Consider the following 143,744-nt stretch of genomic DNA (forward strand, 5'->3'; position numbering starts at 1 on the left):
GACACCCCGCTGCCCTTTGTGTCGAATAGAGGCCTGAGAAATCCAGATTTGCAATTTATCTATTTGAAAATGAACTTACCTTATAGATGAGGTGTATAAGTTAACAGTCTGTGTTTTTAGGGGAGTGTTTGTATGCGTGTACAAAGAAAAGAAAAACTGAAAGGAATGCCTGAACTTTGACAGTACTTTTCTCTAGGTTGTGGAATATGGGTGACATTAGTTTTCTTCTTTATATTTTTCAGTATCATTTATATATTCTATAATAAGCATTTATTATAGGTCACATATATTTGCATATACAAATTATAAATTCTATATAATATACATTTATATGTATTATAATAAGCATTTCTATAATTACAAAAATATGATTTTAAGTGTTATAAACAATTAAATATAAAATTAAAAATTTATTTTGAATAGGATGCTTAGTATCAGTTTAAAACGGCTTGCTTTGTAACTATGTTAATGGAAATGGAGAATCAGAACCAGAAGAGGGACTGCCCGTGGCTCACTCGGGAGAGTGTGGTGCTGATAGCACCAAGGCCACGGGTTCGGATCCCATATAGGGATGGCCGGTTGGCTCACTGGCTGAGCGTGGTGCTGACAACACCAAGTCAAGGGTTAAGATCCCCTTACCGGTCATCTTTAAAAAAAAAAAAAAAAAAAAAAAAAAAGAATAACCAGAGGGGTAGAAAGCTAAAGCCTTGAATTCTCCATGCTGTGAAATTACTTTTGTTGACTTCTACTCATTCCCTGATTTTTGTTGTCAATAATGAGATAAACATGAGTTTTACACTATTTTGAACAACCACTCCTAGAGATTTACCAAGGTAACATTTTATCATCCAAACCTTTGCAGAATTTAGAAACAAATAAGGTCGTCTGTAGAGCAAAAGTCAGATGATAAAGCCGAACAAACCACAAAAAACAAATTGACAGACATAGAGCAGGCACAACTGTGAGGACAACAAATAGCTAAATTAAGGAGTTATGAACTTGGGGGCTTTTAAGAGTCATGCCAAGATGAAAATGCTAGAGAAAGGTAAAAATGAAATGACGGGCATGGATCTACCTGTGAAATGGAACGAAAGCAGAGCTGGCAAAATTGCTGAAAGACAAAGCAAATATTGTGCTTTTCTTGGTACATATCTCATTTGTACAACCAGATAAAACACATGTGCCAGCAGAAAACACCACGAGGGAGTGTGTCACACGTGTATTTATGCTGGGGCAGGCAGAGGCGCAGAGTCGTCCTCACTTGTTTTCTGAGCCCTCTTCGTGGTCTTCCTGTTGTGCTTGTACAAATAATCTGGGGGGCTGTGCATCCCTGGCTCTCTTTCTCATCTGGATTTTTAAAAAACCTTCTACGGGTGTTTGCTTAAAAGCCATGTACCTGAGGTTGAGATCTGGCTTTGAAACTCTTCTGGGAGCAGAGTCAGGGTAGAGTGGAGGAGCCTCTCTGCCTCCTGCTCTGGACTCTGGACTGTCGTCCCCAGCAAGGGAAAACTTCTAAAATCCAGAACTCATCATGCGACTACCAATTTTAGGCAATTTTTGATGACATCCCATGCCTGGGACAACGGAGACTTTTTTATTCCTGGGAATTAATTAAGTGCTTGTCACCTGGGCTATAAGTTCAGGAGTGTTCTCCAAATCATTTCAGAACTCACTCAAAATAAGAATTATTTCCCTTTTTTCCCAAGGATGAGCTTCCCCTAATCCTATCCAAGTTTTTTGCTGTTTTTTTCCTTACTCTTTTACCCCCACTCCTCCTCCCTCCCCCCGATATTCAGAATGTCAAGATTCCAGGCCATATTTATGTAACTCCAGGGATGAACTTTCCTTCAGGACATCCTGTGCCTGCCAAGACTACAGCCACCTTTGATGTCTTGCGTAAAGGAGCTCACTAAGACTTGCTTGCAGGAGGAGTGTTTCCTCCTGGGAATCGTCCTTCCAGGGCCTTGGAGGGTGCTCAGGCCAAGGCCGTGTGACACCTAGAAGAGCTGTGTCTGTCCCTGGTGGCTCCAGACCTACAGCTGCGTGGCCTGGTGTGCGTGCATGTCCGTGTATGTGTGTGTGTGTGTGTGTGTGTGTGTGTGTGTGTGTGTGTGTGCGTGCGCTCCTGTTACCAGGGACCAGCATCTTTCACTGGCATTAAAAGAATGACCCATTTTCAGTAACAACCTTTTTGTACCCGAGGAAGCCTTTGTTTGGTTTATATAGGAGACCTGAAACAAGTCTGCAGCTGGGCCCAGTTTGTGTTTTAGAGAAGTGGTGGAGTCTTAGCAGGTGGGAAGGAAGCTCAGTCATGGCTCTCCAGTGAAATCTCGCCTCCTTTCTTTCTGGTAAATTTCCAAGACCCCATCTGGAAGCATCCCTCCAGGATTCTGTTTGTTTCTTTCCTGGGTTAGATAGGATGAAGGTTAGTGGGATGAGCCACAGCCCGCCACTGATTCTCATTGTCTGCTACGCATTCTAGATTCTCTGCTCCCTCTGCTAGCACTTCTGCTGGTCTTGGCTACTTACCTGGCAAGAAGATGCAGACCCTGATCCTGGTCCCCACACCCTCCTCAGGCTGTAACTGCTGCGCTTGTCCGTTTTCCATCAAAACTAGGCAGGAGAGTATCAAGAGATGGCTCAGGGGTCACCTGGGAGCCAGATGTATTCTCTCCCCACCCCCACTGTAGCAACCCCACCTGCTCATGATGATCAGAGTCAATCGCCCTTGCCAGGATGATGACTCCTTTCCTTGCCTGCTAATCTCTTGGCACAAAGAAATGACCAGTGATAAGAAGTGACCAGTGACATTCATAGCTTACCGTCTAACGGGATCCTTACTATATCCTCTCGAAGGGAAGTGTTCACCCTCTGGGGATCAGGCCTCTAGACCTGCAGAGCCCGGCGTGGAGGGGATGAGAAGCATGAATTCTCCAGGTGCACCCTGAGAAGTGATGGGGAGGGGCTGCTGCTACTTCTGTCCTTTGGGTCCCAGGTCCATGAATCTCATCCATTGCAGGCAGAAATTTATGATGGTCACTGATTTAGTATATATTCTGTGTCTTCCAGGGTGGAATCCCATCCTCATAGGGTATTTTCTCCCAGCTGGTACCTCAGCTGAGCCTTCAGGAGGCCCCGTCCATCACTTAGACCAGTGGCTTCTGGGTGGAATAGGAAGCAGCAGCCCCAGTGGACCTCATGGCCATGTGCCCAACACCACATCACCTTTGCTGCAAAGTGAGTCTTTTGGTCCAAAGCTGTACTATGTGGTATCCACATTTGTCGATCACATATCCTATGCACCTCTAGACAGTGTTCATAAGGGCAAGAAAGACAAATCCATATTTGAATACGTATAGGTATTCAAGACAAGTCACTGCATTTCTTTGGGGTGGAAAGAGTCCAATGTAATCAGTTTTCCGCCTGGTGGCCATTGCATTCCTCAGAGGATGGTCCTACCGTGGGAGCTCAGCTTTGGTTTCTGTTGCTGTTAGGTTGGTGTTCAGCAGTTGCTGTAACTAGATCAGTCTTGGTGAGTAGGAGCCTACACTGTTGGGCCCACACCACCCCAAATCCCTGCCACCATTACTATGCACTCAGTGGCCAAGAGCAGAGGTAGGCTGATTTCAACTGGTCAGACCATCTGTCTTCACGGTTGTTCAGTGCCTCTTCTGTGGTGGTGCCCTCTGGTGGGTGTCAGCATGGGATACAAAGATCACACGCATGCCCACTCCCATAGGTCTATCTGTGTGCATGTCTCGTCCACAAAACTCCTTGTCCCCAACCTTTAAATTTTCCAGGCCCAGACCACCAGCAGCCAAGTCTTCTGCAAGTGTTCATGAGTCTGAATTTATTCTTACCTCAGGCCATGTCTCTTTCTACACAAAATGGATAGCCAAGCATGCTGCCCAAGTGTGGTGGGAAGGATAATGGCCCCCCAAAGATGTCCACGTCCTAAACCACTAGGTGTCCATGTCCACATACATATGTTATGACACATGGCAAAAGAAACTTTGCAGGTGTCATTAAGTTGAGGATTTTGAGATAAGAAGATTATCCTGGGTTATCTGGACGGGCCTAGTTTAAATATCCTTATAAGCAAAGGAGGGAAGCAGAAAGGCCAGAATCAGAGGAGATGTGAGGATTGAAGCAGATGTTGAAATGATGTGATTGTTGGAAAGGGCCCATGAGCCTAGGAATGCAGGCATCTTCTAGAAACTGGAAAATTCAAGAAAACTGATTCTCCCCTAGAGATTCCAGGAGGAACATAGCCCTGACAACACCTTGACTTTAGCCTAGTGAGATCTATTTCAGACTTCTGACCTCCAGTATTGTAAGGTAATAAATTCGTGCTCTTTTAAACTCCTAAGTTTGTGGAAATTTGTTAGAGCATCAAGAGTGAAAGAACACACTAAGCTTCTGCCCTTTGGGAGATTGGGAAGCATTCCTCTCACTGCTGCCTTTCAGGGGCCCCCCTGAGTGAGGCTGCAGTGCAGATAGCCTAAATACATATCCTTAAGCATTTTTTGCACCCCACCCTGAGCCAACCCATCCATGAACCAAGCTCGGCCTATTTCCCCCTCTGTCTGCTGGCCACAAGTGACACCCTGACCCAACACAGCCGTAGGTGGAGGTGGGAGACAGGCATTGATGCCACAGTGGTAGATAACAGCAGGGCCTGGTGCTGTGGCTGTGGTTTCTGGCTCTGCTCATGCCAGGTCCTGGATGTACACTTTCACCTTACAATGGATTTCTGTTAGGCACACTTGACCTCTGACTTGGGGAGTCAGATAGAACCCAACTCAGGATGGCAGCTCCAGTGGCATGATCATCACTTGGCATCTCCAGACCAGGCACTCTTCCTTACTAAGGTGTGGAAGCATTCTGGCCGCTGTTTTTCTTTGCTGCAGATAGTGTGGCCTTGCTCCAGAACTCTTGGGGTCTATGTTGTGAGTCTCCTACTGGGGCTTGCCATAGAGTTACTACAGATTTAGTGTTTTAAAGCAGCACAGCATCTTTTCCTACTGCAGGTGCCTCTGGAAACATAGAGTCTTCTAGATCATATGGCTTAAGTGGCCTGGCTGCTTGCACCACGGCCTGGCTGCTTGCACCACGGCCTGCACCTGCTGCAGAGTTCTTCCCTGCTCTGGGCCTCCTCACACAGAGCTGGCCCAGATGATTCAGGAATATCTGGGGATGATAGATTTTTGAGTGCATCAAATCCAAATGTCCCCTTCCCAATCTCATGGTCCCTTTCCTTCTCAATCAGGCCTCTGACCTTCGCATGGTCGACCTCACAGAATTGAGAATTAAGCCTTTTCTGGAGCTCCACTGCCCTTATAACTAGTTTTGGGTGTGGCCCTCAGCTATTCTGCTCTTTGGCTGCAAGGCATGAGAGTTTCCCTACCTGCTGCTGAAGAGGCCCTCTGACTGTCACACCAGCCTTTCCTTGTCATCATGCTGACAACAGCCGTGGGATTCCTTAGTCCTTTGAAACACCTGAGATAGCGCCCCCTGCTGGTGTCTCTTCTCCCTCCCACTGACGAACGTTCTCTCTGCTGTGGCAGGACACCTGTCAGCCAACCACCAGAATTTCAGTTCAGCCAGTTAGCGGTGATTCAGCTCCAGAATCTCAGTTTGGGTCCCACTTCCTCAGACCACTTCTGATATCAGCTCTCCTAGGTCGAGCGTCCTGGGACCTGGGTTTGTGCCCTCAGCTTAGTCAGTCCTGCAGTGTGGATTGCCCCTGGGGGGCAGGGAGTGAGGTCAACGCCTTTGGCTGAGTCTTCCCAGAAAGGAACTTGGCTGTGAGCCCACAAGGACCAACACTCCTGGCAGCTGGGGCAATGAGTACTGTGGTCCCGAGGGGGCATCTGGGGACTCCACAGCAGCCACGGCAGTGGCCAGGGCCACACCAGCTGCGAGGGCCACTCTTCCCTGAAGACTTCCTGCTCAGGCACGCACACGTTCATTCAGCCTGTCTTCACTGGGTGCCCCGAGGGGACGTCTGGAATCCTGCTTCTGCCTTCCTGGATCTTACACTGCAGCCAGGAAGAGATGTGCACAACCATTTCCATAATTCTTGTATAAGTGCAGGCCTGGAGGAAGCCCTGTGGCCGCTGCAAGAGCCACCGACAGAAACTTCTCCAGGAGGGACCCAGGAGATTAGCGGGATTAACTACGCGCTTTCCAGTGGGGTGGCAGGTTGGGATACTTCAGGTGGGAGAACTCAGTTTCTACGTAGTTTGGAGGGAAGCTGCCTGTGCTCTTAATCTGCTCTCCAGGCCTGGTTGGTGAATCTGAGGCTGGCACAGGGCCTGTGTTTACAATCAACTGATCTTCGACAAAGGTGCCAAAAACACACAATGGATAAAGGACAGTTTCTTCAATAAATGGTGTTGGGAAAACTGGATATCCACATGCAGAAGAACGAAATTGGATTCCTATCTTGCCCCAGATACAAAAACTAACTCAAAATGGATTAAAGACTTAAATGTAAGGCCCGAACTGTCAAACTACTAGAAGAAAACAAAGAAAAATAACTTCTTGACGTTGGTCTGGGCAACGATGATTTGAATATGACCCCAAAGCACAGACAAGAGAAGCAAAAATAGACAAATGGGATGACATCAAACGAAAAAGCTTGAAACAATCGAGTGAAGAGACAACATATGAAGTGGGAGAAAATGTCCATCTATCCATCTGATATGGGGTGAAAATTTAAAAATATAAAGAACTTGAACAAATCAATAGCAAGAAAACAAGTAACTCCATTCAAAAAATCAAAGGACCTGAATAGATCTTTCTCAAAAGAAGACGTATAAATGGCCAACAGTGTGTGAAAAAAATGCTCAACATTGCTAGTCAACAGGAAAAGGCAATTAAAACCATACCTGTTAGAATGGCTCATGAAAAAGACAAAAGATAAGTGTCGGCAAGGATGTGGAGAAAAGGGAACCCTTGTACACTGTTGGTGGGAATGTAAATTAGCATAGCCATTATGGAAAACAGAATAAAGGTCCCTCAAAAATTAAAAATAGAACTACCATATGATACAGCAATCCCACTCCTAGGTGTATATCCAAAGGATATGAAATTAGTATGTTGAAGAGATGTTTACACTCCCATGTTCAGCATTATTCACAATAACCAAGATATGAAATGAACCAAAGAGTCCATCAGTGGAAGAACAAATAAAGAAAATACAAGGCTGGCCAGTTAGCTCAGTTGGTTAGAGCATTGTGCTGATAACAGCAAGGTCCTGGGCTCCATTCCTGTACCAGCCAGCTGCAAAAAAAAAAAAAAAAAAAAAAAAAAGTGGTGTATGTACGTAATGGAATGTTATTCAGCCTTTACAAAAAAGGATATTCTGTCTTGTAACAATATGCATGAACCTGGAGGACATAAGGTTAAGTGAGATAAGCCAAGCATGAAAAGACAAATACTGCATGATCTCACTTATATGTGGAATCTAAAAAAGTTGAAGTCATCAAAGCAAAGGGTAGAATGGTGGTTGCCAGGGGCTGGTGTGTATGAAATGGAGAGGTGTTGGTCAAAGGGTATAAAACTTCAGTTCAACAGGGTGAATAAATTCTGGAGATCTATTGCACAACACGGTGACTATAGTTAATAATAATGTATTGTATACTTGAAAATTGTTGAGAGAGTAGATCTTGAATATTTTCATCACAAAAAGTTGTAAATATGAGAGACAATGGACATGTTAATTAGCTTAATGTAAGTGTTTTACAATTATACATATATCAAAACATCATGTCATACACAATTTTACATACACAATTTTTTTATATACATAAGTTTTACACAAATTTTTTTTTTTTTTTTTTGTCAATTATACCTTAATAAAGCTGGGGGAAAAAAAGAAAAAATAAGTAAGTAACACAGTAAAAAAAAATTACATTATAAAAAATCAATTTTCTCTGTGTAACCTGCTGAGAGTGGAGAGTATTCAGCAGGAGTATAATATAGTACACCAGGGGCTTCCTTAAGACGTCCGAACACCTGTTACCCACTGGGGTTCCTCTTCCCAGATGCAGCCTGGGCCTGCGGTGTACAGGACCCCCAGCTCCAGTCTCCTAGAGTCACCTTTACACTGACTTGGGGAAAGGAGAGGTATTCAAGGTGCCCGGGGAGGCAGAGCCTTATACCCTCCACCCAAGAGAAGCTACTGACCAATAGAACCTAAAGACAATTGGGAAATTAGCAGGAGTAGCTCAGAAGCCTTTTGAGGGTGATGGGACCCAGACCCGAACACCTTCAAAGTCACCGAAAGCTCCTGGAAGGGCCTGGTGAGCGGGAGGACAGTGGTCCCCACCCCCAACCCCAGGACTGTAGCAGGGAGAGAGCTCCGAGTATTCCGGTCTGCTCATTGTGTATTTGTGGCACTCAGAGGGCCCTCCAGCTTGTACAAGATAGAAGGAAGACTGAGCGATGGGCCAAGCACAATGGAGCTGAATTTTAGAAAGACAGGGGACCTTATTCTCTACCTCGCACTGGGGAAGCAGGTGCAGCAGTCACAGAAAAGGCTTCCCTCGGGTGGGAGAAATCTGTCTCTGCTGGGCTTCCCGGGCCTACCCATCTACCTTCTGCCCAGGGGACAGACATTTGCTGCCACAGCTATGGTTGCCAGACTTAGCAAATAAAATGTAGGATGCTCAGTTAAATTTGAATTTCAAAGAAAAAAGGAAAAATAGTTTAGTATGAGTATGTCCCAAATATTGTTTGGGCGATAGTTAAAAAATATTGTTGTTGATCTGAAATTCAAATCGAAGTAGGCATCCTGTATTTTATCTGGCAGGAGCGCTTGTGGGTCCAGGGCTGGTGAGCCTGCCCCTGGCTCTGCATGACTTCTCTTCCGATCTGGTACCTGTCTCCCCAGCCCTTCTCAAAATCTGACCCACATCCTGGGCTCTTGGCACATGTGGAGCTCAGGACTGGGCCAAGTCAGCCTCCCTAGGCCTTTGTCTCTGGGAATGTTTGCCTCCCAGGAGAGGGAGGTAGGGCCTCGGAGCCACATGTTTTGTGGCCTTCTCTCTCCTGGAGTGAGTCACAGCCGTGGTCATCTCATTCATTCATTCAGAAACTGCTTATTTCAAAAGCATCTCCTGCCAGCCTTTTGTGTTTCAAACACTTCCTTTGCTGTGATTTTCTATAGCTATTTAATCAAGTTTTATTTTTTTTATGAATGACTTTTTTTGTGTGTTCTTTACCTTTTCCCCCAATGCTTTCATGACTCTGAGAGGCTTAGGGGTAATTAAGGCTATGTGGCCCCCCCGCCAGGTTGGCCTTCGGAACTGGAGGCTCTAATCTCCCCCCTGCCACCCCTACCATGTTCTCCCCCACTCCTGGAGGCCTGGGTTCCAGGTCTTTTTCCTGGGGTGAGGAGTCCTCAGCTGCATCTTCTCAGATCTGCTTTCTTTCTTTCTTTCTTTCTTTCTTTCTTTCTTTCTTTCTTTCTTTCTTTCTTTCTTTCTTTCTTTCTTTCTTTCTTTCTTTCTTTCTTTCTTTCTTTCTTTTTTAAAAGGTGACTGGTAAGGGGATCTTAACCCTTGACTTGGTGTTGTCAGCACCATGCTCACCCAGTGAGCTAACTGGCCATCCCCATATGGGATCTGAACCCGTGGCCTTGGTAGTATCATCAGCATCACACTCTCCCGAGTGAGCCACGGGCCAGCCCCCTCAGATCTGCTTTCTGAGGGCCCAGAACATGGGCCCTTCCGTGGGGAGTGTGTAGCCTGCCTAGGGGCGGCATTGAGGCCGCTCAGGAGGACACAGTGGATGGCCTAAGGGAGATCTCATGTTTCCCAAAGGCTGCAATGCCTGGGGAGGTGTGTCCACTCCACAGCCATCTCTCCCCCATCAGGCTCTTGGTGGACTTGAGTGACTCTGCTTCCTTGTCCTGGATCCTCTCAGAGATCCCGATGCCCAGGCAGGCCAGAGGGTCTCCAGTGGCCCACAGTCCCTAAGAGAGCAGCTAAGCCCTGTGCCCTCAGGGCCTCCATGGCATCTCCTTGGCCCACATGGCCTCCCTGCTCTCCGCAGGCTGCAGGAGAAACAGGAATCGGCTATCCCCTGTGCAGCACTGGCTCGAGGTCCTTGGTAGAAACTCAGGGCCAGAGGGCTGCCTGTGTCACACCTCCCTCCCACACTGCTCAGGCTAGCCCCTCACAGACAAGCCAGTGGCTGGCCATGGCTGTCCCACAGCCATGGGCCCAGAGGAGAATTCTGCTCAGTGTGAACTTTCTGGGGTGGGGGCTGGGGGTCTGCTCCTGGGAACAGTGTTCGGAGGGTAGGGCACTTGGGCTCTGAGTTCTCCTTCCACCCCCACTCAGGCTGACCCCAGCTCATGCTCAGAGCTCAGAGGTGGGTGGGCTCTCTGGGCTCCCAGTGTGGCCATGGTGGGCACATCAGGGAAGCTGTCCTAGCTGGGCTTCCTCCAGTTTGAAAGAACACTCTAGCTGTGAGATTCCATAGAGTCACTTGCAACTGGTGTAATGTCCCTGAGGGCCTGCACCTGTCTGTCCTGTGAAACTGTCATCACCCTCTCTAACACCTGGAGGGGGAGGAGGTTGCTGCATCCTCCTCTAAGGGCTTAATTATTTCAGAGCTTTGGACCAGTCTGTGTGAGCTCAGAGCCCAGCCTGAAGGAGTGCACAGTCTTCTGTGCCCCTCCTCTTTTAAAAAACTTTCAGGGAGGCCTGAGGAGGGGTGGGGGTGGTGGGCAGGTGTATTAGTTCGTTTTTGTTGCTTGTAACAAAGTACACTGAACTGGGTGATGCATAGAAAGATGAAATTTATTGCTTACAGTTTCTGAGGCTGGAAGTCCAAAGTCCAGGGGTCTCACATTGCAAGATGGTGGAAGCGGAGAGAGAGAGCAGAGAGAGAGAGACAGACTGGCCTCTTCTTTTAAAGTCTTCAGAACCACACCCTGACCACCATTTTTAATCCATTCACTACTGCACAGTCCTACAATTCAATCACCTCTTCAAGGCCCCACCTTTCAATTACCATGATAGGATTTCCCACCCTCTTCACAGTCTCAGCGGGGGCTAAGTTTCCAATATGTAAAACTTAGGGAACACAATTCAAGCTTCCGTGAGTTTGGGGGGACATAATTCAACCCACTACGGCAGGGAAGGGGAATGAAAGGATGAAGACAGCTAACTCCGTTCTCTATGTTATGTGAAGTATGAGTTTCACTGGGTGGAAGGATGTTGCAAACAATGGGGCAGTCAGGAAACTATTTTATTCTTTTTTATGGGGTTTGATGAACTGTTTGAAAATTAATGTTTGTTCCTGGGAAGCGGGATATGTGTGTGATAAGGTTACACGTGTGGGTAGTCAGCAGAATAACGGGAATCTGGGAGCCCTGGAAGGAGTCTGACTCACAGTGTCCACCCTCACCCTGGACTGTTCCAAGGGACTGAAGTGCAGAACGCCACACTGGACTGTCTTGCCAAAGCCCTTGGAGTATGAGTCTGGACTGGAGACTCCAGGCTCTGGGAAATGCAGTGCTGAGAGAAAAGGGTTGGACGGAGAGACACAAAAGCTCCTGTGGGTGGAGGGTAGAGTTTCCTGAAAGTCAGGAAGATTTGCCAAAGCAGAGGCTGGAGGTGCTCTGGCCAAGGGGGTGGACCTGGAGGCTGGGGATCAGGGTTGTGAAATGAGGCCAGCCAGGGACAGAATCACTCTGAGAGCACAATTCCTTGGGGCATGTTTCCTCATGGACCACAGGATAGTTTTATTCAGTGGGGGGTGTTAAATTTCTTCCCTCAAGGGCTGTCATTCTTTTAGCTTTCTCCCAACCCCTCAGTCAGGTCTCACTTGCCAGCCCACCTGCATGGTGAAGTGTGGAAGAAAGTGAGGTTGACACTGCTAGAGGGGGATTAGCCCTGGCCCCTGTTCACCTGGCCTCCGTCTAGGTGACCAAAGTTCGCAGGGTCCTGAATGCAGTTCATAGCTTGGAGAGTAATGCTACCAGGAGCAGTGGACAGCAGTAGATAGCATGGATGTTGCTTTCTAGAAGGTATGTAGTTCCCCATTAAATCCCCAGCACCTAGATAGTATTCTGTACATAGCAATGATTCAACAGATGCTTGAATGACACTTTATGGGTTATCTTCACTAAAGATATATGAAAAACCAACAAGTACAGGAAAAGATGCTCAAAATTACTAATCACTAGAGAAATACAAATTAAAACCACAGCAAGATACCATTACACACTCACTCCAATGACCAAAGTTAAAAAGACCAAGAATATCAGATGTTGGCAGGGATGTGGAGCAAATGGAAACTCCAAACATTGCTAGTGGGAATGAATAATGGTGCAGCCACTTTGAAAACAGTATGGTAGTATTTTGTAAAGTTAAACATATTCTTCCCATAGAATCCAGCAGTTCCAGTCCAAGAGAAATGAAAATTATGTTCACGTGAAGTCTTGTGTTGAGGTACTGAATAGCAAGCTGACAAAGTCCTTGCTATTGTAGGGAATAGTCCAAACAAGGCTGGCTTCCTGTTTGTCTCCTTCCCCCTTCTCCCTCCCCTTGAGGTCTGAACTTTGATTGAACCCAGGACCCTTAGAGTTTTGTAAATAAGAAACTTATGCTCTTATTTTGTTGGTAAGTAGTTAGTCATGAACCTTCAAGGATGGTGGCAGCTGAATATGTTCTATAAATAGCTTTGTTCCAGACATAACTGATTTAATCAGTACAATTTGTTATTTTCACTGGCTTATAAAAAGGAACCTAAAATAAACTAATATGCCTTACAGGTCATCAGCCTGTAAGGTTCTCATGATCCCATAAAGCATGTCTCCTCATTTCCCACCATCTCCCCTGAGGTACTTGTCAGCTACAATCTTGTATGTGAATGGTCACAGCAGCTTTATTCATAAATAATCAAAAACTGAAAGCAACCCAAAAGTCCATCAGCTGATGAATGGATAAACAAATTGTACTGTGGAATACTACTCAGCCATAGAAAGAAATGGCATGTTAATATATGTAACAACATGGATAAATCTCAAAAACATTATAAGAGAAAGAATAAAATACAAGAGATTATGTATTGTATCATTTCATTTATATGAAACTCTAGAAAAGGCAAAATTATAATGACAGAAACCAGATCAGCAGTTGCCTGGGGTTGGGGGAATGTGGGGAGATGGACTGCAAATGAGCAGGAAGAAATATTTTAGAGTGCAAGAACTATTGTATATCTTGATTGTGGTGGTAGTAACATAATTGTATATAATTACCAAAATACATCAACCTGCACGCTTAAAATGTATGAATTTTATTGTACGTAAATAATAATCAAATATAACTTTCAGGTAAAAGAAAGTCCCTACATCTAGATACATCATGGGAAAACTGACAAACCAATGATAAAAATAATATCTTGAAGGCAGCCAGAAACATCATAGACAGATGAACAAAGATAAGTGTTACAGAAGACTTTTAATCAGAAACCATGCAAGCCAGACGCCAATAGAGCAACATTCTTAAAGTACTGGAAGAAGAAAAAAAAAGTCAATCCAGAACTTCATACTTCTATGCATAACAAATACTTGTGGGAGAATTTATTTAAGGTGATTGTAGGGGGACCTGAAGGGAAAACTGAAAATGCAGTTCAGCATTTGTTGAGAAACCGCACAATCTGTCTCAAGTTGAGATTGGTTGTCTGTATAACTTTCCCCCACCTGAGGATGGTCAATTCTTTCAAATGTGAAGACAAAAGCTGAGAGCATTCATTGCCAGCTGCACTGTGCTAAAAGGAGTATCAACGGAAGTTCTTCAGATAGGAGGAGTACATTACTAGATGGAAACTTAGATCTGCACAAAGAAAGATGAGCGCTGAACATGGTGAACACGAATATAAATCACAGGGTTATCAAGGTATTCATCAGTAGGAATAAAAACAGACCACAGAGCTCCCACATTGCTGGAAGGATTTCTGCAGTGAGCCTGTGCATGATGTACAGACGACAGGTGGGACAGAATCACAGACACCCAGCAGAACGACAGGGCACCGCCCTGTCCTGGTCCCACAGTCCTGAGACGTCACTTAGTCCTCACCTTCCTGGGAGGTAGGTAAGGCGGGTGGGCACGTTACTATCCCTGTTTTTTAGGAACAGAATTGGAGCCTCAAGTTACTTGTCCAAGAAGCCGTATTAGTTAAGTACGGGGTAAGACAGGGTACGTTCTATCCCGGGTCTTCTATCGATGAACCAACGCCTACGACAGCCCTTAGCCTTTGTGAGACAGCGGCGCGCATCTCGGAAGTCATGCCGCTGTCCACCGTCCGCAGGCGGTACCTGTCACAAGGGGCGAGGAGCTGCTTTCCGAGGCTGTCGCTCGACCGGGAGAGCTAGGCGCCCTCCGCCTGCGCGCCCGGGCCCGCGAGCGGTGGGCGGGGCCGGCAGGCGGTGGGCGGGGCGCGGCGGCGCGTCTGTCGCTAGGGCCGCGCAGCCTGGGCGACCGAACGCCCCCGCCACTGCGCAGGCGCCGTGGCGGGCCGCGGTGCACTGTGGGATGGGAGTCCGGCGGCGCGTCGAGGCGGGGCGGGGCGGCTGCGGCGGGGCCGGCGGCGGCCAGCGACCCGGGCTTAGGCACGGCCGGGCGGGCTGAGGGACGCGGGCGCCGCCATGAACGCGGTTGTGGTGAGGCGGACGCAGGAGGCGCTGGGGAAGGTGATTCGGAAGCCGCCGCTGACGGAGAAGCTGCTGAGCAAGCCCCCGTTCCGCTACCTGCACGACATCATCACGGAGGTGGGCGGCGGGCTGGGGCCGGGGCCGGGGTGCGGGCCGGGGGCTGGCCGGGGTCGGCATCGGGGTGCGGGTCGGAGGCCCAGGACCGGGCAGGGGCCGGGTCTAGGCCGGGGTGCCGGCAGGGCCGAGGGAGGTCAGGGGCAGGGCGGGGGGCCGGGGTCTCGGGGCCGGGGCGAGCCGTGCGCGGCGCCTGCCCGGAAGCCCGGCCTGCAGCCCGAGGGGCGGCCGGTAGCCCAGTGCCGCGGAGTTGCTCGCCCTCACCGGTCCCCAGGCCGCCTCTTACGGGAAGGCTCCCGGCCCCTCAGGGAACATTCTCACTTCTTTCCCGCCTATCCGTGCATCTCTTTAGAGCACATCTTCCATCCTGCCTGGCTGAGCTGTTTCTGTGCCGTTCCCCCTCTTCTGAGCCTGTTGCATTCCTCTTCCTCTCGGTTACCCTGCAGCATGTAGCACGTGGAAGGCGCTCCATAAATCCTGGCAGAATGGAGTTATTCTTTTTATATTCTCCTTCCGCCCCCCAGCATGTTTCCCTCCACATTTTGAATGCTTAATAAATACTTGTGGGTGAATTTATTGTAGGTGGTGTTAGGGGGACCTGAAAGGAAAAACTGTAAAGAAGCAGTTTAATATTTGTTGATAAAAGGCACAGCCTGCCTTCAATTGAGATAGTTTGTGTGTGAGACCTTTCTCCACTCCAGGCTGGTGAATTCCTCAAGGATAGAGACCGAAGTTTATTTGTTAGCATCTCTCACGTGAGCTGTACTGGGTAAGGTACATAGAAATTGCACCACAAACATTCACTGTTGCATGGAATCTGTCAATGCTCCTGGTAACTCTCAGAATTGTCACCACAGGGGGTGGCAGCGCCCATTTCCGTGGTGCACCTGAGGGCACGCTCGGGGGTGCTCTTTGGGGTTTAGGAGTCATGTTGAACTTGCAGGCTTCAGGGGCTCATGATCTCACTTGTTGGTCCTCAAACTTTATTTCTCACTTTTTCAGCAGGTTTGGTGCCTTATCCCTCCTCAAACTCTGCTTTACTTGTTTCTGCCGTCTTAGCTTAGCTTATGATGTGTGCTCTCCTGGCATGCGTGCTTCTGTGTTAAAAATCCTAATTATGCTTAAAAACTGTCTTTAATCTACCCACATCCCAAGGGGCTGTCTCCTCCCACTAGTTAGTGCTGCACTTAGAGCCTGTCCTGGGCAGTGTTTGGGCAAGGGACCTTCTTTGTGGAGAGCCCAGTGGGAGCGGGGGTGCTGCGTCACCACCTCCTGAAGTAGGCAGGTACCATCCTGTGACCCAGAGGTAGCAAGTAAGAGTTTGCATGGATGTGAGCATGGCCCATTACACTGTGGGTGCCAAAGCCTTATGCTCTTATTTTCTGTGTTAGTGTTGTCTGCCCCACCATGCCCCACCAAAATGCAGAGCCAGAGGAGGGAGGTGCAGGGAGTGTGCCTCCTCCTTGCGTGTGCTTGGTGTGGCGCTCAGCTTGGCTGCTCAGTGACTACCTTGTGGTTGTTGGAGGGTGTCGTCATGGGAAAGGAGAAGAAACATTCCAGCAGGAGTTGACTTTGTTGGCCAAGTAAACAGGTTGCGTGGAATGAGCTACACGTTCCCAGTCAGAAAAGACTGGTCTGCTTTACTTCCACAGACTTTTACTAATCTAACACCAAAATTAATTTCTTAACCTGTGTAAAGCAGAATACATTAATTGTCACGTACTTGATAAAGATGTTAATATGACTGACATATTGAAAAGCATTTTCAGGTAGTGGATGGAGAACCTCCTATGAAAATTCTTTACTGCACCTGCGTATTGTATTCAAGTTGCCATATCACTATTTTAGCTACTGTGAAACGAACTGCCTCTTTCATTAAGCTAAGCATTGATCCTGTGATATTAATGTCTGTTGTCACTTATAATTACTTCTCACAATTTTAACTGCTAGCATCCTGGGAAAAGCTTAACAGACACATAGTAAAAAAGTTCCAGTAATATTAAATGCAGGAGAAAAACTATAACATGGCTCCAGTTTGGTGTGGAATGAAAAATTTTAGATCAAATAATAGCTAACGATGCCAATTAAGTAGTTGTAGCTTGATTCCGGAGAAGGAAGCTGATGTTAGTGTGGGACTGTCTTTTTATTGTTGTTGTTTTTAAAACGTTTCACAGTAATAAGTAAGCTTTATAGCTGACCTTGGACACACACTTGAAGGCATACCTCTCCTTACTACATATCATGCAGCCTGATATTTTCTGTTCTGTTTCATTTTTTAAAAAATGCTTGTTGCTGGGGGCTGGCCCGGGGCTGACTCGGGAGAGTGTGGTGCTGATAACACCAAGGCCACGGGTTCAGATCCCATGTAGGGATGGCTGGTTAGCTCAGTGGGTGAGCGTGGTGCCGACAACACCAAGTCAAGGGTTAAGATCCCCTTATCGGTCATCTTTAAAAAAAAAAAAAAAAGTTTGTTGCTACCCATTATATTGATTTTACAGCAACCTACCACATTTTGAAAAACTCTGGTCTAGAGAACCCAGGACCCTGGCTCAGTGTGGGGGTGGGGAGGAGGAGAGCAAGTCACCACCCTAAAAGTTGGTTTTAGGGGTAATTAGGAGGTACAGGTTACGTGGGGGGATGGAGAGTGGGAAGAGAACAAAAGTGATGGGGTGCAGAGCCACCCCACTATCCTAAGAAGTGAATAATGACAGGTGGTCAGGAAGGAGAAAGACCCTTCCAGAACTTCCAGTCTTAGAAATCCGGGCTGAGAAGTTCCTTTTTTTTCTGGAATCCATTCCCTCTACTGTGCCTGAGTGACTTGTAAAATGCTGTTGTGGTTAGGTCCTTCCCTGCTTTAGAACCATTCTGGGACTCCTCCTGGTCCTTAGGCTAAGTTCATGTTCCCGAATGGCTTCGAAGGGTCTCTGGGTCGGCCTCAGGCTCCTGCTGTCCCAAACTTCTTTTGATCTCTTTCGCAGGACCCTCTTGGCCCTGGACCATGTGGGGACTGTTTCTTTTATCTGGCATGTGCTTCCTAAGTGCCCAGTTCCCCCAACTCTCCTTCTGGGAAGCCTTCCCTGACACTTCCGAAGTGTGGATTAGGTACCGATCCTGTGTGCTTCCTTAGCTACAGCACGGTGTTTGTAATCTTTATCTGTCTGTCCCCACAGCCAGACTGAGTTCTGTGAGGACCAGGCTGTTTCTGCTTGGCACAATATCCCACATGTTGTGGATGTCAAATATTTGTTAAGTGAGGGATTCGAGTCCTGGGAGCGGGTTGATTCTGCCAGCTCCTGAGTGTGGGGTTCAGTGAATGAGATGGTTACAATGGCCTCTCTCTATCTTTTGAAGGTGATTAGAATGACTGGTTTCATGAAGGGCCTCTACACAGATGCCGAGATGAAGTCTGATAATGTTAAGGTAGGTTTGAGTGGGGGTTCCTCCTCTCCTGACCCTCACATTAATGAGTGGGGATTTTTAAATAGAAAGTGTACCATAATGTGTATCATTTATATGCTGATATGGTTGGAATACTGTAGGGAAAGTGAAGGAAATGGTCAGGGCCCCTCAGATGTTCAGAATATTGCCAAGCATTTGCTGTAAATAGGCACGTGCACCCAGGTGTTCCTTGGTTCTTGTCTAATGTAATTGCACATGTGCACCCAGGTGTTCTGGGTTATGGACTTAAGTATAAAGGACGAGTGGCTCTGATCCACAGTGCCCCTTGTCCCTGGGATGCCCCTGGGGAGATCGCTACTGCTGCTGTAGGCTGTTGCTTCAAGCTGTTGCTGCCGGTGCCCCGGGGACCCTCCGCCGCTGCCGCTATTGCTGAGGACTGAGCTCATGTCCTCTGCCAGTGGCTCCTGGGATCTTTCCCAATTACCTACTGTGGATCTGCATGTGAGGGGACTGGGGACCCTGTCTGTACAATGGATTGGAAGGGTCTGAACCCTAGCCCTGACATTGCAAATGGAAACTTAGTATGACTAAAACAATGAAACGTTTTGACTTTAGTTATGAATTGCTTTAACAATACAATTGGCTATGATGGCATGAGTTCAATAACCCCAGCCAAACAATTAATGTAGCTATGGCCTCAACCCTATAAGTGGCGTAGTTGCATAGCTATTGCGTAGCAATACAAATACAAGTTCGATTAATTCATGAATTGATGAATACCCTTTCTCATTTCATTTTCTCACTTTTGGCAAGTGCATGTCATGCTGATTTTATCCACTGAGAAAGGGAATTAGTATTTCAAAGGTTAGTGCTAGCTAGCTTTAATGAATTGTTTTTGTTTTGTTATAAAAGGTCAGTATTTCTAAATGTCATACATTTAAAATAGCTTTTTGTATAAATAGGAACTATCCTGTTCCTATTGAACATACTGAAGATAATGCAAACTCTTTGAAGTATTTTAATATTTGTATTTTAAATGGAAACATTTCAGGATAAAGATGCAAAAATTAGCTTCCTACAGAAGGCCATAGATGTGGTGATAATGGTTTCAGGAGAGCCCTTGTCGGCAAAACCAGCCCGAATTGTGGCCGGACATGAGCCTGAAAGAACAAATGAGCTGCTGCAGATCATTGGAAAATGCTGTCTCAACAAGGTAATGCTGCAGTAACAGGTGTTTTAAGCTTACCAGTATTGAGTAACAAAAGTGGAAAGTGAGCGACTTAAATGTAGTGGTGGGTGTTTGAGAAAGGAGTTTTGCTGTTGTCTGTTGAATGCTGTGCTTTGAACCTGATCTCAGCCATCCTGGAGCCTCACACTTACAGGAGGAGTATTTTAAAACTGTATAATAAAACATACTGGTATGATAATTACAAGTTCTGCAAGCTTCAAATATAAAACAGGGAACCTGACAAGTACTCCGTCTGGTGGCTGGAGGACGCATGCCCAGACTTCTCAGCCCGGCATCCCCTCTCCTTTTGGGCCTCCTCTGAGGACAGGCAGCTCTTTCCAGCCAGGGCTTGAGTGGCTGCAGGAGCTGCTCTTCCTCTTCTGTGGGGCTTATTCATTGTATGTATATACCACATCTTGCTTATCCATTAGTCTGTTGATGGACACGGGTTGCTTCTGTATTTTAGCTGTTGTGAGTAATGCTCCTGTGAACATGGGTGTACAGATATCTCTTCAAGGCTTTGTTTTCAATTCTTCTGGGTATGTACCCAGAAGGGAAATCGCTGGGTCATATGGTAATTCTAGGTTTAATTTTTTGAGGACTCACCAGACTGTTTTACACAGCGGCTGCACCATTTTACATTTCAACCAACAGTGTGCAAAGGTTCCAGTTTCTCCACATCCTTTCCAACATTTTTTTTTGGTAACAGCCATCCTAATGGGTGTGAGGTGATTAGATCATATGTTAAGATCCTCTTAGAAGGATAAGATATTTGTAGAGTTGTGTGGGTCAGCTTTACTGTCTTTGAATAACACACATGTCCACACTCGACAGCTTGGGTAGAGTTGAACCAGAATTCATGTAGCTTGGGTGGGATCTACTGTTATTGGATGAAGTGCTGCTAGTGATAGTTATCAAGAGATGCTGTGCTTTGTCTGTGGTATTAACATTTTCTTTTAATATTTCATCCTTTGAATTTCATTGGTAGACAAAGAATCTGTTTAACGAGCTGCCTTTGAATGCTGACATTCACATTTGTCACATGTGCTAATTTCATTTCTACCGTGCATTTCATTTCCTTCCACTTGGACAACAAGCTCTCCAGTGATGATGCAGTGAAGAAAGTTTTAGCTGGAGAGAAGGGGGATGTGAAAGGAAGGGCCTCACTGACCTTGAAGTCTCAAGAACTGGATAATAAGAATGCTAGAGAAGAAGAGTCCAGAATTTGTAAAGATAAAGAGGTGAATTGCAATTTGCACGTCTTTGAAAATGACATAGTGAGCCTTCTTATAGTTTAGATAAAAATGTTCGTAAATGATACTATTCTTTGATTTTTTTTTAGGATAGAAGAAACTCTGAAATAAAAGAGAGAAGTACAAGCAGAGATCAAAAACATAAAGAAGAATTGAAAGAAGAAAGCAAACCCAAAGAAAAGGAAAGGGACAAGGAGAAGAGCAGGGAGAATGACAGAGACAGACATAAAGATCCAGAGAGAGACAAATATAGAGAAGGAGAAAGAGAAAAAACCAAAAACAGGGCCAAGCAAGAGCGAGAGAGGGACAAAGACAGAGGCAACAGAGAGCGGGACAAAGATGCAGACCGTGAGAAGGAGCGAGAGAGGAGGAGCGAGGGAGGAAAAGAAAAAGAAAGGTTGAGAGACAGGGACAGAGAGCGCGATCGAGACAAAGCGAGGGACAGGGACAGACGGAGAGTGAAGAACGGAGAGCACTCCAGGGACCCTGATAGGGAAAAGAGCAGAGAGCATGATAAACTAGAGAAAAAGGTAAAATCTTACTTGAAAACTCCCACCTTTGGTTTAGAAAGAGTTTTCTAAAATGAAATGGTTTTCTCTAAAATGATTTTTGTCTTGCAATGTGATTAGGAAACTGGTTTTCTCTTATGCCAATTTAAAATTATGGCAATCTTGGATGCCCGGTAGAAACCCAAAGAGATGCAATTTCTTGCCAGATGTTTTTTGTTTATTTGTTTTTTGCTTTGTCATCCCTTAATAGCAGGTTCTTGGTACTTATTAAGGCATTATTCGATAAGCTTTTAACAAGTCTTATTTTATATCCAGGAAGGATTCTACTGGAACATGAGCTCCATAAGCATATAAGCTGGATTTTTTATGTTTGCTGTTGAATTCCCAGCCTAGTAGAATTTCTGACATGTGGTCCATAATAAATACGGAATGAATTGAGAATCTGGGCAAGGAATGATGGACTTTTCAGATCTTGAAGCATTGGATAGAATTATCGATTGATAGTCGTTTATGAGGTCTCTGTATGTGAAATGTTGATCTTTGAGTAGTGGAAGATCATTTGGAAGAGGAAGTCAGGAAAATATTAAATGCTTGGTCTTTTTAGAGTTTAATGTTTCCCCATCAGGCATTTAGAGAAAACAACATTTTTCAGAGTTTGAGCTAATTTGCTGAAGTTGCTCTTGTCTTCATGTTGCCAGATGTTTTAAGATTTATTGCTTTTCACCTCTTCGTCCTTTGTGTATATTTGTACACAAGGGTTTTGTTCTGAAGACTTTGGAGTAGCCTTACCTTAGCATTAATGGTAAGTGGTATTTACAAGCAATCTCAGTTGTATGTGTGCTGTCTTTTGAAGCATGGATATTACTGAGTTTATTAAGGATTAGGGCTACTTTCAAAGATTTTTAGGCATTAGCAGTTAAGTACAATAAGGCCTCAGTTTATTGTTTTTTTTTTTTTTTTTTTTTTTGTCTTTTTCGTGACCGGCACTCAGCCAGTGAGTGCACCGGCCATTCCTATATAGGATCCGAACCCGTGGCGGGAGCGTCGTTGCGCTCCCAGCGCCGCACTCTCCCGAGTGCGCCACGGGCTCGGCCCTATTGTATTTTTTGTTTAATTAAATTTTCAGGTAAATTTAGGATTGGCTAGAAAATCCTTTTGGTTTCACACTGTGTTTTCTAAATGTGCAAGTTACTTTTGGACTCATATATGTTACGGCCATTTTTCCAGATGCCCATTCTTGTGGGAACATCTTATTGTAAAATGTCCTGGGAAGGTGGAGAAATCACCTGGTCTCCAGCTGCTGGAAAGGAGGAAGGAGAGGTCTGGAAAGGTTCAGGATCTGCCTAAGTGATGTGGCTGAGCAGTGAGGGGCAAGGCCCACACTGGCCCCCATGGCAGTCCTCTTGTTTTGTGGCATCTTGGGATGTGAATCCAGGGGAGGGCAGTGGGCTCTGTAGGACTGACCCTGCAAGAATCTGTAAACTGGTCTTTTCTGTGGAAGTCAGTACAACCCTCTTTGAGATCTGTGTCACAATAGGAAAGGGTGCCTATCCAAAAGACTGTTGTGGTCTTGTTAGTCATTGAGTCTTGTGCTCTACTGGGAACTTCGGGGTTTTCCTATCTAAAATACAACTTTTTTTCCCCTCCCTTGCACATCCTGAAGTAGTGTACACTGTGATGTGTCATAAAAACCTGGGTTTTCTTGTACGTTTTGCAAATCACAAAGATATCTCCCATCTTTTGCCTTTTTTTTAAAAGAGGTCTAAGAAAAAATATTTTTCACTGACCTGATTTTTCTGAGGTGCTAGCATATTCTGGTGTATTTTACTGTACGTGATGCAGCCCCTGAATGGGATAGCCTTCCCCACCTCTCGAGGTCTTCAGACCAGGTGTTCCCATGTTATGGTCACTAAAATTGCTGATGATTTGACTAGTTTTTTAGAGAGAAAAACAATTCCAAAGAGAAATTTTTATAGGCTGATATTTGGGAGCATATCAGAATCAAATGTTAATAATGGCTTTGTTTAAAAGTATTTGAGACCTCAATGTAGTGACTGTTTTTATACTCTAACCTGGTACTTATTAAGTCAGATTTGTATAGAACTTTCACAGTGATTTTGCTTGCAAGGCTCTGCTGCAAATCTGTGGGTTTCTTTATCCAGCCTGTGGATCTGGGGAGCAGCAGTGTTGTCTCCTCTGGTGAAAAGCGCTATGCAGGCGTGAGCTGCTGTGGGACTCCTCCCAAAGAACTTACCCCAGTTCCTAGCGACTTTTGTCAGGTCAGCTCTGGGGGTGCCATCCCCTCTCTGGGAGGCAGGACACTCAAAAGTTCCAACCTGGGCTCTGTCACAGACGCTCTTTACACTGGTCAGATCCCATGCTCTTCCCCATTTGGTTTTTGTCTAGAAGAGAGGAGATGTTCTTAGCTGCTTCCTGGGCTTTCGTGAAGAAGAGGTCAAAGGGATATGAAAACATACTGAACAGGCAAGAGTGTGTCACACTGAGGTGGTTAGGTTAGACCGGCCACCTGTGGGTCTGGAGCCCCTCTCCTAACCACCCCTCTCAGTGGGAGTAGCTGAGCCTGTGAAGATTCATGGTAGCATGTGTGAGGTGCCCGACCTGAGGTCACGGATAATTACTGCTGATACAAGCTGATACATTCATAATTAACTTATGAGGACATTTGATTGAAATATTGAACACGCATCCTTTGCTTTTTAGTCTTTATGGAGGAAAATCTCAATGATGATAATCTGTTCTACTCCTTATTGAGATGTGTCTTCTAGAGAATTGATTTAAGGTGTGAGATGGTGTTTCTTGTGGTTTCCGTGTAGTTTATGGGAGTTCTTTCTTGACTTAAAGTCTTAATCCTTTGCTTAAGAAGAATCACTACATTCTAAAGTTACCCTATTATCAGAAGATACAAATAGGAGCAGTTTTTCATGGGGGTTGGAGGTTTATAATGTTCGTTCCGTCCCTCTTTTCCAAATCCTCATGTTTAACTGGGCATGTTTTCAAGAAGTTCGGCCTGGCATAGGGGTTTGGCATTCCATGTAGTTTCCTGAGAGACAGGAATGTTTGTTGTCCTTGCCCACCTATTCTTCCCTGTATGGGAAGAGATCTTGCCATTTCCTCGGAAGACTCTTTGGGAATCCAAGCAAAATAACAGTAAATAATCAGATTTAGAGTGGTTATATGACGTTCTTATGGGAAGAATTATCATGCCGTTGGTCAGTGTTATGTAAAATATCTTGATATGTTTTTAGATGTTATAGTTTTTTTAGATGTTATAGATTTGAATAATTCTAATGTTTAAAGAAAATTTTGTCTTATAGTCAGCAAACTCAGGGGAGATATCTAAGAAGTTGTTGGAAGGATCTTTGAAAGACTCCAAAGCTGAAACAGAGGTAAACCTTAAAAAATAATTTTAAGTGATGTAAACTTGTTGTGTTGAGATAATAAATGCTGTGTCCTCTCCTGGTCACTGAGGTGTAGGAGGAGAGTGTGGTTTGGGTTTACACATAATAGGTTCATCTTTATTTTGTTGTATAAGTAATGACTTAAATGGTTTACCATATGGTAAAATAGATGGGGTGTGTTTATTCTCTTGTTCTGTGGGGCACTGCTGGGTTGACTTATTTGACAAGTATGATGTGTGGAATACGAAGGGATTGGGTAGTCATTTGTGGGAGAGGGTGGGTGTGGCACTCAGGATGAGTCTGGGAGAGGATTATGTCACCAGGCAGATGGGGAAAGGGAGGGCCAGCTAGAGAGACTGCTCCAAGCTCTGCTTGGCCCGTTTGGACCCTGCACCATGTTCCCTATGGCTGGGGTACAGTCGGGGCCCATTGTCCCCACACAGGCCATCCTATGGAGGTTAGACTGATCCCAAGCAGCAGGGAGCCGCTGCTTTCATAACCTAATTTGAAATTTCAGAAAGTATTCAGGCAGCTGCAGGGAAGATGGATTAGGTGTGGAGTAGAGACTGGGAGGCCAGTTAGGAGAGGTGGTGAGACTTGGACTGTGGTAACAGAGAAGGGACAGTATGTGCTGTTTTCTTCAGTTTGTGTTCCATTTAAACACAGTGTGTAAGTTTTTACCTCAGATGTTTACAAATGCATTTAATAATTAAGTGTACAGCAATTGAGGTTGAGTCCTCGCAAGCCATCTGATAAGACAGTATTTCTCAAAGTGTGGCCAACAGATTGCTGACCTTTTTAGGGCTGTACAAAAAGATCATATTCTAAATTTAGGGTGAAAGGGGTTTTGGTTTCCTCGTTCACATTCTGAGGTCTTGGGTGCTTAGTTGCATTGAGTTGGTATCAGATCCCCTCTGAAAGCACATGGATGCTATTGTGTTTCATGCTTATTCTTCCTCAAGCAGAGCTTGAGAAATAAGTTTGCTAATGATATTGCTGTGTAATGCATCAGTTGAGTTTTTTTCATTCTCCTTTCTTTAAGGCTGAGATTTCTGCTAGAGCATCCAGGTCATTGATGACAAAAACATCAAAATGGCGATCCAAAAATTCAGTGGAAGGTACTGCAAAACTTATATCTAGCTGAAAATATGGATCTTAATTTCTTTGCCTTAATCACAATATCTAGTAGGAAAGAACTCGTGTTGCTGGAAAACAGATCTGCTATGTCTTGGAATGAACAAAGACTGTGTGGGATCAATGAATATCTGTGGCTCTTACACACACATGCACATGTCATGAGCTCACAACACCAGGGGTGGAGTAGCCCCTCTTTGCTGGAGATCTATGTTGGAATCTAAAAGGTGTGATCAAATTTTCATTTTCCGGGAATATTTATCAGTCATCCACATTGTATCAACTCTTGTCTTTTGCATTGGTAGGCTAAATTTAATTGTGATGTAGGCTGCACATAAAGAACATATAGACAGGTGATGTTTATGTATTTAAAAAAGCAGAAATTATCATTAGGAATCATGATAAGACATGAAGCTTGCAGGCCTGACCTGGGGTTTGCCCAAGAATAATACCTCATTAGAACAGACTAGCAAATAGGACAAGAATGCAGGCAAGTCCTCTTGGAGGCCGCTAATGTTGGAGACTGACTTTTAATTGAAGTATGAAGTTACTTTGAGTGAGTGGTAGTAGTTTCTGAACAATCATCTTTTTCCCAAACTGTAAGTTAAAAAAGTGTGGCAAGAATGTAGTAGTTGGAATTTTTCATTTAAAAATGAAATTTAGACGGGAAAGTACTCTTTCCCAGTAATAAGTGATGCTTTTATGAACAGCTTTGTGCCAGAAGCCTTTACTCTCTTTTGGGTGACATCGGCAGGATAGGTTGCTGGAAGTGTGATCATGGGTATGGAGGGAGTGGACGTTATAAGGTTTTAGCTCCTGTGTGCCACTGACTGCGCCCTCTACCCCATACCTTCTCCAGTGTTTTCAAGGCTTGCTGATTTTGAGAGGTGAAAAATGAAAAATTTAAGTACTAGTGAAATTGAACATTTCATGTGTTTGTAGTTTTCACTGGCTTCTGTGACGGTCTGTTCTTTAATTTGTCTGGTTCCTTATTGCCTCTGTTTGGAGTCTCTCCTTATTAATTTGCGTGTGCTCCCTGTACATTAAGGATGTCTGCCAATTTTTAAATAAGTGTTTGTTTTTTATATTTTTTTCAATTTGTTTTTACTAATTATGTTGGCTTGGTTTCTGATTTGCCTGAGTGTTTAATTTTTATGTACTCGAAACAAGCAGCTAATATTTTTTTCGGTAATTTGTCCAGAGATTTGAGAGATGAAGATTTATGTTTTATCATACCTTTTTTATATTGACTCTTTTTATCAGCACCGTACTCTCCCGAGTGAGCCACGGGCCGGCCCATTGACTCTTTTTAGTTATCACATTTTAGTTGAAGGTGTACGAAGAGGCTCTGTGATGCCTTTTGTTGTCTCGGGTTTTTTATTTATTATTTTTACTTTCACTGTTCTCTGTTTTACTACTAGTTTCTTATCATTGTTCTTTTCAAAAAGCTTTTAAGCTGTTTTGTTCATTTTGTTTGCTTATTCTTCCAGATGAATTTAAAATCACTTCATGACTCAAAGAATCCCACCTCCCACAAATAAACAAACTTTTCAGGATTTAATTGGATTTATGTTAAACTTATGCTTTCGTTAGTTCGGGAAGATCGGAGACCTCTAATTTCATGTCAGTAAACCTGTCTCCCCCTCTTTCAAGATGTGTGCACATGTGCTTGGGTGTGTCAGTCAAGGGGATTGCTCAATGGTTGCTTTTGTTTTAGTTTTTTGGTTTTTTTTGAAATGGTATCTCTTTTTCCCTCATTGTTAATGATTATTGTTGGTATGTACATGCTTTGTTGATTTTTGTAACTGTATCTTAAGTCTATCCTTGTTGCTGAATTTAATCCAGTAGTTCTTCCATTGATTCTTTTGAGTTTTCTAAGTAGACAGTCATATCACCTGCTCTTCTTTCCTAATGCCTCAGGATATTTGCTTCTGTGCTTACTGGTGAGCTTGTGCCATGGAGTTCTTTCTGTATGATCTTTAAGAGATTTTATTATCAGACATTAAGCTTCACTCATCTGTCAGCAACTTGGTGGACTCTTGCCAGCTAGCCAGGCATGGATCTCACCATGGGTCCTCCCGCAGCAAAGCTGACACTCCACTCCAGTGTTCTACCTCGCTGAAGTGGGTTGGCATTTGGGAAAATGCCCAGCACCTGAGATGCGTGAGACACAGGACTTCTGTGTCTGCTCAAGGGGATGAGCCTTGCATTTACTGCAGAGAGGGTATCGCATTTGTTAGATATACTTTGACTCTTAAAGCTGTTCTAGAATCCACATGGAATCCAAAAAACATTCTCCATAAGAATATGGTAATATTTGCTTATTAATTAGTCCATTATCGTAGAACTGACCACTTTGAGTTAGTGAGTACATTTTAGTTTCATTTGTTTGATAACTATGCAGCATTATAAATTAAACTTAATACATATTTTCATTGTGCAATTTCATATCAGGAAGAAGGGGCTCTAGAACCAGTGAAAACAGTCTTTCCCCTGAAAAAGAACATAACTCTTACTACAGTAAAGCTAAGAAGGAACATACCGTGAAACGGCTCGGTAAGACTAAGCAAGCCATAGTGGAGGCTGCGAATGAATGTTTGTGAGTTTAAACATATTGCTGCCTGATCCTTTGCTTCTGTTTGACCACTGAACAAGTGGTGCTCTGTGGGTGTGGTCAGCAAAGGTGTGGCCTTACTTGACGTGGGCTCAAGTTGAGCACTGCTGTCTGGACAGAGTGGAGAGGGGGCAGAAGGGTATGTGGGCCCCACTGGTAAGAGCCACATTGCTGCTCCCAGCCAGGCGAAGATTTCCTACTCTAAGTCAATCATGGGCTGAAATTGACCATTTGAGCCTTTCTTTATTCTTCAGACATTTATAATAATAAAGAGAACACAGGTATATACATTCATGTTAGTTAACAATGAGCCTTTTTAAAGGGAAATGAAGCCAAGAGAGAAGCGGGGATGAGGGGTGTGGGCAGGGAGGGCCTCTCTGAGGGGACATCTGGACAGCATGCTGACTGGAGTGAGGGAGGACGTGCAGGTGTCCAGAGACCCTGAGCAGACACCCCGAGCTGAGGGCAGGCCTGCCTGTGTGAGTGACAGGAAACCTGGCTGGCAAGGCTAGGGTGGAGAGAGGGATGGTGATAGGAGGAGGGGCTGGGCCAGTAGACGGCATGTTTTACAGTATGTGTGGGCGGATGTCCTCGGAGGGTTTTAAGTAGGATGGAGGCAACAGTTGACTTATGTTTTAAAAGGACCCCTGTAAAGCTACAGCAATAGTATTGCTAAGCGTCTACGCCGGTTATTGGGTTAGGCGATAGCTACGCTAATTGTCTGGCTGAGCATTTCATAACTAAAGCCATAAGTGTTTCATTATTTTAGTTATACTAAATTTCCATTTGTACTGTCAGGGTTAGGGCTAAAACCTTCAAACCTATTGTACAGACTGGGTCACCAGACCCCTTACATGTAGGTCCACACTAGGTAATTGGGAAAGACCCCGGGAGCCACTGGCAGAGGATATGAGCTCAGTCCACAGCAGTAGCAGCAGCAGGAGCAGCAATGGCAGTGGTCTCTTGGGGCATATCAAGGGCACTGGCAGCAACAGCAACAACCTCCAGCAGCAGTAGTGGCCTCCCCGTGGCCCACCTCTGCCTCCGGGGGGCACCTGGGTGGTGGGGGCCTTGTGGATCAGAGCCATTCAGCCTTTATACTGAAGTCCATAACCCAGGACACCTGGATGCACCTGCGCAATTACATTAGACAATAACCAAGGAACACCTGGGCACACGTGCATGTTTACATCAAATGCTCAGCAAGATTCTGAACATCTGAGGGGTCCTGACCATTTTCCTATGTTTTCCCAACAACCCCCTTTTAAAACCATAGAGGGGCAGAGAGGCTGGAGAGCAGTGATGAGGTTGCTGTGGCCTAGAGATGGTGATAGCTTGGACCGGAGTGCCAGTGGTGAGAGTGGATTGGGTTTGGGGTATACTTGCTAGTAGACATGACAACTGTGCTAATGGAATAAATGTCACTTGTTAGAAAGGAGAGGAATCAAAGATAAGACCCATTTCAAGAGGGGTCTGGGCACCTAGGCAATGGTGTTTATTGAAATGGAAGGTTTTGGGAAAAGCTGGTCAGTGGCATGGGTGGCATTGTCAGGAGTGCTGTTTTGGATGCATCAGTGCGAGGTGTCTGTGCGGCAGCCAAGTAGGGGTGTCGAGTAGGCAGCTGGATGTGTAGACTTGGAGAGCAGGCAGAGAGCTGGAGAAAGTGAAGGTAAAAACAAGATTGAGAGTTCTTAGCACACAGGTGACATTTACAGCTGTGGACCTTCATGGGATAATTAATGCAGGGGTGCGTGTAGGTAAAGGGGTGTAGTGAGCTCCAGAGCCTGTCAAGGTTTGCAGGTTGGAGAGGGGGGAGGAGGAGAATTTGGGAAAGGAAACAAGGGCAGCAAGTTGGAAGGAAATTTGGAGAAGGGGGTATCCTGAAGGCTGAGGGAAGGTGGTGCTGGCGAAGGAGAGAAGGGCTTCTTGTCAAGCTCTCCCGAGAGGAGAGTCCCGTGGAGGCTGAGAATTGACCAGTAAGTTGACACAACAGTTTGTTGGTGACCTTGGCATAAACTCCCTATAAATCCCAACTAAAGCAACCGAACACAAAAACCTTTCCAATATTTTAATCTGTTGTTAACTATTTTATGTCAGGAAGGAAGAAGGATAATATTTCAGCTAAAATTTTAGACCCCATAGTGTCTGGATTAAATAATGAACCAGATCAGGAAACTACAGCTTCAGAAATAGGTAAGAAAAATATATTCCTTAGTTTAAATTCCTCGCCACTTTGATATGAAATGCAAAATATTTACATCTTAGCGTAGTTATAAATTATTTTTTTATTATTCTAACCACCTTAGTGTTTATCAACTTTTTTCACCATTTACTGAAGATCAGCAATTTTATTTGCTTCAATTTGCTAAGTTATGTGATAACTTTATTAACGTAGTTTTAAGTTAACCTTTATGTGCCTTTTTATGTGTAACTTATTTTTACATTTCAGTCAAAATGCTTTCTTAACCTTGGTATTGGGATCTTACAGAAGGATGTGGATGACTACTTAGAGGAATTGTTCTTTAAGTCCTGGTCTGCTTTGTTCTCTTAAGAAAATGCTCCACAGTAAAGACTTCTACTGTGCGTGCTTGCAGCATGTTGGGGAAGTTGTCTGGCTGCTTACCGGGTTCCATTTAAGGTTGGCAATGTGTTGTGGACGAGTCCTCATCCTGCTGACACCGAGGAGCAATCCTGCATTTAGTATCAGTAACTATCAGTCACATCTACTGTGACTTCAGGCGAAATTCTTCAGAAATATTAGAATTCTTGAGTTGTATTTAAGGAAAAAAGTTCTGTAAATTTTGGCTGTAGGAGAAGATGAAATTTTTTCAGGGCTCAACTTGCCTCTTGTCCATCTGATTTTTTAAAATTCTAAAACTAGCTAGAATAGTGATAACCACATCTTTCTATACATGTGTGTTCCCCTTCAGAACTCACATTTCTAAGAGGGGGTATGTTTGTAAGTGTTGTTACTCCATCATCGGTACAGCAGGTACTGTGTAAAACTTGGAATTTTGTTCTTCCAGGTAGGGCAGCTGTATGTGATTTATCTAGCTCTTCACTAGTATGGGATGACCGAATAAAGTTTACTAAACTGCACAGAATGATTTCTTTCTGATGAAAACTCTTTTCACTGTGGGCACGCTTGTTACAATTCAACCACATGTTGGGAGAGTGTATTTCATTTTTGCAGGAGCTTTTCTCATCCACGGCCTCCTGTTGGGGGAAATGCCCAAGTGTACTCCAGTCCTGTACTGCAGCAGAGGAGCGGATGATGGTGAAAGCGTGAGGGTGGAGACTGCTGGCAGCCCCTGCCCGTGTAGCTAGGACCCAGAATCTGAGACAGTGTGACCTCTTCTGCTGTGCTGCTGGCCTGCTTCATGGCCTTGAGCATGCTGCATGGGTGGGTTCTCCGAGCCACAGTTATCTCATTGTAAATGGGAGTAAAAATACCTGCCTTGGAGTGAATGAGATGGATGTCCATAAAGTGGCTGCTACTCACTGGTGTGTGTTACCTACAAGTCTGCTTTACTACAGATGGCTGCAGTGTAACTGACAAGCCCACATTAGGGTGAGACCAAGCTCCTTTTGAGATGGTACAGTGGATTTAAAATAACTTGGAATTGTTCTTTAGACATATGTTGAGCACTTTGTAGATATTATCTACAAGTTTGAAAATAATATAAGCTTAGTCACTAAGTAGTACAACTGCGAACTGTTTCTCAGCTGGGCTGTTTGCAGAGATTAGAATGAAACCTAAAGCCACCTGGTGGGGTGAGCAGAATCTCCTGATCTCACTCTGTCCCTGGGTGGTGGTGGGGTTTGGAATAGTGGCCGTGAGCAGAGCTGGTGCTCTGGAGCATCCCCGGCCCCTCCTATTCCCCCATACTCTGCTCCCCTGGAGTCCTGCCTCTGTACAAGCCTTGGGTCCCCCCATCGTGGTCACAAGTGTTGTCTTGCACTGGTAGTCATTTAACTTTTGGAGTTCTGAGTTTGCCAGCAGTTGTTATAGCTCCTTGATTTCTTCCATTAAGTATGATTTCCAGATCCACTGCTGTTGGGTCTGCTTAATGAGCCTTTGCTCACAATTACCTTTCATTCTTAGTGCTTCAAAGAAAAGTCACGTTTTCAAAGAAAGCTGGCCCATACTGTGTCCGCTGCCCAGGGCCCGAGTGGCACTGTTTTCTCATCATAAGAGAATTTGTGGGTTTTGTTATCATTTTGCTTTTTCAGGTGGATTGGAGAGTTTACCAAGGAATCTATCCATTTTTTTCTTCCTCCTAAACACGAATGATTTTTTCCTGCACTCCATATTCTAATGCAAGCTGTATCATATGCCTTGTTCTCTTTTCAGTTGTTTAACAGTTCCTGGTTTTTCTACAATATTAAGTTGTATCTTTATTTTGCTTAGTTTGCCTCATTTCATTTTTGTTTTATGGTTTAAACTTTTTTATTGTAAAAAATCCAGAAAAATAGGAAGAATAGTGCAATTAACACCCATATACCTCTCATCTAAACTCAGTAGTTCTAACATTTTGCCATATTTGCTTCATCTATGGTTGTACATTTTTATGAACTATTTCAAAGTATGTTAACAAACATCCTAAACACCTTATTTCTAAATACTTCAGCATGCAGCTAAAAAAAAAAAATTCTCTTACATTAAAATTAAAAATTATTGTCATAAAATAGTGTCTCGAAATTATTGTCTCACTGAACAGAATTATTTCCCAGTAGCATCTGAAATCCAGGCTGTATTCTGATTGTCCAAAAAAAGTTTTTTTCAAAAACACTGGTTATTTGATCACATTTAAACTTAGATATATTCAGCAATTCAGTGCAGCTAAAATTTGCACAGAACACTGGCAGAATGACAGACTGCTTGCAGTTGTATTTTGGGCTCTCCATCTGATTAATGAGTTTCAGTAGTAGTAACTGATACAAAATGGCTCTTGGCAGCCAGGTACAGTACTCCTTGCTTTATACACATGATCTCATCTGCCTCTTAGGGTAGCTGCATGAGGGAGGGCAAACTGGCTTAGGAAGGTGAGGGACCTGCTCCAAGCGTAGTACTTGATGAATGCAAGCACTTGTGTTTGAACTGAGGAAGTCTTGACAACAGGGCTCACACCGTTATCTATGAGGCTTGGTGGTTACCAGGTTGTTCCAGACAACAGATAGAGCTCTAATGCATTGGGGTTTTTTTGGGGTTTTTTTGCCAGTTCATAGTAATTTTAAAGTTTTATAAGTGCATTGTTTACTTTTGAAAGCAATTATTTGACACACTGATTAATCTGCCCTCTGTGATTAAGAATTGATTGTAGTATGGGTGAATATATCATTTGTTTCATGCTCTATTTGCGTGAACTTGGGGTTTAGTAAAGCTTACTTAATGCCACTAAAGCTTTGAGAAGATAAAACTGCAAAGTGTCACTGGTCTTGAATTACCAAAAAAAGATAATGCATTTGTAACTGACATATCATGATGGTGGGTTTTGTAGAGTATAAAAAATGTTTGATACTTTCAAATCAAATATAACAACTTAAAATTATTAGGGTGTTTTCTTCTAAAATTGGTAATTTGCCAAGCTTATATTTATTTTTGGATTTTTTTTTTTTTTTTTTTTTTAGAATGTAATATTTCATGTTGATTCTTTGGCTGCCCTCTATAAAATATCATAATAAACTACTTGAATCAGACTGTTTTAAGTCAACATAATTTTTTATGGATTGAAAATAGTTTTCTTAAAAAATGAGTCATCTATTTTATATAGTTCTATTACATAAATAAGGCAATTCTTTGATAGCTAATGACAGGTTGATTCTGATGTCAAATATTTCTTTAAATAGTTTTAAGAAATTGTAAGATCATGGTTCAGGAAAAAGAACATTTTTCCAATTTTATTGTTGTCTCCTGGTTTCTTTTTAGAGAGTGGTGGGGGCCTTTGATGATGGGTTAGTTTTCCAGCTCTGGGTCTTGCCATAATTCAAAACCTGTTCCTCTAGCACATCCTCTGCCCCTTTTGTTTATAATAGGGAAATATTTTATTTCTCGGGTATTTGAACATTTTTTCTATTTTCATGAACTTTGGAACATCAGTAATCAGTAGACAAGTATTTGAGAGTTTTCCGTATGTCTAGGATTGTGCACTATGTCAAAAATATTTTTCTTTCCTTCCTGCTTTCCTGAAATAGCCACCTGCTTGCTCCTGGGCATGGCTGTCGTGGGCAGGAGGGTGGAGACTGGTAGTGGCAGGGCATTCTAGGAACGGGAGGTGACGGGGCCAGTCTCCTTTGGCTGGGGGCCCATTCACCATCTGGGGGGCCCTTTCCCAGAACCACATGTGGGGGAGGTACATTCCAGAGGTGTGTTTTGAAAAGCTGCCTTTGGTCAATCCTTGGTAAACTTGGAGTGTGGGAGAACATAGATAAGTAAGTGCACCATGTTGATGAAGCCGTTGGTCACCAGCCCTTCAGAGCACAGTCTTAATGATCAATTTTAAACTGTTTTATGTCAGGAACAAAAGAAGCTAATACTTACTCAACCAGTATTTCACATGATAATTCCACTAGTCTATGGCGTGAGAATACTGAGCCATACCCAGCAGCGAAGCAGAAAGGTAAGAACGATCCTTCTCCCACCCTTCTTGGTGAGGGGAGGTGGAGCACTGAGTGCCACTCACTGCCAGGCACTTTCTGCTCACAGGGACGCAGCCTGGAGCCGGAACTACCCCTCCCCCGCCCCTGGTCCGAACATGGCAAATGAGTCACTTCTGCTTCTTGTATAAGCTAGAATTGAGCAAGGCTGTTGCTTGGTAACGTGAGGCTCACTCCTGTGTTTGCAGTGTGCTTTCTGAGTAAGATAAAGTGGCATCATTCATGACTCTGGGGTTGTCATCAACGGTCCCTGAAAGCAGTTTTCCCTGAAAGCCCACCCAAGAAGTGCACCACCCGGATTTCACATCTAAAGGGGACTTTCTTTTTTAAAAAAATTTTTAAATTTATTTATGTATTAATATTATATTTTTACATTCTAAGATGTTGTGGAGAAGTTGGGGGGAGGGGAAGAGGAGAAGGGGAAAGGAAATAGGGTGGGAAGAGTAGGAAGGAGGCAGGGCTTGGTCGAGGCCTGTAGCTCCCCCCTCATTCTGGCTGCAGAGACCAGGGGGGTTCTGGTGGCAGCTTGGTGGTCACCACTGGGCTGGGTGTAGTCATTGGGGGGGGCGTGGCTGAGGCCCCCCTGGCCTTTCTCCCTCCCTGGCTTGGGAGCTCAGGGTGCTTCCAGTCCTTCTAGGTTTTATAGGTGTTCTTTGGTGGTGTTAGACTTTTACTAGCTAATGTCAGATTTTGATCTGTGGATATTTTGTTTTTTCTTTCATTTCTGTGTTGGATTATTTGCTGTTCTCACCACTTAAACTCTGCACTGGAACTAATTTGCTGTCCTTTGCTTACTTCAAAAATGGGAGAACTTCCTGTGGGGACCAGCACTTGAGCTCTGTGGTTGAGCTTAATTGCTGCTTTGCTGCTGATGCCCTGGGGAAGGCTTTTTGTGCAGCTCAGGTTTTAACTGTTGATCTTGTATGTACTTCCAGGTCTTGTGAGGTCTGGTACACCTGGGTTGTATAGAAACTCTGCTCTGGGCCTGAGTCATTTCAGTAAACTGCTCCTGCGGTTCTACATTCCTGACCAGTCTCCACTGAGTGGTCCTGCGCTGGTCGGGGGGCAGATCAGCTGTCCATGCTGTGTCCCAGTGTTCCCCCGGTGGGCCAGTCTCCCCCACTGCCTGCACTCCAAACACTTCCCATGGGACAGGCCATGTGCACTGGTCCCTTGCAGTGACTCACTGGCCTCTGAGTGGCTCCTCTTTTCAGTTGTTGGGGCTCCTTGCTCCTACATGGGTCCATGGGAACCCTATTAGTGGTCTTGCTGGGGGCTGCCAAGGCTCTCTTCTCCCCTGCAGCCTCCAAGCAACTTCATATGAAAGGTACAGCTGTGGCTTTTGCCAGCTTTTGCTCCATGTGCTCACCAGGGCCAGCCTTGAAATGGCTGGGGCTTGAAATGGTGGGAGTGGTCCCTTCTTTCTCTCATCATGACTTTTCCTGCCTTCATGAACTCTGTAGGTCTCTCTTCCTTTCCGCTGGGCTCTAGCTTGGCTGTCATTGCTTTCTAATAGGTGTAAATTGGTTGATTTGTGGGAGAGAGTGACACTGGGGACCGTCTATTCTGCCATCTTGACCGGAAGCCTAAAGGGGACTTTAAAACAGCTCAAAATGTTGTTGCTACCACAATTTTCTATCTGTAATGTTCTTTCAGTGTCTTAAGTTGTTTATCAGTGAGATTGTGCTTTCAGCAGACTTTCTGGTAGAATATACATTCAGTTTTTAAGGCCCTGGAGCTCCTAACAGGCTCGCAGGGGTGCTGGTGCCTCATGGAACCTGGGTTTGTGCAGGTGGCAGTGGCTGGTCCAGGGTGGAGTGTGGTCAGGTGAAGGCTGATGTTAGTCATTCAGAGAATGTCTGTGGAAGGCCTACTCTGTGTCAGGCCCTGAGGCAGAGAGTGCATTAGTGAGGGAAGTCGGACCGGCCTCCTACCTTCCTGGCGTGTGTGCACAAGATCAGATGAGTCTGCAAAGATAAAATGAATCTGTTTAGCAAGAGGTACCAGAGGCAGTCTGAGGTGGAGGGGATTTTGGGTGACCTGGGGAGAGTGACGGTGGCTAGGAAGAGCTTGCTGAGTGGAAGGAACTGCATATAGGAAGATCCAGGGTGGGAAGTGTTCAGCAGACTGTCTGGCTTGGCCCAGTGGAAGCGTCCAGAGCTTGGGGGAGTGGAAAGAGCCAGCTGGTTCCTGCCAGGCCTCTCGTGGCCACGTCAGGGAGTTTAGCCTTCTCGTAAGAGCAGTGGGAGGGCAATATTTTTAGGAGTGGCATGATCATATTTAGATTTTAAAAAGAGCATCCTTGTGAATTTGGGAGGCTTAAAGAGTAGTTCAGGGAAGAGGAGAGGGTGTCCTGGGTCATGGTGGAGTGAATGGGGTGGGAGAGATGGCACTGTCAGGGCTGCTCACTCTGAGGGGAAGCTAGAGGAGCTTTTTACAGCTTAAAGGAAAGGTCTAGACTGGAGAGAAAATTCAAGAGTTGATGGCATATGGGTGGTAGTGGGAGCTTGGGTGGGGTTGGGGTCACCTGGGATGAGAGAATGGGGTGAGGCAGGAGAAGGCTGGAGTGTTGGCCCATGAAGCAGGGGAGAGGGTGCCTCAGGAGGGAAGGAGTCAGCTGGAGGAGGGTGCCTGGGGTCCCGGGGGATGGGGATGGGAATGTCCATTGGGTTAGGGATCCAGTCTGTGATAGGCAGACGGTCCACTGTGCTTGTTACTGAACGGACTTCGTTGACACTCAGAGGGTTGGAGGGTCAGGTATTTTATTATGCCACTGGGCCCAGACAAGCTAATGCTTGAAAATCTGGACCCCGATGTCAGGTTTCACAAAGCTTTTATAGTGGACTCTTTCAGGGTTTTTACGTTTCTTTTTGTCAGTATTGCTAGGCTAGCATATGTGGTCTGGGCAGATAAGTGAGCTAGGTTACAGAAGCCAAAAATGCAAGTAGTGATTAGAGGCTAGATTAGTGTAACAAGCAAATGTTATTTCAAAGACAAAATATTACTTCAAGGACAAAACAGACTTATGAGAAAATTATTTTGGCATTTTCCCAACATGCTCCCTTCACCTGGGTGTCGGCCTTATGATTTAAGTAAACTTTGAGTGCCACGTGAACCCACAGTCTGTTCCCAGCACCTTGATGGTATGAGTTTTGAAGAAAGAGCTGGGGGGTTGGAGTCAAGGGACCTGGGTCTGCTTCTTGGCTCCAGGTTGCACAGTGACTTTTGGTATTGGTTTCCACTAAGCACGCTCTCCAGGCCACACAGCCTTGAGCAGAGAGAGGGTCTGCTGCTGCCTGTTCCTGAGCCTCGGCAGCCCCGTCCCAGGGTTGGGCTGAGCCCCCACCCCCGCTGCCCCAAAGCACCATCCAGGGTCTCTGGATGAAACTGCTGAGTGCAGCTGCTCAGGCCGTGGCCCTTCAAGCCAGCGTTTCTTGTTTTCTCATCATCCTTCCATCTGGACCATATTCTCCAGGCCCCCTAATCACTGCCCCCCTCAGCTGCCAGCCCTGTCCTCTGTGCTGTGTCACTTTGTGGTATGACCTCTCGAGGCTCCTGGGCCCATACAAATAGAGTCCTTTCGGGCCTCCAGTTTCCCTTGCCCCGTGAGCTTGGCTGCCCTTGCCCCAGAGCCACCCTCTTGCAGGGCAGCATGTGTGGAGCTCTCTGACTGTGGTGGTCACAGAAAGTCCTCCTGTTAGGGGACAGACTAGGGGTGCTGAGGAGAGCTTTTCACTCGTGTTTGCAGGTGGATCCTCCCCATCTGGGGGTGGGACCTGATTAGGGCTGATCCCAGTCACCTCTCCCTAGTAGTGTCCTCGGCTCTCCTGTGAATCCGTGTCGTTTTGTTTCTTCTGCAAATTCATTCATGCATTTCAGAGTATGACACAAAGATTATCCACCTACAGCTCTGAATCCACCCCACCCCCATGGTGCTACTGCTCATTTACTTGTGACTGCTTAGGTCACATTTGTCCCCCAAACACAGCACTCGAAGGAGAAGGACCCGGGTGAAAGTGCAAAGGTAGGCCTGTGTTGAGGTGGGACCCTTCTTCTCCTTATTTAGGAATTGATGGAAAAATACTTACTGATGAGTCCTGTCAGGTGGGCTGCTGTTTAGTTCCACCCAAAGTCTGGGAAATGGCCTGGAAGTTTGCTTTGCTGGGTTCAGAACTGTCAAGTGGTCCCCCTGTATTGGGAAGCAGTTATTCTGTGGCTTCCCAGATTGTCAACTTCTGTCTTGCGCATTTGTTTAATTTATCTCTGTGTACACTTTCTTCACACCACTGTTTCCGGTTTTTATGTAATAGCATTTTGTGATTCATAGTTTTGTTTGTTTGCTCTTTGTCTTTCTGTCTTGGAAAATAAAACAGCAGTAGGATACTAAAAATGAGGCTTTGAGGAAATGACCTTTTTTTCCTAATAAACATCCAAAATTATTTATGATGTGTTTTCTCTAATTCTATTCTGATCATGTAATATATTGAGGTTTACTAAGACAAAAATTAATTTTCTGATGTGCTTTTTTTTTTTTTTTTTTTTTTTTTAAAGGTGACTCCACCAGCGATGCAGGTAAGGAATGGCCTTAAATAAATATGTTTGATATAAATTGTGTACGTGTACACAGATATGAGCATGTGTTCTCAGATTTATGTTTTACAGATTGCAAGAGTGTAAGTAATTTATTTTAAGGAAACATATCTTAACTACATTAATTTAAGACTTTATGTGTTTTAAGTCTCAAAAGAATGCATATCAGGATTTTTTCCAGAGTATAAAATATATTTCCACTATTTAAATTCTGATTTATTTTTACTATTTTCTGAATTTCTTTAAGTAGTGGAGTCAGTTTAATTGTCCTAATAGTTTGGGCTTGTTGTTTACTGGTTAAATCTTTTTATCAAAATGAAGAAAACTTCATTCAGATTATAAAAACAATATGGTACATACCCAACATAGAAAATTTCAGAAATGCAGAAAAATATGAAGAAAACATAAAAAAGCACTGGTAATCCCACTGCTCATAACTTAAATGAATATCTGTCTAGAACCCCATATATATATGTAATTATTAGATATGTTACTTTACTATATTCTTAATTATAGTAAAATGATGACATTGTTTTACACAAAAGGGTCTAGCATGTGACTGTATCATCATTAGTTACCTGTTGTCTGTCACTGTTATCAGTGGTGATGGGTGAATATCTTGAAACATGTATGACAGAGGACTTCAAAAAGTTCATGGAAGGCTGGCCGGTGAGCTCAGTTGGTTAGAATGTGGTGTTATAACACCAAGGTCAAGGGTTTGGACCCCTGAACTGGCCAGCCACAAAAAAAAAGTTAATGAAAAGATTTATATTATCTTTTAATTCTGTTTGTCCACAAACTGTCTGAAATCCTCATATTTACATTTGTTCCTTTTTTTACTTGGGTTGTATTTCCTCTGTTAAATTAATGAGATGATTAACCTACTTTTTGAGTTTTATTTCTTGAGTAGTTGGAGTAGTTTGCATTTCCAGGGTTTGAGTGTATCCATTTCCCCAAATCTTCACCAAATTTAGATATCAGACATCTGTTTTATCTTCATCAAAATGTTGAAAAAATAGCTCATTTATATTTGCAATTATTTGATTGCTGTCTTTTCAAATATTTATTAGTTGTTTGTGCTTCTTCCTTTGTGAATTGCTGATTGCATTACTATCCATTTAGAAGGAGAAGTTGGACCTGCTGGCCAAGATAAGTCTGAGGTGTCAGAGAATTCAGAAATCCCTAATGAGCTTTCATCCAGTCTCAGGTCTGTGTGCTTTTGATCCCATGACCTTGGAAGAGTGCTCAAACTTAGGACACTGCTGTGATGTTTCTCTCTATCTCTATACCTTTTGCTGTTCATGTAATGCTTGAGCTAAATTATGAGGAATTTTTGTATAAAGAAAGCAAAAACGATTTGTATAATTTTCTTGTACCTGAGTGAGGTATAAGAACTGTACGTAGAACATTTTAGGGATTTAGGGGAATTCATAATTATGGCTAAATTATGTCATATTTTGATTAGTAATAGTTATATATATTTATATATATGTATTTTTTTTTGGCTACCTTGAAATTACTGAAAATATAAGGTTAAAACACGGGTACTTTTTAACTCATCAGGTTATTGGAATGTTCTTATTGTTCTGCTGAGTATGTCCTAAGTAGCATGTTGATGACAGCCTGGAAGTTACTGTTAACATTAACCTGGGTTCTCTTTTGTCCACCTTGAAATGTAAGATGTTTCATATTTCTTTTTTGGTTTTCCAATATTTGGGTTTAGAAGAATACCTAGGCCTGGGAGTGCAAGACCAGCGCCTCTCCGGGTCAAACGGCAAGAGAGCGTGGAAGCGTTGACAGCGGACAGGTAAGGCTGGCCATGCTGGGATGGCCCGGGTGCGGGGGCTTAGGGGCTGACGAGCATTGGTGCCTGGGCTGAGAGAGACGGGGCAGGCGATGCCGCAGGTGGAGTTGGGAAAACTTGCTTTTGAGGAAAAGAAAAAGGAGGGCAAGCCCTTGTCTAATAAGCCCACAGACAAACAAACATGTCAGATGAATGTGAGAGAATATATACATGCGTATAAAATTAAATCTTAAACTATATGGGGAAACGTTGGGCTGTATTTCTCTGATCTCTAGATAGAAGACTTTCTAACTATAAAAACAATGAGAAAAAATAGAAAAAAGATTTAAAGGCTTAATCGCAAAAAAATTGAAAATAAAAGGTTGTCAAAAAGTCATCAGTAATATAAAGACAAATAACAGGCTGGATCAGAGTGGGTTTTAGATAGAATAAGAGGCAGGGATTAGAGGCGGCAAGGGTCAATATTTCTTTCCAGGAGTTTTTCTGCAAAGGGAAGCAAAAGAATGAGAAAGTGCTTGGTGGGAAAGGAAGCGTCAAGGGAGGTTATTCTTTTTTGTTTTTAAGGTAGGAGAAATGTCACATTTTTTTCATTGTGGGAGCGATGTCTGAGATGCTGGGTGGTGGTGGGGATTGGTGAAGCAGAGTCCCTGAGTGAGTGAGGGGACACGCAGGGGACGGTGGAGAGCTGGCATGTGGGTGCAGATTCTGGAAGGCAAGTTCTCTCTGGGGCTCCATTTTCCTGTGAATCTAGAGTGAGTCTGGGGAAGAGGAGCGGGAGGTCGGAGGAGAGCGGAGGCGGTGTGCAGCGCTGTGCACAGGAGCAGGGAGCGAGTAGACCTGAGCAGAGGTTTCATCTAGGTGTCCCCCCACCCCGGATGTTAGGAACATTGGGCCATGTCTGGAAATAGTTTTTAGTGTCATGACTGGAGAGAGGGTGGAGAAGAGAAGGTTGTTGGCATCTAGTTGGAGGGCTGGGGCCAGGGTTGCCCAGGACAGCCTCTACTGCACAGGATGACCTGGCCACATGTCCCTGGCCCTGAGGTGGAGGACCTGGCCTAGGGAAGTAGAGCTTGACGGCTGGGCAGCATCAGGGCATAGATGGGCCTTGTTTTCCAGCACTGTCAGCTGCACACGTGCAGGTCCTGGGTGGCATGGAGCTGCATTAAACAGGGTTGGGGTTGTGCCCAGCAAGTACTCCAGAGAGAGGAGGGAAGGGAGTTGGGAGTGTGCAATGACCCATAATGGGATTTATGCCAGTAAGGAGAGGAGATGAGGCCTCTGGGGTAAAGGGCCATGACGAGGCAGTGGGGTTAAGAGGCCAGAGGTGCTGGTGGGGTTGAAGGATTGTTGGGTCCTGGGGCATGGGGTGGAAAGATGGGGGTGGTGGTCAAAGAGCTGGTGCTTGGATTTGCAGTTAGGAGCTTGCTATTAGTAGTGGTGATGGGGTAACCCTGGGTGTGTGTGGCATGGGGTAGAGGCGTGGTCATCGCAGGAGAGTTCAGGGACCTGAGGCCAGGGTGTGGGAAGGATCGTTTCTTGATATTTGGAATCATGAATTAAGGCAGGAGCAGAGCTGATAGAATGGTGGGGAGCCAGGGGCACAAGGGTGGGCCAGGGGCTGGGGATGACGGCAGTGGTGGTGGGGTTGAGGGCAAGGGAGCTGACAACCTGAGATTCACAGTGGGCGGTTTTTATGGAGGATGATTGAGAATCCACAGTGAGCACAAGGAGACCATGGAGCACCCATGCTCGGGGGCTGCAGGAGAGCAGAGTCCTCAGGGGAGGGCAGGCAGCTGGTAGAAGTAAAGGAGAGGGTGAGGATGGAGAGGGGGCCCTGGTGGGGGATATGGACCAAGATAGGGGTGTGCAGAGATGGTTTTCCATGGTTACTGACATAAGCAGGGGTGGAAGACAGGGTGAGGTTGCTCCTGGTGGAGCCAGAAGGTTGTTGAGGGTCTGAGGGGCCCCTGTTGATGGAGTTGAGGGTGTTTGGAAGAAATAGGTATTATTGCAAGAGCTCATTCCCAAGTGCATGGGCTCCCACTTGACCTCGTGCATTGCACTGAGAGAGAGAGAGAGAAAGTGTGTGTGTGTGTGTGTGTGTGTGTGTGTGTGTGTGTGTGTGTGTACGTGTACATATGTACATACGTGCACATGTGCCACAGGGTGCTAGTGGGGCATGGGAGTTAAGGGTGTGGTTGTAGCATGATCGTGTTAGGTTGCTTAGGAGGAAATGAGGCGGGAGGGGCTGACAGGGAGCCCGGGGAGCAGTGGGAGTGATACCTCAGCAGAGAGAACCTGACAGAGGTCTGCGGAGGGGAGACTGTAAGTGGACCCGGAAGGCACGAGGGAGCCCTTGGATGGGGGTGGTCACCAGGGAAGACAGGGTCTGGGGCTGGTGGGCCTGCTATGGGACGTTGACTCACCCAGAATGACAGCAGGACCTGGTGGGGAGAAGCTTGCATGTTGCGTGCTGGGTGGGACACAGGGCGGCAGCAACGTTCAGGACCCAGCTGTGGGGCCTTGAGGAGCCTGCTGTGTGAGGAGGAGAGGTTGGGGCAGCCCTGGCCAGTGGGGCCGCCGGGACCACCCCTGCCTGAGGGTTGCCACTCAGGAGAACAGGCCCCTGCAGGCAGGGGGCGGCAGGTGGTGGGGGAAAGCGGGGAGGCTCCCAGGGCCTTTGTTCTGCAGGGCCTAGCGAGGCTGGGGGGCAGGGGAGGCTGGCGTGGACCAGGAGGTCTGGGCAGCATCGGGGAGGGGAACTGGCCGGGCTGGTGTCGTGGGTGGAGAGCGAGGCTCTCGGGGACCCAGGCCTGGAGGGGCTTCCCTACACAGTTCGTGTCAGCTTGAGCAACGTGTATTTTGTGATGTTGTCATAGAGGTAGTTAGTGGTTAAATTCCTCTCAGATTACCTGTGGCACAGTTCCAGATGCACGGGAGTGACAGAAACTTGCCTGACAGAACATCTCTAATTTAATGAAATTTCTTTTTATTTAGGGCAGGGAGTGGTAAAACCGTCTCAAATGTGATTGTAGAGTCACAGAATTCTGACAATGACGAGGATGATCAGTTTGTGGTGGAAGCTGCCCCTCAGCTCTCTGAAATGTCAGAAATTGAAATGGTTAGTTAACCTTTAATAACTATATTTTATCTACTTTGGAATTAATATTCTACCTTATAGATTTATGTAGACAAAATTTTACCCTAATTTTTCAGTTAGTTTTATTCCTACTTTAATTTGGTCATTCCTTTTCTGAGATCCACAAAAGCATGATTTTGAGAGTTCAACTAACCTGAATCTTTTTTTCTCCTCTTTCCTACTCAGGTACCAGCTGTGGACTTAGAAGAGGAAGAGAAGCATGGTGAGGCCTGTGTGCGGGCGGCGTGCGTCTTGCATATGTGTGTCATGTGCGTGCATGTGAGCAGGTATATGTGTCATGTGTGCGGACAGGTGGGCAGGTGTGTGTGTCATGTGCGCGAGCAGGAGGGTGGGCTTGTGTGTCGTGTGTGGGTGTGTGTGTCGTGTGTGGGCATGTGTCGTGTACATGCGCAGGCAGGTGGGCCGGTGTGCACGTCATGTGCGTGTGCCTCCTCTGCATGTGCTTGAGAGACCCTAATGCAGGTGGCTATGGTGTGTCAGGTTCTGTCAGGTCAGATCAGCAGGACGCAGGACACTGCTGGCCTGGACTCCCCCTGCATTGATAGTGTCTCTGTGAGGAGGTGGCTGGTGCTACCACCTTTCCTGAGGCCTGGGAGGGCACCCCAGGACACTGGAGATCAGCTGTGAGCTGTTGTTCAGGCAACTTCTTTTCTTATCTGTACAATTAGATTGTGGAAGGGGCTGATCTCTGCGGTCCTTCCCAAGTCTGCAGTTCTCTAATGTTATTTGTTCTCTTCCCAAGTGCAATATTTTCTTCTATTTCAAACATTTATGAAGTGGAGAGAATCGTGTAGTGGGCCTCTCTGCGCCCCTCATGCAGCTTTAGCAGTGATCAGCTGGTCTCGTTTTAGCTAAGCCTGCATCTGCTATAATCCCTACTCTCCCCAGACTATTTTCAAATCCCAGAGAACATCATCTCATCTGTAATGTGTTATACGTGTCTCCAAACGATAAGGGCTCTTTTTAAAAAACAAAAAAACCTCCAAAACCGAACCCCCCCCGAAAACCCATAATTCCATTGTTGTATATAAAAGAATTTAATAATCCTTAATATCATCAAATTGCCTAATAGCAGTTTTTCCAGTTATCTTGTGTATTTTTTCTGGTTTGTTTGAGTCAGGATCCAAATAAGATCCCTGCATTGCAGGTGATAGGTCTAACTCTGCCTCTATCTTACTCTGTGGCCCCTTTCCCCTGGCAGCATATTTAGTGGAGAAACTAGGTGGGTTGTCCTTTAGGGTTTCTCGCAGTGGGGTGTTGCTTGCTTATTACCCCCTGTGTTATGTTTTACTATATTATTCTTTTCCCTAAATATCCTGCAAATTGTTCTAGGGGAAATCAGATTCAGGTTCTTTTGGCAAAAATACGTCATAGGTGGCACTGGTTCTTTGTAATATCTGGGTGACTCTCTGCTTGTGATGTTGGCCTAGATCTGCTTTGTCATTAAGAGTTGCAGTATGGTGACGTTGTTGCAGTGAGTTACTGTGAACTTGCAGGGAGAGGCAGGAAACACTGAAGCTTAAAACAGTAAACAGAGTTTATTGATATGCCAGCATTGTCTCAGTGGACTATAGTCACAAAGGCTGAGCCCCGAACACAGCGGGGCTGTTATTTTTATATTACAGAATTTCTGGGGTTTTGTAGTAAGGCAAGGGGGGTGATCTTATGATTTTATGTGGTTATGACTTTGTCTTAGGGTGGAAAATTACCGCAAGTGAAGCAGAAGGGAAAGTTCTGTTACAGCAGTGTGTGTTAACCTCAGGGTAAAACAAGGCCCAGCTGCAGCTGGGTCTGTATGACATTGGTTGAGGGTCTGTATGACATTGGGTGAGGGTCTCGGTTATAGCATAGCAGGGCACAGCTGGGCAAACATGAGTGCTAACAGCCGTAGCTGGGCGAGACACAGCCGGGTACACGTATGAGTTCCTTGATGGTAGCATCTCATACCCCCTTCCTCATGTTCAAGATGGAGAACTTGGTAGTGCACCCCCTTCCCCAGCTGGGGTTTGACTACCCCAAGGCACAGCCCCTACAGAAGAGGCAGGCTGAATGCTTGGTACTTTTTCTTTCTTGATACAGTTTCATAGCAGTAACTTTGTTTTTTGTCATCTATCAAAGATGACGAATGAGGGCTTTTTGTTTTGTGGGGTTTTTTTGGTATGTTATGAAGTCACGGATTTTTAACATATTTGGCATGTTTCATTGCAGTTAATCTCTGTTGGACTGTTATTTGACCAGGGGGAGCCTATTTAAGTTTTATTCTGGGGGCCTTTTGACACATCCCAGTAAATTTTGGGGCTTCTTGTTTTTTGATTGGACAAGTTGTTTCAGGCCCATTTTGTATATTTCCTGTCCTGTATCTGCCCGTTTCTCCCAGGGGCCTGGCTGCTTGTTGCTTCAGGGTTGGTCCTTTTTTCTAGGCATTTTCACTGCACAGAGCACGGATATGCATTTTTTTTTTATATAAGAAAATGTGTCCTGAGTTCATACTGATATTTCCAATTCAGGTTTAGGATTATGGATTTTGACTGCATTCTTTGATTTTGTACATGCATCTCTTCTATCTCATGCCCAAAATCCTGGCTCCCAGCACCATGAGCTGTCTGTGTGCTTTATCCTGCAGTATGCACACACAGCAACTTTAGAACATCACCAGCAGTTATTAGCAACAGTGGGATCACTGAAAACACTCTAGGATTGATTTTGCAGGTCTGTTTGTCTTTTTGTTTTTAGAGTATATCACATTAGGGATGTACAATCAATTACTTTGTTTTGAAGTTATGAAGTTCTCCATTAGCGTATGCTTGCTAATCTGATATGTAAAAAAATTTTTTTTTTGGCTTTAAATTTTTAAGCATTAATGTTTTAAATTTTTTTATTTTTGTAAAATATTCATATGGTTTTAAGGTCAAATGTACAAAACAGGGTATATTTAGAGATGTGGGGCTTTGATCCCAGTCTCCTCCATCCTGTCCTCTCCTTCCCCCAAAGGTAACAGTAAAAACATGGCTTATACTCCATTTAAAAAAATATAGGTAAATGCATGGGTGGTATTTATCAGTACCTTCACTTGTCTCCATCTTGCTTTTTTTTTTTTAACGTGACAGTATATCCTGACATTCCTTCCATAGCAGTCTAGAGAAATTGTCTTCGTTCCTCTGCGTAGCTGCATGGTCCTCCACCATGTGGGCCATGATTTATTCAGTCTGTCTCATCTTGATGCATGCTTGGGTAAAACACAGTATTTTACAAAAACAATTTTCATATATTTACCCTGTGGGTAATTCTGAAAGAAATTAAATACTCTTGCTCCAAGATAAAAGAAGTGTTAGTACTTAGAAGCAAATCAGAATTGTTATATACGTTTATAATAGACAGTTGTGTTTTTGGATGTTAATATACATTTCTTCTTAATCTTTGGAAATAGAAAAGAAAATCTATTAGTTTATTTTTACCTTTTGAGCAGCTGATTTTCTTGTAACACTGAAATTTTATGGTTAATTCCCACCATCAGCTGTTGTATCAATCCATTGTAGACCATCTTTTATCAAATAAAGATTATTTGAAATTGTTTTTAGTACAAGAAGAGATAATATAAAAACAGTATTTTTCACACCCTTCAACGCACTTAGGATAGTTTCCTGGGGCAGAGAATAACCTTTAACATAAAACCACTGATTTTCAACAGGCGGACTTGTGAAAAAGATCTTGGAGACTAAGAAAGATTATGAGAAATTGCAGCAGTCATCCAAACCCGGAGAGAAGGTAATGGAATGATTTCTGTAAACACTGGCATTTTAGCAGTCTGTTTCACACATGCTCTTAAAAATTAGGAGCATCTTTCAAATGTTATGGTTATCAGTTATATCTGTTTACGTATTTCAGTGCTGTTCCTCGTGTCCCCAGTTGGGAGGATAGACCATGTGGGCGATTTCTGTGAGGCTGCTTGCCTGGACTGGCATCCAGCCCTGTCCTGGGTGGGGCAGCAGCTTGCTAGAGCAGCTCAGGAGCCAGGACCCAAAGTCCTCTTCTCCTGCACTGTGTGGGTCTCTTCTCCAGCCTCGCCTGTTCTCTTCCCAGGCCCTGCTTGTAGACAGTGAAGGTTGGCTGCCTGGCCCTGACTTATTGTAAAATAAGAGGCTGGGGAAGTCTGGCTTTTAAATATGTGTTTTATTTATACTTGGCTCCTAGTGGTCTTCCATACAGATGTGTGATGTGGTTTGATGGGGACCCACAGGCTCCCACCAGCCACTCCCCTTTCCCTGGGCATGTGACCATTGGGGTGAGCACCTACAGGCTAGGTGGTGTGTCTCGAATGACCCAACTAGGTTACTCTCACAGTCGCTTTCAACAGTAAGAATAAATATTTTTTATTTATTTATTTTTTAACGGAAGGTCTCTTGGATAGTTAGCTTTATCAGCCAACAGTTCCAAAAAGTTTTATGTATGGGAGTGCATGCACACGCACATTTTTCCCCAGTTGAATTATTTGTTTTAAACAATTCTGCTTAAATTGCCCCTGGTCTGTCGTGAAGATATTGTCTGGAATAGCCAGTTGGAGCTGTACAACCGAGACTACCAGTAGAGGGAGCGTGTTTTCATAGCATCCACTAGAGGGGGCTGTCGTCGGCTTGGTCTGAGCACCACTGAGCTCTTCTGAGAGGAGAGACGCCTTTCTGCGGTCTGTTGTCTCTTGCTGTGGAATTTTAATAGGTCATAGTCCTCATATGCATGAGGGGTTGTCCTGGGGTCCCTGGCGATGTTTCTGAGATCCAGTTGAAACCTTGAGTGTGTCCCTCCAGGCTGTTAGTGTAGGTAATCTTCCAAGTGTCCATTGATTTAAATTTTATAGCTATGTTTTTTATGCAAAGCATACTCGACTGTTTCAGAGTTTCCTCTGAAGAGTAAATTTCAGATTGGTAAATTTTTTTTACTTCGGAAGATAAAAGAAAAAAATGTCCTCGTTTGGTGAACACACTGCTTTGAAAAAGTACAGTTACAGCTTCAAAGTCAGGAGTGACATGTATTACATTTGGGTAGGGAAAAATTAGCGTCTCTGCTGTTTTCTTTAAGGTATTGAGAAACGTAAGATTACATTTGACTTGATGGTCTAAAAACTTTTTAATTTGATTTTAAAAAATAAAATAGATAAAAATGTACAGGAAAAGTTGAAGTATTTTTCGTGCCCCAGTCCTGCTGTCCTGAGGGCAACCACTAAGATAGATTCAGTGCATATCCCTACTTTTACGTGTATGTAGTGTTGTTTTGTGACTTTTAATGTTACCCTATGTTTACATTATGCAGGTTGCTCTCTTCAGACATTGTGTTTCTGGGACTCCCTGTTTTGATACCTGTAGATCTAGTTCATTCATTTTAACTGAAGACTCATTCCATTATTTTTTTTTTATTAATTCCTTTATTGATGGACATTTAGGTTTTTTTTTTTAACCATTTGCTATTATAAACAAGGTTTCTGCAGGCTGCTTCCATGTCTTCTGGTGTGCAAGAGGCAGTGTCTCTTTGAGTAGGAATCAGCAAAATTTTTCTGTAAAGGGCCAGATAGTAAATATTTCAGGCTTTTTGAGCCATGTGGTCTCTGTTGCACCTACTCAGCTCTGCTGATGTAGCAGGAAAGCAGCCATAGCATAGACAGTATAAATGCACGTGTGTGGCTGCACTCCATAGAACTTTATTTACAAAAACAGGATCCAGCCTGGGGGCTACACCTTGCCAAACCTGCCTTCAGAGGCTGTGCCCAGGCTTAGAGTTGCTGCACCAGGGCGTACACAGATCTTTAGTTTCATCAGATTTGCTATTTTATTCCTCAAAGTGGCCATGCTAATTTACTCTCCCGGTGGAGTGAAAAGTGTCTTTTTCCCATACATCTGTGCTTCCCCGCCCCACATGCTCCATCCCCCAGTTGCCCACTGATCTACTCTGTCACTATGCTTCAGTTTGCATTTCCTAGAATGGTGTGTAAATGGAATCATATAATGTGTACTCTCTCTTGCTGTCCTTTTTTTTTTTTTTTTTTTAAGTTTGGCTTCTTTTACTCAGCATAATTATTTTGAGATTTATCCATGTTGTGGCACGTATCAACAGTTCATTCCTTTTCATTGCTGTGTGGTAGTCCATTGTATGTATGTACAACAATGTGTTTATCCATGTATCTGTTAATGAATATTTGAATTGTTTCTAATTTGGACTATAACACATAAATCTGCTATGAACATTCATCTAGAAGTCTTTCTGTGAACAAATGCTTTCATTCCCTTGGATAAATACCTAGGAGTGGGACTGCTGAGTCATATGGTAAATATATGTTTAACTTTTTAAGAAACTGCCAAACTGTTTTCCAAAGTGGTTGTGTGTTTCACATACCTACCAGCAGTGTGTAAGAGTTCCGTTTCTCCACGTCCTGGTCAGCACTTGGTATGGTCAACTTTTTAATTTTTCATGGTTGTAATTTGCATTTCTTTAATGGCTGATGATGTTGAATATCTTTTCATGTGCCTATTTGCCATCTTTATATCTTCCTTGGTAGTGTACAAGTTTTCTTGTCCATCTTAAAAATTAGGTTGAATGTTTCTTATTGAATTCTTTATATAATCTGGGTATAAGTCCTTTATCAGATATGATTTGCAGATATTTTCTGACAGTTGTGGCTTGTCTTTTCTTTCACTTAACAGTGTCTTTCAAAGAGTAGAAATTTTAAATTTTAATGCAGTCAAATTTATCAATTTGTTCTTTTATGGATTGTACTTTTGGTGTTATATCTAAGAAATCTTTGCCCAACCCTCCATCACAAAGGTTTTCTCATATGTTTTCTTCTAGAGATTTTATAGTTCTAGGTTTTACATTTTATATTAATTTTTGTATAGAGTGTGAGATATGACTCAACGTTTATTTATTTTTTCATATGTTATCCAAATATTCCAGCATAATTTGTTGAATTGCCCTACTAGAATTTTTTTGTCAATCAGATGGGGGTGAGATTGTATCTTTGTTTCCTTAAATTAACAACAGCTCACATATATTGCCTACTTCCTCTGCTAAGTGCTTGTGTTTATTACTTTTGTCCTCACAATAACCCTTTGACGTAGGAACTGCTATGAACAGTTGAAAACTGTTTGACAGAATCCTTTATACAGAACTCTTGGCTTCCAGATGGATCTTAGAAACATAATGTGGTGCATACACCACGTACTGTCTAAAGCCCCAGCAAGATCAGAGGCATTCAAATGTGCTAATATTTCTACAGCAAAATGGATTAAGAGTCCACACCAAGTGAGTGGATATGATGCTAAAAATAACCTCAATGAGTTTCAGCGCAAATTTATGAACAATCTTTGCATTGTCAAAGCATGGGATTTTTGGAATTGATCATCGCGGTTTCCCCGCTGGTATAGTTTGTTCACATCATTGCCCATTTTTCTTTCATGGTGTTTTTCTTTTTGTTATTGGTTTGTATGTGTATATGTTATATATAATGTTTATATTATATATAATGTGTATGGTATGTGATATATAATGGAATCTAATTTTGTAATTTATAAAACTTTCCTATTCTGATAAAATTTAATCAGCTTTTTTCTTTGTACATTGTTTTTGATCTTGTCTAAAAAAAATCTGTCATCCTGGTTATGAAGGTGGTCTCAATAGTTTTCTTTTAATAATTTCAGTTTTCTTTTTCACATTTAGGTCTCTAATCAGTCTGGAATTTTTGTTTTACGTTGTGAGGTAGAGGTCCAATGCTCCCCTCTCCCCTGCCTCATGGGTAATGCCGCGTCTCCAGTGAACCCAGATCTCCTGCACGCTTGGGTGTGTTTCTGCCCTCTCTATTGTGTTCCTCCTCGCCAAGTACTGTACTTTTATGTTGGGAAAGGCTTTCTAATTGTTCCCTTCCTCTCCTCTCCCACTCTATATTAAATCTTCATGGTTTCATATAAATTTTAGAATAGTTTGTGTGGTTCCATGAAAAATCTTCTTGTGATTTTGATCAGAATTGTATTAATCTTGACTTTACCACTAACTCTTGATCGATTGCCTTGCCTCCCTTTGTAGCAAAACTACTCAAGAGAATTTTATATATGTGCCATCTGCAGTTCACCTCTTCTCATTCTCTCTTTAGCCCATTCCAGGGAGGCCTTTGACCCCACTCTTTCATCCAACTGGCCCTTGTCAAGGTCACCTGCCTCCCAGTTGTTAAATCTGGTCCTCTTCTGGCTGAAAGCATCAGCCGCATTTGATGCAGTTGGCCACTCCCTCCTTGATATGCTGCTTCTTTTGGCTTCTGGGACAGGATATTCCTCTGGTGCCCCTCCTGCATGCTGGTCCTCTTTCTCTGTGTCCCTTGCTAGATCCTCCTTTTCTCACTGTTTTCTTAGTATTGGAGTCTTAATGTTGTTAGCTTTTCAGTTCTCAAACTAATTTTTTTTTAACCAAGTCAGTGTCTTTAGTGGTTATATTTCATCTTTCTATTTCTTCTTGAGCTTATTTTTGTAATTATATCTGAATCAGTTAGGATTAGGTTTACCTGAGTGAAAGGAAGATCTAAAACAATAGTGGCTTAACTGAGGTAGGAAGTGTTCTATCTCATGGGTCAGAGTCTGGAGGTGGCAGTCTGGGTGGCAGTGACCCAGACGACTTTGGCCTTATTCCTCCAGATGGGTGACCTCCATTCCTTAGGGCACCTCCTGGGCCAAGATGGCTGTCCCAGCTGCAGCCTTCAGGACTGCATTCCAGCCAGCAAGAGCGAGGAGAGAGAAAGCACACCCCTCCTCTTTTTAGGATATTGTTTGGAAGTTGTGCATACCCCTTCCACTTGTATTGGCCAGAACCTTGTCACAAAGGAGAGAGGTGAAATCTTTATTCAGGCAGCCATTGCGTAGCTAATAAATCAGGGGTCTGTTACCACAGGCTAGATCTTGCAAAATTTTCTCAATGTTTGGCTTGCTCAGAAGATGATAACACTTGCAAGGCACAGGGTAAGTGGAGGAGGCTGCCTGCCTGGCTGGGGACCGAGTATTTCTGGAGTGAGCGCATCTTTCACATGTGGGCTGCACGCAGTGGCAGGAAGCTTTCCAGCAGCTGTCTGTCCACAGTGGTTTCTCTAAGAAATTGCTTATTTTATTCATGTTTTACAAAATTGTGACATAAAGACATTTGAGGTGTACTTTTATGATTTAAAAAAATATACGTAGTTATAGTTTCCCTTTTCTTCCAAAAATTTTGTGTCTTTTTATTCTTTGAGACTTTGAAACAACAAAATAGATACTCTCCAGCAAAGAATCAACTTTTGATTTTGTGGATACTCACTTTTGATTTCATTAATTTCTACCCTTTGTTTTTTCTTTTAATTTCTTTGGGTGTTTACTTTTTCTAGCCTTTTGAGTAAAATGCTTAGCTCATTTATTTTTAGTTTTTGTCATTTGTGTTAGTCCATTTTGTTGCTTATAACAAAATACACAACTGGGTAATTATAAAGAAAAACGACATTTATTGCTTACAGTTTCTGAGGCTGAGAAGTCCAAAGTCCATCTGGTGGTGGCAACAGTGACTCAGGGGTCTCACATTGCAAGATAGTGGAAGCAGAGAGAGCAAGACAGACTCTCCTCTTCTTTTAAAGCCTTCAGAACCACGCCCCTGATCACCATTTTTAATACATTCACTACTGCGTGGTCCTACAATCCAATCACCTCTTTGAGGCCCCACCTTTCAATGACCATCATAGGATTTCCCACCCTCTTAACAGTCACAGTGGGGGCTAAGTTTTTAATACATAAAACTTGGGGACACAATTCTGGTTTCAGGGAGATTTGGGGGGGACAATATTTAATCCACTACATCATTTAAATATAAATATATGTAAGACTACATGTCTAAGCATGCTTTATCCTTGAATTTTAACTTCCTTGAATATTAAATTGATATTGAATATTAAAAATTCCTTGAATTTTTATATGAAGTACTTTGTGATGTCTTCTTTAACACATGAGTTATTAGGGGTCTTTTTTTAAAAAAAACTTTCAAGCATAGGATTTTTAAAGTCTTTTTATTGACAGTACCTAATGTAATTGCTTGTTCATGTAATATGGTTTTTGTGATACTGGTTATTTAGAATTGATGAGACTTTCTTTGTGGTCTAGTTTGTGATCAGTTTTTATAAACGTATCATAGTACTTGTGAAGTAAGTCTACTTTCTAGACGTATTTGGGTCCAGGCTTCAATGCCCCTTGTTGATTTCACAGAGAGGCAAATGTAAGAACATGTACTCAAAGTATGTAGGCTATATGCATTGTCATTACTGATTTATACATATTAATCTTAGTATTAATTGCTTATCTTTCTCACTTAAAAATTCCAATAGTAGGTGTTCTCTCTGCTTTCACATAAATTGCAGTGTGCCCTTAAAGTAGCTTTTTTTTTTTTTTTCAGTGCTTAGGAAATACATATTTGTAATCTGGGCATATCTCCAGCCTGTCTTTGAAGTTACATTGAAAGAAAAGCCATTTCTTATTGTGCTAATGGACTTCAATAATGCGTTATAGAATAAATATGTGAATCAGATTGCCTTAAGCATTTTCTTTATTATCCTGTCTTATTTGTTCTCTTTTTAAGAGGAAATATAAACTTTGTTAATAGTAAGATATTAGCTCCTGCCAATGTTTTCTTCTTTCTTCAGGTTTAGGAAGAAGTTTTTGAAAAACAACCAAAAAAAGCAGTTTTATTACAGTGTTTCTTAAGCTTTGAAAGTACTTGCTTTCTAAAGCTTTATACATGAAGATGTTGTAGAGTAACAGCCAGCAGTTTCAAAGACCATCCACTCACTTTAAAGTACTGTTTAAATATTTTTCACTCCTGATTTTTGGTCTCCTACATTATCTTTTCATTAGTTTCTCTTTTTCATTTTATATGTGTTCTAATTGAACGTTAGTTTAAGATATTTTTTATTTTTTATTTATTTTGAAAATTTTATTATTTTTATTTTTATTGAATCATGATTGGTTATACATATTTTTGGGATTCTATGTTGACATGTTGATCAAATCAATATTACTAGTATGTATTGTTACAAATCATACTTATTCTTTATGCCCCTTGTCCAATCTCTCCCTATCCCCTTCTCCCTCCCCCCTCCCATCTCTGATAACCCTAGATTTCCTCTCTCCTTCTGAAAGAGTAGTGGTTACTCTGTTGATTTGTTGCCTAGGTGATCTGTCCAATGCTGAGAGATGTGATCAGGTCCCCCAGTATTATCATAGAGCAGATGCTTCTTCTGTCACTCTGGAATGGGCTTTGTGGAAAGAGACATACTATTCTTTTCTTTGGTCTCTGCTGGTGACTGTCCTTGTGTCAATGCACTCTTTAGACTCTCTTAGAGTCCTTGTAGAAGACGTTCATTTAAAGTGTTGGTGATTTTTGCTCTCCTTTTCACTTTCTTGGTCATGAAAACTGTGTCTTGTTCTGGGAGTGTTGGAGGTCACACACACATCTGGTTCAAATGAGAATGTGGGCATGTGTCAAACTTGACCCTGCATGTATGTATTTTACATATGTGTGTATTACAGTCACAATAAGGGCACAATGTGGCAAACAAATGTTGATAGAGATTACGGATGGCTTTCTTAAACATCTATCTGGGAATATAAGAACCTGTTGTATCTTGAAGTGAACTTCTTATGAACATGTTATATTTTAGTTAAAACAAATGGTGTATAGTGAATAGTATTTAACTAAATTCTTATATCAAAATCAGTTTTCAGTCTTATTCTATTTTACTTTGGTGATCTGAATAGGTCTTCAAATTATTTCTTATTTTGGTAGCTAGATGGTGCAGTTTCCTCATAAATATTTTCAGCCTCTTGGAAAAATGCTATCCAAAATCCCCCCCTTAACTGAAGTTCTACATCTAACAAAAGCATTTTTAGTTTGAATATTTGCAGTCCCAATATTATCAAATGTTTCTTTTGCTAGGAATATTGCTTCCATTGAAATTTCTGTGAAATAAAAGAGGGCATATGCTGTAAAATTTAAGACTTTGAAAGCTAAATTGGGGCACCACTGAAATTGATTTTAATCATGAAGGGTGGTAGTAGGTTTTCTTTGTTTTTTTGGGAATTTTGTTTTTGTTTTTAAGGAAATAAAGTGATAGTTTTATATTCCCATATCAAATCTCTGCATTATCTTCTAATATGCAGGCTGAGAACTTTAAGTTTGGAATATAAAATTAAATTGTCGCCACCACATTATCTTGTAAAAATCAGATGCCAACAATATCACTTAAAAATATTTATAGATATATGCCATAGAATATGTTGTGTAGGCCACAAAAATGGTTTGAGAAGCCATTAAAACATTTGTGTATGAACTGCTTGAAGACAGTTATGGGGAGATAGGCCTTCTCTCTCCAGATAAATAAAGGCCCTGATGGGGTGAAATATCAGAGTACTTTACCTGAAAAAAAAAAAAAAAAAAAATATGTATGACTTAAAAAAGTCAATTACAATATGATTGTCTCACAAACATTTCTGCATTGAATGGTCATCGTCATCATCTGTTTATTACAATTACTTAGTGAACGATAATGTGACGAGTAAAGATTTTATTTTTACTCAAAATGTCAGTTTGAAATTGATACTGTATCCATTGGTTTTCTAGATTTCAGTCAGCTGTGGCCTGATAGGTCATTTTTGGTCTCAGTTCTGTCAGTACTCTGTTCTTTGCATAAAAAATATCTTTCGTTTGACGATTTTGACGGCCTGTCTGTGGATGTCAGTTCAGTTACTCGAGAGTGTAGACCCCGGTGCTGGAATGTTCTCACTGCGACACGTCAGTGGGTGTATGAGAGAACGTTACGCAGCCAGCGGATGAAATCGCTTGGCAGGGGTTAGAACTCAAACTGAGTTTAGTCAAACTGACTATTAAAGAAACGGTGAAGCTCAGTGGAGAAAAGCGCAGGAGGTGAGTGGAGAGCAGTGCACGGGGACCAGTCCCCGGAGCTCAGCCACCCGGCGATGCTGGGACCATCTGCAGGGAGAGACTAATGATGTGTCCCTGATTAGAGTAGTTCTCACAAGTCTGAAGAGGTATGAAGACTTTAGGAAGTACCCAAAGAAACATCGTGAAATTGTTTTAAAAAATTAGAAATTTTGGCTTAAAAGGAAAGGCTTAGGAATGATGTAGCTGAGCCAGGGGCCTGGGCCATTGGTGCACGTTTGGCCTGGCCTTGGCTGCTCTGCATGCGTTCCCAGAGAGATCTTGTCGACATGGGAACGACAGTGGCCAGCACAGAGAGCCCCTGTCGCTGAGCCCCTCCATGCCGGGCTGTCCACACACTGTCTCGGTCCCCCTTCCCACCACTCACTGCTGAGGAGATCGAGGCTCAGGAGAGGCCAGGTGCCTTGCCCAAGGCCTCTCACTCCAGAGCCTGCATCCAAACTCTTATCCTGTGCCAGAGCGCCGCACGTGTGTATCAAGCTGGCATGGAGCCGAGGGCATGAGACTCCCTGGCTCAGTGTGGCAGTCACTTGGTTCGACTTCTCTTGTTGTGGGTGGAGCAGCTTGTTGCCAGACCTGCCTTAATCCTGAAATTCCACATTTCTTTAGCTTCACTTTAAAACATTTACTTCATGGTAACTTTTTAAAAATTCTTAGTTAAAATTTTTTTTTCTAAAACATATGTACTCATTTATGTTTACTGTTTTAAGTGAGAAACATGTTTATTTTCTAATTCTCATCTTTTTATTATTCCTGTCTGTCTACTTCTGACTTGAAAAACAGCTTCCAGTGAAGAGCTATTGCCAGAGGAACAGGACTTGGCTGAATAAATTAGATTTTATTGAGTTTTTAATTTAAAAGGGTAAAACAGGCTTAGGAGGGCTGACGAGACCATGGCAACTTTATTACTTTTCTCCAGGGTATGAATGATAGGGGATATTTTAGAGTAAAGAAAAACTAAAATGCTTAGTATTAAAGTACTTTGATTTCCTATTTATTACAGTGATGCATATATAGTTTTTCATATTGGGATGTTATCAACATTCTGATTGAAATCTCCAAATGGTTCCTGACAGGCCAGATCTCCTGACCCAGATGTGACACCCTTAATGACTAATAAAGCCACTGGATAAAACTTGTGATACTTGTCACAGACGCCAGGACTGACTTCACTCAGTGAAGGACTCGTATTATATCAGGGTTTTGTTCTACGTAATCTGTACATTTTAGGAAACATTTTTAAATCCCCTAAAGAAAAAAAAGATTTTAAAATAAAATAGAAATTTTTTATTTTAGACATTCAGTTATTAATAAATTATAAATAAAATATACTGAATGTATCTTAATATTCTTACATGTACACTTCAAATTACAAACAAGATGTAGTCTAAAAGTTTAATTTGTTAGTTTTTAAAACTCAGGAGTCATTTCCATATATTAATATTTTTGGTACTTTGTAGGTTTCCAGGTAGCTTAACAAAGCTTTATTTTACTAGCAGAGTTCATTTGCAGTAAAAACATCATAGAAAATAATGTTGTAATAGTAATAACTAAACTAAGCAAATAAAGTAAATACTCTTTAAGAATTTTAAAAGTGACTTTGTAAGGAAAGTAGATTTAGAAGCAGAAAAAATATTTAAGGCTGTGAGAGGCACTTTTGAGAACTTTCAGGTACTTCAGAGATTAATGATGGTGATATTTTATCACGTAAGATTTAACTGAAAAATGGAGTGTGTTTCATCATCCTCAATAGAAGCTCTTTCTTGCTCTGCTTCTCTTTGTTGTGGTCCTGACTAGGGATACGTGTTCAGGCCTCCAGTGGGGTCTAAGGAATGAATGCTTCTGGATTGCCCACCTCGTGGGGTGGTAGCATATTCATAATGTCCCCGCTTTTTGGGGAACGCTGTCATGTGCCAGGCCCTGTGCCATACCCTTGGATATGTTGCTGCAGTTAACTCTTAGAACAATCTTACACTTGCCAAAAAGCTGCAAGGACAATACAAAGAGCTTTTCTCTCTGAACTCCAGTCATCCCTTAGTATCCATGGGGTTTGGGTCCAGGACCCACTGTGGATACCAAAATCAGAGCAGGTTCAGGTTCCTTATATAAATAGCATAGTATTTGCATAGAATCTACATACATCTTCCCTTATACTTTAAATCATCTCTGTATTACTTATAACACCTAATACATTGTATTTTTGGTTTTTTTTCTTTGTTTTGTTTTTGCAGCTGGCTGGTACAGGATCTGAATCCTTGACCTTGGTGTTATAACACCCTGCTCCAACCAACTGAGTTAACTGGCTAGTCCCTTAATACAATGCTATTTAAGTTGTTATACTGTATTGGTTTTTTATTTGTATTTTTTTATTGTTTTATTTTAATTTTTTTGGATATTTTTGATCTGTGGTTGGTTGAATCACGAATGCCAGACCCGTAGATACAGAGGGCCGACTTGTGTTTAAGAACGAGTCGCTGATGTCACTCCTGAATACGTGACCGAGTCGAGTCTTTCATACCACAGGGACATTCGCTGTCACTGCACAAGGCCCACCCACGCTGGGAAGTGAGCGCCAATGGGTTGTTGCCATCAGGCCTCAGTCCCCGCTGAAGCTTCCTGCTGGTCGCTGTGCCGCCTCAACGCTGTGGGCACCTGCTCCCTGGGTCTCTCTCAGTCTGCAGCAGGTTGTTGTCCTCCCTTAGCTTCGTGACCTTGTCACCATGCAGCGTCCCCCTGCATGCTGACCCAGTGTTCCCTTGTGCTCCCGGGTGTGCGTCCCCACTGGTCCCACCTCTGGGGTGTCTGCCTCTGTCTCCTCTGAGACGAGGTGCTCCTGTTCCTCTTGGTGATTACTAGCATTTCGTGGGAAGCACTTGGAAACAGTGTTAAGTATCTTGCGCTTACTACTTGTAACCTCTTGTTGATGCTAATGTGGGCGGATGCCTCATCTCTTACTGTCATGATTTTCATGCTCGGACTGTGCTCCTGCGGGATGCTCGGACTGTGCTCCTGCGGCCCCACTGCCCGCCTGTTCCTGTTTGAGTTCTCCCGTACTTTCTGGATCATCAGCTGCTTTCCTTCTCCTGGTTCCTTTCAGTGGAGAGTGGTGTGCTGCCTGATTTTGGAGTGTTTTGGCTCCGAGGTCCTCTCAATGAGCAGAACTTTAATAAAAAATAATAAAAAAAATAAAAAAAAATAAAAAAATAAAAAAGGTATCAAAAATGTTATTTATAAAAAAAAAATGAGCAGAACTTTAGAGAGCATGTATGTGTGTGTGTATATATATGTACGTGTACGTGTATGCATCTGCACACATACATAAACATTAACATCTGTATTTCTATAACATGTTATAACCATGAGCTCACACTAATACATATCTCCAAGTCCAGTGTAATTCCACAGGTTCATTCTAGTTTTCTCCCTTTCTGTCTTCCTAATTCTCTTCTCCAATGATGAGAAACCTGGCCGTCATTTTCCTAATGTATGTACTTATTTGGTTAATCCCCCTGTGTGTGATCAGTCTCCCTTTGCTGCTGTCACCCCTCACCTGTGTGCATGCCTGCCTCACCCCATGCCCTACCCCTCCCCTCCACATGGACGAGCTTTGGGGCTACTGTGTCCCTGCACAGATATCCTTCTGACCTACCCCCCCCCCCCCGCCCTGTGAGTACCCTCTTCACCTGGTGCTGGGCCACTGCTCTCCTTTCCCTTGCTGCACGTGGACACTCTGCTGCACTCTGGACTCCTCACCATCCACCTGCTGCAGTGCTTCCCTTGCTGTGCTAACCCTCTGGCTTCAGGACTGAATGGTTCAGGAGGGAATGGGGGGGGGGGCACTTACTGACTTCCCCTGGAATGGGAATCTCATAAGGTGAGGAGTCCCGTCTCACATTTCCCTCTCTCTGGCTAGCATAGTGCTGGACATACGTACATTAGCATTACTGTTAAAGAGGTGAGTTTCATGGTTAACAGAAGTCAGGAGGGAGAGGGGCAGTTGGAAGGGAATGAATAATAAAATATGAGGAAACGCTTGCAAAAGGTGAAAAAACACAGCCATGTGCATTTAGGGGGATCAGGGACACTTTTCATGATGCTTCAAAGAGTAAAAAGGAATTAGGAGGTGCTGGTGCCTCTGAGCCCCATACTAGTAGCGTCAGGTAGTGCAGGAAGCCCGTGGAGGTGCAGCTCTTACTGTAGGCCACTGAGCTGCGGGTACAGCTCTCGCACCATGTGGTTTCCTGACATGAATGGACATTAGTCATTTGGACAGTAATATAGACTTCTAAGTAAAGTAATAAGAATGAAGTTAAATAGCTTTTCGACCTAAATTAATGCAACATTAAACATAAAAGTATGTTTCTTTAGGGGTGCTTTGGTACTTTTCATGAAGAGGAAGAAGCTTAATGAGCCATGAGTCTGTATATAAAAAGGGCTTTCATGTTCCAGGTAAAAAGGGAATTCCCAATATTGGCAATATTGTTGCAATCAAGGTTTTTTTTTTCCCTCCTAAACAACAAAAAACAATCCTACAAGTATACCGTATAGCAAGAAAAAACTTAGGTTTTTTTCCCCCAGAAGAATCAAAATCAGATTTGTTCTAGGCTTTTCCACAGCCCTAAGTGCCAGAAGAAAATGGAACAGTCACTGCAGCATTTGGAGAGATCCATACCAATCCAAGATTGTTATTTTTTAGCCACGTTGTTATTTCATATATAAAAATAATGGAAGATGTACCTAGATCATGCAAGGGCTCAAAAAATGCTGTTCTTGTGTTCTTCTTGGGGGAAAAATGTTGCTTAGAAGATATAGTCTACCTAGATAACTAAGAAATCAAAAAGTGAATATTAAAAAGCCTCAGACCTGGGAAAAGTGAAGCGTAGGCCTGTAACCACTTGTCCCGTGTGGCTTTGAGCACTTGAAAAGTGGCCAGTCCCAACTGAGATGTACTATGAATATAAAATACACACTGGATTCCAAAGACTGTAGGAAAAAGACAGTATAAAATATCTAATTTTTCTGGTATATATTGAAAAATTATAGTTGTATATATCACTAGTAATTTTTATACTGATTACATATTGAAACAATTTTGGTTATATTGGCTTAAGTAAAATTTATTGAAATTTCACCTGTTTCTTTTTACTTTTTAAATGAGACTAGTAGAAAATGTTATATTACCTATGTGACTTGCATATTTCTATTGGGCAGCATTGTTATAAATGAAATGAATTAAAATTGAGCACTAAACTGATTGAGTATATAGAATTAAGTATAACTGTCACTACAGAATTGAGTGCTAAAACCCTAAGCCAGGTCTTGAAAAATTAGTTTTATGGAAAAAATAACATAATAATAATAGATGGTAGCAATGAGAGGTTCAAGAGAAGTACGATCATATTAAAATCATAAAACACCAAGCTCAGATGGTTTTACAGATGAAACTATCACATTATCCTATCAAATTGTCAAGAAATATATTCCAATCACATACAGTCTCTTCCAGAGAAGAGAAAAAGAGAGAACACCTAATTCATTCTTAACCTTGGTACTAAAGCAAGACAAGGATTATACAAGGAAAAGAAAATCATGGGCCCATTTCAATCATGAATATAACTGGAAAAATACTCATTAGCAAATAGAATCTAACAGTGGATTAAAAAAAGATAATATACCATAACAATGTTGGGTTTATCCCAGGAACATAAAGACTGTTTAATATTAGAAAAGCTATAAATGTCACCTAGTGCATTGGAGAAATATAATAGAATCATCTCAACCAATGCAGAAAAAGCATTTAATAAAATCCAGTAACCAGTAAGAAAACAAAGTTGCCTACTGGTTTTTAATGGGAATTCTTCTAAGAATATACCCTTTTGATATTTGTTGTAGCATTTAGTAACTTAAGTAATTGAGAAAGGTCCCCCCCCCCCCCCAGTATGGGGCTTTATTATGAATGGGCATTGGATTCTACTAAAAGACAATTCGATAGGATAATTTGTGACTCACCCCCGCCCCAGGGTCAGATGATCCTAACAATATTTTATTTTATTTTATTTTATTTTTTGTCGTTTTTTTTTTCATGACCGGCACTCAGCCAGTGAGTGCACTGGTCATTCCTATATAGGATCCGAACCCGCAGCGGGAGCGTCGCCGCGCTCCCAGCGCAGCACTCTACCGAGTGCGCCACGGGCTCGGCCCCTAACAATATTTTAAAAGAAGTGCTTCCACACACTGTTTAGTCTTTGAACTGAAAAATCAAAATAACAGATATACTGTTGCAAGGAGATTAGAGGAATGCAAGACAAAGAAAACAAGATAAAAAGCATGTTAATTCCTTCAGTTCCTATGAAGGTGTATTAGTAGATGATATATGTGAGTGCCGTGGCCATAAATCAAGCATGGGAACAAGGGCGCTTCCTGGAAATATCTTCTAGAATGACTTAAATTCTTTTGAAAGCTTGTTACCATTGTTTCCAAAGCTCGGTTGAGTCTGATTCATCTGCTTTGGTTTTCTGAGGACGCTCTCAAAAGGGGTCATCTATCCTATTTAGAAAATGGTGGGCCAGCCCGTGGCTCACTTGTGAGAGCGTGGTGCTGATAACACCAAGGCCGCAGGTTCGGATTCCTATGTAGGGATGGCCGGTTGCTCACCTGTGAGAGCGTGGTGGTGCTGATAACACCAAGTCAAGGGTTGGAAAAAAAGAAACGGCAACTATTTTTCTTGCCACAAAGACAGGACTCAGTAGGATGTTGGATGTTTTTTCAGAATTCTTTTTCCATGTAACTTCTGGGTCAGCTGGGCAGCCTGAGCCCAAGAGTTTATCTATCTATCTCTCTCCCCACACTTTCTCTCTCTCTCCCCCCCCTTCTCTCTCAATCCCCATTGAAACCAATGGAACATAAAAATGGGGGGAAAACCAGGGAGGGTTGCATCCATATTCCAGAAACTTGAACATGTTTCTTTGGGCTATGCAGATGTGGCTGGATTGGAGGAAAGCCTGTAGGGCCTACCTGGGGAGACTTTGGCCAAAGCCCATGCCACCCTTGGAAGGACGCAGGCATAGGCTAAGGCTGGGGCTGCTTTTTGAATTCTTTTCCTTGCTGCAGCTCAGTGGCATTTGGAAGTGAGTCCTGAGGAGCTCCCAGGTTCAGGCATGGCTTGTGCCAAGCCAGAAATCAGGAACGTGGGGGTGCAGAAGGATGCTGACCACAGCCTGATGCCCACTCAGCCTGATACAGGACGTGGGTCCCTGGCGAGAGACAAGCCCAAGTTCCCTTGTAACACTACCATGATGGATTGCCTCCCTGCACCTGTTGGTAACTGGATCCTTGAAAACGGGTGTAAAATTGTTTTCCATTGTAAGCAGAGAAAGGCTTATCAAAGCCCCCCCAGGTGGGCACTCCTTGCCATTTGTAGACAAAACTGACTCGGGGCTAGGAAAGGAGTGTGTCATGGAAACGGCAAATCTGCTTTTGAGAAACTTTGTATGGAACGTGAGACTTCAGTAAACATGTACATGTACTCTTAGAATTCAAGAAAATACCAACAACTAAGTGAAAGATCAAAGTTGAGGGGATGAAACAGGCTGAGAAGGAAAAGGGCTGGCAGTGGAGAGAGGCATATGGAGAAAAAGGGTTCCCAAGGAAACAAAAAGATGTAGGAATAAAGTATTTATTTGAACCCATAAAAAGCAGAATGACATTGCAAAACAACCAGTGTTGTCTGGGGCAAACTTCAGAAGCCCTCTCAAAATATAGAGGAGGAAGGATAAAGCCACGGGGACATATGTATGAAAGAGGAGATGACGAGAACAGGACAGAAAGCCTGGATGTGACAGTCGGTGCTCAGAAAAAGAAAAAGATGGAACAGGTAAAACAGGACCGGGCTCCTGTGCTGGAGACACGAACATGCATATTGAAAGGTACTCCCTGACAGTCAGCTAAAAAGTATAAGTATTATGCTGAGATATATCCTGTTCAAATTGTTGACTTGTAAAGGATGAAGAAAGAATACTACAAAAAATGTAAGCCAAAAAAGCAGACTAAAGGACAGAGAAGTAAATTGACCACAGACTTCTGTAGTCTTGATTTTTTTTTTTTTTTTTTTTTTTTTTGGTGACTGGTCTATAAGGGGATCCAAACCCTTGACCTTGGTGTTGTCAGCACCATGCTCTACTGAGTAATGGACCAGCCCCGCAGCATTAAATGTTAAAAGAACATAGAGGGGCTGGCCAGTTATCACAGTTGGTTAGGACATGGTGCTGTAACACCAAGGTCAAGGGTTCAGATCCCCTTACAGGCCAGCCGCCAAAAAACAAGAAAAAGTTTCATAATTGTAAGGGAAACATTGCAATCCAATAATTTTATAACTGCCCAAGTTATCATTCACGTCTGGAAGCAGTCAAATGACGTTTTCAGATCTGTAAAGGCTCAGGTGGTAAGGACAGATGGAAGACGTCGGGTGCTAACCTCTCCGGACTTTTCCTTGGAGCTCCACGTCCGCATATTTATCTGCAGTTCCACATTCTCCCAGGTGTCTCATAGGCCCTGAGGCTCAACAGCTTCGGGTTGAATGGTACTAACTCCCTTCCAGACCTCCTTTGCTAGCTCTGCGAGTGGCACCACCATTCCTCAGGTTGCTCAGGAGCCCATGGCTCTCTCCCTGTCCCTCCATTCCGCATGGCCCCACTGCTGTGCCTTGTCACTTCCCTGCACGGTCAGTCACAAGAGTCTCTCTGCTGCTTCTCTCTTTATTCTCCAGTGTGAAGCCAAGTGTTTGTTTTTTTTTTTCTTTTAAAAACACTCAGATCTAATAGGTTTCTGTGCTGCTTAAATCCCTTCTGTGGCTTTTTATTGCTGTTAGGATCAAATTCAAAATCCTCATCTGGTTCCTGCCACCTCTTAGCCTGTCACTGCCCTCCAGCTGGCAGCTTCCCTTGGCTCCTGGAGCCTGCCTGTGGTTGCCTTCCCTGAGGAAATATGCACCCAGCTCTCCCCTCTGTGTGGAACATCACCTGCTGCAGGCCCACCTGCTGTGGACCGACCTCAGGGAAGTCTCCCGCCCCCATGCTGAACACATCCCCCTGTTACCTTCCCCGGCTCCTGGAGTCTCCTTGGTAGCTTCTATCATACTTGGAACCACGAAGACAGTGGGCCCAGGCCCTGGCACACAGTAGGTACTCAGCAGGTACTGTGAGTGTGCGTGATCCTGCGTGAATGATGCCATTCCATATACGCTATTTTGAAAGCTGCCTGTGATTCAGTAGTCTGCATTTAGACCCAGTCACCTCCTAACAGGCAAATGCTCACTGTCTCCCTGCCGGATTCGCTGCCATACTCTACCAGGCCCTTTTGAAGGATGTGCGATGGGTGTGGGCTTTTGCTATGATAAGAGAGGCTGAGATGAAAATTCTTACCCACATGTTTTTGGGCACCTACACAGCGTCTCCTAAGGGTAAATCCCAGAAGTGGAATCTTGGGTCATTGAGATTATCAGCACCTTTCTGTCCCTACCTGAGCATGCCCATTTCCGCACATTCCAGAAAACACTAGGCATTCTCTTTGCTCTTGGACTCCTTGCTAGCAGCTACACCTGCAGTACTGTTCACACTGCAAGTCGAGGTGAGTAGCGTCCTGTGTGCACTAGCTGCGTCTCTCCTACTGTGAAGTCCTGTTGTTTTACTCTCGCACTGTTCTGATTTAGTTTGTTTACATTTAGTGCAGGTACTGATAGAAGTGGGCTGAATGAAGTCCATCATCTTGCTGTTTGTTTCCCATTTCTCCCTTTTGCTGCTTTCCTCTTTGGCTCCTTTCCTGCCATCTTGGGGGTTAACTGACTATTTTTTTTTTAGTGTTCTGTTGTCTTTTCTCCGCTGACTTGTTTACTCTGTCTCAGCTGAGGACTTGCAGGGTCCCCCACTCGTACATGTCAGCTGCCCCGTGGTGGGTTCCCCACCTCCTCAGCTCAGAGGCACCCTTATGCTCACTTGGACCCCAGCTCTGTGCCATGGTCAGGATCTCATCCCCACACAAGAGCAAGGGCAGTGGTTGCTGGCCTCCTGAGAGTCCTTTCTCTCAGTCTCCCTTTGTCCACTGCAGAAAACGGTTGCCTCTGATATTCTGTTGTTTTATCCTTGTTTGGTAGTCTGGTTCCAGTTTTTCCATTGGCCAGAGTCAACTTGATGTATTTTAAAAGAATTCCAGAATCCTAAAAATCTATAGATAGAATAGACTTGAGAGATTCACTTCAACAAAGATGAAGAGATTTGAACAAAAGTCAGAGTTAGGAATTCCTAGTCATTTTTTTCTAAAACATGCATTTTATTATATAATTAACAGTAAAATAAAATATATTCTCGGGTTGAAAACTCTGAGTATGAGTATGTTCATGTCTGTCTCTTTTATTAGTTTCTTCAGTGTTTCTTCTTCAGTCACACGACTGTGTCCAGTAAAGAGGTCGTTTCAGCTTAAAAGTTTCAAGTCACTTGTTGTAGCATTCTTTAAACATGGATTTCTTATCTTACATTTAACCAAGAAGTTATTCTTCAGCAAACTAAAATCACTCGTTGTTATACTTTCTCTTAAAAATAAATGGATCGTATAAAATTCAACGTCCATTATGAATGACAACTTGTGGTGAACTAGGGATAGAAACATACGTCCTTACCACGAGAGAGAGAATGCCTGTGTCAGGCAGTCAGCATCATACCTCATAGTCAGTGGCTGGAGGTAGTTCCACTAAATTCAGGAGCAAGTGATACCAGAACTCTGTTTAGATATTCTGGAGGTTCTAGCCAGTGCAGAAAGAAATGAGCTTAATTCTGGAAAGAAGCAGACAGAATCATCTTTATTCGAAGATGACAACTGTCTACCAAAAAAATTATTAGGAAAAAAAAATTGATAAGAATGGCTAGTGACAAAATAAATATACGAAAGTCATTGTTTTTCCTATATGTCGACAGTAACCATTTGAACACTATATAAAGTTCTCCAGAACTGGAAATAAAAATGTAACTTACCAAGGTGTGTGTTTACCAAGAAATTTATAGTAACTATATTGAGAAGCTACAGGATTTTACCAAGAAATATAAAAGGCCTGGAAAAAGTCAAGAGACACTTTGTTTCCAGATGGGAAACTCAATATTATAAAGATGTCAGTTTCCTCAAATTAATTTATAAATTTAATGCAATTCCAGTAAAAAATATGCAATGGATGTTTTGGGACTTGACAATGAATATTCTAAAGTTCATCTGAAAGAATAAACACATGAGAATAGCCTTTCATAAAAATGTTTGAAAGGATAGGTTTAGGCCTGTAATGTCATATTCTTAACTTATGTTAATTTAACTAGAAAATACTCACATTAGCTGAGAATTTGAGTTCTGTATTTCTGGGTAGCCTGCTTGGTAATGTCAGTATGATTAATTCTCTGTGTGACAGGAGAGAGCAAAATGTTACCTCCACCCCCTTAGGGTCTCGGGCTGGGCCTGAGAATTAAATCCACATCTAACAGAGTAATAGGAGGAAAGTATGCAGAATGTTAGAGGCCCCCCATAGGAAAATGAAGACCTGAAGAAGCATCAGAGCCAAAAGCTTATACACTAATTGAACAAAGGGGGCAATTGTGGGAAGTAACTCTAGCGTCTGGAGAGACTGAAGGAAGGCAAGACTTATTTTGACTAGGTCTCTGTACGGAATTCTCTCGGCCTCAGCTCTTTGTCTCTGGTGATAAGAATATTTCTTTCCTTCTGGTATCGGCAGGGCATCTTCCATATGGGGGTTTTATCTCCTGCTTTTAGGAAGAAAAGGGGAGATCAGAGTGCTCTTCTTGTACCTGCTGTTTTTTAAGTGCCTTTACATCAAAATGATTCTCAGGCCAAAGTGTCATATTTTGGAGTAGCATATTGTGCCACTTTTTAGGGATAAGGTGATTTTAAAAAGTATTTCCATTTTGCAGTCCATCAGAAAGGCCAATCTGAAGACACATCTTCTCTGTTTGGGGCACTAACCTGTTCGGCCACAGTGACCCTGCTGGGTCTCATGCCAGCTTTCTTACTCTTACTTTCCACATAATCCTAAGAGGGCTTCTCATTAACTCCCAGGGACATTCATGTTTGTTGGTAGAAGTAGCTAATATTTAGTGATACTTTGCTCTGTCTGCATGTCTTCTCCTGTAAGATTCTGTCATCAGTTCTTAGTTGCAGGCAATATAGTGGTTATAACAGTAGGTGACATTTATAGAGCACTTACTATGACTAAGGAATTGCGCATGTCACTTTGTTTAATTCTCACCATAATCTGCGGTGTTATCCCCATTTCCTAGGTTAGAATACCGAAGAACAAAAGTTATCTTCTTCAAGACTGCGTAGAGAGTGAGTCAGGAAGGTAGGACACTACCCCAGATCTGTTCAGCCCCGGTCTGGGCAGTTAGCCCTCCTGCTATGTAGCTTCTCATATATCTGTACCAAAAGTTTACTGCCGTGTTTAGTTCTTCATCTATAGTTGCTGTAATGAGCAATTATCTATCATCTGCAACGTTCCTTTTTTTTTTTTTTTTTTTAAAGATGACTGGTAAGGTGATCTTAACCCTTGACTTGGTGTTGTCAGCACCACACTCATCCAGTGAGCTAACTGGCCATCCCTATGTGGGAATCCAAACCCATGGCCTTGGTATTTTCAGCACCACACTCTCCTGAGTAAGCCACGGGCCGGCCCTGGAATGTTCCTTTTAACAGCATGTTTCTGAATTAGAGCAGCAGTTTTCTGTCTGCTGCGCATGAAATAGTTCAGTGGATTTTGCCTATACTTGTCAGATTGTAGAAACAACTTAGGAGTAGAGCTGATGGGTTTTTTGTATGCGTGGAAATAAAACATTGGTTCATGAAAAATGTTTGTTGTAAATTTCTAAAACCATTCTGGAGAACCGTCTGGCGTTAACATCATGAAGTGGAAAACATGCACACTCTGGCCAGTAATGCCATTCCTCGTTGAACCCTTTGGAGAATCGTGCGCTCTGTGTGCTGGGACACAGTAAGATTATTCAGAGCTGTATTTTTTGTAATGGCCCCAGAAGAAAAATAATCCAAGTGTCTATCAGCGGTAGAGTGGATGAGTAAATCATGATATTTGTGTAATGAAACACTGTTCAGCAGTGCACCTGACCAAAGTGCATGGAACGCGGCTAGTCCTTAAACAGAGCATTGAGCAACAGAGCAGGCACAGAGGGTGTGTCTTGTGATTCTGTTTGTACCATACAGAGTAAAGCAATCCCGCAGGTCAGCCAGACAGCAGGTGGTGTGTACAGACCTGGGACCTGGTCACTTGGACTGCAGAAGGTGATGACCTCAGGAAGGGGCACCTGAGGGGTTTCAGGGATGTGGGCTGTGTGCTTTCTTGACCCAGCTGATGGCTGCGGGTGTCCACTTCATCATTTTGTTAAACTGTACGTGTCTGTTTTATGTGCTTTTCTGTGTGTGCATTAAAAGGTGAAAGTATTTGATTACAGACTGTTTTGCTTGTGTGTTCAAGGGATCCAACTTGACCCGAATTAGAGATGAATGTATAGTTTACAAAGAAGTTTGGTGATGGAATATTTCTGGATGAACAGGACACTCAGATTTATTATTGTGTTGATCTGTGCTTTTCTTTTGTAATTTGAATGCAGGTATTTCTCTCTTTATGAAGAAAATGAACTTTTGACAAGTTGCATATAAATCAGTTTCTGAGGTCATGGAAGAGTATGTTATTTAAAGCAAATAACATATTCTTTGATTTATTACCTACCCTGCCCCCAAATTAATCCGGCTTTTGTTTATTGGGTTTGCTTAATGTAGGGTAGAGCTCTGCTCAGGATGACTTGAATGGTCTAGCAGCAGAGCAGGGGGCAGTGGGCAGATGCCACCAGGTTGCAGGGAGTAGATGCCACCAACCCTTCTGCATACCCCATATCCTGCTTCTGAGAGAGGCTTCCAGCAATATCTGAGGGCCAGGCTTTTAAGACATTATTTTTAAAATAGTACTTTCATCTCTTGAACCATTGCAGTTAAAATTTACAAAACAAATCTCTAGGTCAATTTTTATTTGTATGACTTCTAAATAATTGTAAATTTAAAAATCACTGTAAACACAAATGCCCACATTTCTGGGGACAAGTATGTGTGTGGTAAAATGCAAATAGTATTAAGCCTCAGAAGTTAAGTAACTGTTCACTGGAGAAGTCTTGGAAGCATTTTCTAAAGTGTGCGTGTGCACATGCGCGTGTGCATGTGGGAAGTGGCAGCCAAATGCTGAAACTCTTTGCCAGAGGCCTTCCTGTCAGACAGCAGCTGAGCAAACAGTCTCTAGCCTGCAGAAAAAGGAGGGCCAGCCAGGTAGCAAGCAGGAGGAGAAAGGCGGGTGGGTCTGTGTCCACCTCTCCGTTTGTATAACCTGTAGAAACTGACCCCATGGCAAGGGTATCACAAAAAGGTGCTGCAGGTTGTTCTGCATGGTTCTCAACAGATTCTTCTCTGAGCTCAGAATGGCAAATCTTTCAGAGAAGAAAAGAGTTTTGAGATTAATTTCATAGCTGTGGGAAGGTGGAGATGGGGAAGGGAATGTGCCAATAAGAAAGGTCAACTATTTTTTAATGAAAGAACTTGTCTACCTGACAGTGCTTGCCTACTGCTGACAATACACATATTTTTGTTGAATTGTGAGGAAGCTGAGGTACTGAGACATTGTGCCCATTGAGTCAGGAAGTGGTGAGACTGGGTTGGCTGGCACCAGGCTCTGGAACCACAGGGCACTGACTACTTGTCCTGTTGCCTGTGAGTCCTCCTGTGCTCTAGGTTGTTTTGTCATATTTTGTGTAATGACAGATTTTCAATATTTTTTGCTGTTTCCAAAAATTAAGCATATTTTGTGTGACTCATTCCTGGGTGGTGAGTATAGTAGTAGATGCTCAAATTTTACTGTATATATTGAAAGTCTTTAAAACAGGTTGTGTTTATCTGGAAAGTTGCTGATGTGTGAGGGGTCTTCTGAAGTTCACGGAAATATTCATATTATCTTTTAATTCTGGTTTTCCATGAATTTTTTGAAGTGCACTCATATATGTATGAGCTACATATAAATCAAAGTCTGTCATCACATGGGGTGTGCTTTTTAGAACAAATAATCACTGCTTGACTTATCCACCCCTGCCCCTGCCATGTTAATTTAATTGCCAGAATTTTGATGTATCGCAGCAATGTGTTCCAGTGCCCTTAGGATAATAATAAAAGTCTCTCCTGACTGTCATAATCCCAGCCCAGATGTATTTTGTTTAAATTCTTAACCTCTTAAAAATAATAGTGTTCCAAATTCTGCTTGGTCCTATGGTATAGAAATATGAGAGTTTGATAAAGTAACCAAAAATATGAGTGAGCTTGGCCAGATTGCCTCTAGGTGTCGTTTTCTACATTGTAACTCCCCAATTTTATAAGACATTTATGCATGTTAGTCTCCCACCCAAAGTTCTGTATCCTAAAAGTTTTATATTAGAGTCAACACAATGCCAAATACATAGGAATTACTTAATAATCATTATGAACGGGTTTTAATGGAATTAAAAATTTTTCAACTAAGTGAAAGATTTACTAATTTGTGTATAATAAAGACAATACATTTTTCCCTTGGGAAGTAATTTATTATTCTGTTGAATTCATTTTAGCCACTTAGCATTTTAATTTAAAGGCATTTATATAGCCATCAAGTTTTTTTTAAGTAAACATTTTATTTTGAAGTAATCATAGATTCTTAGGCAGTTGTAAGAAATACTAGAGATATACTGTGAGCCCTTACCCACTTTCCCCCAAGGAGAACATCTTGCAAAACTGTAATACACCATCACAACCAGGATGTTGACGTGGATACAGTCAGGGTCCAGAGCGTTTTTATCACCACAGAGATCTCTCTTGTTGCCCTTTTAGAACCACACCCTCTTCCCTCCCACCACCAGCCCCTCATTGACCCCTGGCAGCTGCCAGCCTGTTCTCCATTTCTGAACTTTAGACTTTTCAAGAATGTTATATAAGTGGAATCACGTAGCATGTGTAAACTTTTGGGATTCACTTTTCTCTCTCAGCATAGTTTTCTGAGAGTCACCAGGCAGTTGTGTGTGTAAACTGCTCATTCCTTCTCATTGCTGGGTGGTTCCCTGCAGAGGACATTTAGCCACTTAGCCCTTTGTTGAAAGACATCTGAGTTATTTCCTGTTTGTGGCTGCTTTGAATATAGCTGCTATAAACATTTGTGTACAGGCTTTTGTTTGCATGTAAATATTCATTTCTCTGGATAAATGCCCAGGAGTACAACTACTGGGCTGTGTTGTGGCTGCATGTTTCGTTTCTGTTTTCCAGAACGGCTGTGTCGTTCTGCATTCCCACCAGCGATGTGTGAGTGGTCCACGTTCACCGAGCCAGCATTTGGGATTTGTCACTATTTTTTATTTCAGCCAGTCTGACAGTTTCGTGGTGATATATCATTGTGGTTTAAATTCGTATTTCACTAATAGGTAATCATTTTGAACATGTTTTCATTTGCTTGTTGGCCATCCGTATATCCTCTTCAGCAAAATGTCTCTGTGTCTTTTATGCATTTTCTAATTTGAATTGTTTGCTTTTTTTGCTGTAGAGTTTTTTTTTTTTTTTTTTTTTTTTTAAAGATGACCAGTAAGGGGATCTCAACCCTTGGCTTGGTGTTGTCAGCACCACGCTCAGCCAGTGAGCAAACCGGCCATCCCTATACAGGATCCGAACCCGTGGCCTTGGTGTTATCAGCACCGCACTCTACCGAGTGAGCCACGGGCCGGCCTTGCTGTAGAGTTTTGAAAGTTCTTTACATACTCTAGATACTAGATTTGTTTTTTGTCTTTTTTGGTGGCTGGCTGGTATGGTGATCCAAACCCTCATCCTTATAACACACTGTGCTCCAGCCAACTAAGTAACCAACCAGCCCCAAGATACTAGTTTTTTATTAATGTGTGATTTGCAAATATTTTCTCTCACTCCACAATTTGTCTTTTCAGTGTCTTAACAGTCTTTTGCAGAGCAAATGTTTTAAATTTTGATAAAGTCCAGTTTATCAGTTTTTCCTTTTATGGGTCATGCTTTCGGTGTTAAGTCTGAGAATTCTTTGCCTAGTTCTAGATCCCAAAGACTTTATCCTCCTATGTTTTTTTTCCCTAAAAGTTTTATAGTTTTATATTTAAGTCCCTGATCCATTTTGAGTTAATTTTTGTTTAAGATCCTTTTAGATTCTTTTTTTTTTTTTCTTTTGCCTATGGATATCCCATTGTTCTAGTGCTATTTTTGTATTTTCTGTTCTGTTACATTGATCTGTGTGTCTATCCCTGTGCCAATACCACACTGTCTTGATTATGGTAGGTTTATAAAAACTTTTGAAATTAGGTAGACTGATTCCTTTGTCTTTATTCTTATTTTTCAAAATATTTTAGGTACTTTATTTCCTTTGGCTTTTCATATAGATTTTAGGATAATCTTGTCTATATCTACAAAAAATTTGGCTTGGGTTTTGCTATGATTTGCATTAAACCTATATATCAATTTAGAAAGAACTGACATCCTTACTATGTTAAGTCTTCCAATCCATGAGCATGGTGTGTTTTTCCATTTATTTAGATGTTTGGTTTCTTTGATCTGCGTTGTGTGTAATTTGTCATGTATAAAAGTCCTATACATGTGTTGTTAGATTTATACCTAAGTATTTCCCTTTTATTGATTAATTGTAAATGGCATCGTATTTTTAATTTCAGTGTTCATGTGTTCATTGTTAGTATATAGAAATAGAGTTGATTTTCATTATGTTTATCTTGTATACTGGAACCTTGCTGAACTCACTTATTAGTTCTATGAGATTTACCTTTTATTTCTAGCACCATTTATTTAATTTTCTATGTGCCAGGCATATGCTAAGGCTTTCCTTATACTTGCTCAAGCCAGTACGTGGTGGAGCTAGGATCCTCATAGGTAAATCACGTCTTCACTTTGTTCGTTTGGCAAATACTTAGGACCACAGTGGATCCTGAAATGGGTCCTGCCCTCCTGGAGCCTACAGTCTGAAACCAGCAGTAGAAGTAATACAAGTTGTTAAATAGCTTTGATAAAGTTCAAACTAAAACAACAAGTTAATTGCTTACAACTCATACTGTAAGTGGGTGCAGCAAGGGCACGTTAGCCAGACTAGAGTAGGGGGAGGGGAGGCCAGGGAGGGCTTCCTAAAGAAGCAGTGATAATTTTCCAGGGAAGGTTTCCAAGCTTACTGATTTCTTTATCACCTTACATCAATTTTTGAAATTCAGAAATGTCTGTGATTAAAGCTCATATGCAGGTAATTCTAAACATTGCTTGTTAGAGAGCCCAGGAATTTCTGGCCAGAATTGAATGAGTCCTCTGCTTGTCTCAGTGTCCTTACCTCTGTCACCTGCTGCTGTAGAACCCCTGCCCCCTGCACCAGCGATTCCCACCTAGGCCAGAGGGCTCTGGAACCTCCAGCCCACGCAGCTCAGTCCAGCTACATGAGCTGACCCTCTGCCCTGCCCAGTACTGTGGGCCGCGCCAACCTTCTGCAGACTTCAGTGCCTTCACTTCTAGCTCACATTTCCTCCTCTCTTTCAGGGTTCTTTCCTCTCTTCTCCTGGTGAGCTGGGTTTTGGAGTCATTTAGGATGGAAAGGTTGTCCATTCCAGTAGTTGCAGGGTCAGGTCCCCTTTCTACCAGCCCATTTGGAAAAATCATCCATGTCTTGCAACAGTAACTACAATAAGATTCTGGTCAGTTGGGAACAAAAATCTTACTGTATCGAAATTGGCCTGTCAGACATTTCCAGGTAAAGACAGACCCCCGTGCCCTTTGAGAAGACAGGGAATCTCCTGGCACTGCTTGTGAGCTCCCACCGATACTAGAGAAGAGGGTCTGGCGAGGTCAGATGCTGGGCCTCGACCCTGTCCTCTACCAGCTTCTTGACTCTGCCACAGGACAGAGTTCAAGAGCAGAGGTGGAGTAGAAAGAAAAAACAGGTTTAATGCAAAGAGAAAGAAACACGCACTTCACAAAGTGTGTGGGCTGGCTTGATGGTGAGCAGTAGCCCCACCTTCTTCCTGGATTCAGCTTTTATAGTTTGCTGTTCTATACATATTCATGAAATATAATGAATATTTAACTAAGGGGGTGGTTCCCAGTTATGTAACCCAGCCTTGTGCTTGTTGTGTTGGTCTCTTTGGTGCATGCTCATTGATCAAATTCTAACATATACACTGAAAATTACTTCAAATATATTTGGTGCTCTCTAGTGCCTCCCATGGAAGGCCATTCAAGGATAAATTCCTTTCTACTGAGCTTGCTTGGCCACTGAAGTTAAGTAAGTCTGCCTTCTGTGTCTCCCTGTGTTGGTGCCGAAAATAGGTGCAGGAAGCAACAGCAACTCAGGACTTAGAGGAGGGGCTTGAGTCCTAGGGGAGTGGTGTGAGACCCAGGGGAGTGGGCTGAAATCCGAACTCAGTGAAACTGAGCACTTCTTGTCTCACCAGGGAGCTGGGCACCTCACATCTACCCATGTCAGTGGCATTGCTCTCCCCAAGTCACAGAAGTGAAGCGATGTCCTCAGCCAGCACTGTCTCCATCCTGTGCCTTCCTGCCCAGCCCTGTGGCAGTGTGCCTAGCAAGCCCCTGTCCTGCCTTAGGACTGAGGATGCTTCTCTCTCTTCCTGCGTTTCCCTGACTGTAGGAGAAATCGCTGGTCTTTGAGTCAGCATGGAAGAAGGAGAAGGACGTTGTTTCCAAGGAGATAGAAAAACTGCGCGTGTCCATCCAGACCCTGTGCAAAAGTGCGCTTCCCCTGGGGAAGATCATGGACTACATCCAGGAGGATGTGGATGCCATGCAGAATGAGCTGCAACTGTGGCACAGCGAGAACAAGGAGCATGCTGAAGCCCTGCGGAAGGAGCGGAGGTGGGGGTGGGGAGGAGGTGTGTTGAGGGTGGTGGGGCAGCAGTCTGGGAGGCCAAGGAGAAATCTCCCAAGAAATCGCTGCCTCTCAGCCCTCCTTTCTTACCTCCTCCCCAAAGGATAACTGGTATTTCTTCATTTGTTCTACAGCAAGCATTTTTTGGTAGCAGTTAGAAAAGATTTAGAGTTCACGTTCATACACAAAATAGATTTAAACATTAAAAAAATACAGAGAAATATGTCTTATCACAGTCCTCAAAAATTTTTTAACTGTTCATAGTTTGAAAAATTTAAATTTTTACTCTAAAAGAAATGTTGGTAAACCCATTTAAAATTGTGACTGTGAAAGTAATATAATAGACACTAAAAAGTGAGATTCATTTTAGGGAAGTGTTCTGTAATCAGTCTGGGAACCATATGGCTATATCAACCATTAAGTGTTTTTTTCAGAAAACACGATTTCACTCAGTGATACAGCTATAAGTCAGTATAATAAAAAGCTCTATTATAATGAGGTTCTACTCTTTATTAGTCTGCTTATTCTTAAAAAGTCTCTTAAAATTTCAAATGTACAATATGAAGGAGATTAGAAAATCACTAAGAACTGTTCTAACATGATAATTGGTTAGCACTTCTTACATTTTGATTTAAGGTATTAAAGTGTCATCCCAGACATTTCTTCCTTACAGAACTTGCTTTTGCTTTATGGTAGGCTGGTTAGAAACTATTGCTCTTCTTTATTTTGTATTTTAGTTTGTGTTCATGTGCTTTAAAAGTCTGAAGGGAAAGATTAATTTTGACTTTGGCTTCCCCAAGTATATTCTAGACTTTTCCCAGTATATAGCCCAACAACTAAACTGTCTCCTGTCACTGTCTTGAGCAAATGAGCCAGAGACGCCTCTGCCAAGAAGCCCCCCAGCCTGGCCAGCCTCTTCCTGTAGTGTTTCCCTGTAAGGAAGGGCACTGTCCAGGCGGTGGTTCTCTTAGGGTCAACAGCAACTCTGCCGCTCGCCTCCTTGCTTGTCCCCAAAGGCTCTCTGTTACATATATGTATAATTTAAGGACTGCAAGCCCATCATCGAACAAATATTAGGCTCCTTTTAATAAATGTCATGTTTGACTTCACTTCTGGTTGTGGCAAGAGTTGTGAAAACGAGAAGTAAATTTTGCTCAGGTGTGCTTTGTCCCTTTATGTCATTATTGTACTACATCTATATTCTACCCTTTTTCTTTGGATGAAGCGAGTGGTCTACTTCTGTTGTCTTTTGGTGTTTTGTTTAAGAAGTAAATATAAAATGAGACAAGATATTTATGAGCCACTGATTTTATTTTCCGTCAGTATCACGGACTGTGCTGTGGAACCCTTAAAGGCTGAGCTGGCTGAGCTGGAGCAGCTGATTAGAGACCAGCAAGACAAGATCTGTGCCGTGAAGGCCAAAATCCTGAAGAATGAAGAAAAAATTCAGAAAATGGTGTGTGGTATCAACTTGACTTCGAGAAGGTGAACACGCAAAAGTTTCAAAGATGAGAAGTCACCATCAGTTTAAAAATAAAAAGGAAGGTAGAAAATCATTACTCCTTAAATTTCAGTTTGAAAAAATGAACAGTTTACAATGTTATTATCCAACTAATTTTCAGAGCTTTAAAACTTTAGGCATATTAAATATATAAAAAGACCATGTTTTCTTACCTCCCTCCAGCTGGAATCCTTGCTAGTTATAAATAGATCTTCAAAATGCCTTTGTGAGTTTTTTTTGCAAGCCTGTTCCTTGTGTTTCTGCTGTGGCCTGTTAAGTTCTGCACCAGAATCCCTGGCAGGTAAGTGGTGTCAGCATACCAAGGAAACAGTAGTCCTTTATTTTAGTTTTCAAGTCTAGTGAAAGGACTTCCATTGGTTAGCACTGAGTGAAGAATAACTATGTGCTTTTTGATAGGCACTTTATACGTAGAATGAGGCCAGAAAATGAATGAGCTATGTTTTTAGTTAATTTCCATTTGAAAAGGGTTTAATTTCAGCCTGTGTCCTTGTAAGGTTCATGTTGACTTTTTGTTATTGTTTTTGCTTCCTTTTAATTGCATATACTTCTTTATGTAATTTTCTGATTGGTCCTGGTCCCTGTTATGTTTTGCTTGTTTTTCTAGCCCTTAAAGTTCATAAATCTAAAAAAGGAGATTTCAGCATGGCCTTTATGGACATTACCTGGACATGGAATTGTCATAGGCTACGTCTTGTTTCTTCAACATTTGGCTCCTGCGTTTTTCCCACATAGAGTCAAGTGTAAGCTTCTCTGGAGTCCTTGTTCTCTTTAAGAGGGTCTTGCTCTACGAGGCTCTGGTGTCATTCCTTTCTTGCATAGGTATATGCACCTAAGTACCTGAGAGACAGGTAGCTTAGGAAAAACCACCATAAGGAAGACTTAAAAGAATGTACTGATTTACAACATTTTTTTATGTTAACCATTTTTTGGAAATTAGTTTTTAAAGCAAAGGTTTTTTTAAAAAAACATGATTTATATTTAGTTTTTCACATATATATATAAATATTGTGAATACTTTAATTAAAGTCTTAAGTTATTATATAAAGGATTTCACTGTTTGGAGACATAGGTCTTGAGGTCTGGGTCCTGATACTTTTATTTCTAGATTCTCTATTTATGTAAACTAAGCAGTGCCATTTTAAGTGTGAGAATTGCCTCAGAAGGTTTTGTTTCTTTAAGGATTAGCACAAATGGCACAATTTGGTTTTTGTTAGTGTGATTTCCAAAATAAATCGTTTATTAAGGCAGTTGTATGATTTTCTAAGCTAGTAAGTTTAGGAGCAGATTATTAAGATCTGCCATTCTGAAACATTGGTCTTTTTCTCCTTTCTGTAGTGCACCATAAAATTTTGTTTGATCAGATTATACTAAATATATTTTTGGGAGCGGGGAGAGGGGTATTAGTTACCGAGTCCTTCATGTATTTATAATCTCTTTTCTACTGAATCGAATGACTTGGCCATAACCCTAAGTGGACCCTGTTTTGCTTCAGGTTAAGATGTCTGCCTTTTATGAATTTGTACATATGAACAGAATTTCGTGTTGCAAAAAATTGAATACGTTGTATGTGAGTAAAATTTTGTATGAAGTAGTCTGTCAACTTGTATCATAAAATTTATTTTTCTTTTATACATAAATCATTAAAAATAATCACATATTTTTTCTATAAGTGTATGGATTGTGCAATTCAGTTCACACATGAAAAAAACATAAGCATGTGTTTTTTTTATTTTCAAATGTGTGCATTTTGTTTTTCTTGTGAAGAAAGCTCAGGGAAATATATCCTTTCATTCATATTGTGACACCAATTTTCTGTATGAATTGAAGTTTTATGAGAGAGACAAGAATTTCCCAGAAATGTTAAGATCATTTGTGAAATTTTAGAAGGTCTCTACATGTAATTATTACTGTATCTTACTGTAGACAAATTAGATCCTGATCTTATTTAATATTTTGAGGAAATGCACAAATGAGATAAATATTTTTCTCTGCTTTGGTTTGTAAGTTTTCAAGGAGTACTGGAGTCATACTTTAGGAATTTTAATTTGAAAGTTGAGCTGACACTAATTTATATTCAAAGGAAATGTGTAAGAGTTTGGGAAAAAATAGTTCAGGACTAAAATTCAAGTCTTCTACTTATTCATACTTATTTTTGTTTTCAATAATCGACTTTTTAAAAAAAAAAATAGTGAGGGCCGGCCCGTGGCTCACTTGGGAGAGTGCGGTGCTGATAAAAAAAAATAGTGGGGACGGCCCGTGGCTCACTCGGGAGAGTGTGGTGCTGATAACACCAAGGCCCCAGGTTCGGATCCCATATAGGGATGGCCGGTTTGCTTACTGGCTGAGCGTGGTGCTGACAACACCAAGTCAAGGGTTAAGATCCCCTTACCGGGTCATCTTTTTTAAGAAAAAAAATAAAAAATAAAAATAAAAAATAAATAAAAAATAAAAAATAAAAAAAAATAGTGATTGATGGGGCTGGCTGGTTGGCTTAGCTGGTTAGAACACAGCCTTGTAACACCAAGGTCAAGGGTTTGGATCCCCTTACTAGCCAGCCACCCCCAAAATAAATAAATAAAATAGTGACTGAAATCTGTGAAGAAAGGTGATGTCATTTAGTGACACAAAGTGCAATTTAGGATTTTGGGTGGTGTGGAATTCTGGTAAATTATTGGCAATTGACTGCTGTGGTCTGAATGTTCGGCTCCTCCAAAGCTCATGTGGAAGCTTGATCCCCATTGTGACGGTGCTAAGAGGTTGGGAAATCTGACTATGGTATTTGAAAGGTGGGGACTTTAGGAGCTGATTGGATCATGAGGACTATGCCCTCATGAATAGATTAACCCACTTATAGATCAGTGGGTTAATGGATTAATGGGTTATTACGGGAGGAGACTGGTGGCTTATAAGGTGAGCGAGAAGCATATTAACACAGTCTTGCTCACCTCTCACAGTGTGACACCCTGCGTTGCCACATAGAAGGCCCTCAGCAGATTTGCTTCCTCACCCTTGGACTTCCCAGCCTCCAAAAGTGTAAGAAATAAATTTTGTTTTCTTATACATTACCCAGTTTCAGGTATTCTGTTACAAGTACAGAAAAGTGACTAATACAGTATCAATTAAATATCCTTGGACTTTTTTCTCAGTTGTCCTGAACTGACGAGTTTATCTCGTTGGTAGGTGTGCACATGAATTAGAGAAAAGATGGCCAGGACCATTACTGGCTTTTGAATAAACAGCTGCTGTCAGACAGTGGTAGACTTAGCATGACCAGTTTTCTTGAGTGTCCACAAAATCTGCTGCAGAAGGAGGCCATGCACAAACAAGGTCATGTGCTCAGGCATGTCCGCATCAGGGAGAAATTTTGTACACAGACCTGGATTCCCAGCTCTGGAATCTTCTATCCACACCCACGGGTGCAGACAGTAAATTCACCTTGTTCATAAGACTGTCTAAGGAGACCACTGTGGCCTTCACTGAGGGACTCCCCAGCAAAGTCTAACGTAGCAAAGCAGAAGTATGAAAAATGCACATTGAACACAAGCAGCTGACGGAGGAGAGGAAGAGCTGTCTGTCACCACGCTCCGGGGATGAGCTCTGTGCTGCATTTGGGCTCTGAGCTTAACTCTGTTCTCTGGTATACTTTATTAATAAAAAGGTTGTATAGATTTCTAAGAGCTGTTTTGGTAAGTATAGTTTATAGAAGTGTTACATTAGGGCAGAAGCAAAACCCCTAATCAGAATCCCTTTTTGCTTGTTATATGTATTTTCATGAAGGGAGATTGGTAAGGACTTTTTTTTTTTTTTTTTTTTAACTTAGCAAGAGAAATTTAAATGGCTTTTTAAACTATAAGACTTGTTTTTAATTCTTTGTTTAGAGCTGAGATCCAAATTCATTATCATTTTCTTTAACCAAGCAAATTATTCTTTCTGGTAAGAATGTGTAGTTCAAAAGAAAGTTAAAGGACGTACAGTACAAGGAGGCCATGCTCCAGTCACCCAGGGAGGAATCGCAGCCATGGAAACTGAAGGGACGGAAGAGCGCTCCTGTTCACAGATGACGGGAGGGAGGCTCCCCAGCCGCTGCTGGTGACATGTCACCTGCTGAGTTCACTTCACACTTAACTTTACCATTTAAAGTCTCAGTTAAAGCTAACGTTTTACTGCAGGTGATAACATTTAATGTAGGTGGGGGCTTACATCTCACCAGGCGCTGGTGTGAGCGCCGTCCTTGGGCGGCTTCCTGTCTCCTTCCAGCATGGGCAGCAGGTACTGTCACCATCCCTCTCGGTTGGGTGATCATGGTCCTGACTGGCTCAGACAGGTTGCACTCGTGCTTTTTCTGGACACATGATGATTAATAGCCTCTCTCCCTGCTTCCAAAGTGCCCTGTTTTGGATGATAACCCGGGTGTTCCCTCAACCGATTTGAAACCCACACTGAATGGAGGCTTGTGGCTGTGAAGGGACACTGAGCAGGAGGTGTCCGTAGAGCCAGTGTGGGCACCATGGTCATCGCAGCTCCAACAAACTCCACTTGTTTTCCTGTGAGGCCACTAGACCAGGTCTGGGTGTGTTCAGATGCACCTAGATTTCAGGCATTTGACAGGTTTCGTGCTTCCATTTGGACACAAGGTGGAACGTGTCTTGGAATCATCATTGGTTGAAGGGCCTTACTATAAAGTCTTTCCTCTGTGACCTGCTGTTGTCCTGAAGGGGATTTGGGGTGGGCCTGTTCCCTTGGACATTCTTGTCAAGGATTTGAATTAGCTGTAGGAAGTAGGTTGATATAATCTGGCAAATGGCGTGAATGTGACTAGATAGGACAGATACATTGACAAATTGAGGATATAAAAAGGTGAAACTACAGGCTGCTCATGAACTCAGCAAGTAGCAGTAGGAAGAAGCTTGAGGGTGCATGTGTCCACACTGGCACTGTGACAAGGACCAATAGGATCAGTGGTCGCAGTGACGTGAAAGGGTCCGCACTGAGAGGTCCCTTCCCTCTGTCCCTTGTTTCTCCTTGCCCCTATGGGCAACCATTTTTATTAGATTGTTGTATAAGCAAATATGACTATTTTTATACCCCCACAACACACAGTATCACGAAAGACAGTATACAGTGTGCAGTGGTCTGTACCTGCCTTTTCAAGTTTACCCGGCTTCATGGAGCCCTCAGCCTGGCCGTCTCTGTCACCCTCACTCCTTTCCAGATGTGCGCAGTTCCACCATGCATGTGCCCTGGTTTATCCTGCCCAGCTCCCTGTTGCTCGACTTGGGTGGTTTCCAGTCTGCTGCCATTAAAAGCAATGCTGCAGTGGATAACTTGTTCGTGTGTTGTCTCTGACGTGTGGGACAGACACCCAGAAGTGAGACTGCCCGCTTAATGCATAAAGGCGTCATGATACTGATAGACGGTGTGAGACACTGGTGTGGCTGGTACCACGTCACTCTTAAACCAGGAAATGCGTGGAAGCTCCATCCGTCACAGCCTTTCCAACAGTGCACTGCCAGACTTGGGGATTTTTGCTCTGATAGGCAAGAAAGGGTTTCAGTGTGGTTTTAATTTGCACATCTCTTGTTTTGAGTGAGTTGGAGCATCTCTTGATGTGTTTAAGGGCTGTTGGTTTGTTTTTTTGTTTTCTGTGAACTGTTCAGATCATTTGACCTTTATTCTGTTGGGCTTTTGATCTTTTTCTTCTAGATCTCTAGAAGCTCTTTATATTGTGAGTTGCAAATATTATTTTCCAGTTTTCCTTTTGACTATGCCATGGCTTCCTCCCCCCAGGCGTGCTAAATAAGTGATAATGATAATCCTCATTATTTTATAATTGACATGATGGGTGATTCATCTTGGGTGCTGCTGCCAAGAATGACATTGAACTTTTGTTTGTCACCTTACAAGCATGTTCTTCTCTCCTGGTTTACAGAGAACTTTTAGCAGGAATGGATGTTGAATGGTTCTTGTCTGTGAAGGTGATTGCATGTTTTTTTCTGCTGTGGCCTAGTGATGTGTTACACTAGATTGCCTAATATTAAACTATCCAAGGCTGGCCGATTAGCTCAGTTGGCTAGAGCATTGTGCTGATAACACTGAGGTCCAGGGTTTGACCCCCTTGTCCAGCCAAAAAAGAAAAAAAAAAAATCCTTATATTAATGGATTGAATGCTGCGTGGTGAGATGGATTATTCTTTTGACATTGATTTGTTCTGTTACATATTCATCATTCTGCTAAATTCTTGTTACCTGGTGCTTGTCAATCTGGTGGGGGGTGCTGGGGGGCATCCTCTGTTGTTTGTTTAACCCCAGTCCTAGGTGGACATTGTGTCCTTGGGTCCTGGCTGTAGCTTTGGGCTCGGCTCATATTTGCGCCCCTGTCCAAGGCGTGGGGTCTCCTGTTCCCTTCCCAGCTTTGATGGATTTTCACAGCGTACTAAGGCTGATGGTGCTTATTGCCTGCCCCTACAGGTTATCTTATCCCATAGGGGAGTGGGGGAGAAGCTTCCCGTGAAAGTTTTGTGCCCCTCCAGCTGCTGTGCTCCTTTCTCAGATCTACATTGCAAGGGACAGTTAAAACTTTCTCATCTTTTCTGAGAGTGTGGAGAACACCTATGAGGGAGACACAGACTCCCACTGTCACGCCCTTGGGGGCTTCCTAGTCTCTCCCCAGAGCACACTTGAGTGCCAGCCACCTGCTGAGCTCGGCTCCACAGGCAGGCACCAGCTCTCCAGCCACCTGCCGGGCTCTGCTCCCTGGGCACCTGCTCTCTCCAGGTTTTGGCCCAGGAGCTTGCCCTGGGAGCTCAGCTTGTAGCTCAAGAAAAGGCTCAGGTTTCATCTCAAGGGTGGTTCCCCAGTGGAAACCAAAGTCTCTGTCTACCACTTCTGAAGGTGTTTCCTATTCTTAATCCACACTGTAGATTGAAAGACCTTGACAGAGATTAAAGTCAAGTCTGACCCTAAGACTTGCCTTGCTTTTCACCACTGGCTTCTGTGTGGCGTACATGGATCGTGCCACATTGTTTTCGAAGTTCAAATGAGGTTTATTATCAACAGTAAATGGCAGATCTGGGGTTTCAAGCTTAAAAAGGCAGTGGCTGAGGCATGGACGGCAGTGTGCCCGCCCATGCAGGGCATGTCCTGGGCCCAGCGACCAGGCCTCTTTTTCCAACTACTGGCCTTCTGGGGAATATACGCTGGGCCTCCTCCTCCCCTGCAAGTCCTGTGTCTTGGTGGGCATAGCTTCAGGCCTTCTTTTACCTTCTGGAAGGAGAAGGCTAGGATCAGAAGAGCAGAATGGGCACATAGTTGGGCTGTGCCCATTCTCCCCATGCCCTGTGCAGAGGCTCCGGCTGGCAGTGCACCTCCGCTGGGGGACAAGGAAGCCCCGCCTGCCTCCCACCCCCACCAAGCCCTGCCTCTCCAGGGTGAGCTTTTCCCCTTAAGGTGCTATGGAAAGAACATAGGCCTTGGAGTGGGGACCCTCTTTGTCATGATGGCCATGGTTTGGGACGCTCCTTCCTGTTTCTCCTTTGCACCTTGGTGTCCATTGATGGTCATCGTGGCTCCCTCAGGACTAGGAGGCCTAACAACGTTGGAGAACATTCCGGCTCACAGGGCTTCCTGATGAACTTTGTGTAAGTGAGCTGGCTTCGCGTGGTGCACCGTCACCTTGCAGCAGTGCTTCCTGAAGGCTCCATCTCAGGGTCTTCAGGAGCAGGTTGGCCCATGTCCCATCGTGGCAGAGGCACTTACGTCTCACCTCCTAGTGAGAGAAGCTGCTTATTGAAATGTGCCTTAGAGACAAGGTTAAGTCCAGAAACGTTTCTTTCATGTTTAGATGGCTTGTTACTAGCATTTTCCTGAGAGAACAAAAACACCAGTCTGAGCTGAGGTCTTACAAGGAAAGCTGAGCCCAGGCCTCACGCCTGAGGATAAGCAGGGCAGGGACATGAAAGCACGTTTGCCTTGGCCTCCAGCCTCTAGTGGTGGCTCAGGTTTCTTGGGGGGCTTGGGCTTTGGGTGGGGGCTGGAGTCTATGGGTGGGGGCTCGGGCCTCGGGTGGGGGTCTTGGCCCTCCTAGGTAGTGGCATGGGATGAGAGAGGCCCCTGCCAGAAGCTTGTGGTTTCAAAGCCAGGCATGTGACCCCTTAGAGCTAATGGGGCCTGACAGTTCTGAGAAGCATTTATTTTGTTTTCATGAAGTGCATAAAATCCTTCTGACTTGAGCACTGAGAAGCCAGTGATGCTGTTGCAAATGCTTTCCCTGGCAGAGAAGTGGCCCACTTGGCCCACCAGACCAACCAGGGACAGACAGGGCCAGGTGACTGTGGGGAGAGGGTGCCCTTGGCTGGTCTCCCCTGCGCCCTAGCTGAGGGAGGGACCGTGGAGGAGGGAGATGCCCAGGGCCCTGCGAGTGGGGCAGACAGGAGGCCAGGGGTGAGATGGTGAAGGACACCCCAACATGGTACTGGACTCCTGAGAGGACTTCATGGTCCCTTTGTCTGATTCTGGTGTCAGGACTCCATGGTGAGGACTTGAAATGGTGAAACTGCCCAGGACTCTTAGCTTCTCCTACCCAGGATGGGGTGTGGGCGTACTGTTCTCCTGCAGCCCAGACCAGGATACAACATGGGAGAAGCTGCTGCTGGAGACCCCACAGAGCCAAGTTACTGGGTTGTGTCCCAAAACTCCTGGGGGAGCCTTTCCAGATCACTCCTGCAGAACCAGGGAAAAGACAAGCAGGCACGAGGCATGTGGGGAGAGAGGCTTCTGCTCCACCAGAGCTGGGGCCTCAGGGTTGTCAGATGCCCTTTCTCTCCAACTTAATCTGAAAAGAGAACACAGTGTTTAAAACAAACAAATGAACCCCCCCCCAAATGAGATTATTGAAGAAATTTAAGGGGATTCTACAGTTTGCATTAGAAAAAATAAGATGAACTTTTCATATATGAAAATATACTATTAATCTATAGTAATCAAGATAAGGTAGTACTGGGAAAATGTTACACTTCTCTCTGTGTAATGGAGGTGCAAAAAAGGATTATTCAAAGCAACATAAATGCAATGAGAACCCCAAAGGGACTGCACCTCAGCAACTCCTCTGTTAGAAGGAGAACATGGGTACAGCCTTGATTCAAAGTTTGTTTCTGTTTTTTATTGTAAAGACAAGGAAGTTTCACAAGAAAAATCAGTTGATTCAATCATTTCAAAAGAACACAAAGACATGGGCAGTGTTACAAAAGTTATCTATGGCTAAGTATAGCTTAAACAATGGAAACTAGTAACATCAGTAAAATTAACAATGTGACATTCCAAAGTACAATTTGGGAAAAGCTAAGTTGGTCAAACTGATCATTATCTAAAATATAACCTCTCCTTAAATGATTTAAGCAAAAGTTACATTCTTATGGTTAAATCTTAGTATAATTGTCTCAAAGTTTCCACCAATAAACAGCTTGCCCTTACCAAAGGTTTTTAACATGTTTCTCTACAGCAATTCTTTAAAATTGCTTAACAGGATTGGTATGTCAGCCACCTGTTAGCTCTAAAATCATTAAAGTATACAATACCATACTTAAACAGTGATTAGAGTTGATTAGATGGGCTGTTGCCCAGCTAGCTGTGAGCTTTTGCCCCCTGGCCAGGGGATTTTGCCACATCCTTGCATTACCTAAAAACCCTATTCTAAAAATCAAATGAGAATCAAGATTTCTAACCCTCTACAGGAAAACATAAATAATCAGTGCAGCAGGATGAGAACCCCTAACAAGATGCCTGAATCTGGGATTTTAGTTTCTGATAAATGTGGTATTTCAAGCCAGAAGTATTTCAGATTGTTGTCCAAATAAATGGTATTAGGACAAATGGTTATCCACATAGCAAAAATAAAGTTATATTCTTGCCTCATATTACATACAAAAATTCCAAAAGTTTAGAGTTTTTAAAATATGAGAGTACTAAAAACTATTTGAGAACGTTTATAAATATATTATTTAGATGTGTTATTTGTAGTAGTTCTATTTTATGAGAGGCAACCTAGTGTATAAGATTAAAGCACTTAGAAGAGAGCATAGTAAGTGCTAAATACCTTTTGGGGTAAAGAACTTCCTAGAAAAAGACAGGCTTTTCAGAAGCCATAAATGGAAGAAAAAAAAAAAAAAACACTTGGCTCCATTCAAAATTAAAAATTTCTATACATCCATGCAAAAGTAAAAAGTGACACATTTGCAAAACCTCTAATAAAGACTTAATATGCATACTCGACAAAGACTTTAATAAGAAAAATACTGATCATGTAAGGAGGAGGTGGGCAAGATGGCAGACTTGAGGTGCCTGAGCATATCTCTCTCATGAAAAAGGACCAGAACAACTATCAGACAGCTCAGTATTGATGGGGGCATCAGAAAGGAGATTGAAGGAGTGTAGCAGGAGACTGGCAGGATCCCTGTGGAGCACAAAATCCCATGATGGCAGCATGGATAGACAGGCACACAGTCAGAGCCGCCAGACTCCACCACCTGGATTGGTGCAGGGAAGATGTTCCCTTGCAGATGAATGGTAGGCAATGGGTTCACACCAACCCCCATCACCAGAGAGGCCTGCAGTTCCTACTGCAGGAGGACTCCACAGCTCTTGAAAGCCCGGAGCAAAGTGCAGGGAGCTGCCTAGAATACATGCACCACATGGCTCTAGAACAGGAACACATACAGTGTACTCCCCACCCCCCTGACCCCATGACCCAAGCCAATGCAGTTTGGGGCCATCTTGAAACCAGAGCTGTCGTGGGAGCATACCCTGCTCTGGGGATAGCAGTCACCGTGCTTCCCCTGCCTTAAGTCTCCACCATCATCTCAGCGGGCTCATGCAAGAAACTATAATGCCCTAATCCCAGCGGCTTGAAGCCTGGACCCAGGAAAAGCTATGACCCCGGACCTGCATGTCTGGGAAGCCAAAGGCCTCCTGAGCTGACCTGCCCAACCCCTATGTCCCCAACCAGAGGATAGACAGATCTTCCGCCTGCCCACCACCACAGTGGGCTAAGTTCTGTGTGACCAAGCTCCCAACCTGGAAAAACAGCTCACAGGTCCCTACCCTAACAAATGCAGCCCCAGCCTGTGGAAATGGAGAATTCATACCCTCCTGGAGAAGAAGCTGGCAGTCTCAACCTCAACAGTCCCGCCTAGCAGCCTTACCTACTCTCTGAGAAGTGGCTGGCCAGGTCCCCTCTCTGCAGCCCTGTCTAGTGGCCTTCCCACTGTCCAGGAGTTGGATGGCTGGGCCACCTCTTGGTAGTCCCACTGAGTAGACTCACCCACTACCTGAGCGGTGGCTGGCTGGGCACATTCTCTGAAGGCCTGCTTAGTGGCTTTGCCCACCACCTGAGAAGTGGCTCAGCAGCTCTGCCCTGCTTTCAAACCACCAAGGGAAAGATGACTTTACATCTAGCCCCAAGAAATGGAATAGTGGACTAGCTCCCAGCAGACCTGCTCCCAGCTAGCTGAGCCAAAGTGTGCCCACAGCCCCAACTCAGAGAAACAGCTCAGTTGTCACGTCCTTGGTGGACCAACCCTTAGTCTTTGAGCCATCGCATGCACATGCATCTGAATGAGAAATAGCCTAGATGATGCCCCCCTTGTGGGCCTGTACCCAATCAAAGAATCAGCATGGTGACCCTACCAATTACAAGCCAGCCCTGACACACTACAAGGCCACACCATCAGCCTGAAAATCAATCCAGCAACCCCATCCTCAGTGAGCCAGCTCCTGAGATGACTGGCCCATGGTGAGCACATGCACACCCTCAGCCTAAGAACTGACACAATGAGCCCTCCACTGGCAAAGCTGTGCCACCACTGCCACAAACCTCCCGTGCATACATTGCTTAGGCATGTGCAGACACAGTAAGAGTAGATTACAGCTAAAGAAACTATAGAGTCTATATTACTGCGCCCATCCAGAACAAAGCCATTGTACTCTACCCAGTCAACACCCAAAGACATATTTTCAGGGGAAAGTCCTTCCCCATGCACACCACTGTACAGAACTCAAAGGTGATTGTTCTACCAGATGCACAGATATCATTGAAGGTAAACAAGAAACATGAACAAGCAAGAAAACATGAAACGACCAAAGAAACACATAATGCTCCAATAACTGATCCCAAAGAATTGGAAATTACGAACTTGCCAGAAAAGGAATTCAAATTAATAATCTTAAAGAACCTCACTGAGATACAAGAGAATACAGACAAACCAATGAAATCAGAAAAACAATTCATGATTTGAATTGGAACTTTAACAAAGATAGATATCATTAAAAAAAATCAAACAGAAATCTTGGAATTGAAGAATTAATGAAATGAAAAAATACATCAAAGAGTCTCAATAACAGTCTAGATCACATAGATAAAAGAACTTCTGATCTTGACAGGCTGGCCAGTTTGTTCTATTAGTTAGAGCGCAGCCTTATAATACCCAGGTCATGGGTTTGGATTTCCTCACTGGCCAGAAGCCAAAAACAAAAACAAAGCCTATAAGTTTTGAGATGCTATTAAGCAAATATTCAAATTATGGGCATTCCAGAAGGTGAAGAAAACAAAGATATTGCTGACATATTTAATAAAATAATAGCTGAAGACTTACCTAGTCTTGGGATAGATATGAACATCCAAATCCAGGAAGCTCAAAGGTCCCCAAATAAATTCAACCCCAAAATGTCCCCTCTAAGACATGTGGTATTCAGATTGTCAAAAGTTAAAGCCAGAGAGAATTCTAAAAACAGCAAGGAAAAAGCATCAGGTCACTTATAAGGGAATTGCCATTAGACTAACAGCAGACTTCTCAGCAGAAACTCTATAGACCAGTAGAGAATGGGATGATATATTCGAAATACTGAAAGCAAAAAACTGCCAGCCACGAATATTATACTCAGCAAAGCTGTCCTTCTGAAGATATGAAGGAGAATTAAAGTCTTTCTCAGGCAAGCAAAAATTAAGAGAATTCATTACCACCAGCCTGGCTTTATAAGAAATGCTTAGGGGAGCCCTAAATCTAAAAGAGAAAGAACAATACAACCATCATCAAAACACCTGAAAATATAAAAATTACTGGTAAAACTGATACACAAACTAGAAAGAGAAGGGAATCAAACCGTATCAATACAGAAAACCTCTAAACAACAAGATAAACAATAAAAAAAGGATATACAAAACAATCAGAAAACAACCAACAAAATGACAGGAGTAGGACTTCACATATCAATAATAACTTTGAATGTAAGTGGATTAAATGACCCAATTACAAGGCATTGACTGACTATAAAAATATGATCCATCTATATGATGCCTACAAGAAACATACCTTATCTACAAAGACATACACAGTCTGAAAGTGGAGGAATGGAAAAAAAATATTTCACACAAATAGAATACAAAAGCAAGCAGGAGTAGCTATACTTATGTCAGATAAAACAGACCTTAGATCAAAATTTGTATTAAGAGATGATGAGTGTTATAAAGGGAACAGTACAGCAAAAGGATATAACAATTATGAATATATATGCATGTAACACTAGAGCACTCAGATATATAATGCAAATATTATCAGATCTAAAGGGATAGATATCAACACAATAATATTTGGGGACTTTAACACTTCACTCTCAACTTGGACAGATCATCGAGACAGAAAAGCACAAAGAAATATTGGATTAAATGGCTCCATAGACCAGATGGACCTAACAGATATTTATAGCACATTTCATCCAATGGCTGCAGAACACACATTCTTTTCATCAGCACACAGGACATTCTCCAGGCCACAAATGCTGGGCCACAAAGGTAGTCTCAACAAGTTCAGAAAAATAGAGATCATATAAGTATTTTTCTGACCATAGGAATAAAACTTGAAATCAATAACAAGGGGAACTTTCAAAACCACGAATATGTAGAAATTAAACAGCATGCTCCTGAATGACCAATAGGTCAAAACGAGTAGGAAGGAAATGAAAAAATTTCTTGAAGACAAAAACACAACATACCAAAACCTATGGGATACAGCCAAAGCAATATTAAGAGGAAAGTGTATAGCAATAAATATCTACATTTAAAAAAAAGTTTAAATAAACAGCCTAACAATGTGACCAAGGAACTAGAAAAGCAAGAAATAGCCAAGCCCAAATAAGGACAAGAAAGGAAGTAATAAAAATCAGAGCAGAGGTAAATGAAATTGAGACTAACAATACAACAGATCATTCAATGAAAAGCTGGTTTTTGAAAAGATAAACAAAATCAACAAACCATTAGTCAGACTAACCAAGAAAAAGAGAGAAAAGACCCAAATAAAATCAGAACTGCAAAAGGAGACATTATAACTGATACCTCTGCAGTACAAAAGATCATTAGAAACTTATGAACAATTACATGCCAATAAATTTGAAAACCTAGAGGAAATGGATAAATTCCTGGGCACATACGACCTGCCAAGACTGAACCAAGAAGAAATAGAAAGCTGGAGTAGACCCATAACAAGTAACAAGATTGAATCAGTAGTAAAAAAGTCTCCCAGCAAAGAAAAACCCAGGACCAGATGGCTTTAATGCTGTATTCCACCAAACATTTAAAGAAGAACTAATACCAATACTTCTTAAAGTATTTCAAAAAATTGAAGTGGTTGGAGTTCTTCCAAACTCCTACTATGAGGCCAGCATTGCACTGATTCCAAAACCAGGCAAGGACACAACAACTACAACCAAAAAAGAAAAGTGCAGACCAATATCCCTAATGGACATAGATGCAAAAATCCTCAATAAAATACTAGCACACCAAATCCAACAGCCCATTAAAAAGATAACACACCATGACCAAGTGGGATTTCTAACAGGGACACAAGAATGGTTCAACATAAGCAAATCAATAAATGTGATATATCACATCAACAGAATGAAAGGAAAAAGAATATGATCATCTCAATAGATGCAGAAAAAGCATTTGATAAAATTCGACATCCCTTCATGGTAAAAAAAAATCTCAACAAATTAGGCATAGAAGGAAAGTGTCTTAACAAAGGTTATATATGACAAACCCACAGCTAACATCACATTGAACAAGACAACTGGAACAGGACAAGTATGCCCACTCTCACCACTTTTATTCAACACAGTACTAGAAGTCCTAGCCAGAGCAATTAGGCAAGAGAAAAAAATAAAGGGCATCCAAATTGGAAAGGAGGAAGTCAAATTGTTTATTTGCAGATGACATGATTTTAGATAGTAACCTAAAGACTACAAAAATCTCTTAGACCTAATAAATTCAGTAAAGTTGCAGGATACAAAATCAATGTACAAAAATCGGTAGCATTTCTATACACCCACAAGAAACTTGCAGAAAAGGAACTCAAGAAAGCAATCCCATTTACAATATCAACAAATAAATAAAATACCTAGGAATAAATTTAAATAATGAGATGAAAGGTCTCTACAAGGAAAACTATAAAACACTAATTAAAGACATTAAAACACAAAAATGGAATGACAACCCATGCTTATGGATTGGAAGAATCAGTAATGTCAAAATGACCATTCTACCCAAAGCAATCTACACATTCAGTACAATCCCCATCAAACTACCAATGACATACTTCACAGAAATAGAAAAAACAATTCAAAAATTTATGTGGAACAACAGAAGACCCCAAATAGTCAAAGAAATCCTGAGCAAAAAGAACAAAGTGGGGGCATCATGCTCCCTGACTTCAAAATATACTACAAGGCTATAGTAATCAGAACAGCATGGTACAGGCACAAAAGCAAACACATAGACCAATGGAACAGAATGGAGATTTCACAAATAAATCCACATACCTACAGCCACCTTTTTTTCAACAAAGGAGCCAAGAACATTGGAGAAAGGACAGTCTCTTCAATAAATGGTGTTGAGAAATTTGGACACCCATATGCAGAAGAATGAAACTAGACCCCTATCTTTCACCATATACCAAAATCAACTCAAAATGCATTAGAAACCTAAATGTAAGACCTAAAACTATAAAACTTCTGAAAGAAAACACAGGAAAAACACTCCAGGGCAAAGATTTTATGAATGAGACTTTAAAGCATACTACTAATAAAAAAGACTTCTAAAGCACTGGCAATAAAAGCAGAAATAAACAAATGTGGTTATATCAAACTAGAAAGCTGCACAGCAAAAGAAACAATCAACAGAAAAGAAAACCTGCAGAATGGGAAAAGATATTTGCCAACTATGCATCCAACAGGAGATTAACATCCAGAATATACAAAGAACTCAACTCAGTAGTAAAAAAACAATTTGATTAAAAAAATGAGCAAATGAGCTGAATAGACATTTCTCGAAAGTTGACATACAGGTGGCTAACAGGTGTATGAATAGATGTTCAGCATCACTAATCATCAGAGAAGTACATATAAAAACCACAGTGAGACCTCATCTCATCCCAGTTAGATGGCTGTTATCAAAAAGAAATAACATACGCTGGTGAGGATGTGGAGAAAGGGGAACTCTTCTTGTTGGTGGGAATGTAAATACAGCCATTATGGAAAACGGTATGGAAGTTTCTCAAAAAACTACAGACAGGACTACCATATGATCTAGCACTCCCACTACTGGGTATATATCCAATATCCAAAGGGAAGGAAATCAGCAAGTCAAGGGACACCTGTACTCTCATATTTGTTGTGGCTGTATTCACACCAGCCAAGATTTGGAACCCACCTAAATGTCCATAAACAGATGATTAAATAAAGAAAATTTGGTGTATATACATAATGGAATACTACTCTGCCATAAAAAAGAATGAAGTTCTGCTAGTTGCAGCAACATGGATGAGCTTGGAGAAAATTATGTCAAGTGAAATATGCCAGGCACAGAAAGAGAAATATGGCATGTCCTCACTCATAAGTGGGAGCTAAAAACAAGATAAAGATACAATAATTCGTTGAACTTGGAAAAGGAGAGAATGGAACTTAGGACACTGGAAGAGGGAAAGGGTTAGCAAGAAATTGGTAAAGGGCCACAAAAAATGATTACATTGTGTAATGATAAATATAGTAATTATCCTAATTTGAGCATCACATATTGCATACAGGTATTGATATTCAATGCTGTACCCCACAGATGTGTACAATGAATTAAGTTTCAATAAAAACAAAATAAAAAAATAATTCAGGGCCGGCCCGTGGCTCACTCGGGAGAGTGCGGTGCTGATAACACCAAGGGCCCGGGTTCGGATCCCATAGATGGCCGGTTGGCTCACTGGGTGAGCGTGGTGCTGACAACACCAAGCCAAAGGTTAAGATCCCCTTACCGGTCATCTTTTTAAAAAAAAAAAATAATAATAATAATTCAGCCCAATTGAATGATGGAAGAAAGATGTAAATAGATAAAGATGTAATTAGGCAATTAATTATAGTCCAATTGAACAATAGCAGGAAGTTATAAATAGGCAATCATATGACCAGAAAGTATACGAAATCAGTGTTTAGTCTTATTTTCAAGTGAGAATGTGGCAGAGAGTTTGGGAATCCAGACGGGAGGAGGAGTTACCTGGTTAACATACCAGCAGGACAGGAACTGCGAGACCCTTGGTCTTCAGAGGGTTCATTTATTAATTATTTGACTTTGAGCGAGTTTTTTGCCTCCCTTTCCCATCTTTTGTAGTTAGCTGTCAGAGCATGAATGCATTACCGTTACACAGTACAAAGATGAGTACTTGGCACAGTATGTTCTATGTAAACACTGGCCACTGTTCATGATCTGTGTAATGTAGGTTCATGTCACAGTGGTATACATTTTTCAATTACCAAAAGTAAAAAGAATGATAATAGTTGTTGTGATTGCGGATGTGGTGTCGTAAATTGTTCAATATTTTTGGAGGGCCTTTTGGAAGTATTTATCAAAATTAAAAAGCTGGAGTAGGGACATGACCTTTGTCTCTGAATAATAGGTCTGGGGGTGGAGTAGGGATTGAACGTGCTCTCAGTGGCCCCAGAACCTGTAGGTGAGAGACACTGGAAGACAGACTTTGGCTGTACAAGGATGAAGTCTCCATTCAGACAGAGTGGCTCAAAGATGGTATAGACGGCCCAGGTAGAAGGTGAGCTCCCCATCACAGGAGGTGTGCCGGTAGACCAGATCTCCACTCCACCCCCTCATTTCCCTATCTGCGACTCCACCGGCATGCCGACCTCTTACATAGGAAAAACTTGTGCTCCAGGCCTCGAGGACATGATCTTCAGGAGCCCCAGGCAGGCTGAGCCTGGGCTGCGGGCCCTGCCCCTGAAGACCCCTCCAGCTTCTAATCCCCTCTCCCTGCTCAAAGTTTGCCTGGGAAAGCTTGTTTGGCCCTCATCTTGCCCTTTGTCCATCTGGAGTTGAATGTCACCACCGTTCTCTCTTGAACAGAGACCGCCTTTGAAGGGGTTTCACAATGATCCGAGGAAACAGGAGCACTGGGCAGGCAGCCTTCAATGGGCCATGCCTCTCTCAGAGCAGACCTTGGGAAAAGTGCACTGCTGGTTTTCCTACTTCAATCTCAGGAAGCCTGATTGAAACCCCATTGGGGTGGGGGTTTTCCAAAATTTTCATTCAAACTCTGGATAAAGCTGTCATCTGGGATCACATGTTTGGTGCTGGCCACCGGTGCTGGCCGCAGCTGCCTGGTGGTGTTCCCGGGCTTGGTGCCACGGGCAGGGCCCAAAGTTCCCTCTTGTCAGGGAAGTCCCTCGAGGTTTTGTGGACCCTTCTGGCACGCAGTTGTTTACAAAGACTTTGGCTCCTACTTTCTCAGGTGAGCCTCCCCAGGGCTGGGAGTCTGGCCTCAACTAACCATTCTACAGATGATGAAGCCGAGGCCCAGAGAGCAAGTTCCAGGCCTCTGCCACCTCTGAGTCTCTGGCATGACCTTCCTTGGCTTCAGGCTAAATGGCCCTGGCTGAGTAGGCAGGGTATGCTGGCCCAGGGCCAAGGGAGCAGCAGGTCCCTGAGGTGGGCTCCTGCATGCTTTGCTGTCATCTTGATGGGCCCACAGCTAAGAAAGGGCAAGTCGGTGATGTGAGATAAATCTGACCGCTCACGTTGGCTGGAGCCACAGCAAGGGCTGTGGGAGAGTGGGGACACTTGAGAGGGTAGAATCAGGCATTCTTGGTCTAAATGGTTCCATTGGGCTGCGTAGTCACCCCCTGCCCTGTCCCAAACCATGCACCAGAGCCAAGCCCTTGGTACTTGGCGCATCCTGTGCCGAGGGCCACAGCCAGTAAATGAGAGAGCCTCAGCAGCGCTGACCGACCTGTTAGGCCCAGCAGGCCCAGCGCCAGCACCAACAACGCTTTGTGGAGCTCATGAAAGTGTTTTAATTTCTTTTATAATCAGAAGGAAAAAAATGAACTCTCAGGTCAAAGTAAATGTTTTAATATTATAATATTAACTTATTTGTCTTTATATCAATGCAATCGTAAAACAGAATTTTTAATAATTTTTATGGAGGAAGGGCCAATGAAAGTTGTAATGCAGCCCTGAGCGTCGGTCGGTCCCCTGGACTCACACCCGTCCCCTGTGTGGCTTGGACCCACCTCGAAGTTGACCTCACTCTACTCTCCAGCCCGGGGCTCGCTTGAGGAGAGGTGCAAGCTCGCATTCTTCTGGTGGGTTTTCCATTTCCAGGGATTATGGCTCTAAAGGAAAGCGTCTTTGGGGCAGTTTCAATACAAACACCGGGATGCTTTTAAAAATAGAATTTTCAAATAAAAACTCTTAAACCATGGATTTTGAGCATTAAACTTGTTCAGTAGTCACAAAATCAAAACCTTCCGTCTCACGTCAACTGGGTTCTTGCCGCTGCGGGGCTGCAGAGGAAAGTTCTCGGCTCAGGCTCTCCATGAGCTGCGCTGCTTGTCAGCCCCGCCTGTCAAACATGCAGCTCATGGCGAGAGGCTCGGAGCCAGCTTTTGTTACTCCAGAAGAGCTCTCTCCCATTGCCTGAAACGCTGCACCCCCATTTCTGTATTTTCCCTGTTTTTACACCTGACAAAACATCCATTTGTGCTGTTAAAATATTTGGAATCCTTAGCGATGGAATGAAAAAAGTCGCAATTTACAAAGAGCAAAGTGGTCTCCAGGGTGAGGTGGACTGTGCTAAGGGTCCCCCTAGCTATCACCCCAAGATGAGCCTGGGAGGGCCAGCCAGTGGGGCACCTCAATGGCTACAAGGTCACCTCCAGCCCCTGCTTAGCCACTGTCCTCTCCATCCTGCAGAGCCCTCTGCCCCAGACACTGCCTGGCACACCAGGGCCCGAGCTCAGAAACGGGGTGAGTGCAGCTGTGGGCTGGGCTGGCTAGTGAGTGTTAAACTTTCAGGAATTTTGTGAGCCATTACATTAAAAAACAAAGATAATAAATACTGAGAACTCATCCCTCCTTAGGTATTTTACTACATTTTACACTGTGTATGACCCTGAGGTTATTTATGTCCTGCATCTGGGTGGCGGGAATACTCTGTGTGCCACTGTGCTGTGTTCCTAACTCCAGGTTCAGTTCAGCGGTCTGGGAGGTGGCGGGGAGGGCTTGCACCTCGGAAACTGGCAAAGGCGAGAAGTCAGGGCTGGACTTAACGTCCCGCTGACCGTCTAATTTTAGGAAAGTGATAGACTTGAAGGGGTGGAGAGAAAGGGATGTTAATGCTGCACATTAACCTGAGAAGTATGTTGTCCTGTAGCCATTACACTATGACTAGCACAAAAAAACTGAGGAAATAACCTCCAGTGTTCACAGTCATCCATGCGGCATCACTTGCATCACTGCCCACATGTGAAGTTCCTATGTCTTTGTTGTCTCACTTAAAAGGGGTGAAAATATCAACCAACGTTAATGCCAGAACAGCTCTTGGTTGTCAACTGGAACCATAAATTGGCCATGGATACAAGAGTTCAGCAGAAATCAGCAAAAGTATTCTGTGAGAATCAACTGACTGTGGAATTTATTATAAGGAGAATTATGTGAGGAGTCTTCCAAAGTTCGTGGGAAGATTCATATTCACTTACCTTATTTTTTATTTTTGGCAGCTGGTGGGCAAGGGGATCCAAACCCCTGACCTCGGTGTTAGAACACCGTGCTCTAACCAACTGAGCTAAGCTGCCAGTACTTATCTTTTAATTCCCTTTTTTCATGAACTTTTTGAGGTACCCTCATAGATTTTATTATTTGTGGATTGTGTACTGCACATTTCTAATCAATAGTATTTTAAAACGTATTTATTATGGTGATTCACCGTAATGAGTATAACTCTCCTCCGCGGGGGAGGGGGCTGTCTCCGGGGCTGGCCCTCTCCTGACTGGGCATCTGGGAGCAGGACAGCCCCTTAAAGTTCCATCCTGCCGCCCTGCGGGAAGCCCGGGCATTCAGGCCACTGGAAAAGTAAAACCTTCTCTCACTCGGAGCAGCCCTTGGAAATCCCCTCCGGGTCCCCGGGGATTTGCCCTCACTTCCAAGACCGTCTGTTCTGTACAGGTTCCTCAGGTCACCTTCCTGCCTGAGTCTGAATCCGGGCGCAGTGAAGGGCTGGCTCCTGCACGTGGCAGGAAGGTGCGTGCTGCTTTCCGGACCATGCACCGCCCTCCCTCCCTGCAGACAGCCTGTTGTCGCTAACAGACACATTGGGGGCTTTGCATGTGGTCTTCCTCCCCTTGATTCAGCGGACTCCAGGGTATTGAGGTGCTCTCGCGGGTCCTGCAATGTCAGCTGGGGGCTCCAGAACCATAGAAGAGCCAGAGGATGCGGGGAGGACAGAAGAAGGAGAGTGGGGGCGAGGCAGGCAGAGCAGAACTTGCCTCAGTGAATCCAGGGACAAATCCCAGGCTGCCCCTTCCCACGGTCCTGCTGGGTGGCATCCCTTACCAGGGAAGGCAGGGTAGGGGGGTTCTCTGGTGTCCTTCCGTGGCCACCCAGTGCCCTTGGGTTGATTGTGCTTGCGTGGAAGGTGTCCGGCCTGCAGTGGCACTGAGCAGAGGGAAGGTGGTGGCAGGGCTCATGGGTCCCAGTCCTCTGCTGCTTGATCTGAATTACCCTCATTGTTTTATCCTTCTGATTATTTAATATTAGTTTATTTAAAAACCAGCATAAAGAAGTAAGCAAACACCACTTGTAAATTCCACCTTCCAGAACTAACCACAGTTTATATGCTGGTTGCTGGTATATATCCATTTTCTCATTTTTTTTTTTCTTTACAATCTCCTCTTTTTTTTTAAACGTATACACAACAGAAGCACAAGTTTGCACCACTGGGATTGTGCTGCTGACATTGTTATGTAATGTTGACTGCTTTTCATTATCAGTGAACGCTGACCTGACCGTATTTCCCCCAGGTCACTGAGTGGCGATCTCTTAACCAAGGTATTATGCATACTATTCCATTGAATGGGTACCTTATTTTGGCTCAGTTGCAAATATTTTCTCATTTGCATAATGACTTTTTCTTTGGCACATTGCCCCCCTCCCTGGGTTACTTTTTTGTTACTGATTTCTGATTTGATCGCATCTCGGTGAGAGATGCCTACTCCCGATCCTTTGAACTGTGGAGGCTACATTTATGGCCTGGAACATAGTCGTTTTCATAAAAGTTCCGTATGACTTTTTTCACAACTTATTACTTTGTTGGCCTTAATAAATAGCTTTTGACATGTCATTATCTCTTTTTTATTGTGGTAAAATACACATGACATAAAATTTATCATCGTGACCATTTTTAGTATACAGTTCAGTGTCATGGGTGCATTCACATGGTCGTGCAACAGACCCCCAGAGCTTTTGCATCTTGCAAAACTGAAACTCTGTCCCCATTAAACAGTAACTCTGCATTCCCCCTCACCCCAGGAAACCACAGTTCTGCTTTCTGCTGCGAATCTGACTACTCTAGGGACCTCGTGTGAGAGGAATCATGCAATGTTAGCCTTTGTTGTGACTGCCTGATTTCACTTAGCATAAACGTCTTCAGGGTTCATCTGTGTTGCAGCATGTGTCAGAATTTCCTTTCTTTTAAAGGCTGAATAATATTCCGTTGTATGTATATGCTAATTTTATCCATTCATCCATTGATGAACACTTGGGTTGTTTCCACATTTTGGTTATTGTGAATAATGCTGCTGTGAACATGGCTGTACAAATATCCCTTTGAGATCTTGTTTTCAATTCTTTTGAATATATACCCAGAAGTGGAATTGCCGGATCACATGATAATTCTATGTTTAATTTTTGAGGAACCACCACACTGTTTTCCACAGCGGCTGCACCATTTTGCAGTCCCCCCAGCAGTGCACTAAGCTTCCAATTTCTCCACATCCTCACCAACACTTGTTATTTTCACGTTCTCTTTAATTTTGGAGACAATCTGTACAAATTGTTGTGTACATTTTCAAAATGTTGTTAGATATATATCTATATATTCCCATTCTGTCAAGCTTGCTAATTGTCTTGTTCAAACCCATATCCTTACAGATGTTTCTTCTGCTTGATTCGTCCTATACTGAGAGAGATGTTTAAAGTCTCCCACGTACTATGATAAACAATTGATTTCTCCGTATACTTTTTCCCTGGCATCTGTTTCTTCCATTGCCTTTAAATCTTTCTGAATTCCTGTATTTTAACTGTGTCTCTTATAAACATTGAGTCAGTGGTCTTTGTTTTTACCTGGAGAGTTTATTCTATTTGGATTTATTATTATCTTATTAAGTGCTATTTTTTTCACTTTTTGTTCTTTCTCAGCTTCACTCTTTTGGCCTTGTTTTAGAGAAAGAAAAGTTCTTATCTTTTTCCTATTCAATTTTCCTAGATTGGTCTAGTTTGGAAGCTATGCATTGTGTGATTGTTATTTTAATGGTTACTGTAGCTGCATTGACATTGGTATTTTACAAAGTCTAAGATTGATCAATTTCTTTAGCTTTCTCCAAATAATAGGAGGACAACTGCAATTTAGTGTTTAGTTTTATTCCATTTTTAATTCACAAATTAAACATTTTATTGTTGTTTAGGCAACCAAGGTTTGTCAAAATCTATTCACGTACTCACTGGTATCTGCTCCTCATTCCTTCTTGCATCCCATACTTTCCATCTGGGATCCTTTTTGTTCTTTCTAAAGTTGATCCTTTAGAATTTCCTTTAAGGAACATATGGCACAGCAAGCGGAATTGTCTGGAAATAACCCTAGAGGCTCACTAAGGGTTTCCTGGATAATGAGCCAGTTGAAACTACCCCCGCCCCACTCGACCTGCCTTCTTTTAGTGGGAGGGACTGTGTACAGGAACATCCCATGGGGCCCAGGTGCGGGGCAGCTGGCTACCCCAGACGGCACACAGCCGGCACCCCAAATCCCAGCTGCCCGCTGCCAAGTGGGGTTGTTCTCCTGATAACAAGTTGCTTCCTATTTGCTTTACAAGGGAAGCAGTGGGGCTGGTGCTTCTCCCCTGGAAGGTGAGCCTGTCTCTGTGTGTGAGCAGAATAAGGGGAGGGTTGGGGGACCCCTGCTTTGTGTCTCTTGCCACCACTTACCCAATAAAGCTTGTTCTGTAGCCCACACTGTGCTGCTGGAGAAGTCATCCAAGCTCTGCTTCATGGCAGGGGATGGCCACCAGGGGCCCACCTTTTGGGGACAGTGCCTTTTGGTGGTCAACTCTTTGTCTTATCTATTTTGTCATCGTTCTTGAAAGGTGGTTTAACTGGCTGTAGAATCCTAGGGTGACAATCGTATTTTCCTTAAGCTCATTGAGGACGTCATTCTAGTGCATTCCAGCATTCATCGATACTGTTGAGAAGTCAGCTTTCAGTTACATTTGTTTCCTGTGTGATCTCTTGTCTCTGGCTGCTTTTTAAATCCTTTTCCTTGGTGTTCTGTAGCCTCGCTATGTTGTATTTAGGTGTGTGTTTAAAAAAATACAGCTTGCTGAGGATTCACTGAGATACCCAGATTTCCGAATCTGGAAAATTTTCATTCTCATCTCCTTTAATGTCCTCAAGTTCCATTCATGTTGTAGCAAGTAATAGGATTTTCTTCCTTTTTAAGGCTGAAGAATATTTCATTATATGAATACACAACATTTTATTTGTCCATTCATCTGTCAGCGGACACTTGGGTTGCTTCTACCTTTTGGCTCCTGCAAATAATGCTGCTATGAACTTGGGTGCACAAATGTCTGTTCTAGACCCTGCTTCTGATTCTTCTATATGTCCCCAGGAGTAGGATTGCTGGATGGCAAGGTAATTCTATGCTTCATTTTTTGAGGAGCTGCCATAATGTTTTCCATAGAGGCTGCACCATCTTACATGCCCATCAGCACTGCGCAAGGGTTCCGATTTCTCCACATCCTCACCAACACTTGTTATTTATTTATTTTTTAAAATTGTGGCCATCCTCATGGGTGTGAAATGGCATTGTGTTGTGGTTTTGATTTGTATTTCCCTAAAGATTAGTGATGTTGAACATCTTTTCAAGTGTTACTGGTCATTGGTGCGTCCGCTTTGGATACATGCCTGTACAAGTCCTTCGGCTATCTTTTTAACCAGGTTATTTGTGGTGTTCTTGTCCTCGTTGTCATTACTTTTTACATGGAGGGTGGAGCTCCATGGGGTGCCAGCTCTATGCAGGGATTTCTTATTAGGCTCCCAGAAGGCAGGCCCTAGCCTGGTTTCTGTACCCTCTGCAGCCGTCAGAGCAGAAGTTCGCGCTTGCAGGGCAGGCTCTGCACACAGCTCGAGATGGAGGCTGGCTCGGTCCCTGCTTGCCTGCCAGGTTCCTGTCTTCTCTGCTCTTGGCCTCTGTGGAGCCTGACGAGTGGACCAGCCTGGGATGCATTTCACAAGCTTCTTTTTACAGGTTATCTGGCATTTTAGCTGTTCCCATCAGGAGGGACAGTCACGTATCTAATCCACCATACTACAGAAACTGTAGTTCCCGGACATTTATTTTCTTACCGTGTCTTGATATTTTTTTCTCTGCCATAAGACATTTGCTTGTGTCTGAGCGAGTAAGAGAACTTTTGTATAGATATATGTAGCATTAAGTTCATGACGTAAGGGAAAGCAGGATGTAAGTTTATATCTGCATCATGATTGCAATTTTATAATTATCTGCTTGTGAAAAAGGACATGAAAGGCATGTAGAGAAAAGAAAATAGGTAATTTCTTAGATCGGTGTAATGGGAGATAACTTACTTTCCTCTTAAAAATTCATTCCTCCCTGTTCCTTCAGTCATGCAGTCGGTCAGTGCAGATTTCACCCGTGGCCCCTGGCCCAGTCCTGGAAGTGGGAAGAGTCAGAAACAGAGGAGATTAGAGAGTACCCAGCCAAAGTCATTGTGCTCGTGGTGTTGATTATGTAAAAAATAAGAAGTAACGTGCAAATAAAGTTTAATGTAATATTGTTCTAGGAGTTATGTGCCCTATAATTCAAAGGGCAATTTAAGAAAAAAAACACCGCAATTTTGGGGAGGGAGGCTGGTTCTCAAACAAGTGTTCCAACTGACAACAAAAATCACTGGAAAAATGTTTAAGTTGTGATGTTGTTAGAACAGTGAAAGTAGGATTCCATTTTCAAAAATGTCCTTTTCACACCACTAAGAAATGCCGGCCTACAGAAGGGATCTCAGCTGGGGGAGGTGACAGAGTGTCTAGGGGTGAAAGACAGAAAAGCCCAGCCCCCTTTGGTCTTCTCAGAGAATTCAGAATGCTCGAGTGGAAACCTGGACAGAGACAAGTTCCCGGAGAGGCCCAGGGCACAACAGCCCGGAGACTTGCTGTCCGCCACGACACGGCCAGATCCGCAGGTGTCAGCAGCCTTCCTCACGTCCCCCGTCTTCATGAAAGGTTGTGCCCAAAGCTGGGACTTAAACTAAACAGATTTCCTATAGGAAATGCACACACACAGCCACACTCTGCTAACGATGTTTTTATGGACATTTCCCCAAGAAATATTTCTCTCTGGAAAAATAAATTCACAGGATGTAATTAAAACCATTATGTGTGTATGTTGGCCTGGGCCCTTCTTAAGTGCTTCACCAAATGGGCCACCAAATAAAGAAATGAAGGCTGGCTTTGTTCACGTCTATTAACAATGATATTTATTAATTGTAACACAGGGCATTCTTCTGTTACTTTATGGTTTCAGAAATAGCTTTTCACTGGGCCCTTGCTCACTGCAGTGCCGTTGGTTCTGGCCCCAGCATGACCTCTGCAGGGAAAAGCGGGGAGGGTGGCACTGTGACAACTAGATAAGGTGGCAGTCTCAATTTCCACCGTCCTGTTTGGGCATGTGACTTCTGGCTTATGACCTATGAGAAAATAAATTCCAAACAAGCCAAAAATTAATTTCTGCCCCCAAAAATGCTCCCGAAGCAATGTGCTTTTGAGCAACACCGCCAAGCAGAGTTATGGGCAGTGTGGTCTTCTTCGATCCCCTTCCTGTTCTTTTTTCCCAGTTCTTTTGGGGAACGCTTCCTGCAATCTAGGGGCCCTGGAGGAGGATCCAGCTCTGGGGCTTGCATCCCACCTCTGGTGGGCACATGGCCCCCGTACAGCAATCAGAATATCTCTGGGATTGACTGTGGATGTGGGGTGAGGAGCTGTTTCTTCCACTGTTTCTGACCTGAGAGCTTGATGGACTGTGGCTGAGACCACACAGAGGAAACTGTCACAGAAGAAGGCACGTCTGCAGATGGTGAAACTGAGGGCCAGATGACTTTTACAGCCTACAGCTGTGTCTGAAGACTATTCCATCCTGGACATCCCAGTCATATAGATGTCTTAGGAGGGCATGATGATTAGATTTTCTGTGTCACCTTGGCTAGGTCACGGTGCCCAGTTGTTTGGCGAAACACTAGTCTAGATGTTGCTAAGAAGGTATTTTGTAAATGGGATTAACATCTATAATCAGTTGACCTTAAATTAAAGAGATTATGCCCAATAATCCAGGCAGGCTTCATCCCATCAGTTGAAGGCATTAAGAGCAAAGACTGAGGTTCCCTCAGTACTGAAACAGAAAACCTGTTTGAATTTCCAGCCTGCCAGCCCCCACAATTGCATGAGCCAAGTGCTTAAATCACTTTATGTACGTTAGACTCTCTCTCTCCCTCAGGAAGGAGCCATTCCTGGGGCGAAGGGCGGCATGGAAGCGGGGTCTGATTTCAGGCATCAGCCCATCCGTGTGCTCCGAGTGTGAGTTCCACCTCAGTGTCTGTCCTGCTCAGGCAGCAAGCTGGACGCACTGCTCCTGCATCCACCCACCACCCAGGGGCCTGTGACCCCAGGTACTTCTCTCTGGCTCTCAGTACCTCTGGGTAAAGTGGCTGCGGAGCTTGAGGGCACTGATGGGAGCTGCTACCACAGTCCCATAGATTGTCTTTTTTTTCTTGAACTAGTTTGAATTGAGCCTCTCTCGTTAGCAACGGGGAGTCCTGACAAACCGTCCCCCACCACGTGAGTGAGGAAAACCTCCTCATCTGCAGACCACGGCAGAGGGTGCAGCTGGCCAGACTCTGCTGTAATACAGGCTTGGAGTCTGGGCATGGAGCAGGGCTCCTGGGCCAGAGGAAGCAGACCACGGGAGGCTGGCCAAACTGAGAGACCCGTGGAGCTGCAGGTCTGAGCTGCTGGTCACATAAGGTCAGACTGGCATTTATGACTCAGTGAGACCATGGCCCCTCACAGGCAGGGGCAAAAGCTCAGAGAGGGCCAAGGAGATCTGTCTGCAGAGAGAGGTTGGGGCAAGTGCACAGGGAGAGGCAGAGGAGAGGGGCTGGTGAGCTAAGACAGACAGACAGGCTGCCAAAGAGACTGAGAGAGAGACAGAGAGACCAAAGGTCCAGGGAACAGTGAGAGACAAAGATAAAGAGACAGAGGGTGACAGGAGAGACCAAGAGACAGGAAGATGGTGGGGGGGAGGCTGTTGTATGAGGGGTCTTCGATGTTCTGACCGACAGCCCCCAGCCACCAGCCAGCATTAGCTGCCAGGTCTGTGGGCCAGTGACCCTTCAGACGACCTCAGCCTTCGAGTCTCCTGGAGACAAGCCTTTCCTGCAGCACCTGGCCCAGGTTGCTGACTCCCACGGAAAGCGTGTGCACCGATGCGTGCTGGTGGTTGTTTTAAGCCACTACGTATTTTGTTATCCAGCAATAAATAACAGAAAGTCAGAGAGAAAGAGACCGAGAGACCGGAAGCTGCACACACACGGGGAAGGGTTGAGAGACACACAGAGTGGGGTCAGAGAGAGGGATGCAGGCCGGGGGAAGCTGTGAGCTCCAGCCCAGCCTTTCCAGATCTGGCTCGGCCTGGTGCCCCAGCCACCCTGTGTCCCCCAAACTAACCAAAGACTCCTTTCCACGTCAGCCAGTTTCAGCGGGTGTCTGGCCTGTTGGTTTTGTCTGACAGGACAAACCTGTCACTAGGAACTTACAGAACCGCAGGTGCTGCCTTGGCCTGGCTCCCAGGGAAGGTGGCTGTTTTCCGACTTCCAGTCTCGCCTCCTCGGCTGCGCGAGGCTGGATGAGGGGTCATCCTTGGGTCTCTTTGGGGCTCACACTCGTTTCTGAGGTGGATACGGAAAGATGCAAACCAGTGTTCCTTCTCTCCTGCCAGCACGGCAGCCGGCATGGCCTTTCCAAGCGCAGGTCTGCTCTGCACGGCTGGGTAAGACCGTTCCCTGTGGTGCCAGGACCAAACACTTAAGCAGCCCTGGGGCCCTGCCCCCTGGGCCCCTCAGCTCACACCACCCTCCCTTCCTTGGCCTGAGGAGGGGTCTTTGTGCTGGCCAGGACTGTTCTCTGGCTGACGTGTGTCCTCTCTTCATGGGACTCCTGGAGAAGCTCCCGCCTCTCAGCACTACACGTCTGCTGTCACGGCCCTTGCTGCAGTGGGTGACTTGTGATCGCACTCCCTTTACCGGATGCGTGAGTATCCTGGGGCTGCTGACAGATCTACACAAACCTGGTAGCTTCAAACAACAGAAATGCATCCTGTCACAGTTTGGAGGACAGAAGTCTGAAATCAAGGTGTCTGTAGGGCCATGCTCCCTCTGGGGGCTCTAGGGGAGGATGCTTCTTGCCTATCCCAGCCTCTGGGGGCCCCAGGCATTCCTCGGCTTACGGTGCAGCATTCCGGTCTCTGCCTCTGTCCGCAGGTGGGCTTCGCCTCTCTGTGTGAGTCTCAACCTCCCTCTCCCTTCCTCCTATAAAGACACCTGTCATTGAATTTGGACCTACCCTAACTCCAGGGTGACCTCACCTTGAGATCCTTAATTGCGGCTGCAAAGACCCTTTTTCTAAATAAGGTCACTTTCCTGGTCCTAGAGGTTAGGCCACGGGCCTACCTGTTTTGGGGGCTGCCTTTCAACCCATGACACTGGTCTGTAGGTTCTGCAGCATGGCGTCAAATTTTGCTTGCCCCTGGCCCCGGGACCCAGTGCCTGGGCGTAGCAATTTGTCGATTCTGGCTGATGAGTGACTTCAGCCATTTGTTCAATAACAACTCCTGGGCAAGCTCCCGTGAGAGAGTAAACATCCCTCCACCCAGGGCACTGTCGTGGAACTTGTGTCTGCCAGGAGAGATAGGACAGCTCCTCTCGTGGCTGGTGGCTGTTAGTCGAGGTGAGAGATAAATGCGGCCGGGAGGGGTGGGCCGAGAAGGTGTGTGTGGGGCTGGGAAGGGCCAAGGCGTCCAGCCAGGGGGTGGGGCTGCCTGGAGGAAGCGGTCCCCCGGGACAGGGCGTGGGGAGGGGACTCGGGAAAGCGTGCTGGCCCTGGAGGGGCAGGCTCTAGAGGGGAGCTGGGAGCTGGAGGAGGGGAGGGAGGTGGGGCTCTCCTAGTCCAGGGCCCTGATGCCCTGCTGAGGAGCATGTAGATAGGTGTCCTGGGGATCAGTGAGGAGTTTGTGAGCCTGAGTGACAGAGAAAAATTAACCTGGCTGTGAGGAGGGCAAGGTGGGCCGGCTCAGGCTCCTGCGCTGCGGTGGAAGGGGAGGCAGGGAGCAGCTCCGTGTTCTGGAATCCCCTCAGTCCTGGGCGGGCGGGACACTGGTTACCCTGGGTGGGGGAGTCACTCTCTAAGAATCTATTACCTCTGCTGGGAGTCACCACTCCCGGGGGGCCTCTCCCACCTCTGGGCCTGAGATTTCCTCACCTCCCAATCCCCTCCTCCCAGCGACCAGCACACAGTAGGTGCCTTCCACAGGCATTGCATGGAGAAAGGAGCAGGCCCAGGCAGAAGATATGTGGTCTCCTGACACCCGTGGGGTTCTCAGTCACTCCAGGGAAGACGGCAGAGCGCCTGTAAGGGACATTTAGAGGGGGCACTGGCTTGGCAGGGCTCCCAGGGCAGCCCAGCAGGTTATAGGCTCAGCGCCTGCACTGTCCTCAGCAGTCTCTGGCTGCTGGGTCCAGCCGGTCCTCCCAGGGGCCTCCAGTGCCAGGCTAGGCCACGTCCAGGCAGTGGCCGACCTGGCTGGGGGAGGATGGCTTGTGTGTATGGGCGCTTCAAGGGCCACCATGAGATCACTGCCCTTCTCTTCCCCTTCCCTGTCCAGCCTTGGGGCTCAGGGCCTGTTGGGACCCTGCCTCTCGGCTTGGAGCCCTGCTCCTCTCCCATCCTGTGCAGAGAGGGAGGGTGGGCTTAGCTTGGGTTGGGATGTGGGAGGAGGGGGTGGGACCAGAGCAAGGCTGTCGTGAGCATTAGCAGCCACGGCACCGATGTCCATTCTGTTCTGAGGCTCTCTGCACTGGGAAGCGTGTGGCACTTTCTATGGAACTTTGGGTCTTTGTGAAACCTGCAAGTGGGCATTATTGGCCTCATTTTATGGGGAGGGAGTTGATGCGTGGAGGAGTTGCCCTGTCCTGGTGACTCAGCCTGAAGGATGTGGCCTCTGTCTCCCGAGGACGAGGACGAGGACGGCAGAGGCTGCTCCCTTCCCTGGGGCAGGCACCTCAGCTCGCTGTAGGTGGGTTCTGAGGCTTGGGGCAGGCACAGTCAGCAGAGCAGGGGCTGTTAAAAATGTTTCCAGAGCAAAGCCCAGAGTCTCAGTGAGCTGACCTGGTCTCATGGCCTCACCTGCTAAACGTGACGAATTTCCCTGCTTTGTCCTTGCAGGCCAAGGGGGTGGGGGTGGCAAAGGGGATCCTTTGAAAGAGGAAAGAGGGCTGATGCCTCCTGGGAGGAGATGCTCCAAACACAGGCCACTGGGCCCAGGACCAGGAAGGATACCCACTTCTGGTCCCTGCCTGGGTGACTGCCTGCTGCCCAGTTTCCAGAAACATGGCAGTGTTCTCACTGGCATGCAGCTGGGGGCTTGGGCTTCTGGCCCCCACATACCTGCACTGTTTCCAGAGGGACCCCTGGCTCCCTGCCATGGTGGAGAGGTGGGCAGAGGGCGGGGTAGGCAGGGATGAGCCTTAAACGTGGAGAGACCTGGCCCTTTCCCAGACCTCTTGAACCAGAAAGTCTATGGGTGGACATTCTTGTTGTAAAAATTATGCTTAACAAGTACCACTGTAGCTAAATCTCTCACACATTTGATTATTTCCTGAGAATAAATGCCTCGAAGAGGAATTTCTGATCACGGATTATGATCGTTTTATGCTTTGGCTAGATTACCAAGCTATCCTTCAAAAAGATTGGGCTAGACTCCAAGGAGGGGTCATTTGGGGACACTGGATGTTTCTTGGGACATAAATGAGTGGGCTGCTATAGGGGAGGCTTGAGCTGCCAGATGGCAACAGGAGGTGACAGGTGATTTCACAGTGGGAGAAAATGCTGGGGGTGGGAAAATGGGAGGGTGCCGTGGGGACTTTTCCTAAGGTGCCCTGTCCCTCAGGCGAGGGTCGCATTGGCAAATTCCTATTGGTTGTAGATGACATGCCCAGAGTTAATCAGAGTCCCCAGTATTTACTGAGTGTCCCTTTGTTGGTGGGTCTTTTGGGCTTAAAGGACCTGCAGGAAGTGGGAGAGGTGAGGCCCAAGTGAGACAGTCTGTGGGGCTGGATAGTCCTGGGTGTGAGTCCCAACTTGGCCACCTGCGGGCCGTGTGGTCTTGGGCACAGCAGCAGGCCCTCCTGACCTGAGGGTCCTGAAACTTGGGGTATTGGTAGATAAATGGTATTGGCAGAGCATGGGGCAGAGAGTCAGTGTCCTCCTTCCAGTACTGTGGGTACTGGCAACACTGTTGTGTGCCTCGGGAGTGTAGGAGGAGCGGGGTGGGGACGTGAGACCACCTTCCAGCCACGACAGCGTGGTGCCTCGGATTCTTCTCCAGAAGAGACAGGATCCTGTGGGCAACATGAAATCAGGCGAGGTGCAGCCGCAGGCAGGGGAGTGAGGCTCTGCTTGGGCCACTTAATAACCTTGATGCGAAGGCTGCTGATAAACGGGGACATTAGCTCTGGGCCCACGGTGACCAGGGAAGGCTGGCAATGATACCACGTGGAGACAGTGGCTCTGGAGCCAGGCTATGCATGAGAATTGCCTGGGCATTGGCCAGGCCACACCTTAGACCAACATCAGAATCCCTATTTTTTAAAATTGTGGTGAAATACACATCACTTAAAATTTACCATTTTAACTTTTTTCAATGTACAGTTCAGTGGTGTTAATTCACAACTGACATTGTTGTGCAACCAATCTGTGCGACTTTTGCAACTTCCCAAACTGAAACTGTCTCTATTAAGCAGCTCCTCATTCTTCCCTCCTCCAGCCCCTGGCGCCCACTGTCTCTATGAATGTGACTCCTCTTGGGATCTCATGTCTGTGGAATCATACAGAATTTGTCCCTATTGTGATGGGCTTATTCCACTTAGCAAAGTGTCCTCAGGGTTCACCAATGTTGTGGCACATGTCAGGATTTCCTGCCTTTCTAAGGTTAAGTACTATTCCATTGTATGGAGATACCACATTTTATCCACTCATCTGTCCAAGGGCACTTGGGTGTTTTCCGTTTCTGTGTTTCTGAGGCTCCCAGGAGTTCCAGAAGTGGGGAGTTGTGGGCGGAGCTCACCCCTGGCACCTGGTCCTGCCCTGGTGCTTTCCACACGGTGCAGGAAGCACCCACTCTCCCCCACCCCCCAATTACCCCGCAGGGCCTGCCAGGTCTGCACTCGGTCGTCCCACCCAGGGCATCTGGGCCACACGGGCCAGCCTCAGCACGGGCATCGGGAGGGGCTTGCCTGTGGATCAGATCACTAGCTCCCATTTGATGGGGACCCTACTCCAGTCTGGTGTGTCAACGACCACACAAGAATGGGCCAGCAAGTCCCGGCCGGCCGTAGGGGCTGTGGCCTCCAGTCTCCCCAGCCTCCTGCTGTGTCTGGTCCTCCTGCACCTGGCGGGGGTCTTCACTCCCCTTCAAGTGCTGCCTCTCTGCTCTGCTGAAGTCCTCCTCCTACATGAAGCCTTCACTTTAACTCGGGCGGGGGAACGGAAGGAGCCAAGGGAACCAAATCTCATTACACGTGGTTTGGCAACGTTGCAGTATTGCAATTGGGAGTATGCAGGAAAAGTCATTCGTTCACTAATGCATTCATTTATCTGATAGTTTGTGTCAGGCACTGGGCTGTAATTAGATTCAGACTGCTGGCTTCCTGGAAGGAATTTTGGAGCATTCATATAATGCGGCATTAATTAATATTAATTAATTTATAGTCCCTGTGGTACCCCTTGCTGCGTGGAACAGGTGGAACAGCCCCCCACCTTCGACCCACTCTCCCCGGGCTGCCCATAGCCCACGTCTGGGCTCGGGGGAAATACTCGAGGTGAGCGACTGTGGCCCGACCCAGGAGTCCTGTGACGAGCACTGTGCACGGGGACACCCGAGGCACCAACCTCCCTCGGCCCCGCCCACCAGCCCCGCAGGAGGCCACGCCCCTTCCGTGTGGGCGGGGACGGGCCCGACCAACCACAGTTCCCAGGAACATGCAAATAAGGCTCCGCCCCCAGGAGCGCGTTTTCCCAGACTTCTCTGCTTCCTACGTGGAGAAAAGACAGCGCGCGCCCCGAGGCCCACTACTGGATTCGGCACCTTTCTGTCTTCTGGAGCGGCAGAGAGGCCGGAAGTGGAGGCCCCGAGGCCTAGCGCCAGGACACCGGAAGTCCGTTGAGGGACGCGCGGGCCGGACGCAAGCCGCGGCCCCGACGCGGCCCGCCTGTCCGCAGCGCCGGAAGTGGTCGCGGGCGGCGCTGCTTCTGGCCGGCGGGTCGCACTGCGCCGCGGGCCGGGTGCTGAGGACCGAAGTAGCCATGGCGGAGGGCGGCGGCCCCGACGGGCGGGCCGGGCCGGGGCCCGCAGGTAACGTGTGCGCACGCGGGGTCCGGGGCCCTTCGTCTTCGTCCCAGCCGGCCAGGCCCTCGTCCTGGGGCGGGGGTTGGGTCAGCGCGGCTCGCCGTGCCGGGGGCCCGACCGCAGACACATCCGCCGCCCCTGGGCCTCGTGTGGACGGGCCTCGCGCAGATTCTGTTTCCCGTGGGACTCGCGTGGCAGCTGCCATCCCGTTAGCCGGTACGGATTTGATAGCACACCAGCTGTAGAAATAGGACGCGGGTCGTGTTCCGTGTCTGAGCGCCCCGGTCAGGAAAGCCTCTCGGAGGCCACTCGGGAGGGTAGGTGGCTTGTCCTCATTCTACCCCCCGCGGTAGATCCGGGTGGTACAGCGGGTTAGACCCCCCCCACCCAGCCAGGGGACAGCGATAACGCCATACCCTGCGAGCTCATCAGTGACACAGCACGTCCAGGGGCCCTTGTCCGAGCAGCAGAGGAGGCTGCTAGAGAGGCTCACATCCACCGCCCAAAATAGCCATCTGACTTAGGGTCTCCAACTTGAAAGATTCCTGTTGTGCAGATGTGACCTTGTAGACCAAGTGTGTCGTTTGCTCGTGGTCAGGGGAGTTTCCCTCTTCACCGGCGGTGGGAGTACCTCCTTGCCCACTCCTGAGCTTGCCCTTGTGTGTCACATGCCTTCGTGTGTACTGGACTTTTTACATGCTCATTTGAGTCTTTGGAGTGGTAGCTCTCCAAAGAGTGTATTACTCCTACTTAATAATAAACTAAGAAGTTTATTACTCTAACTTTTAAGTGTGTAAAAATCTCAAAAAATGGCTATAATGTTGACTTGGAGACTGCTGCAAGTAGACCTTTTTATCCATCCATTCCTTCCTATATCCATTTATTCAACAAACGTTTATTGAGGAACTTCTGTTGGCTGGGCCCTGCTGGGGATAGCACAGTGAACACAACAAGCCAGACAAAGCCCCTACCATCGGGGGCTTTGATTGGTATTGACTTTGACCCCATGGACAGCCAGGACCTTAGTGTCTAGGGTGTCATTTCATGTGAGAGTGAGAGATGGAACAGAAGGGGTTCATTTGGAAAAAGAGGACTGACAGTGTCTTCCCGGTATAGAAGGGTCCTGTGGAAAAGACATTGGCCTTGCTCTGTACACAGGGCTCCTTTTTATATCCACGTGCAGTACTGTTATGTAGTGTGTTTTGGGCCTGGGGTGGAGGGGCAACAGAGATTTTCATTAAAACTTAAGTGCTGTCAGAAAGCTTCTCCAAGTACATGGTATGATTTTTCCACTTATTCTAGATTTCTTCATTGTCTTTCAGTTTTATGGTCTTTATTATATAGGGCTGAATTTATATTTACGTACATATATTTTTAATTTTCCTTTTTACTGAGGTGGAACTTCCATATGAAGGTAGAGTGCACTCATCTTAGGTTTACTGTCTGATGGGTTGTTTTTTTATGTAGGCATCCTTGTGGCCATTATCTAGAACAGCATGGTAGGGAGTCATCCATGCTGCAAATAACAACATGTGTTTGGACCTTGGATTTTGCTGAATGTCTTTGTAGTGAAGCAGATGACTATGGTTCTCCTTCATAGTTTCCCAATTTTGAGATATTCCTACATTCTGGGATAAATTAGAGTAATTGCATGCTAGGTTTTTTGATACAATTTTTAAATTTCAATTTGCTAATATTTTATTTAGGATCTTGCTTCTATACTCTTAAATAGGTTTGGCTCATTGTTCTTTAGGCCCATCCACTTTAAAAAAATTATCCTTGTCAGGGTTGGTGTCAGGAATGTGTTAGTTTCATAAGGGAAACTTCCTACCTTTTAAAAATTTATTTCTTGGGAGTTTGAAAGTACCCAGTGTAGCTGGGAGAGAGGAAAGGCTTACTGGAGATGGCACCCCCTTTTGGGTGGCCTTGGCAAGATTTCCCTGAGTTGACAGGAGCCCCTCTTTTCAGTGCAGGTCCTAATCTGAAGGAGTGGCTGAGGGAGCAGTTTTGTGATCATCCACTGGAGCACTGTGAGGACACGAGGCTCCATGATGCAGCCTATGTGGGGGACCTCCAGACCCTCAGGAGCCTATTGCAAGAGGAGAGCTACCGGAGGTGAGCTTCACTGTCCCAGGCCTGGTCCAGGTACTCAGGGCCCCTGTGGGTCTGCATGAAGCTGCGGCTCACAGTCTGGTTTGCGATGATGACCCTGATGCTCGGAGGAATGTGTTCCAGTTTCACCGGAAAAAAAAAGGAGACTGCAGAAGCATGGTCAGAGTGGTAGGAGATAGCCAAATTGTGTGGGCAGGGAGACCTGAGTTCAAGTTCAGCTCTGTCATTGAATTTTATATTTTCTGGCAACTTCTGGCCCTCTCTCAGCGTCAGTTTCCTTGATATTACTCTTGAAGGCAGCACTGTTACCCTCTTCAGTAGTGGCCCTGTCCTCTCTTGAATCTCTTGTGGCTCTTTAACCTAAGTGGTCTGTACATTTACATTCACCTTCCTTAGGTATTTTCATCTGGTTCTCTCTCCTCCCTGGCTACTCTGGCCCTCAGTAATCTATCTCCAGGACCTGGGGCTCAGCCTCAGGCCAGCTGTCTCCTCACCATCGGGATATGGTGCACAGGTTCTGCAGGGTAAAGATATGAAAGCATTTCAGAAAGTCAAACACAGGTGGAGGCATTATAAACCAGAGGATGACTAAGGGATTGCCCTCCTTCGTGAGTCTTTATTGCATATTACCAGCATGAGAGAAGGGAGCAGGCTGTCTGTTTCCTGGGGGCGTCTCTCACGAGTTCTTCTGTGCTTCCTCTGCAGCCGCATCAATGAGAAGTCTGTCTGGTGCTGTGGCTGGCTCCCCTGCACACCGTTGCGCATTGCAGCCACTGCAGGCCACGGGAACTGTGTGGACTTCCTTATCCGGAAGGGGGCTGAGGTGGATCTGGTGGATGTAAAGGGACAGACTGCCCTGTACGTGGCTGTGGTGAATGGGCACCTGGAGAGCGCCCAGATCCTTTTGGAAGCTGGTGCCGACCCCAATGGAAGCCGGCACCATCGCAGCACTCCAGTCTACCATGCCTCCCGTTTGGGCAGGGCCGACATCCTGAAGGTTCTCATCAGGTTAGTGCTGCTGGGGCTCACGCCTGCCTGAGAACGTGGCTCCATCCCTACCTGGGCCGTGCATTTGCTTTTTTTCTTTCTTAAAATTAGACTTGTTAGAGGATTTGTCTATTTTGCTAGTCTTTTTAAAGAAGTATTTCTTAGCTTTATCAGTTCTCTTATTTTTTTGCTTACTGATTCATTTATATCTACTTTTATCTTAATTTTTTCCCTAACCTTTGAGTTGAATACTTATTCATTTTGTTCTCAACTAATGTAAACTTTCACGGTTATTAATTTACCTTTGACTAGAGCTTTGGCCATATTCTCTAAGCTTTCTCCTTATTTTAAAAATAGCTATAATTGAAGTTGATTTCTTCTTTGTTCTTAGAGTTATGGAGGAGAAAATTTTTAGTAACATTTTTTATGAACTTCTAATTTTATTGTATTGTGCTCAGATAATATGGACCATATAGTTTCTGTTTTGGGGATTCTTTGATTCTTTTATTGTTTAATGTCAGACTACATTGTTGTGGATGCTTGAAACAAAATACATGACCATGTGTGTTTTATTTGCCTAGCATAATATATTAGCCTAAATTATTTTATTCAGAATCCCTCTCTCTTACATTTTTGCTGTTGGATCTGCCACAAACATAAAGTCAGTCTCTAGTCATTGTTGTGATTTTGTCAGTTTCCCTTTGTATTTGGGATATTTGTATTTGACTATTTTAATGCTAATTGAGCTCATAAAAGTTCTTGCTTATGGATTATGCCCATTATCAAAACAAAAGAGTACTATTGGTTTCACTTAAGGCTTATTTACATAGCATTATATAATGTTTAGTTTCAATCTTAGTGAGTTTAAGTAGTTCTGTGTGCTGATAGAGAACTATTTGACAGTCTAATTCTTTGTTTTTTAATACAGTTAACATTCTTGCCATAGCTGATGTTGGGGTCTATTTCTGTTATTTTTCTGTTTCTTCACTGTTGCTTTTATTGCATATCTTTTGTTCCATATTTTCTTTGCTTTCCCTTTCCATTATATTTTCCCTTTCCATTTTATTTTTTGGCAGGAGGCGGGGCTGGCTGGTACAGGGATGGTGTTAGTACCACACTCTCCCAAGTGAGCTAACCAGCCAGCCCCCTATGGTCTTATTTTAATTGTACTAATGGTAAAGTTTATTTATTTATTTTTGTTTGAACCGGATTGTGTTTTCATTTTTCATGTTTCCAGTGATTTCTTTCTACCAAAGATGCTTTTTTCCTTCCCTTACTTTGGGGCCAGATTGTTGAGTGGTTGAACAGAGTGCAGTTTAGTATTCCCTTCGCCCTGCACAGAACATGGTTTCTAAATTAGGTACTGAGAATACGTTTATTTCACCAAAGGTTTCATATATTAAATGGCTATGGAATTAGCTTTTAGGAAGATAAGTGAGAAAGATAGGTTTATTAGAGAGTGGTAAAGCTGTGAGGCTTTTTTCTCTTTTTAAGGATTTCTAGCCTGATAATCTAAGCCACCTCAATCCTATACTTTTGCATGTTTGCGAATGTAAGTCATTAATTTGGAAATGTTTTTGAGTAGGATCAATCAATGAAATTCCATCTTGGTTCCAGAGATTCCTTTGGGCATTTCAGTCAGTTCATGATGCACAACTGCTTTGAGTTACCTGCAGGCTTGACTGTGTGAAGTGCATATGCAGATGCCCTTCTTGAGAAAGCACTGCTAGGACATCTTATTCCCTCATGGAGCACAGGTCATTACTTTATAGTGAGTTACCAAGAACATATATTATCCTATTACAAAGTTTTCTGTATTCTAAATTCCAAGATAATTGACTTTTAGAAAATGAGAGTGATATGGTTAAATTTTACTGAACAGATAATATTATTTGAATATAATCTAAGTTTAACTCCTGCCTCATTTCCCTCATAGGCAGGGCTCTCGTTTTACACTCTTATAATGTTCTGTCCCTTTGTAAGTAACCTCCATTTTGTTATTTGTAAATTCCCTTGATAAATATTGCTGATGTTTTAGAATCTTCTGATCCGTAGTCAGACGCGTTATCCATTGCGCCACTGGCCCACCGGCGTTGCTGATGTTTTAGAAAAAAGGGTAAGGAGTGGTACTTCTATATGTGCAAAAGTTGCATAGATATATTGAGTTATCCCAGTGGTTCTTTGCCAGTGATATTAAAAGCAATAGAGGAATTTGGAAAATATTCAGGCTTAAAATTAACTGGATCTCATCCAGTATATTTTTATGAGTGGATGAAGGGCTGTCTTTCCCATAGCTCAACTAACACCAGATTGTCATATTGCCCAAAATTACAAATGTTTTGGAAGACGTGTCCTTAGGAATAAAGAAGAAAAAAAAATCTCTACTTGAAATCTAGTTTTCCTTTTCTTAATTGCTGAGTGTGAGAAATGAAATATCACATTTCTGATTGGCTTTGTATGTGTTTCAGAATGTTTCTCCTGTCACTCTTAGAATATCTAAGAGAACAGGTGATGTTTACGTTTCTAGTGGAAGCTTCATTGTCATGTGAGCATGTTGGTTTGTGTGCTTGTCCTCAGCCTATGCTACCTGAAAGCAGCAGTTTTGGTTCCACGAGAAAGTTCCTTTGGACACTTGGAATGGCGCTGAAGAGGCAGATTATAAAACATGATTTCTGGCTCTGACTGTTGGCCAGCCATTTTTTTTTATTAAGGCACGGAAAATGATGTTGGATTCCTGCATGTTGGGCCCATCACCATGGCTTCCTACATATTGCCATTTCCTATTTCAAATGATATACTTAGGAGATGACAAGGCTTGTGAGACATCGCAGGACTGTCTGGGGCCAGTGAAAGCTCAAGGAAACAGGTGCTGGCTGTCTTACGTTTCCTCAGCTCAGAGTCAGGTAATGCACCTTGGGCAGGAATCTCACAGAAGTGAGCTTGTGTTCTCAGTACCTCCTCTCAGGTTGTACATGATTTCAGTTTGTCTCATTACTGCCGATGTTCACTCGATCTTTTGATTAAGGTGTTATCTGCCAGGTTTCCCCTTTGTAAAGCTATTATTCTTTTCTCTCTGTAATTAGTACATATTTTGTGGGGAGGTACTTTGCAACCATGTTCCTCATCTTAAATTTTTAATTTATTTATGTTAGTATAGACTCATGGTTTCTTATTTTATCCAACGAGTTACAATCCATTATTATTGTTACTGGTTACTTATTTTGATGTTCAGATTGTCTCAGATTTGGCTACTGGTAGCCGCTTCAAGGCAGCTCTGTGTCCTTTTGACGTGTTCCCATCATCCTTTGAGTAGTTCCTTACTTTCTTATGTAACACAATATTCTAGGCTCATTTTGTAGTTTGCCTGTCTCAGTCCTAGAATATGTCATTTCTCCAGGAGTCCTGGTTTCTTTTAGTGAAGAATGGTGTGTAGAAACCAAGATCTGAACACTAGGAGTGCTTATTGCTTTTGGGTTGTCACTTGTTTTCAGGTCCTGCTACTGGAATAAGCTAAGGTTAAACATACATGCCACATTTCTGTCTGTTTTTCTATATATACATTGACAGGAGTTCACCTTGACGCCTCTAATCCAGTCTAACACCACAAGGTTCATTCTAGTTTTCTCTCTTTCCAAATTTATTATTTTCCTTTTCAACAGTGAGAGGTCTGGTTCCTGTTATTGTTGATGTATTTACTTATGTTACCAATCCTTCATATGTAACCAATTTCCTGTTGCTGCTCCCCTTCCCACACATGCCTCCTCACCCCATTTGGGCTCTGACATCCCATGCCAGGCAGCCATCCTTAGCAGGTGCCTTCCTCACTTTGCCAGGACTCTAACCCTCTGAGCTAGGCTTCCCTCGCTGCTGTAGTTGGCTGACCCATGTTTAGAGTAAAAATAATTGGTGGTTTGCACTTGGCCTGGGAGACATCTGAATGCCTGATAGAAAGCATATATTTGGGTGTCTGTAAGCACAGTGACAAAGACAGGTAAAGTTCTGCCTTTAGAGTCATTTAGAGATTGGTGCTGGTGGAGGGTGAAGCTTCTAAGTCAGGTGGCTCCTGCACCTGCCCTGTGTGAGATTCGTTTCCTCACACCTGAGCTGTCACTGGGGGTCAAGACAAGACAGCCCTAGGTATTGCCTTGCTGACTGCTGTGTGCATGCCTACAGCAGAGGCCTGCTGGCAAGCTGTGCGTCCTGCCCAATGACTCTGATGCTGGGAGGGCTCTGTGATAATCATATGAGTCTGGGTGTTTAGTATGACTGAAAAGAATAGCCACCCTGATGGGCAGTACATGATGGCACCCACTGGATATGCAGTTGGGTTCATTTGGGTTTTTTGCTTTCAATTTTTAGAAATTGCTTTTTACTTAATTTTGTTGTACAAATCTATAAAACAAGATACATTTAAAAAAGTCTGCTTCTATCCTTGTCTCCTTTGTCTTATTTTTTTCCTCTCCTATATACAACCATTTAAAAAATTGTATGGTTTATCATTCCATTGTTAAAAATAAGCAAATGTGTGTGTGTCTAGGTGTGAGTCATACACACAGAGACGTATTGGTTACCTTCCCCAACTGAAACAGCAGCATGTTATACACTTCCCTCATCCTGCTTTCCTCATGTACTAATGTGCCCTGGATGACATCCCAGCACAGTCTGTAGATTACTCCTCTTTCCTTTTCATAGCTCTGCAGTGCTTCTGTGTTTGGGTGAAACACAGTTCATTCAACCAGTCCCCTCTTGGTAGGAATGTGGGTGGTTTTGTCTCTTCAGCTGTTACAGATAGTGCTTTAATAAATTGTCTTGTGCATACATCTTTCTGTAGTTTTGCAAATGTGTCCTGGGAATAGATCCCAAGAAGGATGATTGATGGGTCAAAGGGTAAATGCAGATGTAATTTCGATAGCAATTGTCAGATTCCCCTCTGTAGGGATTGCTCCATCTTGCATTGTCCCAGCAGTGAATGAGACTTCGTGTTTCCTTTAAGCCTGGTCAGTAAACTTTTGGATTTTTCCCAGTGTGATATGTGAGAAGTGGTATTTCAAGGTATTTTAATTTGCATTTCTGTTGTTATGAGTGAGGCTGAGCATGTTTTCATATGGTTAAGAGCCATTTACAACTGTGCATATCTCTAGCGCAATTTTCAATAGGGCTGTTGATCTTTTACTTTTATTTTTTATTTTTTGGCAGCTGGGCAGTAACAGGGATGGAACTCTGGACCTTGTTGTTATCAGCACCATGCTCTAACCAACTGAACTAACCAGCCAGCCCGATCCTTTCCTTTTAGAAGCTCTTCATATGTTAAGGATATTAACCCTTTGTAATATTTTCCCCAGTTTTTTATTTATTGTTTTACTTTGCTTAGCCATTATTTTTGCAACATAAAAGCTTCTTTTCCTTTAATGTTTGTGTTAAAAACATTTTCTCTCTGGATGTTATGTTGCAGACAAATTTTACTTAAAGGTTTTCTTCTAGTTTCTGTATGTTTTCATATTTTAAAGTTCTGATCTGTGTGTAATTTATCCTGGTGTGTGCTGGGGTAAATGGATTTAGTTTTCTTTTTCCATATGGATATCCAGTTGTCACAAAAAATACTTATTAAGAAGTCAATTTCTACCCTATTTATTTGAGATGCTGCCTTTATCATATACTAAATTTCAATATGCAGTTTGGTCCCTTTCTGGATTTTCTGTAAAGTTCTATTCTGTCGATTTGTCTATGTACTAATACTGAACTGTTTTATTTTATAGGCTTTTATAATAAGCTTTACTTATGATAGGACTACCTCCCCCCATTATTGCTTTGCTTTTTCATCTTGTTTGATCTTCCAAATGAACTTATAATCAGCTTACGTGGCTGCAGTAATGCTGTTTTTATTTATTTATATTTGTAATAACAGTTCTAGGAATGATATTTTCATTTATAAAATAAACTTAGGGAAAATCGACATCTTAATGATGTTGAGTCTTCTTGTCCAATACTGTGGTATGTCTTTCTATATTCTCTTAGGTCTACTTTTGAGACTTTCAGTAGTATTTTATCATTTTCCTCATGCAAATTTTGGATATTTGCTGTTTATGCTTAGATATATCATTTAAAAATCTATTTTGCTATCATAAATGGGGTCTTCTCTTTCACTTTATCTTTGAACTTGTTTTTGTTTGTATATATGAAGGTTATTGATTTTCAACCTGCTAATTTAGTAAATTCTCTCATTGCTTATTAGTTGTTTTTTTATTATTTATTTAGGGCTTTTCAGACATATGATTGTATCCTCTGAAAATAGGGAAGATTTTACATCCTTTTTTCCAATCTTATTCATCTAATTGCTTTCTCTTGCCTAATTGTACTGCCTTCAGCACCAGTGTTAAATATGATCCCAGAAAGTGGGACTCTGTTGTGCTCCAGCTTTAGCAGGAGTGCCTCTAGCACTTCCCCATTAAGTGAGATGCTGACTTTTAGGATAGCTATCACTTCCTATTTTATTAAGTATTTTTAAACATGCATAAGTGTTGAGTTGTCATATTCCTCCTGCACCATAGATTTTTAAATTGATACTCATAAGTGAAATTGGTAGTTTTTCTTTATGGTGTAGCCTTTGTCAGGTTTTGAGATTATTGTTGCACTAATTTTATACGATGAACTTGGAAGTTTTCCTTCCATTTATTTGCTCTGAAATAGTTTAAATAGCCTTGGGACTATTGGATCTTCCAAGATTTGAAAGACTTTCCTTTTGTTTTGTGTGGGTGGATTCTGGGTTTTTACCTGCTGTCTTATCTTGCTGGAAGTAATGAAGCTATTTGTGATCTGTGGAGTCTCCTGGCTCCCAGTGTCACTGAATTAAGGCCTTCCCCTGAGGGTGGCTGTGGGGATCTTTGTGGGCTGTGGTTAGTGCACTGCAGGGTCTGATTTTACTGCTCTCCCCCATAGGTATGGGGCTGATGTTGACATCAACCACCACCTGACTCCTGACATCCAGCACCCGTATTCCTGGAGGCTCACCTCCTTGGTGGTCTGCCCCTTGTACGTCAGTGCAGCCTACCACAACCTCCAGTGCTTCAGCCTGCTCCTCCAGGCTGGGGCGAACCCTGACTTCAACCTCAATGGTCCCGTCAACACACAGGGGTTCTACGGGGGCTCCCCTGGCTGTGTAATGGAAGCTGTCCTGCGTCATGGTTGTGAGGCAGCCTTCGTGAACCTGCTGGTAGAGTTTGGAGCCAACCTGAACCTGGTAAAGTGGGAGTCACTTGGCCCAGAGTCAAGAGGCAGAAGGAAGGTGGACCCTGAGGCCTTGCAGGTCTTTAAAGAGGCCAGAAGTAAGTGGCCTGAGTTCAGCTCTGACTTGTAGTCTGTTTGGATTGATGGAATAAACCAAGATATAGCAATTAAAAAAAAAAAAAAAAATCCTGCTAAGCATTTGGCCAAAATCTTCAGTTAGAACTAGCAGTTTTTAGAATGGTCATTCAGATTGGTCTTCTTTTTTTAAATTCCTAGACATTAAGAGTTTGTATCAGTAAATCTATAAAGGTACATGTGTTTGCAAGTTCTTAGAATGATACCCTCTTTACCGTTTTACTCTGCTTTGTGACCCCAAATTCTTAAAGACAGTGAATTTTATAGGTGATTTTTAAATGAGGCCTTACAACGAATTATAAGCCCATTCCCAGGGCTTCTGTTTCTTCAGTTCCACCAAATACCGTTATTTTAGATTGTGTGATGTCTAATTTTTGATAGAATAAAGTCCATATAGCTTGCTTGCTTATGAAGAAAGATTTTGCTAATGAATTAATAAGTCGATAGCAGGAGAGTTTGGAATTGATCATGGCTTGGGCGTGTTACCAGAAGCTGTCTGGGATTCAGAAATTAACCTTGTGCATCCTCTGACCACCTGCCCACAAGCCCTTTCCTGCCTGGGTCTTAATGGTATTTGAGTTGATAACCTCTTTCTTAACCCCTTACCTCTCACAGAACTTAAGTTCATTTTGTTTTTGTAATTCGATTTCCCTAAACCAGGTCGTTGAAACATGCTCTTGTTTAGCCTTCCCCAGAATAGTTGGTTAATGGTCAGTTTGGTATATTAGTCCATTTCTGTTGCTTATATCAAAATACCTGGAACTGGATGAGTTAGAAAGAAAATGAAATGTATTGCTTACAGTTTCAGAGGCTGGGAAGTCCAAAGTCCAAAGAACACATTTGGTGATGGCCCTGGTTGTGGCGACAGTGACCCAGGGGTTTCACATGGTAGAAAATGGCAGAGCAGAGAGACTAACCTCTTATGTGCTCATCTTTTAAAGCCCTCAGAACCACGCCCCTGACCACTATTTTTAATCCATTCACTGTAGCATGATCCTACGATCTTATCTCCTCTTCAAGACCCCACCTTTCAATTCTCATGATAGGATTTCCCACCTTCAGCAGTTACAGTGGGAATTAAGCTTCTAATATATGAACTTTGGGGACACAATTCGATCAATCCACAGCAGTTGGGAACCACATTGGTAGACTAAAGCTGCTTGTGTTCAAGATTGTTTCACTTGTTACCCTCTTCACTAACTAAGGCAGAGATTTGGCTGGGGTTTTTTGACCCAGGGCAAAATCATCAGCCTGCTCCCCTCGAGCACTGCTCCCCCAAGCACTGCTCAGCTGGTATCCCCCAGGCTCCCTTAGAGCTTCGGGATTGACCAAGAGCAGAGGCTGGCAGAGGGTGAGGGTCAGTTGCTCACACCCATGAGGGCCTTTGGTGGTCAGCTCTTTTCTTTGTCTAGGGCATGAAACATAGTGGAGGGAGGAGATGCTGTCACAGTGAGCAGGTGCCCCAGGCTAATGAGGCCCTAAAGGTTTCACTCCTTCCTCAGAAAGGAGCAGATAACAAGACCTTCCTCACCAGGGCCTGCCCTCACTGCTCTAAAATCAGGAAGTCAGCAGTGAGCATTAGTGCAGTTCTGTCTGGCAGTCCCAGCGGCCTTTGGTCTTTAGAGTTAGGATGGGAATTAATCTTCCTTCCTCTGTCTTTGCCTTTCTTCCCTCGGCTCTCCAGGTATTCCCAGGACCCTGCTGAGTTTGTGCCGCGTGGCTGTGAGAAGAGCTCTTGGCAAGTACCGACTTCATCTGATTCCCTCGCTGCCTCTGCCAGACCCCATAAAAAAGTTTCTACTTTATGAGTAGAATTCAAGTGCAGTGGTTGATTACAGTGAGGACGAAGGTGATCTGCAGTGAAAATGGATACCTATCCTTGCACCCTGTGAACCATGTCCCCGTGAACCATATCTACAGCTGCCGACTGTGTCCCATTTGGCTGTTTATCAAGAAGAAGCGGCCTTGTTCTCATGGATTGTAACTCCATCTCAGGTGCTTGGGCCATTGAACTGTCCTTGGGTCATTGTCAGCCAAGAGGCTCATACCAACCTTAAATTTTTTTCTTTCTAAATATTTCTGTGGGATTTTCACAGTTGCATATTAATGAATTGGGTTGTGAAACGTGTGCAGGCATGGGCTGAGGTTGGTGGCCCGTAGTGAAGACTCCTAGCACTTGCCAGAACTGTGCTTCTATTTATTTTTCTACTTCTGAATGTAATCGTTTGATTAAAGCCTTCTGATACCTAAATGAAAAGAGAGTTTTGGTTTAAAAAAAAAAATAGGAGAGAACAGAAATGCAGTTCATGAACTTCCTAGTTTTGTTTTCCCTGCTCCTGGGATTGGTCGTACACACATCCCTTCCTTGCCACTTCAGTATTTTCTTTTTGTGGTGGAGGTCTCATATTAATTGTCTTCATTCCATGATAATTTCCTATATGTATGGATTGTCTTTGTTATCTCAAAGTTAGTATGTGCATTTGTTAAGAATTTAGACGTCAAGGCCCAGAGGTCACAGCACAGCACCTGTTCTGATACCTGCTGTGCCTCACATCATACCAGCAGGTATCATATATGAGTTTTATGCCATTTCAGTTTGGGGAACTTGTAGACAGTGGTTGATTTCAGGAGGCCCACCTTGAACTAGCCAGTAAATGACTGCCTACATTTAGACCAAGGACCGTTCCACAGCATTCACTGCCAGTTCTAATAGGAGAAGAATATACCTGAGGCACTATCTTCTAGTCCCTACACATATCAGAAAGTGAAAAACTCATTTGATCGTCTGGATGGTTCCAAGCTTTCAGTTGCTTGGTGTCCAGGGGACAAAACATCAGGTGGTTGGTTGATTGCTCTTCACTTTTTGGGCCTAAATGACTTGGTGGCTGCTCCAAGAATCTAAGAAAGGGGGTAGCAGTGAGGTCAGCAGGGCTGGCAGCAGGTTGAGAGAGATGACCTGAGTCATCATCGCAGATGTCTTTGTCTGTATGAGCAAGGCTTACTCCCATGTTTGGGGCTGCGCAGCCAGGTGCAAGTGTCATTGTCAGGTGGCCAGTGGTTGTGGGTGCAACATTCCCAGGTTGCTGCTGTTTGCCGGGAAATCACATTTTGTCATTTGAAGCCTCTGAGGACCATTGTGTGGATCCATGATGATTCTAAACTTCCGAAGTATTTAAGAATAGGCAGATTTCAAATCTGTGCATAGATTTTCTGTAATAAGAGAAATCCAATTTGTTAGAAATTGAACTCATGATATTAGTGTTTTATTTAATTTTTACCATCATTATATATTTTAGCTGATCGGAGAGTCAGTGTCTAGCCATTAGGTTCTTCAGTTTGAGGATGGAATTCCAAACCCCCTACTTCATGTGTTGTAAGTAGGCTGTGTGCTGGAACACCCAGGCTGACCCTTGTATGCATGGATGTAGTTCTGAGGTGGGGAAAATGCAATCATCGGAGGCATTTATACTTAGCTGAGATGACATTGTTATGAGCTGTGATAGTTGCATAAATGTGGGCTTGGTTCCTGAGGCCTGAAATTTGGCTGCATGCTGCTCTTAAGGGGAGCTTGGGGTTGGGTCATACTTAGGTCAGGAGAGTCTTCCCGAGAGAGGAGAGGAACTGCAGGTGGTGGATGGGTGGCTGGTGAGGGCTGTGACAACTGGAGCAAGGTACTATAGGACCTTCAGCCCAGGAGAGGGGTTAGATGTGTTCTTTGTGGCACTCAGGGTGGGACTAGGACCAAAATTGGGCTGTGGCCAGAGCAGAGTTATAGGAAGTTAGGGAAAGATTGTATGGAGGTTTGAGCCACCCACAGGTGGACTGGGCCACTCTGGAGGAGCCTCTTATCACTAGAGATGTGTAAGCAGTGGCTTGTTACCTTGGTAGGGCTGAGTGGGCTTCCAGGAGTGGGTGGTCAGTTCACTTTACTTTTGGCTCTGGGAATGCTGCCTATGCAGAAGTCCTGTGCGTACTGGTATGACCTTCAGGCTACACAGAGGCAAAGCCCAGTCATGGCAGAGTGGGTGTCAAGCTCCTCCACTCAGTACAGAGTTTGTTTCTGAGGGTTCGAATTATTGTCCATGGTCTCTGTGGAAGGAATGGACTGAATTTATCTTCATAGTTGGGCTTCACCCAGACCTGGCCAGGGAGATAATGTGTCTGGGGAGAGGATGAGCCAGAGGATAGGGATGCTCTCCTGGTTTTCCTGTGCCATGTGGCGTGCCCCAGCTGGTCTGCAGGTATCTAGGGTCTCAGCTTTTCATTTGCAGAGGACATGCCAAGCTTCCTCTGTTCAAGCCTGCCTGTGCTACTTTTTATGGAAGCCCAACAACTTTGAGGTTCATCTTGTCTGAAACTTCATAACTGTCAATCATGAATCTGAAAACAGTGTAGGTAGCTGACTAAGTTCATTCCTCCTTGTTTTTAGTGATGCTCCCTTTACTAAAGCTCCCTTTTTCTTTTGTGGGCAAGGATAGGATACAGAATAGGAAAGAGTACTTCATCTGAGCACTTTATAAAATCATGTTTCTAAGCCCTGGGGGCCAGGGTCCTATGGAGCAAGTAGATGTGGTGGTACTTGATGCGGCTGTGGCCTGCTGGCCCATAGCCCTCCTCAGGAGAGGGGCTCTGTGGACCAGTAGGAGGGAGCCTGAACGTTGCCCCCGGCCCCATCCCAGGAGTGTTTGGGTGTTGCTGCTCCCAGGGACAGCTGTTGGCCATTGAACAGAATCCTACGCCCTGGGCATTGGCTGCCGTGAACAGATGAGTGGGCTGGACTGGGGCAGTGTTGATAGCTCTGAGAATTCAGCTTTGGAATCTTGGGTCACACACATTCTATGACTTTTCTTATTACTTGTGTTATTTATGTATTTATTTATTTATACTCTGCCTTGTTCCAGAAAAGGGTTTAAGGCAGTGATGCTTGTCTTTTGGTGTTTTGTTTTGACATTTGATAAGTTTAGTCAAAATGCACTTGTTAAACAGGTAGTTTTAAAAAGAAAGGACGATTAGCAATTTCCTAATGTTTACTGTGTTTCTGTTATCAGGCTTAAGCTGTCAGTTTGAGTTTTTTCTCCCTTCTTTTATGAATTGATTCTTGGAAATAAAAGGTTCATGAAAGAAAGAGTGGAACACACAGCAAACCCAGGACTGAGCAAAGAGAAGCCGGACTGAGAGTGAGCATTTGGCCTGTGCTCTGCTGCTGTCTGTGGCCTTGGGCAAGGCCTGTTAACAACTGAAGCTCCACGTCACACGGGGACAGGGCTTCCTGGTGTGCCTCTGCCATGGGGTTTTGTGAGAAGTCACACGAGAGGATGCATGTGGGTGTGACAGCACTTTGTACCCAAGCAATCTATGCACAGTAAGCAGTGTCATTGTGACCGTTTTCCTCTTCTCAGTGGAAGTGCATTCAGGCGATGAAGTGCGGGAGAGCCTGCGACCTGGGAGATCCGGGCTTGACCTTGTGCCCTGATGGGGCAGCTAGAGTCACTGTGGCCCACAGCCATATGCATTGGGCACAGAGGGCTCTGTTCAGGTAAGAAGTATAAGGACAACATGGTAAACAGTTCTTGGAGTCAAATTTATTCAACTTAAAGGATTGCCTTTTATTCTGAGATTATGTCCTTCCTAATTTGGATGATAAAATGTTCTTTTATATAATGAAGATGATAGCAGAGGGCAATATTTTTGCTTTTTAAAATGCTCTTGGTTGTGAAACAAAATGTTGGCTGCCCTTTGTCCATCTCCTGAATTTCTTTTTAAGTTTGCCTGTCCCTGAAGTCAGGGAACCAATATAAGTCAGGTCTAGCTATAGTGTATGTTTATGTATTGGTGAGAAATTCTTCTTAGACTCTGAAACAGCCTGTACACTGATGAAGGAAATCACAGTGTTCCCACTGCCTTGTGGTCCAAGTACAAGTTCTGAGATCACTCTTTGTGGTTTTAGGAAGTGCAAACATCCCTGTGGTGTGATGGCCTCTGGCCACCCCTGGATCCATGAGAGACACTCATAGGATGTCAATGTGGCCTTTTCAGTGAGGACTGCTCCTTAACTGAGGCCCTGAGAGCCTGCCGCAGCCTGTGAATGCTGGCGATGGCTCTAGTCTGCTGGGGCTGTTCGCCTGTTCACCTGGCACTTGTCAATGGTCCTGAGCCGCAGAGGTCTGCATTCCCCACCAGCTCAGATTGCACTCCTGGAAATACATCTTTTGGTCACATGACCTCTTCTCTCCCTCGCTCACTGATGCCTTGCCTCATCTCCCCTCAAAACCTGACTCCTTCAGTGTGGAATTTAATAATCAATGTGCATGCATAAATGGTTAGTGGGATTCATGTCCCAGGAGAATTCCGCAGAGGGGAACATGCACATTTTGAAGTACACAGTGATGTGTGGAATATATGCCATAAATTCTAGGTAAACAGTAGGATGGAGAAGTGAGTGGGGGTAGAAGAGGTGACTTCTGTTGCCTTAACATGTAATTGCGCAGTGTCAGGTATGCAGGGAGATCCTTTCTTTTTTTAGTTGCTTTGGTTTCAAGATCTCTCAGATATACCAAGTAATGAATGAATGTGCATAAGTCCAGTTTGAGTATGGCATTTATGAACACACCTCTAGGTGAATGTACAAAATCAGTTTGCTGCTGCCATTTAGCCAGCAGTGCCCTGCTCTGTCCCGTGGTGTCTGCACAGCTACCACCGCCTCTGTTTGGTGTTGGGCACATGAGGTGGGACATGCAGTGGGGCCTGTGTGCCTGGGGACATGCTGAAGAGGATGCTCACCACAACCCTGTTTCCCTGTTTGCTTTGGTCATGAACATGTGTTTGCCTGCAGTGGCTGAGACTGACTGTTTCTGCCCTTGTGCCTAGTTAAGAGCTTTCAAAAGTATGATGGACATTTTTGATATGTTATTGTAACTTTAATAAATACTTTATTCCTCCGTAATTCCCTGAAAATGCCTTAATTTTGTGGGCTGTTTATCTTAACAGGTAGAAGTGTTGGTCATGTGAAATTTTGGTGTGCACATTTTAAGAAGGAACGGGCTGTATTGAAAGTTTCAAATGATTGGAGAGAAGGGTTCTAAAACAATTTTCAAACTGCTGAGGGACCCTGGGGCTCCAGGGAGGTACCCAAATGTTGCATAGGTTTAAATTGCCTGACAGTCTTGTTTTACTTAGTGGCTCCTAGTTTTTGTTTTGAAGAGAGTTGTACTCCTAACAATGTTTGAAACCTGCGGCTTTCAAGCAAGGTGACACTGTAGATGTCCCTACAGTTCTCTGTGGGGTGAGGAGGTGATGAAGACAGTGGACAAGACTGTTGTTTCTGGCCCCTGTTATATGTGACTTATTTTGACAATGGGAGGGTGAGTTATAGAGATTTGGGATGAACCCTGGAATGAGTTAACTAGAGACATTTATTTATCTCTCAGTGACTTCCTAGCATGTTTTCTGTATTTAATGTTTCAGATGTTTTCTTCATTTCTTACACTTGAACTCCCTCTCCCCTACAATCTCTCCTGATCTGCTGAAAAGGTTTCTATCACAAGCAGCCTCAATCTCTCTCTGCCTCAAAACCAGCTGGGTTTGTATGGCAGAGATGGCTAGTTTCCGCTTACCATCCATTCTCTCCATCTGTGATAACAGAACTCACAATTTTTAGCTGGACATTGGATTCCCAGAATAAAGGCTTTATTTCCTAGTCTCCTGTATAGCTAGATGTGGCCATTTACTGTTGCTTTGTCCTGAGATCTGTTAAAGTGACAGAGATTTAAAAAAAAAACGTGTAAATCCACTAGGATGACTAAAAGTAGTAAAGAAATTTGGAACTGCTCAAGAAAATAGATGATTTAGTAACTGATGTAGAAACACCTGGGAAACGTACAGTGCAAGAAAGAAATGGGAACATCTGAGCATCTGATTGCATTGTGGAGCTCCCAAAGGCTCTCGAATTGGCAGTTCAAGGTACTTCTGGAAGTGGTTGTGAGAAAGGTTGAAATCAGGAGGACTGGCTGAAAGCTTGTTTTAGAAGCAGACTCTCTACTCCACATGGTTGGGCAATTGGGCTTCTCTCAACCCAGTGGAAGACCAAAAGAGGTGTGCCATATTCATCCTTCAGTATGTAAAATCCTCAGCTCAGTAATATCCTTTAGGCAGGAAAGAAAGAGACTTCACTGAGGAATCTTACCAGCCTGAAAGGAAAGACCTAAAGATACCAATACTGACTGAGTACCCTCTGTCAGTTTGGAATCTTACAGTGGATTCCAACAAATAACTCAAGAGAATTCTGAGAACAAAGGCTAAAAGTTTCCAAATTACAAGTGTTAATAAGAAGAAAGTCTGTTGCCAAGGCACATGAAATGGTGGAACTTGAGAACACTGGGGCACTTCTGGAGAGAATAAACAGTACACATAAAGTAACAAGAATTCACATAGCTTTGGAGTTCTCAGATGCCACATTGTAAACTAGAGGAATATGGACCTTTACTTCCAGAATTTTGAAAGAAAGATTTCCAGGTGGATTAAAAGTCATGCTAAAAGACTTGTTGGCTCTTTAAAAATTTACATTGCACACACCCTTTCTTAGGAAATTACCAGAAGATGTACTCCAAAATGAGGGAATAAACCAAGAAAGGTGAAGACATGGCATACAGGAAATGGAGGTTCAAACACAAAAAGGCTGGGTGACCCCAGGAGCACAGTAAAGGAGATTCCAGGATGGCACCTGTGCCCCAGGCATAGATGGCTCCAGGGAAGATGTCTTGGTTATTAGAATACCTGTTGCCTCTGAACATGCTGACAGAGGATTTAGATAGGAATTGGGATTGAGTTATTGAAAAGTATCTAGAAAACTAGGGAACAGTTGGAGAAGAAAAAAAAAAAAGATCACAGTAATACTGTGAGACTCAGCTATGACTAGTTTTTATATAATCCTAATAACATGAACACTTATTAACCATATATGATATAACTCTATTAGAGAGTGGAAAGTGGGAGGACTAATGGGTAGGTGAGTGAGCAAAAGCTAAATAATCCTCATTTTTCACAGGGAGAGGTCAAGAGAAAAATGCTTAAAAGGAAGAAGGACTTAGTAAGGTTAGAAAATGACAGCAAATGAACCCAAAGAGAGTAGATGGGGGGTAGTAATAAAGAGCAGAAATTCATTAAACCAGAAAACCGATACACAGCAAAGGGCAGTAATAAAGCTCAAAGTTGCTCCCCTCTAAAGGGAAAGGAAAATAAGCCACGAGAGAGACTAATCAAGACAAAAGCACATACCGATCACGGATAATTGTAAAAGGATATCATAAGCAACTTCATGGTAGTAAATGTAAAAATTTTGAAGAAATGGACAAATTCCTATAAAAACATAACATCAAAACAAAGGAGGTGCTCGGACTGTGACCACAGCCGCCAACGTCCTGGAAGAAAGTGGCGTTTGAGTACTTGCCACAGAGATCGTAGTGCGTCGCCTTTAAGAGGAAGCGAGGCTCCGCCCCATAGGGGGAAAAAGCTATTTCCTAGCGACCCTCGTTATGCATGAGGGAGGGAGGGCGTGCGTCACGAGGTGCTGGGCCAGTGAGGGCCCAGGGGAGGGGTGTTCCAGTGTGTGACTATGAGGGGGCGGGGCTTCCGGAGTCCTAAGCGGCCATTTTTGACTGCTCTGACTAGACGATCCGGGGCTTGGGGGTGGACGTGCAGCGGGAGGGTGTCCGGCCGAGGTCACCAGGCGGCACATGTGGTGCTGGTGAGCTTTGCTGCTTTGGCCGCCCTGGGCTGTTGACGTGGCACCTTATGAGCAGTGTGTCGGTCAGCAGTCCCGAGGCGGGCGTGTCCACAGAAGCCTCGTCTCTCTGAGGTGCACGGCCTGGGCTTGAGGCCGTTTGACCCCTCACGGCACACCCGGGGTGGACTCCGCACTCGTAAGGAGGCGCGCAGGAGAGGCTTCGGCTTCCGTCTACACCAGCTCGGGAAGCAGCACAGCGGAGAGGACCCCTGCAGAGAGGACGCGGCTGGGCCTGGCGAGGGGCGAGGAGCGGCGGCTGCCGCACCTCAGGGAAGCCCCTCCTGTGTGCGGAGGACGGCCGGCCGCCTTCACACCAGGCCGGCGCAGCTGCGGGAGCCATGCCGGGGCGCGGAGGCTGGGGAGACCTTTCACGCTGCAACTTGTACAGCACACGTGAGGGGCCGTGAGCTGCAAACGCCTGGTGTTCAGCACCAGGGAGTCCACGCTGGAGAAAGGTCTTATGAGTGCAGCCATTGTGGGATAGCGTTCAGCGAAGGAGTCACACTGGCTTGGCGCCAGGAAGTTTACAATAGAAGGGCCGCGTTAGTGCTGTAACGATTGGAAAACCTTCAGCCACATTGCTAAGGTCATTCAACGTCGAAAAGTTCATACCAGAGCAAGTCCGTATGAATGCACAGAATGAAATAATTCAGCCAAAGGTCTGCTCTGATTTAGCACTGGAAAGTTCACAGTCCAGGAAGGTGTTAGGAGTGCAGCAAATGTGGGAAAACCTTTGGTTAAACTTCAAACTGGTGCTACATAAAAGCCATTGAAGTACAACCCCTCTGGAAAAGCTTTAAGCTTCAAGTTCAGCCTCAATCACCCCTGGCAAATTTGCGCTTGAGGAAAACTCCTGACCTCAGAGATGAGAGAAGGCCTTCCAGCAAAGTACCTTCCTCATTTAGCACCAGACAGTTCACAGTGGAGAAAGGCCTTAGGTGTGCAGGGAATGTGCTCTGTCCTTGTTCCACGTAACAGGACACACACATCAGGGAGATTTGATATTAGCCTTTGTGAGGATGCCATCAGCCAGAAGCTGCACTTCTTATGTTCAAGTATCTACAGTGGGGACACTCCTCAGTGCTAGGTATGTAGGAAGCTCTCAGGAGCTGTATTGCACATTCTGTCTTGCCCAGCGCCCTTGCCACAGCGATCTCATTGTCAGCGCCTGAGGCAGAAGCAATGTCACCACTTCTTCCAGCTGTTAGGGAATTATAAACTACCCCAGTGTGCTCTTTCCAACCCCTGAAGGGAATTGCTAGTAGCCTGAGCCCACTGATGGGCCTCATTCATTTTTCCCTGATTGGTTAGAGCATGGATGTATTCCCACCTATGGCTAAGACCTTAGCTGGGGTCTTTTTGTGGCTCACAGGGAAGGTTTACCTTTTTTCATGAACATTGTTGGCCTCATGCGACTCTTGAGGGATTTGTCTGGCTTTCAAGTCAAACTTCCAAGGGAACTGACTGCCTCATTATTCTGCCGGGTGTGGAAACAAAGGCCTTATTGTTTTGGCCACCTTTAATCTGGGTTTCTGTTTATTTGTGGGGTGGGCTGAATTGGGGTCTGCCAGCATTAAGGGGGGTGGAGGCCAGAAGATTGACAAAGAAGAGCTCTTAGTCCACTTTTGGCTTAATTTGTTTTGCTGCCTCAGACCTCCTGGGAGTGACTAAAGGGCTTTGTGGGTTTAATCCTGTGGTCTGGGATGTCAGGATTATTTTGGGGCTCAGAGGTCACTGTGAGGAGTGGTTGGTATGACAGCCCTCAGTGCATCTTGGGGCAGCATGAATTTGGTCTCTTGTATCCAGGGGATGTCTCACATTTCCCTGCATTGCTGAGGGGAATCTTCCCTGGGATTTGCCCAGTAGCCATGTCCCCTTAAGCCCAGAACCTGATAGGCTCCTGCCATTGACTACAAGACCTACAGGGGCCATGAAGGAGTCATAATTAGTGCAGAAACACTGTGTGTGATTAGTAGGGAGTGGGAGAGACTGCAGCAAACTTAGGGGGGATGTGCCCTTTCTGAATGGGCATTCATGAATGCTCAGTTACTGTGCAGTGTGAGGTGAGAGTGTACAGAAGTTCTCAGGACCTCCAGACCTGTGTCTACTATAACCATGCTGATGTCAGAGCAAATAAAGGGTTAGTACCGGTTGCAGCCTACTCCAGGGTGAAGTTCATGGGGTTGCTGTGGGCCAGTGGTTCATATTTTGTGGGCAGGAAACCACCTGCTGGTGTGCCAAAGAAATTTGCTGGGAAGCTGCTTGCAGAGGGTGCTGCTGTTGAACTTGCTGGAAGGTGGCTGTAGCAGGCCAGACTCCCTCCAGAATGCTGGGCAGCTGCCTGTGGGGAAGTTGAAATTTTTGAAATGCTAGCTAGGACACTTTAGGAACTCAACCAGGATGCTGCCTGCTGGGTGTTACTGAAAACTGCGGGAGGTGAGCTCCACTGGGTGTCCCACATATCAGCCAAGGGAGTAAGAAGGAAGGAAACCATAGTGGAAGTAGGAAGAGAAACCCCTTTCTCTTCCATGGCCTCCAGTGCCCTCTACTGACAAGCCAGCTGGCAAGGAAGAACTGTTCCAGTATTATAGCAGAGCAATGGAGAATGGATTTGGAAGGTGCAGAGCTTGTTTATTTGTGGGATGGGCTGAACTGGGGTCTGCCAGCATTAAGGGGGGTGGAGCTCCAGACCCAGCCCTTGCTCTACAATTGGTGTAGTCGGCAGGATTCTGAGCAGGAACAGGAGCCAAGAAGCCCTTGGAGAAGGAGGAAATGGGGCTACTTTTGAACATGTTGTGCCCCGTGGCCCCTTTCCTGTTGACCAGGATCTGGTTGCTGCTTGCTGTAATGCAAGGCAGCATAGACTGGGCACTACAGAGGAAAACCCCTTGAGAGGGGGAGGAACACAGGGAGCCCTCCCCCAGGCTGTGATTGAGACCTTGCTGGATGGTGTGTGCTTTCAGCTCAACAGACAGCAGAAAGGTTTGCTGGGTTGCTTTGGACCAGAGATGGTCCCTTTGTTGGGCCAAGATGTGGGTGTAAGGAACTTCAAGTTAACAGTAGAAGACAGAACACCTCCCCTCCACCTGCAACCCATACTGCAGGATGCTCACACAGTTTACTTGGGAATTGCTCATGGGGAAGAGATGTGTTGTCAAACTTGTTGAGAAGCCTGCTGAGAAGCCCTCCATGGGGGTGCCATTGAACTATCCAGAAGCTGGCTGGGGTACCTGCAGAGCTCACTTGGAAGCCTCTTGCAGGGGTACCACTAAATTGAAACACTGGGAGGTGAGCCCCATTGGTGTGCAGCACTCCAGCCGAGCACCATAGAAACCAGGAGGAAGGAAGGCACACCAGAACCAGGAAGAGAAGCTTCTTTCTCTTTCAGCATCCCTCCAGCAATCCCTGCTGACAGAGCCTAACATAACCTAAGCTGCAAGAGAAAATGGTCCTGTATCACAGCAGCACAATGAAAGGTGGAGTTAGAGCTGAGAGGCAATGCATTTACAACTGGCACAACTAACTCATTTTATGGACTTAGTAGGACCTTGGTAACAAAACCCAACAAAGACAGGGAAAAGAAATAATATTATAAGCATAGATGAAACATCTTAAAGAAAATGCAGCAAACTGGCTCTAGCAGTATATAAAGCATAATGCATGAAGACCACCATGGGTTTATATCAGTGTCAGTTAGTTCTCCACCGAAATTTATGGTCCTCTATTGTATGTAGTAGTCACTGGAAGGCACCTAGTTGTGTCCCAAGTGGCTGCTTCTCCCCAATGGGATGCTGATTCCTGGCTCTAACTTTTAAGAAGAGAGCACGTGTGTCTCCTCATGGTCTCTTTCCCTTTCTGTTCTCTGAATGTGGATGATGACAAGCTCCTTGAGGATGGTGGAGCTACAAGGTGGAAGAATTGCCTTGTGAAGAAGAGCTTTTTGTCAACAGAAAGCTCCATCTTGGACTGTTACACAGTGATAAATAAACTTCTAATTTTTTGAATTAGTATTTAGGACATATATGAGAGGCCTTCAAACAGTTCATGGGAAATGCATATTATGACAAAACTGCATCGATTAAAAAATTTTTTTTGTACCCAAATAAACTAGTACTAACTTGTAATAACATGTCTGAACAGGATCTAGCTTGAGGCACTGAGAAAGTAAGACATCAGTTTGAAAAAGAGCCTCAACCAGAGCAACATGAATTCTGCTAAAATAGAAGCAAGAATAAACATCAAACTTATGGTGAAGGTTGGGTGGAAGAGTGGTGAAATCATTGGTGTTTTACGAAAAGTTTATGGGGACAATGCCCCAAAGAACTCAGCAGTTTACAAATGGATAACTTGTTTTAAGAAGGGACAAGATAATATTGAAGACAAAGCCTGCAGTGGCAGACCATCAACATCAATTTGTGAGGAAAAAATTTCATTCATGCTCCAGTTGAAGGGGACTGATGATTAACAGCAGAAACAATAGCCAACACCAAAGACATCTCAGTTGGCTCAGCTTACACAATTTTGACTGAAAAATTATAGTTGAGCAAACTTTCCACTTGATGAGTGCCGAAACTGTTGTGCCCAGATAGCTACAGACAAGAGCAAAGCTTTCAATGGAAATTTTAAATAAGTGGGATCAAGATCTTGAAGTATTTCATCAAATAATTGTAACAGGAGATGAAACATGGCTTTACCAGTACAATCCTGAAGACAAAGCAAAATCAAAGCAATGGCTACCAAGAGTTGGAAGTGGTCTAGTCAAAGCCAAAGCAGACCAGTCAAAAGCAAAGGTCTTGGCAACAGGTTTCTGGGATGTTCAAGGTATTTTGCTTGTTGATTTTTTGAAGGCCAAAGAATTATAACATCTGCTTATTATGGGAGTGTTTTGAGAAAGTTAGCCAAAGCTTTAAAAGAAGAATGCCTGGGAAAGCTTTACCAATGCTCTTGCTCATTCCTGTCATCAAAGAAGGGTAATTTTATGAGTCTGAATGGGAAATCATTAGGCATCCACCTTACAATCCTGATTTGGCTCCTTCTGATTTTTTTGTTTCCTAATTAAAAAAAAAAGTCTTTAAAGGGGACCCATTTTTCTTCAGTTAATAATGTGAAAAAGACTGCATTGACATGGTTAAATTCCCAGGACCTTCAGTTCTTTAGGATGGACTAAATGGCTGGTATCATTGCTTACAGAAGTGTCTTGAACTTGATGGAGCTTATGTTGAGAAAAATGCTTAGTTTTTGATTGTTATGTCCTAATTCCATTTTCCCACGAATTTTTGAAGTTTCCTTATTTGTATATAGTTGTATATGTGTGTGTGTTTTAGCCTTTCCTAACAATGTTTGCATTGTAAAATAAGTGATATAATTTGCTATATTTACACATTAAAGGATAAAATCACATGATCATATTAATAGATTCAGAAAAGATGTAGTGGATTGAATGTCCCCATCCAAACTCATTGAGGCTTGAATTGTGTCCCCCAAGTTTTATGTATTAGAAACTTGGCCCCCAATGTGACTGTTAATAGAGAAGGTGGAAATGCTATTATGGTAATTGAAAAGTGAGGCCTGGAAGAGGTGATTAGGTTGTAGGACCGTGCAGTAGCGAATGGATTAATAATGGTGGTCAGGGGCGTGGTTCTGAGGGCTTTAAAAGGAGAGGGCATGAGGAACTGTGTTGCTCTCTCTGCTCCACCACTTTTTGCAGTGTGATACTCTGCCATCACTGTTGCCACCACCAAGGCTCTCACCAGATGTGTTCCCTGGACTTTGGACTTCTTCCCATCCTCAGAAACTGTAAGCAATAAGTTTCATTTTCTTTATAAAGTGCCCAGTTCTGTGTATTTTGTTATAAGCAACAGAAACGGACTAATACAGGTTTTTTATGAAAAAAAAATTGCCAACTAAAAATGGAAGGGAACTTCCTTGTTCTGACAGATTATTTATAGAAGACCCAGAATAAGCATTGTAACTAATGGTAAAAAATTTAAAACTTTGCTTTTGTGTTGGCTGCACTAAGGCCTTTAACAATCAAACAATATAAATAAATGGTATAAGAATTAGAAAAGTGAAAATGAAACTTGTTATTTGAAAATATAAATATAGAAAATTCAAGAAAGTTTTTACAGATGTTATTAAGATTAATAAGAAAGTTTATAAACTTGTTGAGTACATGATCAACTATAAAATCAATTGCATTCTATGCACCAACACTAGACAATTAGAAACTAAAGATTTAAAAGAACAATTTACAATGACATAAAAACCACGTACATAGAAATATGCATAACAAAAGACATGCAAAATATCTTTTGTAATCCCAATTAAAGTCTTTACTGGTTTCTTTTTTGAATTTGAAAGAAAATTCTAATAATTATATAGTAATGTAAAGGGACAAAGATAGTCAACAGGCTCTTGAAGAAAAAGTCACAAAGTGGTCTTGCTCTACCAGACAGCAAGCCTAATTAGAAAGGGATAGTAAATAAGAGAAAATGGTGTGATGTGCTGATATAGACAAATAGACCAGTGTACCCAAGAAAGAACTTAGAAACAGATCAATGCATGTATGTTTGTGTTTGATTTATGACAAAATGGACACTGCAGTGTAATGGGGGAAGGACATTCTATTGAGTATATACTGCTGGAACAATTGAGTATCAGTACTGACACACACACACACACACACACACACACACACACACACACACACACACACACACACACACACACACACACACACACACACACACACACACACACACACAATGGACCTCCACATCTCACCATATTAAAAAGTCAACTCTAGGTACATTATTGATCTACACAAAGCTTTTAGGCAAAACCACAAAGCTTTTAGGAGATAAAGTAGAAAAATCTTCATGAGCTCAGGGACAAGCCACAAAGCAAAAGATTGATAAATTTGTGTATAATAAAATGAAGAGCTTCTGTTAATTAAAGACTCTAAAGTGAATGAAAGACAAATTGAGAGAAGATATTTGGCACGAGACAGGACTTGTATCTGGAATAAGTAAATAGCTTCTACAAATCAATATGAAAAAGACTGAAAACCAAATAGAAAAGACTTGAACAGGAACTTCATAAAAGAGGAAATCCATGTGGCCAATAGAGATATACAAAGTGTTCCTCCTCAGTAGTAATCAGGGAAATATAAGTGAAAACCATAATGAGAACCCAGTACTCACCTAACAAATTGGCAAAAAGTCAAGTCATACACTACTGGTGGGAATATAATATTGTACAAGCACTTTGGAAAACAGTTTGGCAGTGGTAGAGTTTGGGTATGTTGTCCCTCCCAAAGCTCATGTCAAAATCTGATCTCCAATATGTCAGTGTTGAGAGCTGTTTGGGTCATAGGGGATGGATCCCTCATGAATAGATTAATACCCGGGTGGTGGGGAGGAGTTAGTGAGTTCTCAGCTCTGTTAGTTCCTATGAGAGCTGGTTGTTTAAAAGGACCCTGGCACCTCCCCTCTCTCTCTTGCTTCCTCTCATCGTGTGATCTTGCACTTGCTGGCTGCCCTGACATTTCCCACCATGAGTAGAAGCAGCCTGAGGCTTGTATCAGATGCAGCTGTCCTAGAATCGTGAGCCAAATGAGCATCTACTATTTATAAATTACTTATTTTGAGGTGTTCTGTTATAGTAACGCAAAACAGACCAATATAGGCAGTTTCTTAAAAAATTAAACATAAACTTACCATGTGACCTAGCTGTTCTGCTCCTACACATTTACCTAGAAGAAATGAAAGCATTTGTTCATGCAAACATTTGTACAGAAATGTTCATAGCGATTTATTTGTAATAGCACGAAACTGGAAACAGCCTATGTGTCTATCAGTGGGTGGGTGGGTAAACAAATTGTGACATAGGCACCACCTGTGTAGTGGAATGCTGCTCAGCATTAAAAAGCCATGAACTAGTGACGTGCTACAACATGGATGAACCCCGAAGACATGCTAAGAAAGAAGGCAGACACAAAAGGCCCAATATCATATGATTCCATTTATATAAAATTTTAGAAAATGCAAACTAGTCCGTGGTGATAGGAAGCTGATCAGTGGTTGCCTGGCATGGGGTGGGTGGAGAGGTGTGAAAGAGAGGAGTTACTCAAGGGCACTAGGAAGCTTTTGGGGGTGATGGATATGTTCACTGCCTTGACTGTGGTGATGGTGTCACGAGTGTATACACATGCCAAGTGGACCAGTTTGTGCACTTTAAATATGTTCAGTTTATCATATGCCAGTTATATCTCAATAGAGCTGCTGAAACACAACAAAACAAAACACCTGTTGTATCCAGATCAACAAGAAGAAAAAACCAGACAAACCCCATGCCTTCAGTATAGTTAGAAGATTGAGAACAGTGCAAACCTCAAGTTACTTGTAGATAGGAAAACACAAACTTCCAGTGAACCTATTTCTCAAATTCTGATTGCAGCCCTTGGTAGGTGCTCTTGTTTGGGAGGGGGCATGTCAAAATTCTCCATATCTGCATCCGTCTGCCCACCTCCTACCCTCTACGGCCAAGGAGAGAAAGACAATGCCATCTGCTATCGTTCTTGTGGGTCGACTCATCAACTCACAGCCTCCTTCTCCCCCTTGTGCTGTTTTCACACCTGGTGCTACCTTGGTCCTCTTCAGACCATGCTCCCTCAATGCTGGCCAAACCTCCATGTCTTCAGGTGGCCCACAAGGGTCCCTGGAAGGCCCTCAGCATAGCAAGGAACGAGAGGGTCTGTGAGGACACATCATGTGTGAAGTGCAGATGTGGCCTCAGCTCACCCTTGAAGCCTGAATTGGTGTGTTTGGGTAGGCCAGGAAGGGAATAGTATTCTAGAAGAGGAAAGGGGATTTGTAGAGTTTGTGGTCATGAGATTCTGCAGACTCAGATTGATTGGATTTGGGGTGCAGCTAGGCTTGTCAGCAGAGGAGGCTGGAGCTGTGAGCAGGGATTGGAGCACGAGGGAACATGAAATTGAGGTGAGTTTAGATTTTCTCCTGCAGATTATTGTTTCTCAACATGAGCTCCTGGCAGTCCCTGGCAGCATCAAGAAGCACAAAGGAGATCTGGTGGAT

General features: G+C 43.9%; 2 protein-coding genes across 4 annotated transcripts; both read left to right on the forward strand.

The window, feature by feature from the left end:
* Positions 1 to 14,622: 14,622 nt before the first annotated feature.
* Positions 14,623 to 80,670, forward strand: TRAF3IP1 (TRAF3 interacting protein 1). 2 transcript variants are annotated; one of them, XM_063098677.1, is made up of 16 exons: positions 14,623 to 14,791; positions 18,140 to 18,208; positions 19,239 to 19,400; positions 20,513 to 20,656; positions 20,758 to 21,198; positions 24,513 to 24,584; positions 25,639 to 25,714; positions 34,863 to 34,964; positions 39,553 to 39,573; positions 40,714 to 40,798; positions 41,315 to 41,398; positions 44,393 to 44,516; positions 44,721 to 44,757; positions 48,244 to 48,320; positions 77,323 to 77,546; positions 78,883 to 80,670. In XM_063098677.1, the coding sequence occupies exons 1-16, from the start codon at positions 14,669 to 14,671 to the stop codon at positions 79,046 to 79,048; spliced, it is 2,007 nt and encodes a 668-aa protein (XP_062954747.1). In that variant the 5' UTR covers positions 14,623 to 14,668; the 3' UTR covers positions 79,049 to 80,670. The 2 variants fall into 2 exon arrangements, with proteins under 2 accessions (XP_062954747.1, XP_062954756.1); XM_063098686.1 differs by lacking the exon at positions 34,863 to 34,964.
* A 33,427-nt stretch (positions 80,671 to 114,097) lies between these two features.
* ASB1 (ankyrin repeat and SOCS box containing 1) lies at positions 114,098 to 131,801 on the forward strand. Of its 2 annotated transcripts, none has more exons than XM_063109321.1 (5): positions 114,098 to 114,416; positions 116,384 to 116,525; positions 117,228 to 117,530; positions 124,446 to 124,831; positions 126,553 to 131,801. In XM_063109321.1, the coding sequence occupies exons 1-5, from the start codon at positions 114,368 to 114,370 to the stop codon at positions 126,678 to 126,680; spliced, it is 1,008 nt and encodes a 335-aa protein (XP_062965391.1). In that variant the 5' UTR covers positions 114,098 to 114,367; the 3' UTR covers positions 126,681 to 131,801. The 2 variants fall into 2 exon arrangements, with proteins under 2 accessions (XP_062965391.1, XP_062965401.1); XM_063109331.1 differs by having other exon boundaries at positions 124,446 to 124,746; positions 126,553 to 126,667.
* The last annotated feature ends 11,943 nt before the right edge of the window (positions 131,802 to 143,744 follow it).

This window comes from Cynocephalus volans, chromosome 1, assembly GCF_027409185.1.
Source record: "Cynocephalus volans isolate mCynVol1 chromosome 1, mCynVol1.pri, whole genome shotgun sequence".
In the NCBI taxonomy this organism is placed as follows: Eukaryota; Metazoa; Chordata; class Mammalia; order Dermoptera; family Cynocephalidae; genus Cynocephalus; species Cynocephalus volans.

What these genes read in the sequence shown, in the direction of transcription:
- TRAF3IP1 (XM_063098677.1), top strand. Translation starts at nt 14,669, where the DNA reads ATGAACGCGGTTGTGGTGAGGCGGACGCAGGAGGCGCTGGGGAAGGTG. An exon ending in TGCACGACATCATCACGGAG is followed by an intron (nt 14,792 to 18,139) that starts GTGGGCGGCGGG and finishes TATCTTTTGAAG; the next exon opens with GTGATTAGAATGACTGGTTT. An exon ending in CATCCAAACCCGGAGAGAAG is followed by an intron (nt 48,321 to 77,322) that starts GTAATGGAATGA and finishes CCCTGACTGTAG; the next exon opens with GAGAAATCGCTGGTCTTTGA.
- ASB1 (XM_063109321.1), top strand. Translation starts at nt 114,368, where the DNA reads ATGGCGGAGGGCGGCGGCCCCGACGGGCGGGCCGGGCCGGGGCCCGCA. An exon ending in GGCCGGGCCGGGGCCCGCAG is followed by an intron (nt 114,417 to 116,383) that starts GTAACGTGTGCG and finishes TTTTCAGTGCAG; the next exon opens with GTCCTAATCTGAAGGAGTGG. An exon ending in CAAGAGGAGAGCTACCGGAG is followed by an intron (nt 116,526 to 117,227) that starts GTGAGCTTCACT and finishes CTTCCTCTGCAG; the next exon opens with CCGCATCAATGAGAAGTCTG.